Here is a 144,179-nt window from a genome sequence, read left to right as displayed (position 1 = left end):
TTTGGCCCAGGCTAACCCTGCCTGTAGTGATCGATGTTTTCGGGGTTGTGGCCATCGTGGCGATGTACTGCATATCTGGTGGTCATGCCCGAGGTTGGTTCGTTTTTGGTCTCGTGTGTTTGGCCTCCTTTTCACTTTGTTTCATCTCTCCATACGCCGGGATGCTCGGTATGCTTTGCTTCATTGCCCCATACCGGGCCTCTTGGCTCGTCAGCAGCGATTGGCTTCCTATTTGTTTTTATCGGCCACTAGGACAATTGCCCAGGCCTGGAAGAGTCCGTTTGTACTTTTTCAGGGGGTGCGGGATCGTATGACTACTATGATGCTCAATGAACAGATGTCGAGTATATGCAATGACTCTCAACATAAATTTTTGAAAATATGGGAACCGTGGTTGCAATATGCCTTTCCCACGCTCCCCCCGGCCAGTGTAGGGAGGTGATGGAGTTTTGTATTGGCGCTCATGGACCCTTGCTCTCTGGTGTGTGTTTTTGTTTTTGTTTTTTCTCTTTCTTTCTTCTTTGCTTTTCTTCTTTCTTTTTCTGTTTGTTTTGATGTGACAGTGGACAGCTGTCTTTAGTTGCGATAATCTGAGTTTCACTGATGTTATTGTAACCTATGTGCCATTGATAGCCCCTGCGTGGGCATCGTTTTGCCTTATTGGAATTAGAGCGTTGTCTGCTCTATTATACATTTTCTATCGGTGCAATTGATAGCCCCTGCGTGGGCGTGTTTTGTTGCCTCTGTTTTATACTGTTTAAAATTAATAAAAACCATTGAAATACAAAAATGATAAAGCGAGCGCTGGTCAAATGATATAGACTAGTAAAATGGTATTACACAAGATAAATATAACCACGAACAGTAGTGCATGAACTCGTGAAAGGTCATCCACCCCTGTGACAGTGTACTACACTATTGAGCACCTTTCTGGCTCCTGTGGCTGAGCTAATTCCTCCCCAGGACCATTTGGGCACCCACTCTGATGGATGGATGGATGGATGGATGGAGCTGGATGACTAACCCATAACAGCCAGCATACCGCTGCACCCCCAAATGTGTGATGTGTATAACCCATACACATTAATACTTTTGTTCTGGTGAGTGTAGACCAGTCCCAAGGGTGGTTTACCTTTCACAAGTTCATGCACTACTGTCCGTCACGGAAAGACCACACGTGCCATTCATAGGCACTCTCTGAGTTGGTACTCTCACACGAAGGACATTCCATTATTCAGGAATGATTCTATGAACTTATTTTAGCACCATTTACAATATTACATCATTGTTGCAATTCTTTGCACTTTTTGGTTTTTACATGCATTCATTATTGATCACATGCATTTATAGCGCTGCACTTGTCTTTAACATAGAATAGTTACGTGATTAAAGAGAATGAAGATATATAATTATATTGGGAAATTAGAAGTATATAAATTATTTGAGATATAAGTGTGAAAATGTTTAACATTTGAGTACAGAATGTATGACATTCATTAGTAAATGCATTAGTTTCCTGATCATTTTGGAGACACAGCAAGAAAAGAAATAGAAGAAAATAGAAACTTCTAATACAGGTGTACTATTTATTACATTCTAAGAATTCTCTTTTGCCATCATAAGAACGCCAATGTTAATAAAGCCCGCGCTTGTGCGCCATCTAGCGAACATATCCGGTATTGTACCTAAAAATGTGCCAGACGGGATACCACATTTAGTGATAGCAAAGTAGTCAGTAGACGCTCGTCAATGAGCTTGCTAGACGCTGGTCAGACGACTGATTGATTGACCGGAGTCTGCCTGAATGGTCAGTCTCTGCTAATACACTCACATCTTAGTGAATCAAGGCCTTGGTGTCATCCACCTGCTCTGTTCCAATCAGCAGGGGATTAGCTCACAGATCCCCTGCTCATCACAACAGAATCTACACCATGTGAAAGGGGCCTTAAGCTAAACCCACACATGATCTTCAGCTTGTATATACCAGGTAAAATACAGTTAGTATTGAACATGTCACCATTTTTCTCTGTAAATATAGTTCTAAAGGTTCTATTGACATGAGAATTGTGGCCAGTTTATGGTGAAATTATGTTCTTTCCACTTCTGGATTATGGCCCCAATAGTGCTCACTGGAACATTCAGAAGTTTAGAAATCCTTTTGTAACCAATGCCATCAGTATGTTTTGCAACAATATGGTTGTGAAGGTCTTGAGAGAGCTCTCTGATTTTACTCATCATGAGATGTTTCTTGTGTGACAGCTTTTTATAGGCCATCAGTTGAGACTGAACCAGCAGGATTGCTTTCTAATTACTGATAGATTTCAGATGGTGTTTTGGCTTTCCATGCATTTTTGAGCCTCCCTTTCTTCATGTGTTCAATACTTTTTCCTGTGTCATTCCATTTTATTACACATAACTTAATTTATGAACTGATTTGTTTTGGTTTCTTTGTATGTATGGATAGCATGAGTTGTTAAAGACGTGGTGAAAATTTCATGGTAATAGCACCTTTAGAAATATATTTACTGAGAAAAATTGTGACATGTTCAATACTTACAGTTAGGTCCATATATATTTGGACACAGGCACAATTTTAGTTTTTTTCAGGTATTTACCAAAACATATTCAAGCAATAGTTATATAATGGATATGGGCTGAAAGTGCACACTCTCAGGTTGAATTTGAGGGTATGTACATCCAAGTTGGAGGAAGGGCTTAGAAATTACAGCTCTTAAGAGAAGCCATTCCCCTTTTTCAAGTGGCCAAGAGTAATTGGACAATTGAATCAAAAGTTGTTTCATGGCCAGGTGTGGGCTACTCCTTTAATATTTCTTCATCAATTAAGCAGGGAAAAGGTATGGAGTTGATTCTAAGTGTGGTATTTGCATTTGGACTCTATTGCTGTGGGCTTACATCAGAGAGATAGCAACAACATTAGGAGTGGCCAAATCAAAGTTTGGTACATTCTCAGGAAAGAAGAATGCACTGGTGAACTCAGCAACATAAAAAGGCATGGATGCCCATGGAAGACAACTGTGGTGGATGATTGCAGGAGCCTCTCTATGGTAAAGAAAAACCCATTCACAACATCCAGACAAGTGAAGGACACTCTCCAGGAGGTGGGCGTATCATTATCAAAGTCTACAATCGAGAAGACTTCACGAGAGCAAATACAGAGGGTTCACCACAAGGTGCAAACCATTCATAAGCCTGAAGAATAGAAAAGCCAGATTAGACTTTGCCAAAAAACATCTAAAAAATCCAGACCAGTTCTGGAAAAGCATTCTTTGGACTGATGAAACTAACATTAATCTGTACCAGAATAATGGTAAGAAAAAAGTGTGGAGAAGGCTTGGAACAGCTCATGATCCAAAGCACACAACGTCATCTGTAAAACATGGTGGAGGCAGTGTGATGGCATGGGCATGCATGGCTTCCAGTAGCACTGGGTCATTGGTGTTTATTGATGATGTGACAGAAAACAGAAGCTCTGAGGAAAGGGACACATCCCCAAAATGCATCAGCGGCTGACCACACCACCAGTCGGACCCTCTGCCATCATTTCGGCCATCATTGTGACCGTACAGGCTTTTTTATGCGCTAAGTTTGTGAGTATGTTTTTTGTCTTTTTAAACATTTTAATAAACCTTGGATAATGCGCTAGGTGCTTGCGACACCTGTGTGCTTTTTTACTGATCTGCTCATGCACAGCTCAGTGTACATTCTACAGATTACTGCAAGCAGGCAGGTAGAAGAACATTCCTTTGCTGATCCCCCCTCCAGTGAATGTACATTAAAATGAATTGTATAACATATTTCCTGGGTTCAGAGCTGCCATTCCCCAGCACCTCTGCCTGTGGGGCAGGAGGGCAAAGTTCAAAGTGCAAACTACAGGGGAAGTCAGGGGGACACAATACTGGGATCAGGAGCACACAGTACAGGTTCTGGGATGCTGCCAGGGCCATCTCAGGACAGCTTAGTAAAAAGCATGATTGTCCCAGCAAATACGGGGACAGTTGGCAAGTATGATGTAATGCAAGATTATCATGGGGCCTCCATGCACCTGGGTGCCCATGCATTAAGACAGTCCTGCTATCAGTGTCCAGCAGAGCACTGGTTAAAGCTTGTAGGAGGGATTTTCATTCTCCCCTTATTGTTACAGGACCCCTGACCTCTGTCTGGACAGTGCTGATTGGCCCTGTGCTGATCACATGCACTCTCCCAAGAAAAACAAAAATACTCTCTTGCAATACACACCAAACTGAACATGTGCACCTTGCCCCCAAGGCTCTGTTTTATCAGCAGATGGATTGGGGACAGTAGAAGAAGGGAAGGATCAGAGAAGAAAGGATCAAACAGCCTTTTTACACAATGCAGAGGATTAACCCCTTAGATTCCACAGTGAATATAACAAGCATGCTTTACTGCATATACAGACGGATTTTACTATTGTGGGTTTAGAAACACTTTAAGCTACCCACAGACAATCATACGGGACATCAAAGGGAAATATAAATTATTGCTTATGGTCTAAGATTTTGATCATATGCATAAACATAACTATTTCTATTAGTAGGAATTCTGTGAGAAAAACAAAACAAAACATGTAGCATATACTTTATTGCATATACAGACTGATTTTAGTATTGTGGGTTTAGTAACACTTTAAGTAAAAAAAGCAAAATAAATAAAATAACAAAGTGTAAATTAAAAAGAAAAACACAAAAAACAGCCCTGTACCCACACGTCCATGCACATACATATGTAGATGCAGAGGCGTCCCTAGGGTTGGTGTCACCCGGTGAGGTAACATGTGGTGTCATCCCTCCAGAGAGGAAGGAGTGGTGCCAGTGTAGCGGTAAAATGAGTATCCCGTGAAGATATGTATCCCCTGAAGCAACTGCGCATGTGCTGGTTTCAGGCCGAAGAAGCCAATCTCTGACTTTAGCACAGCGCTGCCACAGTTAACCCCTTACAGACTGCAAACTGCTGAAGTTGATCCCGAGGATCACTATGGGTTGCAAGATCAGTTAACCCCGTATAGGTTGAAGCAGATTGGCGATCGCCTTCTTCAGCCTGAAACCGGCACATGCGCAGTTGCTTCAGGGGATACATATCTTCATGGGATACTCATTTTACCGCTACACTGGGGGCAGCTGTCACTGTGCTGGGAATCCAGGATCACCCCAATAATTGGCCAGGACCTTCATGGAACCCAGAACCTCTGCTGGCATCCTGCTCCTGCACCCCCTGTGATGGTGTCACCCGGTGCGGCCTGCACCCCCCGCACCCCCCTAGGGTTGCCACTGTGTAAATACATGAGTTGGAAGTGGTTATGTAAGAAAATGATTTCCCTACACATGTTACATATTGCTGTACACGCAAACATAAGAGCAATAACTCTAAAACCGTCAGTCACAGTTATCTGTAAACTGATGACCTGTAAAGCCTTGTCAAATGTTCAAGTGCAAACAGGCCTGTGTTATTGGCAGCACATTGGAGTGGGGCCAGGCTTAAAGATTTTCACCAAAAACAGAAAACATTTTGGGAAACCTGTCATGTTTGATTATTGGAAACGAACAGAATCACAACATAACATAAAGTCAAAGCTATAAGATCTCCTAGATTGTAAACTCCAAGGAGCAGGGCCATCTAATCCCTCTTGTATTGAACTGTATTGTTACTGTACTGTCTACCGTTATATTGTAAAGTGCTGAGCAAACTGTTGGCGCTATATAAATCCTGTATTATAATAATAATCTTAGATTGTAAGCTCCAAGCAGCAGGGCCATCTAATCCCACTTGTATTGAACTGTATTGTTACTGTATTGTCTCCCTCCATAATGTAAAGCGCTGAGCAAACTGTTGGCGCTATATAAATCCTGTATATTAATAATAATAATCTTAGATTGTAAGGTCCAAGGGTCAGGGCCATCCTAACCCTCTTGTATTGAACTGTATTGAACTGTATTGTCTCCCTTTATATTGTAAAGTGCTGAGCAAACTGTTGGCGCTATATAAATCCTGTATAATAATAATAATAATCTTAGATTGTAAGCTCCCAGGATCAGGCCCTCCTATCCCTCTTGTATTGAACTGTATTGTTGCTGTATTGTCTCCCGTTATATTGTAAAGTGCTGAGCAAACTGTTGGCGCTATATAAATCCTTTATAATAATAATAATAATCTTAGATTGTAAGCTCCAAGGATCAGGCCCTCCTAACCCTCTTGTATTGAACTGTATTGTTGCTGTATTGTCTCCCGTTATATTGTAAAGCGCTGAGCAAACTGTTGGCGCTATATAAATCCTGTATAATAATAATCTTAGATTGTAAGCTCCCAGGATCAGGCCCGCCTAGCCCTCTTGTATTGAACTGTATTGTTGCTGTATTGTCTCCCGTTATATTGTAAAGCGCTGAGCAAACTGTTGGCGCTATATAAATCCTGTATAATAATAATAATCTTAGATTGTAAGCTCCAAGGGTCAGGGCCCTTCTATCCCTCTTGTATTGAACTGTATTGTTGCTGTATTGTCTCCCGTTATATTGTAAAGCACCGAGCAAACTGTTGGCGCTATATAAATCCTGTATAATAATAATAATAAGGAGAAGAAGAAGAAGAAGATGATGATGAAAATTGCCTTCTGCAACCTGAGTTGTTCTCTACCTCGGTGACCTGACGTTTCTCCAGTCACCAGTAGGTGGCGCTGTACATTTGTGTCTACCTTCTAGGGAAGGAGGATGTTGTGATGACAGCAGGAAGAGGTCGGAGGGACAATACGAATGTACGATCGATCCATATGGAACAGAGGAGTGCAGTACATGTGATCAGACAAGGCTGCCCTTACCATGTGATATAACATAGCACTGCTGACAAAAGACACATCACAGGAGAAACTGGAGGTACAGTAAGTATTGATTCCAAGTGATCTGCAATGTCTGACAGCAGCTGCAGGAAATCATAGATCTCCCACATTTGTATGGACACAAATTCCCATGTAGTTTTATTTCACAAATTCCTCTTTTAGGGTGATCATAAAAAGACAATCGATTTCATTGGTGATCAGAACAGAAAACGATTTCATGTGTCAGTGTATTTGATTTCCTAGCAATTGTTTACATACTGAAACCATCATGTATTACAGTTGGTTTGAAAGGATATGCGCTATTCAATGAAAACATCTGTAATATGGAATGATCGTAGTGGTATGTCATTTGCCAGCATTTGATCTTTTGTGTGAATTATCAGGTGGACCCAAACAAAGACAAAAGCAATGTAAATACAATGATATATTTAGGCGGGCTCAGTGGGGTAATTAGGTTTTGTGCTGCCCTAGGCAACACAAAAGTCATCTGCCCCCATGGACACTGACCAACACCCCTCCCTTCCTCCTCCCACGGAGAGAGAATGACATTGACCAACAACACCCCTTCCTCCCACCCAGGAGAGCCTTCTACTACCCCCCGCCCCGCGATAGAGAGACACTCATCTTCACAGCTCCGGACATCCCCGGGAAGGAGACTCAGACTCTACATACACCATCAAGCAGCCCCCCACAGCCTCTCTCGGATCCCACCTGGTTCAGTTGGTGCACATGTCCCTACTTTTCTCCCTTCTTCTGGGGGGAGGTGCTGCCCCCCTAGGCAAGTGCATTGTTTGCCTTGTGGTAAATACGCCCCTGGGCGGGCCATAGGTGTATCAAAATTTGGCCAGTTCAGCAGGAAACGGCTGAATTTCGATCTATCTATGGGCAGGCTGGTTGTACTGAAGTAGATCTATCGATCAGCTTCAGTACAACCAGGCTGTTGCGTTTTTTCCATACAATTACTGCCGCTGGCTACAGTGGCCAGCAGTAAACATATTCTTGGAATGGGGAAACCTCCTGCTATCAGAATGCAATAACACAGCGGAAGGGATTCCCCCATCAATGTGTTGGTGAGGGAATCAACCAATTTTCTTTACTTCTACCCTTGGTTGAAGGAAAGAAAATTGCATCATCTATGGCCAGCCTTAGGCCCCTTTCACACAGGGCAGACTCTGAATCAGCAGGGGATCTGTCTGCTGATCAGAGCAGAGCGGGAGGATGACAGGTCAGTGTCCAGTCAGTTTATGCATAATGCACATGGACAGAGCCTGCTCTGCTCGCTGGGTGGCTGGGAGTAAACAAACTCCGCTGTCTGTTTACACCCAACTGCCCTCTGATTCGAACTGCAGACATGGAGGGGTATGGATCCCCTTCTGTTTTTTTTTTTAGTGGACCAGATTGGATTGGAGGTAGGCAGGTGTAACCGTGGACACAAGTCCTTTTACACCTGCCAGTCCATAGGGGTAAATGGAGGATCTGATCAAGTTCCCCTGAAAAACTGACAGGTGGACCTGGTTAAACGAACTCTTTGTGTGAAAGAGACCTTTTTAGGCCCGTTTCAGATGGTGCGGACCGATCAACAGATCAGCTTGCTCAGCGGGCGATCTCTCCGCTGATCCACACTGAACAGGCGGATGACAGGTCTATATCTTCTCCACTGCTGCTTAACAGACACAGCTGCTGTCTTCTATGGGGTGGTTGGATGGAAATGGACTGCTTGTCTGTTTCCACCAGACTGCCATATGATTCGATCTGCTGGATGGAAGGGAAACAGATCCCTGTCCATCTCTTTTTGGTGTACATGATCGGATCGGATGTGGATCCATAGAGGTCTATGGATGGTCCAATCAGGTCCTCCTGAGAAACTGACAGATGGACATGATCGGACAGTAAGTGTGAAAAGGGCCTTAACCACAAGTACACACTTGTATCCATTAAATAATCTGTGGAGCACCCTGCCAAGGAAATATATTTAATTTGCATATACGGTTGCCTAGTAATTCAACAAGACTATGTATTTGTAGCAACCAGTTTTAAAGTGTTACTAAACTTAGGACCCTGCATTCACTCTATCTGGTCTCCCACAGTAGACAGAACATGGAAATGCAATTATTTTAGTAAATATAAATGGCTAAATACCTTTTCTTATCAGCAGTTAGAGCAGTCTTGTGACTTCTATCAGTGTCCAGCAGAGTACTAGTTAAAACATGTAGGAGTTTTCATTCTCCCTGGTTGTCCTATGAGGCTGCATAACCCCTGACCCTCGGGCTGGACAGTGCTGATTGGCCCCGTGCTGATCACATGCACTCTCCCCCCAAAAAAACAAAAAAAACTAGCAATACACACCAAATTGAGCATGTGCAGTTTGCCCCCAGGGCTCTGTTCTATCAGATGGATTAAGGACAGTAGAAGAAGGGGAGGATCAGAGGACGCAGGATCAAACATCCTTTTTACAGTATAACAAGTACGCTTTACTGCATATACAGACTTATTTTACTGTTTTGGGTTTAGTAACACTTTACCAGTAAGGATGATGTCAGATGGACCACTCTACTACTTGCAAATTATCAAATTAGCCAGCCACACAGTTGCTAAGAAGCTGCCTGTTTGTCTCTATAGAACTCCATCTGTAGTTGAGGCAGCGAGATGTCTCTCCCATCAGTAGTGATTGAGATTATGCAGAAATAAGTATTATTATTATACAGTATTTATATAGCGTCAAAAAGTTTGCTCAGCGCTGTACATTATAGTGGGGGACAGTACATGAGACAATACAGTAACAATACAATACACGAGGGGTTCGAGGGCCCTGCTCCTTGGAGCTTACAATCTAGGAGGGAGGGGATAGTGGTACAGGAGGAAAGTATGAGCTTGTATGTTCAGATACTAGTCCGAACCTGTCTGGGCTATCCCACCAGGAAGCTGTCATTTCGGACCACCAATCATAATTGGCTGAGACATTCCCACCCCACATTCACAGAGGACATGTCTGTGGAGTGGGAAATGCCTCAACTGCTTATGATTGGCAGTCCACAGTGACAGCTGCCTGGCAAGATAGCCTGGATGAGTTCAGACTAGTATCAGAACATGTCTGAGCTCATCCCCCATCAGAAACTGTGCAACATCTGGCTGCATCTGGCTACAGAAGGACAGGCAGGCAACCCTTTTAGCAATCCTGCTGATGTCTCTAGCTGCAGAATCTGACACCAGCCTAGTGATGAAAGTAGTATGAAGCCTACAATTACGGTACCAATACAACATGCCTAGCAATTTGTAGTAAAAAGCAGCCAATATAAAGTATGTTTTATATATGATTAGTGCTCTGGTTGAAATTGCCTTTAAAGCATTTCTAAAGTCATTTTTTTTTTAATTTAAATAATAAACATGTTAACCTTACCTGCTCTATACAATGGTTTTGCACAGATCATCCCCGAACCTGCTCTTCTCTGGTTCCCTATTGACGATCTTGGCTTCTCCTCTGCTGTGTCTGCCACCATGGACATGATTGACCTATAACACAACCTCCCTTGTATTAATAGGATGCTTCTAATCTTCCAAAGTAGAGAAAAATGGAAAGAAAGCATCAAGTCGGCAGGAAGAATGGCAGCTGGAATTGTCTTCTTCTTCTCATGATCCTACTTATCTTCACTGTGGTGTGCATCAACCTAGTGCTCTATGTGTACCTGGAGCATGTCTACGTGTCAACTGGATTCAGTCACGGGGATCCCAATGTCTGTCCTCAAGGCTACTTCAAGATCGGAGCAATGAAGAACTGCTCTCCCTGGTTGACCTGTGAGGCCCTTGAAAAGGAGGTCCGCAAGTTAAAACTTGTTGGAGAAGGAGCAGTAAAAAAGGTATTTTATATATTAGTAAATACAGATATAAATGTAAAAAAAAACACAATTGCATGTATTAACCATTTGAATCCTGGGTGCTGGTTTTACCCAGCTCAGGGATTGTAGTTGTTTGTTTCAGTGCCACTTTAAAACCAGTCATGGTGGCTGTGCCAGTGGGTGTTAACACTGGAACCGTTGGTTCAACATAACAGCTAAACAACTAGTACTTTCAGAAGGAACAGCATCCATGTTCCATCAGACCAGGTTTTACTGAACTTCTGGTTGCTTAGTCACGTCCCCTCCCCCTAGTATATTGCTTCTGCTCACTATTTTTTTTTCAAGCCTAACGCCAACTTTTGTGATTACCCCCCCTTAATTTTTTTTTTTAAGTTCACTTTATATATAAATTAAAGTAGTATGTAACACAGTGAGCACAATAAAATAAACACCCTTAAAGCAGAGTTCCACTCACCCTGTCAAAAAATAAAAGTCAGCAGCTACAAAAATTGTAGCTGCTGACTTTTAACCTCCCTAGCAGTCTGATTATGTCCATAATTCTGTGCTCAAAGCGGTACATTTTTTTGCATGGAAATATGTATTTTTTTTATTGTAGGCCTGTCATTTTTAGGAATAACTCACTGAAATCTGTCTGAACAAGAGTCTAGTAAACATGATAAAATTTGAAACACAAAATCATAAATTATAATTTAATAAATAATCATAAAAAATAATAATAATATAATAATAAATTTAATTCAATAATGTAATCAAACCAAAAACACTGAAACTTTAAATAGAGCGCTACGTTCGCACAGCACTGAGCAAAGTCGCAAAATCGTTTTCAGTGTCTGATAATGAATTTCGACACGAATCATCACTCAATTCTGCAAGTGGTTCTAATTTACTATCGCTGTTCTCTAGCTGTTCTAAAAACGCTTTTGACCTAAAGGGACGCTTTTTGGACACCATGGACATTTCTCAGTTTCCAGGCAGAAAGAACAGTAAAAATGCAGGCAGGGCACAGGACAAAGCACTAGGGACAAAATGTATGTGAAATGTTTTGATACAGTAATGTTATACTGTGTGATTTTAGTGTATTGAGTGAATGTCTCTTTTTGACATTTTTCCCGTCGGTTACATCCCCTGTACGTCCTGACGCCGCAGGGAACGGAACCCAGAAGACAGATGCCGGCATTGGCCAAAGGAGATGGCCGGGGACACTGCAGGGGGGACATCGCGGGAGCGAAGGACAAGGTAAGTGCAGAAGGGATCCCGGAGCAGCGTTGCAGGGTATTCCTGAGTGTAGCTCGGGGTTACCGCTTGTGGTGCTGAAACTTTACCCCGAGCTACACTCGGGAATACCGCCAGGGAGGTTAAAAAAACAGCCACTTACCTGTCTCTCGGTTCCGTGGTGTGGGCATTCGGCTGTGACAGCTTGCGGCTTCACAGCTGGGTACCCACTGCGCATGCGCATGTCGCGGTGCGCTTCATGAATGGTCCTGTAGTCTTCTGGGACCTGTCACGTGTCCCAAAAGACTAGAGGGGGGAGGACACCTAGGCGAGAGGACCGGAAGTGGGAGCAGGTACCTGTCAAATTCGGGTACCTGCTCCCCCACCCACCCCCCAAAAGAGCCAATCCTTAATGGGGAGTGGGAGAGCAGTCCTTAAACGGAACTTCCCCTTTTGGGTGGAGCTCCGATTTAAGTGAACAATTTATTAACTACTTCAATACTGGACACTTCCTGCCCAAGCCAATTTTCAGCTTTCAGCGGTGTCACATTTTGAATGACAATTGCTCATTCAACACTGTAGCCAAATTAAATTTTTATCATTTTTTCACACAAGTAGAGCTTTCTTTTGGTGGTATTTAATCACTTCTGGGGTTTTTTTTGTTTGTTTGTTTTGTTTTTTGCCAAATAAACAAAAAAAGACTGAAAGTTTAGGAAAAAAACCCATGTCTCTCTTTGTTTCTGTTATAAAGGTTTGCAAATAAATAATCTTTCTTCATAAATTTAGGCTGAAATGTATACTGCTACTTTTCTTTGGTGAAAATAACCCAAATCAGTGTTTATTATTTAGTCTGTAGAAAAGTTCACAAATTATGGTGTATTATATCTGAAATTTCTTGAGTCCAAGGTATTTAGCAAGAGGCATGGTGCGTTTTTTGAAGTTGCAATTTTATGTCACAATTTTTTGGATAATGAAGAGATTAAAAAAAAGGTTTTTTCTTTTACATACTATCAACAGTGCAGTACAGCATCGATCGGGGACACTGACTACTGACAATATGTAAAAAAAAAAATATATAATAATTTTTGTTTTTATTTTTTGTGACCAGAGCAATGCATTGTTACCATAGTGACACTGTACTACTCTAGGGAGGTGATCAGGATTTTGTTCTAAACACTATAATTACTTATAATAGTGATAATCACTGTTATAAGCAACCATTTTTTCGGAATGAAATCCATTCATTCAGTGTGTACTATTGTGATTAGCTGTGATTGGCCACAGCTAATCACATGGTACAGTCAGGATGCGTTTAGCTCTGTCTGTACCATGTGATCAGCGTGACCAATCACAGAGATCAACACAATAGTACACAATAAATAGTATGAATGGAAGCCATCCATTGTGTACAATTTTCATGTGATCTACTGTGATTGGTCACAGCTATCACATAGTACTAGCAGCAGGCCAGTATACTGATCTGTCATCCCCTGTGTCCAGTGGACATAGCGGGTGTCAGATCGAGCTACAGCACGGCCCAATCCTGGAAGGATGTCATATGATGTCCATCCAGGATGGGAGAGCTCCAGCTTGGCCGCCATATTACGAAAGGGTGGGCGGGAAGCGGTTAAAATTCTTACTCTAACACTTGCAGTTTATAGCTTTCAGTGCCGTCTCCCTGAACTACCTGTCTTCACAGGCAAGTTAACCGTGGACAGTGCAGTCTCTGGTCAGCCTGTTTTCTTGGAGAAGCAGGGGAGTGCTTAGGGATGTGAGTTTCTATTGATGTACACAGTGTAAGACACAACTCTAGTTCCTGCATGTAAGTGGAAGAGAAAAGGCTTGAAAAATGCTAATGCAGTCACAACATCTAATGACTGATCAGATGCACTATATTATTTTTGTTTTTGAGCTTAATTCTGCTTTAAAGCAGTATTGAACCCAAAAGCAAACATTTATTATATTGTAGCCTGACAATTCTTAGATGTGATGGCTGTCTTAGTTTTCTTGTTTCGGCTCTCTTCAATAAGTCTGTTGTTCTTCAACAGAACAAGCGGTCTTGCAGATGTAGCTGTTAGAGGGAAAAGACTTTTATTTATGTCAAATCTTTATTCCAAAAGAAACTGTTGCTGTAACTGATTGTGTAACTGCAGTGTGAGCTGGAGTTTGGGTTCAATTTGTTAGTGTATCTAAATCTGCTAGTACATCTAACACTCTCCTCCCCCCAGTCTGACAATGCTGATGTGCAAAGGTCTCCCCTGTGCTCCTTCATCCATGGTGTTACTGGCCAGATCACCAGGGGAAAATATAGGGGAAAAGCTTAAAAAAGAAAACTAATGCAGCCACAACATCTAATGATTAGTAAGCCATGATATATTACATTGTTGGTTTTGGTTTAATACCGCTTTAAGCTTGTCACATGTTAAAACTGGTTATTTGCGTTCTTCTGTAATATCGCTTTGTAGTTCCACATACTGTCCAAGTCATCTCTTTGTTGATGAGACCTAATGAGCTGAAACAGTCCTAGTACAAGTAACATGTTGATTTTATATTTTAGGTATACCTGTCTGAATGGAAAGAAATGAAGGTAGCTCTGTCCCAGCTAACAGTTCCGTCTCTGCAAGCTGATTTTCTTCATGGTTTGCGAATGCTAAAGTCCCTACAGAGCAGACATGTAGTTACACTTGTGGGTTACTGTGAGGATAATAGTATATTAACAGAGTATCATCCATTGGGATCCCTAAAAAATTTGGATGCTACCTTTAACCTCCCGAAATACCAGTACCTAAATACCTGGCAAAATCGTCTGGAACTTGCCATAGACTACGTGAGTATAATCTGTTACCTTCATAGTAGTCCTCTTGGTGTACTGGTCATGTGTGATTCCAATGACTTGGACAAGGTGCTCTCTCAGTACCTGCTAACAAGTGACTTTCACCTAGTGGCAAATGATTTAGATGCCTTACCTTTAGTGGATAGAGAGAATGGAAGGTTGGTCAAGTGTGGCCCAAGAGAAATTACTGGGGATTTTGTTGCTCCTGAACAGCTTTGGCCTTATGGACTAGATGTTGAGTTCAATGATGACCTAATGCCACCGTACGATGAGAAGACTGACATCTGGAAGATTCCAGCAGTGACTGATTATCTCTTGGGTCATGTTGAGGGAAGTGACATTGTCCGGTTCCATCTGTTTGACATTCACACAGAGTGTAAGAAAGAGAACCCAGCTATGAGACCTTCTGCTCAGACCATACTGGATACTTATAGGAGAGTCCTGGCTTTGCTTCTGAAGGAGCTGTCAAATTCAAAAGAAATGTTATAAAAAACATATTTACTTTACTGTTACACTGGACATATTTAGGCGTTTTATTCTACAGCTGTGTCACATTGACTTCTTTCATACCTCAGTCAACCTTTGCTTTATAATTTGGTGGTGTTCAGGATCTTATAAATAACTAGGTGATATTATTGCAGCTTAGGCTGACCATACATGATTCATGTTTTTTTCATTCAGCTAGCCGGTTGAATGGAAAAAAAATTAGCTGATTTCCCCATCCACGCATTTGATGTGCATAGGGGAATTATTTCCAGGCCTTCCCCGCCATCAAAATATAATGACCAGTGTTTCCAGCTATAGCTGGCAGCACTGATTGTTCAGGAAAAAACAGGCAGGCTGGTTGTGCACAAGTTGATCGGTAGATCCAGTATAACCAGCCTGCCCATACGGGGATCAAAATTCAGCTGGTCCTTGCTAAACTGGCCAAATTTCAATCCATGTATGGGCAGCCTTACTATACCCTGTTCCAACAAGGTAAGAAAGGTGTTTTTGTACTGATTCTGAGATTTATATGTATTACCGTGAACAATGTGATCATTTTGTAGACTAAATCAGGCCATAGATGGATCGAAATTGGGTTGGTTCAACAGGGACTGGATGAATTTCAATCTATGTATGAGCAGGCTGATTGTACTGAAGTCTATTGATGGATTGACTTCAGTATAACCAACCTGTCATTTTTTTCTAGTTTGATAACTACCAGCGGCTATAGTACCTGTCAGTGATCATTGTATTCTGACAGCTGTGAAACCTCTCGCTGTCAGAACACGTCTCTGCAGGAGGGATTCCCCATCAACTCTGAATGTGTTGATGGGGTTATTGAGCCGTTTTCTTTACTGCAACCTCTGTTTGCAGAAAAGAAAATTGCTTAATGTATGGCTTGCTTCAGGCTGACCGTACACTATACAAACTGTTTGTGAAATCGCATTCAGATCTACAATAAACTATGTTTTGCAAAGGCCTGCCTGCTTTGATAACTGACTGTATACTAAAGGATACGTTCACCTTTTCATAAAAAATAATAAATGCATGTTTTTTTGCAGATAAAAAAAAATGTGCATTTATTATTTTTGTCTGCAAGAGCCTTCAAAGCACCAGCAGATCGCTGGTATCATGCAGGTCTCCTGCAGATCTGACAGTATATCTGCTTGCCCATACGGGAAATATGAGCAAGCAGATATACTGACAGGAAGAGTAAATGAACTACCACAGCTCCGTGGTAGTTCATTGAGGACTACAAACTGACAGCCACTAAGGCTGTCGGGACTTGTAGTCTCTCATTCACATAGAACTGTGAATGAGTGATGCGACCGGGTGACAAGAAGATCCCTTGCTAGCTGTCTAAGCGGGGGGCCGGGGCTGGGCTGATCGTAATATGTTACTCTCCTGAATATGAGTGTAATATGTAACATGTTACAAAAGATGAACTTATCCTTTAAGTTTCCGCCTAATATTACATAATTTTGGTACATCTAAAGTAGATTGTACAGAGATTGCACAATCAGATTGTATATTGTATGGCAATCTTTGGGGCCTGGTGATCTTGTTGCCAAATAGATTGTTAAAGAGAACACCCATCTGTTTCTAAGTCATCACATCATGCAAAATGCTGCTGAATTTCACTTCCCAGTGAAGGAGCAACACCTTTCCTGTTTAGCTAGTAAGAGAGTGATGCCATAGCAGCAGGTAGCTGTTCTCTCTGTTCTTTTAAGGATCTTGTTGCTGGCAACTTGCTGCCAGATACCAGATCAGCACTGTGACATGGGACAATGCAGTATGTCGTTATTTTCATTGAATAGAACCATGGTGTTTCTCAGGGTTGCACATTTTCCACATGTCAGCTAGTTATGATGCTTAAATGTTCAGCTAGGGTTTAGCCTTAGCCTGTTTTTTTAATGCAGTTTCTCTTGTTTGTAAATTGAAGCACAATTCCTTGGCTCTTTAGAGGGAATTTGTCAGGATAACTTAATGGGTGTTGTCATTGCTGATTAGTTTTAAAAAATTCAGGCTCAAGACTTAATAAATCAATTAGATAGGGGCGTGGACTCATGCACTGCCAAATATCCTTTCAGAAAATGAAGTAGCTGCTAACACCTGGCTATGATATGATGAAAAGCAAATTGGTAGAAAAATGGTGTAGTGCTGTGATAAATTAAATTAACTGATGCCAAACCATACTATTGTGAATAAATATAGATAATGTGACCCTGTGTATAATCAATATACTTAATTACAGATATATAAAGTGTAACAATCCAAAAAGTTGATAATGATTGCAATCAAAGTGACCAAATTATACACCGTGACATTAATAAATTACAAAAAGTCCCAAGTGTAAAAATAAAAAATATGCATATAAAATAAAAATAAATAAAACAAATCCAGATTTTCAATCCTTCAACTTTTATATTGCGTGCTCATATAAATGGTGCTGATCTATCCGTCACCTTCTGGCGTGTGCCCTCGCCTCACAAATTTGACCCTCAAGGAGTCATAAAGCAATTAATATCATCGGATGATCCCAGGCAGGATGGATCTCTCCCTCTGATTGGACACAGGAACAGCTCCCACCGAAATAAAAAAAAAATGGTCAAAAACACCTTTAGGGGATCTTCAATGGCTCAAAGAGAAGTCAGAAAGAGAACTTCCATAGTGTAATAATTTTGTATTTATTGGTAAAAATCACAATGCCAAGAGGCTACTCACAATAAAAACGAGGGTCACAGACTCATCAGGCGTGTACTGTGTACATACAAGGAGTCCCAAGATGGCGATTGCCGTCCATACGGAATGATGTCACCACGCTCTAGTTCGACATGTTGTGTCACGCTACCATGTGACTTCTTCAGGGCTAACCTCTTGGCATTGTGATTTTTACCAATAAATGCTAAATTATTACACTATGGAAGTTCTCTTTCTGACTTCTCTTTGAGCCATTGAAGATCCCATAAAGGTGTTTTTGACCATTTTTTTTATTTCGGTAGGAGCTGTTCCTGTCAGTCAGAGGGAGAGATCCATCCTGCCTGGGATCATCCGGTGATATTAATTACTTTATGACTGCTTGAGGTTTAAATTTGTGAGGTGAGCGCACACGCCAGAAGGTGACAGATCGGCACCATTTATATGAACACTCAATATTAAGTTGAAGAATTGAAAATCTGGATATTTTTTATTTATTTTTTATGCATATTTTTTATTTTTACACTTGGGACTTTTTGTAATTTATTAATGTCACGGTGTATAATTTGGTCACTTTGATTGCAATTATTATCAACTTTTTGGATTATGTTACACTTTATATATCTGTAATTAAGTATATTGATTATACACGGGGTCACATTATATTTATTCACAATATTATGGTTTGGCATCATTTAATTTAATTTATCACAGCACACACAGCGCTACACAAGGCTCAAGAGTTGCCATCCTTAAAGCATAACTAAAGGCAAAACGTTAGTGGGATTAGAACACCTGACAGGTTTTTATTGCTTTCTGTGTCCCCATTAGGGAGATTCCCCCTGTCCTGTTTATTATCATCAAAAGTAAAAGAAATTTCCAAATTTTGAGTGGTCAACAGGACAGGAATAGAAGATAAATCTTTCAATGGTGACTACCAGGGATTTTCTCCTTTCCTGTTATGATAACGGGACAAGAAGTGAAGGGAAATCTCCCCAGTGAGATTCAAATGGCAAAAAAGCCTGATAGGAGTGTGAGAATCATCAACGCTTCCATGTTTATTCGTCACAGGGGAGATCGGGCAATGGATGTTCCTCCATCACTATGGGAAGCCATCCCTGGAGGAACAGGAGAGTCCGGGAACCACCACGTGGGGGTGTTGCTTGCAGCCCTTTCCAATGCTGTAAATGTTATCGGTTTTATCTGACAGCCAATTACTGCCTATAAAACCTGGAGAAGTGGTACCAGCATCAAGACTGCAGCTACAGCCATGATCCTGGTATATCCACTTTCTGTCTGCATTTTAATCACTTCGTGCCGACTCCTCCCGGCCCTTTAAGAGTTTCAGAAGCCGGGAGGCGGGCAGGGTTTTAGGGTCATGTGACCATCGTGATTCGCCGGTCACATGATCGCAAAAGGTCCCGATCGAAAGGGGAGATCTGGACCATACCGTGAGTCAGGGATATATGCGTGCGCTCTCAGCACATATGTATTTTCTAATGGCATGCAAATATGCGGCCGCTCAGCGTCAAGGCCCAGATGCCGGGAGGCCGCATATTTGCATGCGCTTGGCGTCAAGGGGTTAATACATATGTCAGAAAGCAAGTGGTTAAGCTGACCATACACTAGTAAAAGTTTGTTTGAAAGTTTCTATTCGTTAGTGGGTCAAATCAATTGCACTGAAGAGTAAATTTGAAGGAGCAGGATGGATTTTTTTTTTCTCAAACAAATTGATATCTAACATAGTTACATAGTCTAGCTGAAAAAAGAGAAAAGTCCATCCAGTTCAACCATTAAAAAAAAAAGTTTTAATCCTACACCCACAGTTGATCCAGAGGAAGGCAAAAAAACCCAGCAAAGCATGATCCAATTTGCTCCTGCAGGGAAACAGTGAATATAGTTTGAGTTTGGTAATGCCCATTCAATCCAAAATCAAATAGCAACTTAAAAGCAAATGTTTTTGAAGTACTTTCAATTTACATTCATCATGTCATTAAATATACTAATGAGAATCTGCTAGTGTGTGGCCAGCTTTAGTCTATCCAAAAAGAAAACAAAATTGCCTTCAGTTCTACTTTAACCTTTGGCATGACTGTTTAGTGGAACATGTATGTGCATGTAAGGGCTTCCAACACCTATTTCATGTTTATTCTAGGTCAGCAATTACAGTTTCTGTATTTCTATTCCGACAGGTTTCTTAAGGTGCTGCAATGTCAGTCTGTCTGCTTCAGGGTGGAGATGCTAAACCAAATGCACAAGTAAAATAAAAGCATACATTTGAGTCACTAACACCAGTATGAGGAGAAATGTTTTTAAGAAAATCAGTAAGTCAGCAGTCTTTCTGAATAAGGCCCCTTTCACTTGGGGTGAACTCCGCCTGTGATCCACTTGGTCAGCATGGGATCTGTCTGCTGATCCCCGCTGAGCAGGTGGATGACAGGTCCATGTCAGCTCTGCTTATGCAGACACAACCTGCTCACCTATATGGGTGGTACATTTACACCCAACCGCCATCCGATCCTCTGGAACGGATCCCCATCCGTCTGTTTTTGGCAGATTGGATCTGATTGGATGTAAGCAGGTGTAAATGGACACATGAATAGAGGAGAATGGAGGTTCTGATCGAGTCCCCCTGTAAAAAAGACAGGCGGATCCCATCAGAACATTTGTGTGAAGGGGCCTTAAAGTGATAGTAAACACTTAGTGTTTAAGCACTTTCAGCATCTGATTTAATCACTTACAGCTTCTTTATCTTTTAATCCTTACCTATGTTCAAAGTTTAAGCTGCTGCCATGAACTCTGTCCCAGATTTCCTGTTTCAGGGTGGTTCCTTTCTCTTGCACCATCCTATAGACCCACCCTTGCATGCAGGCGTTTGAATTGCTTTTCAGAGGGCACTTCACAGGCAGTGAGGAGGCATTATAACGTCTCCTTACCACCTGATTTATTCTTTTAATGCTGCACTACCACGCACTTGCAGCACAGACCCATTAAACTCAAAGGGCGAGTTTGACAGGTGGTACCACTTGTCAAGCTCTGAACTCTGAGTTAAAATGCTGTGGCCTCGACATATATACAGCGCTGTCTGCCTGTATTGGGACCATTCAGATAGGTGGCCCAGGGACAGTAAAACCACAGCTTAGCTGCCCATTTTTACCACCTCATGGCTGCCTTTTTGAAGATGAGCACTGTTATCAATAAACAAGCTGAGAGGGCAGGCACTTGTCAGGCAGAAAACAGAGACAAGACCTAGACTTTATTTCTTTATTTATTTCAGGTACTTACAGTTAGGTCCAGGGGCAGACTGACCATTTGGAAACTCGGGTGCTGCCCGAGGGCCCGGGGTCAGTAGGGGGCCCCATGAGATGCCCCTGGTACCTTTTTCATAGGCTTTTTTGAGTTTGGGCAAGGACACAGGGGCCCCATGATCCCCTATTGCCCGGGGGCCCCATGAGTTGTCAGTCCGCCCCTGGTTAGGTCCATATATATTTGGACACAGGCACAATTTTCATACTTTTGGCTCTGTATGCCACCAGAATAAATGAAAATGAAACAATCCAAACTAATTTGAAGTGCAGACTTTCAGCTTTAATTCAAGGTCAGGGGTGTGGAAATTTTTGAAAAAGCTACTTGTTCAGGGACTAAATCAGTGCCCCAATCTACTTGTCCCTCATCACAATCCACTTGTCCTGATAAATTTTTTTTTTTTTAAACCAAAACCGTATTTAAATCGGAGGTGATTTTAGGAATGTCTGAGGCTTTTAAAAAGAAAAGGGGCTTTATTGCGACTTCAACGTGCAATATTTTTAACATTGCACTGTTTATCTCCTCCTCCCCTCCCTGCCTGTCTCCAGCACCGCAACCGGGGACGTTTTTGCGTTTTCGCTGCCAGAGCCATTTTTTTGCGTTTTTTGCACACGTTTAAAAAATCATTTTAGGCCTGAAGATTACATAAAACCCCCAAACATGATATATTTCCTAAAAGCAGAGACCCTAGAGAATAAAACAGTGGTAGTTCCAATTTTTTATGTTGCATGATTTTACCGCAAAATGTTTGTAAAAAATACAAGTAAGTTAATTTTAGGGAACAAAAAAGCAATAAATTACCCTATTTTTTTGTAAAATATAAAAGATGAGGTTGCAGTGAGTAAATAGATATCCAACTTGTTCAACCTTAAATTTGTGCGCGCTCGTGAAATGGCGACAAACTTTAGTACCCTATATTTTCTATAGGTCGACACTTTTAACCAGTTCTTGTCCGGACACTTTTACCCCCTTCCTGTCCAGGGCAATTTTCAGCTTTCAGCGCTATCACACTTTGAATGACAATTGCGCGGTCATGCAACACTGTACCCATATGAATTTTTTACCATTTTTGTTGAGACAGATAAAACTTTATTTTGGTGGTATTTATTCACCGCTGGGATTTTTATTTTTTTTGCTATGTAAATGAAAATTCAAAAATTTTGAAAAAAAGTGTTTTTCTTATAAAATTTTGCAAATAAATAATCTTTCATCATAAATCTTGGCCAAAATGTATTCCGTTATATTTTTAGTAAAAAAAAAATAAGCCAAATTAGTTTATAACCAAAAATTATATTATAAATTATATAATATTATTATTATTATTATTATTCAGTATTTATAAAGCGCCAATAGTTCGCTCAGCGCTGTACATTACAAAGGGGGACAGAACATGTGACAGAACAATACCAATACAATGCAAAACATGAGGGGATCGAGGGCCCTGCTCTTTCAAGCTTACAATCTAGGAGGGAGGGGATGGTGGCACAGGAGGAGATAGCTGTGGGGGATGGAGTGGTAGGAAGAGTGGAGGAGGTCGGCAAGTTAGCAGGGGGCGGGGTAGGCTTCCCTGAAGAGATGGGTTTTCAGGGTGCGCCTAAAGGAGAGGAGAGTAGGTGATAATCTGATGGGTTGGGGCAGGGAGTTCCAGAGGATGGGTGACACCCTGGAGAAGTCCTGGAGGCGGGCATGGGAGGAGGAGACCAGGGAACTAGAGAGAAGGAGGTCTTGTGAGGAGCGGAGTGTGCGTGCTGGGCAGTACTTGGATATTAGGTCAGTGATGTAGTTCGGGGCAGTATGGTGGACAGCTTTGTACGTCAGTGTTAGGATTTTGAATTTGATCCGTTGCGCAATCGGAAGCCAGTGTAGGGATTGGCAGAGGGGGGTGGCGGAAACGGAGCGGTTGGAAAGGTGAATGAGTCTGGCAGCCGTATTCAGGATGGACTGAAGCGGGGATAGCCAGCGGCGAGGCAGGCCAGTGAGGAGGGAGTTGCAGTAGTCGAGTCGCGATATGATGAGGGAGTGGATGAGCTGTTTAGTGGTTTCTGGAGTTAGGAACGTGCGGATTTTGGCGATGTTGCGGAGGTGGAGTCTGCATGAGTTTGTTAAAGAGTGGACTTGGGGCTGGAAGGATAGGTTGGAGTCCAAAATGACACCAAGTACTCTGGCCTGCGGGGCGGGTTTGATGGTGGCGTTGTTGGACATGATGGAGAAGTCAATGGGGGGTGGTGTCCGGGCTGGAGGGAAGACAAGAAACTCGGTTTTGGAGAGGTTCAGTTTAAGGAAGTGGAGCGACATCCAGTCTGATATGTCGCTCAACAGGTGTGTGATTCGGGCGGAGACCGAGGGGGTGAGGTGGGGGGTTGAGAGATAGATTTGTGTGTCGTCGGCATAGAGGTGGTAGTTGAAGCCGTGAGAGTGTATGAGTTGGCCAAGGGAGGAGGTGTAGATGGAGAAGAGAAGGGGCCCGAGGACAGAGCCTTGGGGGACCCCAACAGAGAGGGGGAGTGAGAGGGAGGTGGTGGCATTATAGGTAACGCTGAAAGAGCGTTGTGACAGGTAGGATGAGAGCCAGGAGAGAGCAGAATCTCTGAGGCCGAGGGAGTGTAGTTTTTTGAGGAGGAGGGGGTGGTCGACTGTGTCAAAGGCCGCAGAGAGGTCAAGGAGTAGGAGCACTGAATAGTGGCCATTAGCTTTGGCGGTTAGCAGGTCGTTGGAGAGTTTGAGTAAGGCAGTTTCGGTGGAGTGTAGGGGACGGAAGCCGGACTGTAGGGGATCGAGGAGGTTGTTGTCGTTGAGGTGAGAGCATAGGCGGGCGTAGACTAGGCGCTCGAGGAGTTTAGATGTAAATGGGAGCAGGGAGATGGGTCTGAGGTTGTTCGGGTCATTGGGGTCCAGGGAGGGCTTTTTAAGTATGGGGGTGATGTGTGCATGTTTCAGAGGGGAAGGGAAAGTGCCGGAGGAGAGGGAGAGATTGAAGATGTGGGTGAGGGAGCGTAGGATGGAGGGGGAGGGAGGTTGTAGGAGTTGTGTGGGGATAGGGTCAAGGGGGCAGGTGGTGAGGCGGGCATCAGAGAGGATCTTGGAGACTTCTTCGATGGTAGTAAGGTCAAAGGTGCGGAGTGTTGGGGGAGCTTCAGTATGAGGAATGTAGGGTGGGGTGGGAGAGGAGGTCAGAGCAGTGGTGGGGCCGTGGGAGAGGGGTGTAGAGGGGGTAGCTGAGTGAGGGGGAAGGGGGTTGGAGGGAGTTTGAGCAGCGACGAAGTCCCTGTGGGTTATGTCGAGGGGGAGGGGGGATGAGGGGGTAGCTGTGTGAGAGGGGACGGGTTGAGAAGGCGTGTGAGTTGCGGCAATGTCCTTGCGAATTGTGTCAATCTTGTTTTTGAAGTGATTGGCAATCTCAAGGGCAGTGAGTGAGGTGCTGGGTGGAGGTGGGGGTGGCGAGAGTAGAGAGTTGAAGGTGGAGAAGAGTCGGCGAGGATTGGAGGAGAGGGCCTTGATGAGGGTCAGGAAGTAGGCTTGTTTGGCAGTATGGAGGAAGGAGGTGTAGGTGTGGAAGGCAGATTTGTATCGGGTGAAGGCTTAATAATATATTATTATTATAAAATTTTTAAACATTTTTTTTACATTTTTATTTTTTTTTTTTTATATTATTATGTATGTTTGTTTTGTTTTTTTACATACTGTCACCCTAGCAGTACAGTGTCGCCATGGTGACACTGTACTGCTAGGGTGACACTGTACTACTTGTGGGGGGTGATGAAGATTTTTTTTTTTACAGTGATTGCTTTTACACCCATATAGGATGTAAAAGCAATCATTTCTCTTTCTCTCTGTCTGCATTCTTGCAGCCATTGAGAAATACTGAGTGAGCTGTGATTGGTCACACCTTGTCACATGGTACAAGGCTGTTGTGAATAGCCTTGTACCATGTGACCTCTGTTATCATTCACAGATTTCACATGTAGTAAGCAATGATGTCACCAGTGCATGTGATCACTGATTGGCCAATCAGTGATCACATGATCGGGACCTCGTACAGAGGTCCCGTCCAAGGATCGGTGTTTCACTGTGTCCGGAGGACACAGCGGGCACCGGATCGCGGTGCTGTGCGTTCCCAGGGAGCGTGCACAGCTAGGAAAGGCGGGTGCCGTTTATGAACGGCAGTTCGCCCCTGGAGTGCCACCACCCTGCCGTTTATAAACAGCAGGCGGACGGCAAGTGGTTAAAGCTCCTTATAGGTCACCAGTATAGTGTACAGAGGAGGTCTGGTGCTAGAATTATCGCTCTCATCCTGGCGTGTGCGGCGATATGTGACATGAGTATTGCAATCGATGGTTTCATGCTTAGGCGCCCCAGCATGTACTTTTACGTTTGTACGTGCGTATATATGTGGGGGTGAGGGCCTCAATATATTTTTTGGGGGGGATGGTATGTGCGTGGGTGTAACTTTCTTTCTTTTTTCAATCACATAGGGGACAAAGTCCCCTATGTGATGAATTTTGATGACAGGTTTTCTTTGAGACATCCAAGGCCTAAAAGACCCTGCATGTCTCCCCTCTGCTCCACTGAATGTAATGTGGTGCACATCTGCAACATATTACATTCATTCCCGGGGATTGTATTGCAATCTGTCATCGGGGACCCGGAAGTGACCTCGTAACTTCACTTCTGGGTCAGCACAAGAAGGGGACGGGAAGGGAGCGGACTTGTCTGCTTTTCTCCCTCCCCTCTAAACGATGGTGAGCCGGGCCCGCAGATGGGCAAGCGGAGCCCTGGCAACCTCACTATTGGCCCTCACTATTGCGATTCCTTCAGGTGAGCCCACTGCTTGCTCACAGCAGGGCTGAAGAAGGAAAAAAACTACCTGCCCAGCGCCCGGAACTACATGTCCGGGTGTCGGGGGCGATAGGAATTCAACATCCCTGAAGGGGTTGAACATAAATATCAAGTGCAAATTTTAGGAACTGAAACCATTTTCAGGAGCTCAAATGTAATTGGACAAATGAATATAACCATAAATAAAATGTTCATTTTTAATATTTTGTTGAGAATCCTTTACTGGCAATAACTGCCTGAAGTCTGGAGCCCATGGACATTACCAAAGACTGGGTTTCCTCCTTTCTGATGCTTTGCCAGGCTCTAACTGCAGCTGTATTCAGTTGTTCTTTGTTTGAGGGTCTTTCTGCCTTTAGTTTTGACTTCAACAAGTGAAATGCATGCTCAATTGGTTGAGATCAGGTGATTGACACGGCCATTGCAGAATATTCCACTTCTTTTCCTTCAAAAGCTCCTGGGTTGCTTTTGCAGTGTGTTTTGGATCATTGTCCATTTGTTTTGTGAAGTGCCATACAATCAACTTTGCTGCATTTGGCTGAATCTGGGCTGACAGTATATCTCTAATCATTACAGATTTCATCTGGCTGCTTCGGTCTTCTATCACATCATCAGTAAACACCAGTGACCCAGTTAGACTGGAAGCCATGCATGCCCATGCCATCACACTGCCTCCACCATGTTTTACAGATGAAGTTGTGTGCTTTGGATCATGAACTGTTCCAAGCCTTCTCCACGCTTTTTTCTTCCTGTCATTCTGGTACAGATAATTCTTAGTTTCATCCTTCCAAAGAATGCTTTTACAGAACTGGTCTGGCTTTTTTAGATGTTTTTTTTGGCAAAGTCTAATCTGGCTTTTCTATTCTTCAGGCTTATGAATGGTTTGCACTTTGTGGTGAACCCTCTGTATTTGCTCTCGTGAAGTCTTCTCTTGATTGTAGAGTTTGACAATGATAAGTCCACCTCCTGGAGAGTGTCCTTCACTTGTCTGGATGTTGTGAATGGGTTTTTCTTTACCTTAGAGAGGATCTTGTGATCATCCACCACTGTTGTCTTCCGTGGAGGTCCATGCCTTTTTATGTTGCTGAGCTCACCAGTGCGTTCTTCTTTCTTCAGAATGTACCAAACCGTTGATTTGGCCCCTACTAATGTTGCTGCTATCTCTCTGATGGATTTGTTTCGTTTTTGAAGCCTTACAATGGCCTGTTTCACTTGCAATGGACAGTTCCTTTGAATGCATGATGTAGGTTTACAGCAACAGATTCCAAATGCAAATACCACACTTAGAATCAACCTTTTACCTGCTTAATTGATGAAGGAATAACAAAGGAGTAGCCCACACCTGGCCATGAAACAGCTTTTGATTCACTTGTCCAATTACTTTTGGTCCCTTGAAAAACGGGGGATGGTTACTCTTAAGAGCTGTATTTCCTAAACCCTTCCTCCAATTTGGATGTACATACCCTCAAATGAAACCTGAGAGTGTGCACTTTCATCCCATATCCATTATATAACTATAGCTTGAATATATTTTGGTCAATACCTGAAAAAAAACTAAAATTGTGCCTGTGTTCAAATTTATATGGACCTAACTGTATAAAGCGCTGTCAGTTTACGCAGCGCTTTACATATATATATATTGTACATTCACATCAGTCCCTAACCCTCAAGGAGCGTACAATCTTTCTAAGGTCCCTAACTTACATTCATACATACATATACTAGGGCTAATTTAGACAGGAGCCAATTAACCTACCAGAATGTTTTTGGTGTGTGGTAGGAAACCCGGAGGAAACCCACACAAGCACAGGGAGAACAATTTTTTTTGGCTAACATTTTCAGCAAGTAAAGAAAATACCTGTTGCATTTGCCAGATGCGGTGCTAGTACACACTGTATTTGTGGAGCATACTACCACATTTTGGCATAAACCTGCAAAAAAAAATTGTTGTGGAGTTTAATGCTGCTATAAAGTGGAACTTTACCCATAACAACTTGATAAAAAATAATGTCCTTTAGCAAGGAACATACATTCCACATTTATAATTCTGGTACCAAAATGAGTGTATGCTGTAAATTGCAATTGTTCCTGCTTCTTCTTGCTGGAGGCTCCCATTTTGTAGAAGCTCAGAGCCCATAAACAGCAGTAAATCTTTAGGCTGTCAGAATATTGCCTCTACATTTCATCACAGTGCCACAAAATAGAGAGCAACTGAGCATGTGCAGAGCAGAACGAGACAATATATGGGTGGATTTTAAACAGTTACAGGCGTACCTTGGTTTACGAATTTAATTTGTTCTGCGAGACTTTTCGTATTGCGAAAAATTTGTAAACCGAAACGTGGTTTCCCATAGGAATGCATTGAAAACCAATTAATCCGTTCCGGAGGTCAGAAAGAAGTAAAAAAAAAAAAGGCTTTTATCTGTTAAAAACACTTTATAAAGTGCACTTTAAAGGCATAAATACTGTACAGGGACATGATTAAAAATTAACTCATAAATGCTTTGAAAACCAATTAATCTGTTCCAGAGGTCAGAAAAAAGTAAAAAAAAGTTTTATCTGTTCAAAACTCTTTATAAAGTGCACTTTAAAGGCATAAAGGGACATGATTAAAAACAATTTGCAAATGCATTGAAAACCAATTAATCCATTCCGGAGGTCAGAATAAAGTATAAAAAAAGTCTTATCTGTTCAAAATTCTTTATAAAGTGCACTTTAAAGGCATAGTGCTGTACAGGGACATGATTAAAAAAAAAAATTGTAAATGCATTGAAAATCAATTAATCCATTCGTATTGCAAAAAAAATTTGTAAACCGAGGCATTATTTTCAATGAATTTTCATTCATAAACTAAAAATTACGTTAACTGAGGTGTTCATAAAACCAGGTACACCTGTATTTTCAATATTTTACATAACTATTCCTGCAAAACGTTCCACCATGAATAGATCTATCAGGACTTAATTTTGTGCCTAAAGTTCCACTTTAAGTTTAGCATGGGTGGCAAACATGGCTTCCTCTATAGATACAGTTGAGAAGTGAGCATAGCCACCCAGGGAAAAGAAGTATGCCATATGCAGGATTGCCAAGTGAAAAAGCCTGAAAAATAAAACCATTGCAGGCCCTTCATTTACACAATTGGTAAGCTGCACTATATCAATTTTTTGTTTTTTAGGTTGTAGATAGACTTAACGTGGCATTCAACCCAATTTTTAACACAAACAAAATGGATCTTTCTGTAGACCTAGTCCTTCCAGACCTTCATACTCTAGGCCAGGGTTCTCCAAATTTTCTAAACAAAGGGCCAATTTACTGTCCTTTAGACTTTAGGGGGGCCGGACTGTGGCCAGTGTAAGTAGAAAATGCTCCAGCTTCAGTGGGAGTAAAAAAAACAAATACATAGCACCTGTGGTCAGTAGGAGGAGGAATATCGCCCCATTGTTGTGTCGGGGGGTGGAGAGTGGAATATCGCCCCATTGTTGGTGTCGGGGGGTGGGAAGGGGAATATAGCCCCATTGTTGGTGTCGGGCGGGGGGAAGGGGAATATTGCCCCATTGTTGGTGTCAATGAATAGAATAGTGCCCCATTGTTGATCTCAGTGGATGGAATTCTTGTTGGATTCAGTTGCAGGTATTATGCCTGTTGGTGTCATTGGAGAGATTGATGCCTCATCATTGATATCAGTGAGAGGAACATTGCCCCAAAGGCCAGAAAAAGGCAAGCAAAGGGTCACATCTGGCCTTTGGACAGCAGTTTGGAGACCACTGCACTAGGCTGATCGTGCTTGTAATTGGATTGGTATGGAATACCCATGTCCAAAAAATATTAGATACCTGTTTGTGGACAGCAGTTTGGTTGAGGAGGAGTCCTGAGGGACAGTCTGTAAAATGGCCCATAACACAGTGACCCATGTGTCATCAAGTCAGGCCCACTTTGCATCACTTTTTCATTTCAGGATTTACACCTTTCTCTGGTCACAGTGGGGAAAGCGACCTTATCCTAAAGTGGAGGAGGATGAACTAATCCCGTAATAATTATTCCTAAAGTTGCTATTAATTCATAGGGCCATTTGGCCAGACAGAATTTTCAATCGTTTCTATCATCGCTAGCAGAAGTTACTTCTGAAATACTGCTGATTATCAGTTGCCAGGACGGGAGCAGCTATGGGGTGAGAAAATGGTAATTCATGTAGCAACAGAGACACTCCATGGGTTAATGCAAGCTGAATTTCAGCTATCCTGCTTGTGGCAGCATCACCATGTAGCATGGGCTATATATATATATATATATATATATATATATATATATATATATAGTGCCTAAAACTGATATGACATACTGTATATACAGTACATTAACAAAACATATTAAAAAACCTACATTGAAATGCACACTGCATGTACTAAAAATGTCACTTTAAATGTCAAGCATATAAATGGTATATTGTTAAATTTCACTTTTTATATATTTCAAAAGGGCTTATCCAGGTAATGAATAACAAAGTCCTTAATTACTCCTGCAAGTAACTCCCGTTACTAAACTGATCCTTTATTGCATACAGATTATCTTTCCATTCAACCTAAAATGCTGTTTAAAAAAGGATCCAGGTGTTGCATGCAAACCGGTGCACACTGGCCTCATACACATTGGACATTTTTTTTAGCTGCTCCTAGTGGCATCTGGCATTTCTTTTTCCTGCCTGTAAACTCCTCTGCATGTTAGCCATCCAAACATAAGCTTTTAGAGGCAAGAAAAAAAAAAACACCTTACTGCCAATGTGTCCAGGAGCCAGCGGCATTTTGGCAAAAAAAGCTTGATGTATGTAAATGCATGTTAATGCATTTATTATTATTATTATACAGGATTTATATAGCACCAACAGTTTGCTCAGTGCTTTACAATATAACAGGAGACAATACAGCAACAATACAGTTCAATACAAGAGGGATAGGAGGGCCCTGCTCCTTGGAGCTTACAATCTAAGATTATTATTATACAGGATTTGTATAGCACCAACAGTTTGCTCAGCGCTTTACAATATAATGGGAGACAATACAGCAACAATACAGTTCAATTCAAGAGGGTTAGGAGGGCCTGATCCTTGGAGCTTACAATCTAAGATTATTATTATACAGGATTTACTGTATATAGCGCCAACAGTTTGCTCAGCGCTTTACAATATAACGGCAGACAATACAGCAAGAATACAGTTCAGTACAAGAGGGTTAGGAGGGCCCTGCTCCTTGGAGCTTACAATCTAAGAGGGAGGGGCTGCTGGTACAAAAGGTAGTAACTGTGGGGTATGGACTGGTTGGAAGAGTAGAAGATTCCATTATTAGCTGAAGGAAGGATAGGCTTCCCTGAAGAGATAGGTTTTCAGAGATCGCCTAAAAGTGAGCAGAGTAGGCGATAGTCTGATAAATTGGGGTAGAGAGTTCCAGAGGATGGGGGAAGCTCTGGAGAGCTTGAACTTTAATTCATTTCATAAATTATTATTCTGGTCAATTAAATGAATGAATACCCAAATGCTTGGTGTGGCTAAATGTGTTTCACACTTTTACAAGCATCAAGCATTTTTCTGCCAAAAGAAAGGCGTCTATGAGAAAGAGAAAAACGTCCAGTGTGCATGAAGCCTAATGGGTAACAACTTTTTTTTTTGTTACAGATAAATATACGCATCTATGCAGCCTCGCGGACCGTGGTTTGCGAAGGCACGACAGCCCATTCATTTGAATGGGCTGCTGGGCCAGTGACATGCAGGAAAGAAGTCCCTGCACTACTTTGGAAATCGCAGCCTGCGCAGGAACTGAGGTTCCCAGTGCGGGTGCAATTTCTAGTGCGGGTGGCATGCCATTCATGGCACCTGCCTTTCATTGTGTGAGTGGTTGCAGCTGCCGGAATTAGTGCGGGTCCCTCAGTGGCACCACCTGCATAGCAGTGAACCTAGCCTGATATACAGTTTTATAGCTGAATTACAGGCAAATCTCTAAATACGCAGATGAGATACATAAACATAGGCTGTTTTAATGGGCAAAGGACTTTTATTTCTGGCCATCCGCTTGCAAAGTTTATACAACAACACAGAACACAGGAGTGGCAGCACCACTACAATAATGCTGGTATTGACAGGTGGCATGATCTCCACCCGGAGATAGTAGAGTTCTGGCCTGATCTCACTGGGGAGAGAGGCAGCAGCTTGGGAACATGTGCTGAGGTAGGTAAAGCCACTGATACCCAATGAATGGGGGGTGGTTATGATTATTGTCAAGGACCGCAATGACACTGACCAATAATGAAGGGGGGTAATAATACTGTCACTGACACCAATGAAGGGAGGTTTATTCTTGACACTGACCAATAATAAGGGGGGTAACAATAGTGCCACTGACACTAATGAAGGGAAATCTATTCTTGACATTGACCAATAATGAAGGGGGGGGGGTTAATATTATTGCCACTGACACCAATGAAGGCAGGTCTATTATTATCGACACTTACCAATAATGAAGGGGGGTGGGGTAATAATAGTGCCACTGACACCAATGAAGGGAGCTCTATTCCTGACATCGACAATGAATGGGGGGGGGTTAATATTACTGCCACTAACACCAATGAAAGGAGGTTTATTATTATTGACAGTTACCAATAATGAAGGGGGGGGGTTAACGTTACCGTCACTTACACCAATGAACGGGGGGGGGGGGGGAGGATTAATATTACTACCACTGACACCAATAAAGGTACGTTCACTCCTACCAGCACTGACACCATTGAGGGGAGGGGGGTGTTAATGTTATAATGAAGGGGGGGGTAATGTCACCGTCACACCAATGAACGGGGGGGGAGGATTAATATTACTACCACTGACACCAATAAAGGTAGGTTCACTACTACCAGCACTGACACCATTGAAGGGGGGGTATTATTGACACCAATAATGAACAGGGGGGTTAATGTTGCTACCACTTACACCAATGAACGGGGATTTTCATACTGCTGCCACTGACACCAGTGAAGGAGGGGGGCTTAAAATTTTACCACTGACACCAATAAAAGTATGTTCACTACTACCAACGCTGACACCATTGAAGGGGGGGGGGGTATTAATATAGACACCAATAATGAATGGGGAGGGGGGGGTTAATGTTACTGCCACTTACACCAATGAACAGGGCTTTTCATATTGCTGCCACTGACATCAGTGAAGCGGGGGGGGGGGGATTAATATAGCTACCACTGACATCAATAAAGGTAGGTTCACTACTACCAGCACTGACACCATTGAAGGGGGGGTATTATTGACACCAACAATGAACAGGGGGGTTATTGTTACTACCACTTACACCAATGAACGGGGATTTTCATACTATTGCCACTGACACCAGTGAAGGGGGGGATTAATATTTTACCACTGACACCAATAAAAGTATGTTCACTACTACCAGCACTGACACCATTGAAGGGGGGGGGTATTAATATTGACACCAATAATGAATGGGGAGGGGGGGTTAATGTTACTGCCACTTACACCAATGAACGGGGCTTTTCATATTACTGCCACTGACCTCAGTGAAGCGGGGGGGATTATTATTACTACCAGTGACACCAATAAAGGTAAGTTTACTACTACTAGCACTGACACTGCTGAAGGGGGTTTATTTTTGTCCCTACTGACTCCCAATAATGGAGGTTAATATTTGCTCCCTCTGACCACCAATGAGGGTTTTTATTTCCTCTGACTTCCAATGAAGAGAGTATTATTTTTGCTCCTACTAACCATCAATAAAGGAGGTTTTTTTTTTCTTCTTACTGACCACCAATAAAGGGTTTTTGTTTTTGTGATGTCACCTCTCCATCTCTCCACCTTGTCCAATCAGAGCATGCCTTGCGTTCATTCCAGAAATACAAGGCTTTATGTGAATGGTGGCAAGGCCGAGCAAGCGATCCCTCGTGATCAGTGTGCAGTGGATCAGCCGCTCGCTAGTGGTGATCACTGTAATAGCCATGGCCAGGGGCGGACTGACCATTTGGAAACTCGGGCACTGCCCAGGGTCAGTAGGGGGCCCCATGAGATGCCCCTGGTACCTTTTTTATAGGCTTTTTTGAGTTTGGGCAAGGACACGGGGCCCCATGATCCCCTATTGCCCGGGGGCCCCATGAGTTGTCAGCCCGCCCCTGGCCATGGCTATAGTGATTGTCAAAGCTTCCTCTGATTGGCTGAGGTGGGGAGGCAGGCGGTTGATGTCATGATCTCCACCTCCATTTATAGGAAGCCTTGTATTCATTCATAAAAATACAAGGCTTCCTGTGAATGGCTGAGAAGTGTTCAGCCAAGTCCATATTGTTCTGGGAACAGACAAGAAGTCTCCTTCCTGCTGCTGAAACACAAAGCTTTACTGAATACTGTAGGTAGATGATGCTACATACAGGTTATACAGCAATGATGGCCGCCACAAGAATTAGTAAAGGAAATTGGGCCTAAACTAACTATTTAACCCCTTCCTGCTGCTGCCTCCTGGTCCTTTAACAGGTTATAAATGCTGTCAGGCAGAGGTTGGCATTCTGATCATGTGATCACTGTGATTGACAGTCACATGATCAGACAGCTCCTTAGTGGGAGCTTTCTGGTACCCGCTAGTTACTGTGCTGGGAGCGTGCACTCAGCGCTGTAAGGTTTTTACATAGAGACGCATATTCATGTCTAAACGGCATTCAAGCCCACCCACCGCGAGGCTGCATATAGACATAAGGCATATATCTGGATGTATCCAAATCTCAGAATCCCAATAGCAATGAATTTGAAAAAATCCAAAATAAATTATAACGAACACAACCAATTAATTTTTGTGCGACTTGAGAGGGTTTTATAAGTTCAGTATTATGTGTCACACTCTGATGTTTTGGGACTATGGCCCATCAAAACAATACAAAGTCACAAGCTAGTTTCATTGAAGTCGCAAGTAAGCCCGTGTTCACACCAAGTGCGACTTGTCATGCGACTTGACAGATCAAAGTGACAAGTCGCACCCTGTTTGCCACTACAGAACCGTTCAAATCGGTGCGACTTTGAAAAAGGTTCCTGCAATATCATGTGCGGCTTGCATTGATGTCTGTGTATGAAGTCACACTTATTTTCGGTTTTGAAATCGACTTCAAAACTGCACTTGGTGTCAACCAGAGCTAAGTCGCATCGAGGTCACAAACAAGTAGCACTGGAAACGGAAAAATGAATCCAAATCTTCTGAAGTAACTTCTGAAAGTAAATTTGATTTGGAATAATGAATATACAAAACAAATGAAATTAATTCTGAAAACGAATCATTCTAACATAACAAATATGATGAAATTAAATGATCAACTTAAAGTGTTACTAAACCCACAACAGTAAAATCAGACTGTATATGCAGTAAAGCATGCTTGTCATACTCTGTGGAACCTAAGGGGTTAATCCTCTGCATTGTGTAAAAAGGCTGTTTGATCCTTACTGCTCTGATCCTCCCCTTTTACTGTCCCCAATCCATCTGTTAATTACACAACCCTAGGAAGCACTCTGCACATGCTCAGTTTGGTGTGTATGGTCAGAGAGGGGTTTTTTTCTATGAGAGGGTGCATGTGATCAGCACAGGGCCAAACAGCACTGTCCAGATAGAGGGTCAGAAGTCATGTAGCCTCATAGGACAGTCAGAGCAGAATGAAAACTCCTCCTAAAAGCTTTAAGCAGTGCTTGGATGGACACTGATAGAAGTAGGGTCAGGGGTCACGTAGCCTCATAGGGCAGTCAGAGCAGAATGAAAACTCCTCCTACAAGCTTTAACCAGTGCTTGGATGGACACTGATAGAAGTAGTTTTATCAATAAAAACCAGCGCAAACCCACATAATCAATTGCATTACTCAACTTATTAAACAAACTTAAAAACCGTGACACAAAACCACTTTTGTGCTAGTAAAAAATAAAATATAAAATATGTATAAATAAATATATAAATATAAATAATTTAAATTCATAAGTCCAGTGACAAAAAAATCCCAAAAAATTAATTGACAGTCCCGTGACAAAAATAAGTCAAATTGTAATTAAATTATAATTTTCATTGGATTCTTCCGTGCCTTTGATCCCTTCACCATCCACCAGTGCAAAAACCAACATTAACCGCACTCACCAGATATTAGTGAGTCACACGCCTTTCAGGAATATTAAGGGCTCCTGGACCCCCTTTACTTTATATGAGACCTCCAAATGCTGCTTCCTCTTATGCCTAGGTACCTCTTCTGCTTCCTCTTCTCACCGAATCCCCCAAGGAAAATCAGGAAGAAGAAAAGACCATAGCGTGATACCGTAGTGGTTTCTCCTCAAAATAATCTCTCCAGACCACTCACATTTTAGCGGGATATAACCCGCATTTTATTTGAAACAACAATGATTTTCTTTCAAAATGATCCACTTTCCAAGTACAGCGACTTTGCATAAGAGACCCCACAGCCTAGTATACAGCAGGATGGCAGACCTCAGATGCAGACTCATCCACTATGCTAAGATGGCCCCTTGGAACGCACCGCTCGGCGTGCGTTCCACTCACCGGAAATGACGTCAGACGCCGGAACAGGCAACCGGAAGTGCGTCAACGCGTTTCGCCCCACCCACAGAGCGTCTTGATAACGCCCTGTGGGTGGGGTGAAACGCGTTGACGCACTTCCGGTTGCCTGTTTCGGCGTCTGACGTCATTTCCGGTGAGTGGAACGCACGCCGAGCGGTGCGTTCCAAGGGGCCATCTTAGCATAGTGGATGAGTCTGCATCTGAGGTCTGCCATCCTGCTGTATACTAGGCTGTGGGGTCTCTTATGCAAAGTCGCTGTACTTGGAAAGTGGATCATTTTGAAAGAAAATCATTGTTGTTTCAAATAAAATGCGGGTTATATCCCGCTAAAATGTGAGTGGTCTGGAGATATTATTTTGAGGAGAAACCACTACGGTATCACGCTATGGTCTTTTCTTCTTCCTGATTTTCCTTGGGGGATTCGGTGAGAAGAGGAAGCAGAAGAGGTACCTAGGCATAAGAGGAAGCAGCATTTGGAGGTCTCATATAAAGTAAAGGGGGTCCAGGAGCCCTTAATATTCCTGAAAGGCGTGTGACTCACTAATATCTGGTGAGTGCGGTTAATGTTGGTTTTTGCACTGGTGGATGGTGAAGGGATCAAAGGCACGGAAGAATCCAATGAAAATTATAATTTAATTACAATTTGACTTATTTTTGTCACGGGACTGTCAATTAATTTTTTGGGATTTTTTTGTCACTGGACTTATGAATTTTAATTATTTATATTTATATATTTATTTATACATATTTTATATTTTATTTTTTACTAGCACAAAAGTGGTTTTGTGTCACGGTTTTTAAGTTTGTTTAATAAGTTGAGTAATGCAATTGATTATGTGGGTTTGCGCTGGTTTTTATTGATAAAAGTTTTTTTGGTTTTTGCACCTGTGTACAGCAGCATCTCACGGGGTATTGTGTGTCTAATAGGAGAGTCCTGGGCGCTGAGGTTTTGTCTTTTTTACTGATAGAAGTAGGGTCATGTAGCCTCATAGGACAGTCAGAGCAGAATGAAAACTCCTCCTACAAGTTTTAATCAGTTCTTGGATGGACACTGATAGAAGTAGGGTCAGGGGTCACGTAGCCTCTTAGGACAGTCAGAGCAGAATAAAAACTCCTCCTAAAAGCTTTAACCAGTGCTTGGATGGACACTGATAGAAATAAGGTCAGGGGTCACGTAGCCTCATAGGACAGTCAGAGCAGAATGAAAACTCCTTCTACAAGCTTTAACCAGTGCTTGGATGAACACTGATAGAAGTAGGGTCAGGGGTCACGTAGCCTCATAGGACAGTCAGAGCAGACTGAAAACTCCTCCTACAAGCTTTAACCAGTGCTTGGATGGACACTGATAGAAGTAGGGTCACGAAGCCTCATAGGACAGTCAGAGCAGAATGAAAACTCCTCCTACAAGCTTTACCCAGTGCTTGGATGAACACTGATAGAAGTAGGGTCAGGGGTCACGTAGCCTCATAGGACAGTCAGAGCAGAATGAAAACTCTTCCTGCAAGTTTTAAGCAGTGCTTGGATGGACACTGATAGAAGTAGGGTCACGTAGTCTCATAGGACAGTCAGAGCAGAATGAAAACTCCTCCTACAAGCTTTAACCAGTGCTTGGATGGACACTGATAGAAGTCACAAGACTGCTGCTGATGAGAAAAGGTATATAGCGGTTTATTATACAGGATTTATTATTATACAGGATTTATTATTATACAGGATTTATATAGCGCCAACAGTTTGCTCAGCACTTTACAATATAATGGGAGACAATACAGCAACAACACAGTTCAATACAAGAGGGTTAGGAGGGCCTGATCCTGGGAGCTTACAATCTAGGAGGGAGGGGCTGGTGGTACAAAAGGTAGTAACTGTGGGGGATGGACTGGTAGGAGGAATAGAAGGTTCCGGTCAGGGGTGGACTGACAACTCATGGGGCCCCCGGGCAATAGGGGATCATGGGGCCCGTGTCCTTGCCCAAACTCAAAAAAGCCTATGAAAATGGTACCAGGGGCATCTCATGGGGCCCCCTACTGACCCCGGGCCCTCGGGCAGTGTCGTAGTTTCCAAACGGTCAGTCCGCCCCTGATTCCGGTATTAGCTGAAGGCAGGATAGGCTTCCCTGAAGAGATAGGTTTTCAGAGATCGCCTAAAAGTGGGCAGAGTAGACGATAGATTGGGGTAGAGAGTTCCAGAGGATGGGGATGGCTCTGGAGAAGTCATGGATGTATTTACTACAATAATTGCATTTTCATGTTCTGTGTACTGTGAGAGACCAGATATAGTGAATACAGGGTCCTGGGTTTAGTAACACTTTACCTAATCACATTTTTTTTATTGTGCACATCTCTACTGGTGACAACCAGAGATGTCCTTACTTTGGAGGGATTTCCTCTCACTTCCTGTTGTGACTATGGGACAGGAATTGAGATGAAATCTCCCCAACAGGACACAGATGGCAAAAACAAAGCTGACAGGGTTACTCTATCCAAAAACTAGAAAAAAAACCAAGGCATTGCCTCTAGTTCCCGTTGTGCAGCAAGAACTGAGGATCTGGTACAATAGGTTTTAACACTGTGAAGCAATGGGAGCTGCAGTGAACCTGGAGAGCGGGAGCGCGCACTGTGGAGAAGAGAGGAGGATGACGTGCACAGTACGGGAAGAGGGGGCGTGTACGCGCTGCTCATTGGGTACAGGAGGAGGAGGGCTCTGGGAGCAGGCTGTCAGCTGAACTGGGGACATTCACCTATAGCGGGGTTCGTGTAAAATCGGGGTGTGATCGTAACCACAAATAGGAAGACGTAAGGGCGGGGCTTATAGGTCAGGTGACCCATTCCAAATACGGGCCGGTTGTGCAATGCATCATTCCCAGCTGAGCTAGCAGTACATAAGGGTGGGGGGCTTGTGGCTCGTAGGGAGCCCTGGAGAGCGGGGAGGAAGTAAGAAGACGGAGACTGAGGAGGAAGAAGCGCTGGAAGACGCAGAAGAGACACAGTGTGGAAGAGAGCGGAGGGGACTGTGGGAGGATGGGCTCGGCTTGTCTCACCTGTGCCTCTACCTACTGCCTGTTCTTGGTGTCAGCCCTCAGCCTGGTCCTCCTGGTCAGCAGCTCTGCCCTGGCCACCCATCATGGAGACAGTAAGTCAGCAGCAGTGGCCTCATTCTTCATTGGATACACGTAGTTGACATGTTTGATTTTATTATACTATATTCCCAAAAGTATTAGGACACCTGCCTTTACATGAGCTTTAATGGCATCCCAGTCTTATTACCCCATAGGGTTCAATATTGAGTTGGCCCACCCTTTGCAGCTATAACAGCTTCATCTCTTCTGGGAAGGCTGTCCACAAGGTTTAGGAGTGTGTCTATGGGAATGTTTGACCATTCTTCCAGAAGCGCATTTGTGAGGTCAGGCACTGATGTCAGATGAGAAGGCCTGGCTCGCAGTCTCTGCTCTAATTCATCCCAAAGGTGTTCTACTGGGTTGAGGTCAGGACTCTGTACAGGCCAGTCAAGTTCCTGCACCCCAGAAACGCTCATCCATGTCTTTATGGACCTTGCTTTGTGCACTGGTGTGCAGTCATGTTGGAATAGGAAGGGGCCATCCCCAAACTGTTCCCACAAAGTTGGGAGAATGAAATTGTCCAAAATGTCTTGGTATGCTGACACCTTAAGAGGTACCTTCACTGGAACTAAGGGGCCAAGCCCAACCCCTGAAAAACAACCCCACACCATAATCCCCCCTCCACCAAACTTTACACTTGGCACAATGCAGTCAGGCAAGTACTGTTCTCCTGGCAACCGCCAAACCCAGACATGTCCATTGGATTGCCAGATAGAGAAGCATGATTTGTCACTCCAGAGAACACATCTCCACTGCTCTAGAGTCCAGTGGCAGCGTGCTTTACACCACTGTATTCACTGCTTTGCATTACACTTGGTGATGTAAGGCTTGGATGCAGCTGCTCGGCCATGGAAACCAATTCTATGAAGCTCTCTATGCACTGTTATTGTGCTAATCTGAAGGCCACATGAAGTTTGGAGGTCTTTAGCTATTGACTCTGCAGACAGTTGGTGACTTCTGTGCATTTCAGCATGTGCTTACCCCGATCTGTCATTTTACGTGGCCTACCACTTGGTGGCTGAATTGCTGTTGTACCCAGTTGCTTCCACTTTATTATAATGCTCCTAACAGTTGACTGTGGAAGATTTAGTAGCAAGGAAATTTCACAGATGGACTTATTGCACAGGTGGCAACCTATCATGGTACCACGCTTGAATTCACTGAGCTCCTGAGAGTGACCTATTCTTTCACGAATGTTTGTAGAAGCAGTCTGCATGCCTAGGTGCTTGATTTTATACACCTGTGGCCATGGAGGTGATTGGAATACCTGAATTCAATGATTTGGAGGGGTGCCCCAATACTTTTGGCAATTTAGTGTATATATCCTTTAAGACTTCAGAAAACCGAAAAGTCTTCTATTGCAGTAGGGCTGTGCTCACTCAGGCGTTAATTACTTGTTTCTGTCTAAGGGATTTAACAAAAACGTTTTACTTGCCTGGTCCTTTGCTCCTCTGCACTGGTAAACCAGTCCCTGCAGCCTCTTCTACCCCCTGCTCCAGTGGTTTAAGGTCCTCTGATGTCATCAAGACCAGCGCAGAGCCCATAGCCTTGCATTGGGCATGTGGATGCCAAGGTACAGTCCACTGCTAGAGCAGAATGGTCAAGAAGAGGATAAGGTTACTAACCATGACTTTAACTTGTGACTGAGGGTAAAACAAATCCTACAAACTGCAGTTTTGCAACTTTGATACGAGTTAATAAAACTGTACATACTATTGCAACTACTGTGTATCCAGGTGGTTTTTTTTTTTTTTTTTTTGGTTTTTTTTCCTGGGTAAATTGTGCTTTCATTTGGTGATAAATGGTAAAGGATATTCCCTAATTTTATCAAAGGGAAAACTGGCACAAAATACTAAAGTTTTTAAATAACTATATATTTCTTGCTATTATCATAACCTACCACCAAAGAACCCAAAATGGGTAATAATAAAATACATTCTCCAATTCCTGACGATCGCAGCAATATCACATATGTGCATGTCAATTTGTGCCTGTAGTAGTGTCCAGAATCAATAATGCATCTTTTGCTGCTTTTTAATCCTATCCAAAGTACACTGACCCTGACTTTTGTCCCAACCTTGACTGATCCTCTTATTTTCTTACAAACTTCAACAATTATAAAAAAAAAACTTTTTTTTTCTTAAGCAGGAGAAAAAGATACATTTTATACATACAGGATACATTATCTTTCTCCACTGAAGTGGAGAGGGAAAAAAAGGGCTGGCTGAACAATGACTGATCGCTCCTGGTTCCCAGTTGTTAGTACTAGACTCCAGGTCCTTGGGGAGACGTAAGTGTGCATAGATGTGGCCCAACAGGATTATGGGCACTTTCATACTGATCCATGGCAAAAAAATGTCAAAAAGGCATATGTAGTTATGATCTGGTTTTTAAAGTGTAGGATGTTTTTTTGTTTTTTCGCACCAAAAATGCAGCAAGTGGTATTTAAAAAGTGCACTGGACCTGCAACGTATCAGTGTGACTGGTTCCATAGGAATACATGGTCACACGTTCTTCAGCTTTACACGTTCTTCAGCATATGCTTGGCAGGAAGGGGTTAGCGCCTAATGTTGGCCGTGCTACAAGGGCTGCCCAGTTGTATCACCATCACTGGCTGTCACATTGATCACATGATTGGAATCCCACCCCCACAGTACCCAAATGTTAACCATGACCAGAAGCTGCTGATGGTGGTGCAGTCACTGCTGGTATGGTAAATGAGGGTTCCCTAAGCACAGACAACGGATTCTGTGTGTATGCATATACAGTATCTCACAGAAGTGTGTACACCCCTCACATTTTTGTAAATATTTTATCTTTTCATGTGACAACACTGAAGAAATGACTTTGCTAGAATTTAAAGTAGTGAGTGTACAGCTTGTATAACAGTGTAAATATGACTCAACACACAGCCATTAATGTCTAAACTGCTGGCAACAAAAGTGAGTACACCCCTAAGTGAAAATGTCCACTGTGACGATCCCAACATCAGATCCCCGCCCTTCTCACCAAAGTTGTGACTGAAGGACTAGCCAATCTAAAACCGCGATGTCACGTGCGTAACAATGCCACGCCCAGCTGCACCCTGCACAACGATTTTCCAGCTCACTGGACCACAAATCGATGTACCGGCAGCCTGAGCACAATTGTTACTGGGTCAGGTTAATTACGCAATTAACCCTTCACACTGTCACCACCTCCTTTTTCTACAGAGAGGAAACTCTGCAAGATCAGCAATAACACTAGGATGGATGAAATCGTCTGTATACCACTGTCTCCGCAGTTCAACACATTCAGATTTATTACTGTAAGATTTATTACTAAAAGGTCAAAAGGGTGCAATAAAAATATTTACAGAAAGAAAAGATGTAGCCCGTATGTATGCATACAGAGAGCAACACAGCAGATCAGGAATTTAGAGGGTTAAAGTACTTGCCAGTCCGCCTTGGTTTAAGCAGCTTCAAGTGTCCAGTCAAAAGGATTTCTTGTCTCTACTGCTAGTTTCGATGTTAAACGCAGGAGACTCTGCTTTCTCTCACACCCACTTCAAGCATAACAACCCTTTTTTCTAGCAAAATCCCAGCAGGATGTCTCTTTGGGGTAGTAACCAATGGTCTCCTTTTGGGGAGGGGTGTTGGGTGGAGACCTAAGTTACAACCAGAATCTCTCATAGCTTATATTTTGCTCATAACGTTTCTTGGGTACCTTTGCCGGCCTGGGCACTAGTATATTAATACTCAGCCACATCTGCGGAATGGTTAGAGATGAAACCTGAAATATGCACTTGAATGGTTCAAGAGATATACCTTTCTGCTTTTCTAGGTATGCCAGCTAAGGGGTGTCACATGCCAGAATGGCCTCAAACTGAGCCTTCCGAATATAGGCTCCATGTTTAGGTAGTTGTGTCCTACGTGAAGATAACAACTTATATGAAAAGTGAGTCTTTAAAAGTCTGTTTTTACGACCCCTTGGAAGGTCTTTTGACGTTCAGTGAGGGTCTCAGTTTATACTTTTAGGATGTGCCAGATTGCACAGTTTCTTAGACAGCTAGGCACCCAGCTCGTGAGGTTTTATAGCTTGGAGCTCTCTGCTGTGCTTTGGCTGCCTGTGACCCTTCTCATCACTCAGGCCACATGTCACTGTGGATGAGCAGAGATGGAGGGGGGATGATGGGACAACATGGAGAATTCTTAACAAAATGGAGGGCCGCGTCCGGCTCTGTGTGCACGATTGCTACATCCACATTGGGCCCAATTAGCCATTTTCCCTCCCTGGTATCATGTGACTCATTAGTGTTACAAGGTCTCAGGTGTAAATGGGGAGAAGGTGTGTTTAAATCTTGTGATATCGCGCTCTCTCATACTGGTCACTGGAAGTTCAGCATGGCACCTCATGGCAGAACTGAGGATCTGAAAAAAAGAATTGTTGCTCTTTGTAAAGATGGCCTAGGCCAGGGGTCTGCAACCTTTAAGACATAAAGAGCCACTTGGACCCATTTCCGAGAGGGGAAAAAAAGACTGGGAGCCGCAAAACCATTGCAACATTTAAAACCAATCCGACACTGCATATATTGCAAAAAGCGCTCTGGTCATGAAGGGGGTTTAAGGGCCCAGTAAGCAAAGGGTTAATCAGGGCCACAGTGTATCGTCATAATCACAATCATAGCCTTAGGTCAGTGGTGGGCAACCCTTTTTTTTTTTTTTTTTCCCCCCCCAACTGAGCCAAATCTTGCCAAAACCACGATTGAAATTTATTTTGAGAGCCACATTTTTAAAACTGAAAATTCATCCCCCCTATAGTATTTCATCCCCCCTATTGTGTCAATTCACTTACCTTTGCTCCGCGCGTTCCTCTCGCCGTGTTCCCGCGCCGTTCCGGTCTTCAGGGCGGACTGTGAGAGGAGAGGAGTTCGTCATGCTGCCCCGCCTACATCCTGACAGCCAATGTTTGCCACGCTCCGCTCTGCAGAGTCCTGACTTTTGGGGCGGGCGCCCGGCACACAGAGGAGCCGCATTAGAGTGTAAATAGCCGTGGCTTGCCGACCACTGAGCTACGGCAACCCTATTGCCTGTCACCTGGTGGGCAGTGTGCTCCGGAGCCGCAGGAAAGGTGAAAAAGAGCCGCATGCGGCTCTGGAGCCGCGGGTTGCCGACACCCGGCCTAGGCTATAAGATTAGGGAAGCTCATACAAATGAGCGCAGGGAGGCCACTCCAGGTGGAAATGTGCTCAGTTAATCATGAGCTCACCACTGCTGCCTTGTTCATCATTTGCATGATTGAGAGAATTTTTCCACAGAACCTATTCTTTTCAGTTCTCTTCATCAAGCACCTTAATGAAGGTGCATCTTAAGTGAGACAAAGTAGCAAATATAATAAAATTGACCAGCCTGAAGTGAACAGTGCGACTCCAACGGACGGCCCGTCCGCTCTGAAGGGAGCTGAGATTGAAAAACGCTCCAGTCGGCCATGAATCACATGGTGTCAGCGTACCGGCGCCCTGGGTGGCGTCGTCATATCAAGCGAAGGGTGGAAGGCGGTGTCTGGCTTCAGCTGGGAGCGTATGCAAGGTTACCAACACCTTCCGCCCTTTGCTTGCTGTGATGACGCCACCCAGGACGCCAGTATGCTGACACCATGTGATTCGTAGCCGACAAGACCGTTGGGCTATCCGTTGGAGTCATACTGTTCACTTCAGGCTGGTCAATTTTATTTGCTACTTTGTCTCACTTAATAAAGATGCACCTTCATTAAGGTGCTTGACTGAGAGCATTTTCGACCGCGCCTATTCTTTTCAGTTCTAGGCTATAAGATTGCTAAGACCCTAAAACTGAGCTGCAGCACGGTGGCCAAGACCATACAGCAATTTAACAGGAGAGGTTCCACTCAGAACAGGCCTCGCCATGGTTGACCAGACAAGTTGAGTGCATGTGCTCAGCGTCATATCCAGAGGTTGTCTTTGGGAAATAGAGGTATGAGTGCTGCCAGCATTGTTGAAGGGGTGGGGGCTCAGCCTGTGAGTGTTCAGACCATACGCTGCACACTGCATCAAATTGGTCTGCATGGCTGTTGTCCCAGAAGGAAGCCTGTTATAAAAATGAGGCACAAGAAAGCCTGCAAACAGTTTGAAGACAAGCAGACTAAGACCCTAAGAGCATGTTTACTTCAAAACATTGCATTGGAAATGGGTTTTTTTTTTTTTTTGTTTTTTTTTTAAAGCACACTAAACGGCAATCAAAGCACCTGACTCTAAATGAAATGGTTAGCTTACAGTCGTGTTTACATGTTGCGTTTGCTTTGCTTCAAAAATTATACCCCATGTCACTTTCTTGGTGTCAAAGCCACCATAGAAGTCTGACAAGGCTTGCTTACAGCACTTGCAGTTTTTGAGAGACTTTTTATTTAGCTTTGCTTTATTTTTTAGGTATTGCAGGTGTGAGATCAACACACACTGCGTCTGCCAAGCTTCAAAAAAGCACCACTGAAGCATCAAAACGTCAAAGCATGTTGAAGTGTTATTGTAGGTGCTTTAATGTGTTTAAGTTTAAAGCAGGAGTAGTCGTATCCTAAAAACAAACAGTTGACTTTTTAGTAACTCTTAAATCTAAAATGAATGGATGAAAGATGAGGCGTTATGTTCAAGATGTATTTTTCAGTGTCATTTAATGTATGTGACAAATTAAAGCTTTTTATTGTACTTAAAGTGATTCTAAAGGTTTGCTTTAAAAAACAAAAAAACAAAAGCAAACCTGTCTATACACTTACCTGCTGTGGTTTTGCACAGCAAGCAGCTTGCTATGGGGGCACCCGCTGTTCCATGTGTCCATTCATATGAAGCTGTACTTTGGCCCCACCCCTTCTCTTCATTGGCTCACTGGATGTGATTAAGGGCTAATATCTCAGACAATGAAGAGGGAGTGTTATGGGGGTGCTGCACACAGTTGTGTGTGGTGGTGTTTTTTTTTTTTTTTTTTTTTTTTTTTTCTCCTTTCGGGCTTTATCTATTTTTTTTTTTTGTGTTTTTTTTTTTTTTTTTTTCCTATTGAATTTAAAAAAAAAAAAAAAAAAAAATTCACTTTTTTTAAATTTGTTTAGGATGGGCACCTACCTCAATAGAAGAACAAATAGAGAACGAAAAAAAATGCAATCAACTGCTTTAAACCAAATCTTATTCCCATCTTGTGGCTTTGTGCCAACAGTAGATCCTTTAACTTCCTAACTTGTTTCCACTGATCATAAGTCAGAGGGCTCTAGATTACATACTGATTCCAACAGACTAGCCATACCGTTTTATCCCCCTTTTGGTTAAACGTTAGTTATCCAACAAATGTTTGAGGGCATAGTTTAGATCCCAATACATCTGTCCTTTCTTTTTGTCCGCTGAGTAGCCATCACTGTCCCCAGGACAATCGGAAAGGTTGAGACATGCACAGAGGGTTTTAAATCTTCCTACTATGTCTAAAACCTAAGTGATGTGGGTTTTTTTTTTTTTCCACCTGCACTGTATTCCCTAGGAATCTTCCCTGAATATCTGTGTTCAGAGGGGAGACATCCTCGCAATACAGGAATTCCCACTGTGCAACTGTTGTGACTGGTACAAAGCAAAACTTTCATGGGCTTGAGGACTGTGGTCATATAATTTCACTTTATGGCCACTGTTGCTGATGATGTTTATGCTTGCCTTTGTAAAACTACAAAAAAAATCTCCTTAGGGCAGGGATCTCAACTTTTTATACAAAGGGGCAGTTTTTCATACTTTGAGGGCTGGTGGCCCGCTATGACCAGTGGGAGTAGAAAATGTCTTGAGCTTGGTAATCAGCGGGAGTAAAAACAAAGTGTCTGTGGTCAGGAGGAGGAATATCATTGGTGTCGGTGGAAGAAATGGTGTTCTGTTTATATTGGTGGGAGGAATTTTTGCCACCTTGCTGGTTTGTGTCAGGGATGGTGTCCCATCATTCCTGTCAGTGGCAGGAATAGCACTCCATGTAAGCGGAAGTATGGCTCATCGTTGGTGCCAGTGGACAGAATAGAGCCACACTGTTGTGAATGGGAGGAATTATGCCTTATCATTGGTGTTAGCAGGAGGAAAAAATGCCCTGCCTTAGAGCTTGGCTAATTTAAAAAAAAACTTAAATACCTTTTCTGGACCAAGCAGGTAAGGTTTTGTTGTATTGCAATCATTTTTGCCCTAATATAATCCAATCACAATGTTAACCAGATGGCATAAAAATCCATTTTATTTGCTTTCTCAGTACTGTTATTTAAAAGCCATGGTTATTGTAATAAACATTTCAGCAAAGCTCACTAATGTGCAGAATATTTTAATACATTCAGTTCACTTTGTTCTGGTAGCAAAACTGACTGTTACAAGAATCTTACAGTATAAACTGTTGTGTAAATTGTTTATCCTCCTTTTTTTTTTTTTTTTTTTTTTGTATCTTTTTATGAAGGTCCGTCAAGAAGATCACCTAAGCTTAAAATGGATCAAGCAGTTCTTCTGATTCACAATGAGATACATGAGAAATTTTACATCTATTGGCGTTCTGATCAGTGCTACCAGGTACCTTGTTGTTGTTCTGACTGTATAGCCTTTTTGCCTTTTTTTTTTTTTTTTTTTTTGTTTTTGGTAGCTTAGAGAAGGGTTAAAACTGCACAAATTTTTTGACCTTTGTTTTCAATTTAGATTATAGATTTTTTTTTTTTTTTTTTTTTTTTTTTTTTTTTTTTTTTTTAACTTCCTTCCCTGTAGGTACGACAAAGTTAAAGGGAATATCCCTTTAGTTCTCACAAAAACAGGTGTCACCTCTATTGCATTTCTGGTGGCGACTCTAAAAATTTTTTTATTTAATTTTTTTCCCCCTTTCCCCTCAGTCATTTTCCAGGACCACACCCTGAGAGATGATTGCTTTCTCTCTCTCCACAGAAAAAAGTAGAACAGAGAAACCCCTACCACCCCCTCATCCCTCAGTTTAGATTTTCCTACTGTCTGGGAGCAGCACAATGTTTGTTTACTTGTCCTGATTGGATGGCCAGTAGCCTACTTTTATGTTGTCTTCCTTGTATACCATGTTGCCTCTAAACGTTTTCATTCTCCTCCTAGGTCATGTTATAGTTTAATAGTAGTAAAAATAAAAAAAATCAACTGGACTAATTCTCTTAATTTCTGTTAGTTTATCCAAACTACTTTTTTCAGTTCCAATGACTGTTATATTAAAATGCCTTAATCAAATTGCCATGGAATATGTGGATGTTGATTGTCCAAGAATATGCTGACAAGTGTGAAAGTTGTGGAACCACCCTGTTCTAGGTACAAAATCCCATTGTTGGTTTAATGAAACCTGATAGGTATTCATTCCATTATTTACATGGTACTTTTGTAAGCTTAGACTAGTGGGGTATGGTGGTGGACAGGTTCGAAAGCAGGAGGAACAAAAGTACAACACTACCTTCTGGCAAAGGAAAGATACTCTTGGAACATGGATGCCCTTTGCAAAGATTAAGATTTCGGCCTAGAATATGCATTCCCACCCCTTTCATGAATTCCATGGGTACTACAAAAACAATGTCAGTCCAATTGTAGACTTGTACTGATCTCTCCTTGATGGCCCAAGAGAATGCAGTGTGCAGGCCCAGAGTATGTTGGTCCAGATCCCCAGCCTCTGACAGTCAAATCAGGCCATCTCTTCTAGTGAAGCTTCCCTGACCTGATCTTTTTCAGTAGATTTGCCTAAGTTCTAGCTACAGATGCTAAAAGGAAATGGTTGTTCAGATGGGGTATTTAAAGAGTATCAGTAGTTTTTGAAAAGATTAAGACAGTAGCCAGTGGGAGTGACTGCCTGATAAACTAGGTGCCCACTCCCCCAAAAAAGTGGGAGAATCGGCAGAACTTCCCTTTAGGGTTGAGGCTCTGCTTTAGCATAGTGATGTTTTCTGAAGGAAAATGTTAAAGTATGGAATGGTTTTTCTTCATGGTGCACTGAGAAATGTTTCTCTTCCATCAATTCCAGTGTTTTTTTTTTTTTCCCCTTCAGAATGGAGTGGACTAGGGTTTAGCAGTTTGTACTCTACATTTACAAGGTTTCCATGCATTCCATCTTTAAGGACATTAAAGTACAGTAAAAGCTCTTTTGGCCCTTTCTGTGACCCTGTAACCTGTTTTCAGCTGATAGTGGGCTAAAGCCTGCTGACATCACTCAGCCAATCCAAGCTGGGGAAAGATCCCGACTTTAAAGTCGGAATCCACCCCAGAATGTGGAGCGACACTTGGCTCAGTGTCTCACGATCTGCTGAGAGGCTGAGCAAGCCACAGCCCTACGCTCCAGTGAGAGGAGACATTATTCACAGCAGCAGAGAGCTCAGCAGTCATGTGACCGCGGAGTTCTCACACTTAGAGCTGGTGGGGGACAGACGCAGCATTGGAATGATGCTGCATCCACCTAGGCAGGTATGATTTCAGAAAAGAAAAACTAAACTTTAAGTTGACTGAAGATCCGTTGATGTTGAGGAGGTTTCTCTTGGTGAGAGTGCCAGACTGGTTCAGGAAAAGATTTGTCACCATGGGATTTGTCTAATGTTCAATGGGCTTATTGGGTACTCTTTGAACAATTACTGAGTTCTTCACTAACTGCTATGGGTAATTCTCTTGATAGGAAAGGTGATATCTGACATTGCTGAGATCATAAATTTTTTTTTTTTTTTTTTCAGCTGACTATTCCATACAAAGTAGAAGTAATCCTAGCAGCTATTGAGCCAATGGATTACTTTTACAAGAGGTGGAAGGTGGTACCCACCCACCTTCTACCCCCCAGCAGTTCTTCAGAGAGCGCAATACTGAAACCAGTCACTGTGCTTCTACAGAAGGTGACTGAGTTATTCTGACTTCCCTCTGCAAAAAACCCAGTGACTATGGAAGAGAATTTCCGTTCTTTGTGTTTGATGCCTTCTGGGATATCTAGATGAAACTAGGGTTTCAGAAGATTAAACCTTTCATCTTGACTTTTTATGGTCCAAGAAAGGGCTTACAGGCTTCAAAGGTCATAGCTGACAGATGGATAAAACAAGCTACTCTATCTTTTGTGTATAAAGGTGGTTCACAAGTACCCCCTTCATTAAGACCCATTCTACCAGATATTTGGTAACAATGTGGGCAGATTAGACAGGAGCATAAGTAAGAGCAAATCTGCAGTGTGGCCATTTGATCTAGTCGGGATACTGTAAAACACCAATGCATTCTATGGTGTCAAACACCATAGAATGCATGTCCTCACAACAAGACTCCTTTTCAGGTTGCTTCCCATAAGTTGAATGGGGATTTCCCTGTTTAAACATACTAATTGTATTCCTTGGAATCTTTCTGAATAGCAAGCCAGATATCCACCCTTTTTTATGAATATATTAATCTAATTCTGTCCCACAAACCTCAGCTGACATGAAAATAGACTACCACCAGTGTACAAGGTGGGGGGGGGGGGGGGAAGTCAGTCCCTAACCCTCAAGGGGTGTACAATCTAGGGTCCCTTACTCACATTCATATGCAAGGGCCAATTTAGACAGGATCCAATCAACCTACCAGCATGTCTTTTTGGAGTGTGGGAGGAAACCGGTGTACCCAGAAGAAACCCGCACAGGGAGAACATGCAAGCTCCAGGCAGGAGGTGCCGTGGCTGGGATTTGAACAAACAACCCTAGTACTGCCAGGCGGAAGTGCTTACCATTTAGCCACTGTGCTGCCCTAGGTATAGATTAGGATAGGCCTGGGGGCCTTGTCCAGAATAAACAGACCTTGCATAAAGTACAAGGTGTGCTTTTAAGTTAAAGAATGACATTGCCAAACTGTTTTTCTTCCACCCCCTCCCCTCCCTTTTTTTTTTTTTTTTTTTTTTTTTTTTTTTTTTTTTTTTGCTGCATCTGTCCCCTTGCCCAGTCATGGAAGGTTTTATATGAACCCATTAGCCTCATTGTGAGGGCATCAGTAGCTGGTGAACAAGTGCCTTGTTTGTTACTTCAGCTGCCAGGTGCTTTGTGCAACCAGCCCATTTTTGTGTGTTTGGGAGCAATGACTACTCAGAGTTGCTTGTCCTAATATGTCAGCCGTGCGGGTGCAGGTAAGCTACCTTGAATGCAGAGGCTCTGCGATTGGGGCTACTCACCATACAGCTGTCATATTGGGACAAGCAACTGTGTCCATGCAGCTGCTGTACCCCAGTAGAAAAGAATAACCTGCCTGCATGCATCACTTGGAGGCTGAAACTTCAGAAACAAAATGCTGATTCATGGGCTGCAAGTGTTGGCGCCTGTCTGAAGCCATTCCCACTTTACAAAGCCTTCATGAATGGACCGTGGAGAGGCAGGCACCCATCATATTTCTATAAAGTTTTGCCAGTCGAGCAACTCAAATTGGAAGCAAAGACAGTGTAGCCCTCCTCAAATCGGGGAGATTGATGCTATAGAGACAGAGGGTGCAAAGACATAGTGCGTTTATATTGGCTCTGACAAGGGGGGCCAATTCCCTGAAATGTCAGCTGGCAGGAGTCATTTATTCACTAGCTGGATCGCAAACTTTTTTTTTTTTTTATCCTGTGCCTTTGTTTTTGTTACCAGCCAACTTGTCTTTTGAGTATAATCTAGATGTTCCTTTACTTGTAATAAAGTGCTGAAGATAATGCACTAGGCGTTTGTGCCCTCTGTTTTGTGTTTCTATTCCTGGAGTTCCACTTTAACTCAAATCCATGGTCTGTTATGGTAACCAGCTTTTAACTGGGCAAGAAAAGGAAATCTTCCTAAGTGAATATGGATAGTGGAAAAAATTACAAAAGAACTTAACTGATTTTCTTTTGTTTACAGTGCCTCTTTCAGACTTTATCTGTCACAAGCCCAACAAAAGGGAGAGACACTGAAATGGCGATAGTAGATACACGACATGCTATCACCCTGCAGCTTAACAATACCTCAAATGTAGAACTCTGTCGGTAAGTTTCACAAATGTAATTACAAAAAGCTCTTAAATTCGAAGCAGTGTGGCAAAAAATGATTCCCCTATAGCGTTCAGTACTACCTGCTGAACGCAACCCATTCAGCTGAATAGGGGCACCCTGCAAGCATGCAGTGCGTGCATGTGGCTGCAGCGTGCGCACTGCACATATGTGGCTGCAGAACGCAGGTGCTGCATTTAGGGGCTATATAACAGGTGGTGAGGAAGCAATACAGCCTTCTCACTGCTGCAAAAATGCTCTCAAGATCAATCTGAACATGTATCCTAGCACATTATGAAAGACTTGCCTAAAAATGAAGCCCTCCAGTGGAGCACTATCACTGCTGCTGGGGCTTCCATCTTCACCTGGGTATTTCCTCACGGTTTGCAGGCTTCAGCCGTGTGGCTGAGATGCAATGTCACTCCCACCCATGTGCAAGGGAGTCATGGCCATGGTACAGCACTGAATGGATGGCATTTAGTACATCTACAGATGAAGTTTGACATAATCCTCAGTTTTACTTGATTTGTGTTCATTTTATTAACCTTCTCCATGTGCAGAAATCAGGTTATTAAATTTTTCAGTGAATTAACCTAGCTTTGAGGCTTTATTCTCTCCACTTGATAGTTTTAATGCAAACACAATCATTGGGCTATGTGTCCTAAATTGCAAGACAAAAGTGTAAAATAATGGTATGTATAAAGCCCAAAATATTAAAAATGGGGACAAAGTAGAATAGCTGTCCACAGCTGCCAGTCGGGTGTTATCACTCATTTGATGGGAGAATGTTAAATTTGGAAACTGCTTTAGATATCCTTCCAGCTTTTATACACCAGCTATATGGTTTGTGTATAGTGTCAACACTATTAAGCTAATCTCAGGGTGTTTATCACTATAACATATGTCCCTTAACATACACACTTAATTGTGTATATGGGGAAGTGCTTTTTCTTTTTCCTTCTGATTACCTTGTGTTTTTTGTGTTTTCAAATAGAGTGCACTACAGATTTAGAGAGTTTGGGAATTATTCTTTGTGGGTAAAGTCCAACTATTCCGGTACCAAAGATGTAACGTGTGGCATAATAATCAATTATAACCCTGGATACACCAACTTCCGTAAGTATGTGGGTAACACTTTGCATCTTGCATATAATAAAGACTAAATGTATAGCTTAAAGTGACACTGTCCCTACAAAGGGCAAAAAAACACCATTTTACAGAGCGCTCAGATCTTCACTGTCTTCAACAGCTCCAGTCTTACACATTTGTCACACTTCCAGCTGTGTCTAAAACTTGCACAAGGCTCTTCAGCTGCCAAGCTCTTGAAGACTGCAAGGTTCCCAGCCGCTTAACTTAGTGGCACCCAAATGCTGTAGTTGTGTGTTTTTTTTTTTTGTTTTTTTTTCCCCCCCTCTGCCACCCCCCACTTCACTTTCATTTGGTTGAAACGAGGACTGCATGTTAGTTGTGGTCCTGGGCACTGCTCTATGCACACCACAAATACCATTGTCCATCCTGGGAGCAAGCAAGAGTAGGGGAGCAACATTCCTTGCATACAGTGGGACCAGCAAAAGAATTCCCCTTTTTTTGGTTAAGGGTGGGAGAGAAGTAACTTCAAGACTGCAGTTATAGGCCGCTATCCCCGGTAAAAGTGGATGAAGTGGAGCTTTTTGCACTTGCCATACAAGGTCACAGGACCTTTTAACATCAAGCCTGCTATGTAGGTACCTAGGAATGAAGCCTGATATAAAAACTGATCTGATACTTTTTTTTTTTTTTAATCCTTCTGCAGCCATTGTTATAGCGTTGTTTGTCTATGTGGCCATTTTTATTGTCCTGACCGTGGGATCGTTTTTATTAAGGTATGACCGCACAATATAATCTCTATACTTATTGTTAACCACAAAAGTAAACTTTTGTGAGGATAATTTTGGGGATAAATGCTTTTTTAAAATGGCATGATTTATATTGAATGCTGTTGTGGCAGGTACTACTACATATACATGTAATTTGAAGTGTATGGTGTTCTTATAACTATGTTTTTGGAATGCATTTAGTTAAGTGTATCAAAGCCAAAACGTTTGGATTTAGAAAGCAAGAGGTTACAACCTGTCAGGTGTTTATTGCAGTCTGTCACCACTGGCAGGATTCACAATCACTATGGGGTCTTTTTTTTTTTTTTTTTTTTTTAAATGTTCTCACGCAAGATTTAAATTCACTCATGACTCTCCTTCCCAATTTAAATTCCGTTAGAAATGTGTGATTCTTGTGTGTAAGCATTTATAATAGCCCCCTTTTGTGTCCTGATGATCATTATGAACAGAAAGTGATGGCAAATCCAAAGTCCTCACGACATGAATAGATGGGAAATATTCTAATGGGGGAGACTTGTTATGACAAGTGGCTAAGTGGAGATTTTTCCTTATTTTGGACATATTTCCGCTTACTTTCTGTGTCTTTGGGCTGACAAGTGAGCACAATTTCCATATTGACACGGATGGCAAAAACACTCCTAGTTTTGGATAAAGTAGGTAAGGGTTAAAATCCCTGTCAAAGTGAATCCTGGTATCAACAAAACTATTTGGCTGCAGAATATACTACTTTTCCTCTTTTAACAGAATCAAATTATCCATTCATCCCAATACACATTTATGCATTAATCTTTCATAAGAAACCTTTTTGGGCTGATTTACTAAAGGAGCTGAGACAACACAATCGTATAGTCGTGAAAAGCAAGTCCCTGATCACTTTGAATACCCAGCCATGTTAAAGTGAAAGAAGTACACAGGAAATGACTTTTCACATGATTTGGATAGTTAAAGTGAATAGTCACACAATTTACTATGTGAAGATTTCTCAACTCCTTTAGCAAGTTGGCCTTGGTTTTTGCTGGCCAGATCATGCATGAGATATCTAATGAACATCAAGCCATTCCCGCAGAAACTCAGAAAATTCCAAAGAGTATAAACCTTTTTTTTTTTTTTTTTTTTCCCCCCCCCCCCCCCCCCCACAACTCTAGGTACTATTTAAATGTGTCTGCATATTCTGTAGCTTTATGTTGATTCAGAACATTTTTTTTATAATCCTTCAGCATTTAAACAAAAGATAGGCAAGCTTGGTAGTACGCATCTACTTCTCACAATGAATATATACAGTATCAGTAACTTTATGAAATAGGATCATATTCTTCCTGTTTTATCAATTTTAGTCTCAGCATTCGCTGTTCCTCTTTTATGCAGCTGTAAATGCCAACATGATCTTAGGGTTGCAAATGAATGAATCAATCACATTACACATTGCTAAAGGTTTCCTGTCATGCTTGGCATGTGTTTAATGTGATTATGCTGAATTTATTCTCAGTGGATGCAGAGGTTTCTTTTAAACTGACACAAAGCTAGCAATTGGACCCAAGGTCCATCTGATCAGAGCACCCTCCACCAGGGCAGTAATCAATGATTTGTACCTGTAGATTATAATGGAGCTGTGACATGTACTTATTCTAATAGGAGCTTGCATCCAAATCAATTAAAAATAACCAATACAATCCAGATTAACCTCTTCATGATGACGGTAAAACAAATCCTTGTGCCTGAAACCAGCTTTGCAAGTTTGACGTGTTAAAACTGTACATATTGCAACAACTTGGGCAGGCCATAGACTATGTGATAGTGTTTGTTTTCAGGTAGAATAAAAAATAAATGATACAAAGTAAAAAAAACAAAACAAAAAAAACCTGGATTAAAAACTGTTAGTGTATCTTTTTCTGCCTTCAAGAGTAGAATACTGCGGTAGGCTGTACAGTGACTGCTTTGATAGTCGGTCAGTGATCAGTTGATTGAGAGTTGGTGCGTCCGACTCCCAGTTGTCATCGACAGCTCAGGCTCCATGCAGAGTGCTCTTAGCACAAACACAGGTATGCTAATATGTGGCCCCGCAGAAGACCCACTTGGGTAAGGGCACATATGTTTGTACGCTCAGTGGAAATAGGTTGGAGTAACTAAACCCCAGAACAAAAGTGTGTTTAAAATATAATATAGTGTCTGCATATATAATTTTTTTTTTCATCACATTTCACATGATCACATTTTAAAAACTCCTTTTTAATTTATAAAAAAAGCCTTGTAAATATTAATTTTTTTATTTTGGATGCTGTCATAGGCTTCGATCATATTTACTTTGACCTCCCTAGATCCTCCCTCATGGTGTCCAGGCAATCGCATCTTGTGTGTTTTCCTAGGGGGACATGGAACTACGTTCTACATACTGATGGGAGGGCAAGTGGGTGCCACTTGGGCTGTTCTGCCAATCCAAAGGCTATCACAACCTAGTGCAGTTAAGACCTTAGCCGCTCACAAGAGGAACATTTTTATATTAATCTGATTCTTATTGGACTTCTGTTACCTAATGAGTAGAGACTAATAAATATTACAGCATTTGTTTCATGTTGGACTATTCGTCATAAAATGCAACAGGAGTTTTGAGCTTTTGAAAGTTTCACCTCCTTTTTGGAGACAAAAATTTTGTATACATTCCATTTTTCTTTTTACCTGCTTTGGTAGGTGGAGCCCTGTCAAGAATTGGTTATGCAAACAGATCAATCCTACTGAAACAGACCGGCTCATTAATTCTGTAAGAGAAATCTTTTGTATTGAAATAATGCATGTCTTTTGTACTTCTCAACCACAATTTTATTTGATATGCTCTGTTTTTAGAGTTCTATTTAGTGTGTGTGGTTGTGTGTGGGTTTTTTTTTTTTTTTTTTTTTTTTTTACAAGCATTTTAAATGCTTGTAATCCCTTTAAGTCTATGGGGCCAAAAATACATTGTGCTGCACCTTTCGAAAATGTGCACTGCACCATGTTGCATTGATGTAAGCAGGCATCATAGAGAATAACTTTATTTCCATTGTGCATGACAGCAGATGCAAAAGAGACTGCACTAGTGCAAACAGGGCCCAATTAAAACAAAAGTGAGTCTTCACCCAAATAGTGTGAACATATAGCCTTCAGCCATCCAGTTATGTAAAGCAAATTCCTGTGCACTCTAAATATACTTTCTTGTCTATAAAATATACATTCATGTCTAGTTGAAGAAAGTAAACAGGAATTTGATTTTCACATGGTTTAGTTAATCAAGAATGAATGCTCATTCAATGTATTGAGCAAAGAGTTTATCTTTAGTAAATCGGCCTCATTACCTTTCCTTTTTTTTCTTTCCCTGTGGTTTGACACTGGTTTTTTTTTTTTTTTTTTTTTTTTGCTCACATTCAGTTTGTCTAACTGCAAGTGAACAAGAGCCACTTCCTCCACATACCTGTTTCATCCAGTGTTGTCACTGACAAATATATCTATATATCTATCAGTGCATTCATGCTAAAAGCAGAACCTAACATGTTTACCTACAGGATTGCATGAGTTCTTACAGAATAAACTTTTACAGGAGAAAGTTGGGTCATGTGTGTTTATAGATTGGGTAATGTAGCTTGTAGACACTGCAGTCAAAGGTATTCACTGGATTGTTACTAGTTGATTGTAAAGAAACATTAAATGTGGTATAAATAAAGCATTTCTTTGTTTCCAAAGGAGCTTGGCTCTCCAAGCAGGGCTGATCTCTGTAGCCAAGATGCCCATCTTGCTACATGGACAACTGTACCCCAGCGGCTGCGATCATTGGATACCTTTAGAGGGTAAGCATTTAGTTTAAAAATATTGTCAAATCTTTATAAAGAATATATTTTCTATATAGTGTTTGTGTGTGTGTGTTGTGGTGGTGTGTGGTTTTTTTTTTTTTTTTTTTTTTTTTTTTTTTCCCCTGTGCATGAAGGTAAAAAAAACCTAGTCGGCCCCCCCAATACTTAATCAAGATTGATCCAGATCCAGCAACGTGCATGAGCAACTACTGTCCTGGCTCTCTACCTCTTCATTGGTTCAGATTTCAGTAGGAGCTCACACGGCTGTCAATCACAGCCAGGGAGTGAGGTGTCTTATGAACACGTAGAGCAGGGCTCGAGAGCAAGCATGCATGAGTGCCCCCATAGTGAAGAGCCCAGAGAGGGAACAGGGGACCCAAGAAGAGGATTAGGGCCCCTTTGCAAAAATCTTGCACAGAGCATGCAAGTATAGCATGTTTGTTTTTAAAATAAAAACAATTAAGCCTTTTAGTATCTCCTTTCTGCAATTTATTGCAGAGGTTAATGATTGGGCTAGAGTCAAGGAACAGAAGGTTTAAATCTTAGTGGTTTATGTGATGGGTTAAAGGTTAAGTTCACCTTTTTTGAGAAATAATGCATGCGCCTTTTTTTTTTTTTTTTTAAATTCAGGTAATACATTTTTGCTAATTTCTGCAGATCATTGCACCCACAATCAGCAGATCACAGGTGCAATGGCAGGCTCCTGCAGACTCAGAACAGCTGTCTGCTCATACCTTGTACGGGCAGGCAGTTACTTTTGAGAACAGATCAATAAACTACAAGGATGCCCACTGGCACCCCCAATGTTCATTAAGAACTACAAGCCATCAGCTGTAATGACTGATGGTACTCGTAGTCTATTCATTTGTAGGAAACTGAATAACTCAGCTGTGGTGGGTGGAGCCCCAAATGGTAGTAACTGCAACAGTCTGTGTGCAGGAAAAATATTAACCCCCCCCCCCCCCCCCCCCGCCAGCCTGCTCTCACACTGCAGGGTGGATTGGTGGGGGGGAAAAGGTGTATCCTCTTAAGTACTAGTGTACAGGTCAAGGTTTAACCACTTGCCCTCCAGAGGATTTACCCCCTTCCTAACCAGGACATTTTTTTGCAATATGGCGCTGCATTACTTTAACTGACAATTGCAAGGTCATGCAATGCTGCACCCTGATTAAATTTATTTTTTGCGCTATAAACAGACTGACAATTTTGAGAAACATTTATGTTTAACTTTTTGCTATAAAACCTACCCAGTGAAATTTTTACAGAAACCACATTTCATCCTAAAGTTAGGCCAAAATGTATTCTGCTACATGTCTATTTTGCTTTTATTAATAAAAAAATTGAAATACATGTAAATGAGTGTTGGGATATTATATACAGTGGGGATCGAAAGTTTGCACACCCCAGCTAAAAATTTGTATTTAATATGCATAAAGAAGCCAAGGAAAGATGGAAAAATCTCCAAAAGGCATCAAATTACAGATTAGACATTCTTATAATATGTCAACAAAAGTTAGATTTTATTTCCATCATTTACACTTTCAAAATAGCAGAAAACAAAAAAATGGCATCTGCAAAAGTTTGGGCACCGTGCAGAATTTATAGCATGCACTGCCCCCTTTTCCAAGCTGAGACCTGCCAGTGTCATGGATTGTTCTCAATCATCGTCTGGGCAGACCAGGTGATGTCAGTCTCAAAGGTTTTAAATGCCCAGACTCATCTGACCTTGCCCCAACAATCAGCACCATGGGTTCTTCTAAGCAGTTGTCTAGAAAGCTGAAAGTGAAAATAGTTGACTCTCACAAAGCTGGAGAAGGCTATAAGAAGATAGCAAAGTGTTTTCAGATGTCAATATCCTCTGTTCGGAATGTAATTAAGAAATGGCAGTCATCAGGAACAGTGGAAGTTAAAGCAAGATCTGGAAGACCAAGAAAAATAGCAGACAGAACAGCTCACAGGATTGTGAGAAAAAACAATTCAAAACCCACGTTTGACTGCACGATCCCTCCAGAAAGATCTGGCAGACACTGGAGTTGTGGTACACTATCCACTATAAAGAGATACTTGTACAAATATGGTCTTCATGGAAGAGTCATCCGAAGAAAACCTCTTCTACGTCCTCACCACAAAAATCATCATTTGAACTTTGCAAATGAACATAGACAAGCCTGATGCTTTTTGGAAACACGTTCTGTGGACCGATGAGGTTAAAATTGAACTTTTTGGCCGGAATGAGCAAAGGTACGTTTGGAGAAGAAGGGGCACAGAATTGAATGAAAAGAACCTCTGCCCAACTGTTAAGCATGGGGTTGGATCAATCATGCTTTGGGGTTGTTGCAGCCAGTGGCACAGGGAACATCTCACGAGTAGAAGGAAAAATGGATTCAATAAAATTTCAGCAAATTTTGGATGGTAACTTGATGCCATCTGTGAAAAAGCTGAAGTTAAAGAGAGGATGGCTTCTACAAATGGATAATGATCCTAAACACACCTCGAAATCCACGGGGGATTACATCAAGAGGTGTAAACTGAAGGTTTTGCCATGGCCTTCACAATCTCCTGACCTCAACATAATTGAAAATCTATGGATAGACCTTAAAAGAGCAGTGCGTGACACAGCCCAGAAATCTCAAAGAACTGGAAGACTTTTGTAAGGAAGAATGGGCAAAGATACCTCAAACAAGAATTGAAAGACTCTTGGCTGGCTACAAAAAGTGTTTACAAGCTGTGATACTTGCCAAAGGGGACAGTACAAGATATTAACTCTGCAGGGTGCAAAATATATATATATATATATATATATATATATATATATATATATATATATATATTTGCAGAGGGCAGTAGTTTGTCTAATTTTTGCTTTTGTGCATGTTTGTTGCAGCATCTTGAGTTAATATTTTACATATGGTATGAAAGTAAATAATTGTGCTAATATATACATACCACAATTTATAAAGTGTAATAAAATTTTATTATGCTTTATATTTTTGGTATTACTGTATGCTACATTGATTAGTGCAACACAATTACTTATTTGGCTACTAACAAAATAAATTGAAAGTGAAAGCTGCAGTTTCCTTTTTCACATTAAATTAAAACAAACTATCAGGCAAATTATTTTTGCTACTGTTTATACACCACAAATTCTTATCTGTAGCTTATTTTAAAGAGAAACTCTAATCAAAACCTGGTATTTATAGGAGAATTCAGAGCAAAAATGCTCATTTCTTGTCTAGGGGTTCAGTAAGCGGAGATACTTTCCTAATCCTCAAAGCACAAGACCAAGCCCCAACGCTCTGGCCCCCCGCACGCTAGCAGTCTTGTGAATGGGCTGTTTTTGGTGTCGTCACGCCCATAGACAGGCCCCAGATGTGACGACGGCAGGAACAGTCTACCACTAGGCATGGGAGAGCGTGGTTTTTCCAGAGGACAGAGTAAATACAGCTTTTCCTTGAGCCACTAGACAAAACAAGCAGTTAACCCATGCACTGCAGGCACATCCCCACTGCATAGGGAAAGACTGGAGTTCTGCTTTAAGTTAGAGTGGATGCTGGCTATTTGGGAATCTTCATATCTCAAGACATCACTGCCCAGGTTAAAGTAGTATTAAAACAATATTTCTGCCCTCCACTATCATTTATGTCTCACTGAAATCAACAGTGTGTAAAGCTGTCAGCTTAACTGCATAACTGATCTATGAATTGTGCTCCGCAGGAGATAGCTGAGGTTTTAGAACTCCTACTGATAATTACTATATCTACAGCTCATGCCACATTTACTTGAAATGTAAGAATAAATAAAAGCATAATGAATGTGAAATACTTTGTGCATTTGATACCCACTTTATGACAATTATGTTCACTAAAATAATCAAAACCCAGGTGGTCAATGAAATGCTTCTTAATTGTAAGTGGAGAAGGGCTTTTTTTTTTTTTTTTTTTTTTTTGTCATTTGGGGAAATGCCCCCTTATAGATAGCTAAAAAATAGCTGATTTCTGTCAATGTTTACATATCAGACCAGAAATTGCTCATTGCATAAGGAACCCCAACAACCTCCTGAAAGTGAACCCCAGATGAGTAAGGCAGACCTAGGCCATTTTAATGTTTTTTAAAAAAGGGGGGGGGGGAGAGGCTTACAAATTTAATTTTGTTTTTATATTTTAGGCTTGCTCTTATGATAATGGTGTTTGTGAATTATGGCGGAGGAGGGTATTGGTTCTTCAAACACCAGAGTTGGAATGGTAATGTAATGCCCTAATTTCTCTGTTTTCTGTCATATAGTTGTCACATAAGGGCTGATTTTATAAGCTTTGAAAAGTGGAGCAGTGGTGAAGATTTTGTTTGTAGCAGTCACATTCTTTGCGTTTTCTATCTGGTTTATTTAAAATAGATCAAAGTTGTTACAGTAGTCTCTGTCCCTAATACTCATTGTAGAAACACTTTTTTTTTTTTTTTTTTGATCACACTGTATGGATTCAGGTGTTTCAATCCCCTCCATAGCTGCCGGTTATAAAATAAAGCACCTAGCCATGCAGAATGCTTTTACAAAAGAGTTTGTGAAAGAATGGGTTGCTCTCAGCTCAGTGAATTAAAGCGTGCTACCATGATGGGTTGTCACCTGTGCAATAAGTCCATCCGTGAAATTTCCTTGCTACTAAATATTCGTTTGAACTGTTAATTGTAATCTAATAAATTGGAAGCAACTCTGCCACGAATTGGTAGGCCATGTAAAATGACAGAGTGTGGTCAGTGCATGCTGAAGCACAGAAGTTGCCAACTGTCTGCAGAGTCAATAGCTAAAGACCTCCAAACTTCATGTGGCCTTCAGATTAGCACAACAGTGCTTCATGGACTGGGTTTCCATGGCTGAGCAGTTGCATCCAAGCCTTACATCCCCAAGTGTAATGCAAACCGTCAGATACAGTAAAGAACACCACCACTGGACTCTAGAGATTGTGCTGAATCTCACTTCTCTGTCTGGCAATCTGGATGTGCCTGGGTTTGGCATTTGCCAGGAGAATGGTACACGTTAAGGGAACTCTTAAGGTGTCGGCATAGCAAGACCTTTTGGACCATTTCATGCTCCCAACTTCGTGGGAACAGTTTTGGGATGGCCCCTTGCTGTTCCAACATAACTGTGCACAAAGCAAGGTCCATAAAGACATGCATAAGCACGTTTGGGGTGGAGGAACTTTACTGGCCTGCACAGAGTTCTGACCTCAGCCCAATAGAACACCTTTTGGTCTGAATTAGAGTGCAGATTGTGAGCCAGGCTTTCTCATCAGACATCCGTGCCTGCCCTTACAAATGCACTTCTGGAAGAATGGTCAAACCTTTCCATAGACACACTCCTAAACCTTGTGGACAGCCTTCCCAGAAGAGTTGAAGCTTTATAGCTGCATTGGGTGGGCCAACTTGCTATTAAACCCTATGGACTAAGACTGGGATGCCATTCTAGTTCATGTGCATGTAAAGGCAGGCGTCCCAATACTTTTGGCAATATAGTGTAGACTTAATAGCTTGCAATGCCAAGCTGCAAATTTCTCAAGTTAGCAAAATGCAAATGGTATTGACTCCAGAGATCACTTTTTACCCTTGTACAAATCATTAGTAACACCTTATCTAAAATATGCAGTTTTGGCCACCAGTTCACAAAAAGGTTATTTGAGAACTTGAAGTGCAGAGAAGGGCAACAAACAGTAGTTGGAGGATGCTAAACTATGAGGAAAGATTTTAGCTGTACTGAATTTACACTCTTGAGATTGAGGGATATGATCAGTGTACATAAATACATAAGTGGTCCATGTAGTGAAATTGATGTATAATTGTATAATCACTTTCAGATAATTACACAAGACAGATTTAAAGTGTAATTTGACATGCTTAAGTTAATCTAGAGAGTAGAAGTACTGTATTGGGAGTAGAGCAATAAAATACTTCCAAATGCCTTAATTGCTGCTTTTTTGTGCGAGTCATGAGATTTATTCCTTTGCTCCATACTGCGCTGTCTAAAAGGTGGGAGGAGCAAGCAGGAAAACACTGCACTTTTCTAACCAGTAAGGTGCATTCACAATGTGAATGCACCCTTAGCCTTTACTAAAATAACATGGTGCAAGAAATGGAGCTTTTACAAGAGTGTTTTTACTCAGGTGTGCGTAGAGAATTGTGATGTCTAAATACCAGCCCTGAATTTGCCTTAAAGCATATTTTGCCATATGGATTTGTAATTAAGATATTTCTGCTAATCTTTAATATTTATATTTCATGATGAACTGAACTGTTTAACCTTAAATTCCTTTTTTGATGTTTTTATTTTGTGGGTTGAACCTCAAGATCACTTTACTACATTACGTTTGCATGTTAAGTAAACTTTAAAAAGAATGTAGACTATAAGCAGCTCAGAGCTAGCACTTTATTGTAAATGGTGTGCAAACTTTTTGCAGGTGTATGTCGCTTCCAGCTATGGTATAATTTTTTTTTTTTTTTTCCTTTTTCCCTTATTGCAGGGTTGACATTAGCAGACCTTGTCTTTCCATGGTAAGCATAATTTTGCAGTTTTTTTAACTTTGTTGATTTCACATACAGAAAATTAATTTACCTTTTTTTTTTTTATATGATCAGCTTGAGCAACACTGAAATATACTATAACATATATATCCTGCCTATTGCAAGAGGCTCCAGTGTTTGTGGTTTTTTTTTTTTTTTTTTTTTTTTTTTTTTGTCCTTGGCTAATAGACCTTTTGTGGGAGTTGTGTGGGTTTTTTTTCTTGATCAGTTACCCTTGATGTACCGGTATATCTTGAATAGTACCCAGATCCCGAAGCAGCAGGGCCAGTCTGTAATGCTTGCATTGGGCACTGGATCCTGCTTTTGGAACTCTCCTTGTTACATGGTGCAATTGATCTGTTTAGCTACAGGGTGCTATACAGATCCACAGCTGTGGTCCATTCCTTGTCACCCAGACCCTGAAGACACCTTTGGGAGCATGGCCAGTGTGATGGGCAATGCCTGGACCCTGAACGGGTGCAGCAATGTGGGCAAAGTAGTACCGGGGTATCCTTTTTTACATAGCAGTTCCTGGCTATACATGTCTTGTTAGAACTGCATTGTGCCTTGGACACAATGTAGTAATATACGGTACTACAGATCCAAGTACACAAGTGATTTGAGGACACAGGTTATGGGGTAATATACACTTCTGGTGTTTTTCCCTAGCTATTTAGCGTTAATTTACCTTTTTAGATAGCAAAATGTATCCTTTCAAATGTGGCATGTGGTGTTTTTTGTTGGACTCTTTGTTAGCACCTGGGTTATTGCGGGTTCTTACTGCACTGGCTAACTTTCACATCCCCCTTGTGTGAGTACCCTGCAGGGAGAGATCCTCACTCAGCAATGGTAATCTAGAGTTGTGTGGGAATGGGAACGCATGACACATGGACACAATTCTGCTGAAGGCTCTGACAAAACATCAGGTTGTGTCGGGCTGATGGCAGGTCCCTTGTTCTGGAGCAAGGTTTTGCCCTGACACCACTCTATTCACTTCACTTTGTTTGCACTCCTCGAGAAATGCATGGCCTGTCTGACTAAAGCAGAATTTTTTTTGCCACTGTCTGATTTATTCCAAACATAATCTCCACTTCTGGAAATGGTGGGTTCCAACAATCTTCCTCTTTGTTCATGGGTTGGCATGGGGATGCTGATACGTTTTAGCAGAGTCTGATAAAGAATTTTAACCACCAAAATTTTGTGAAGCCTATCCTTCACCTTCTCACCATATGCAGGCTTGATCGAGAATAGGGAGAGGCCAATCATTCTATAAAACCCAAACTCTCTAGAGATTATTTACGCCTCCAGGCAGACATGTTGCTTTTAATCGCAGTGCACAAGTAGGCACTACATGCCACAGCACAGTAGTGCTAAGCACTGCTGTTTGGTGACATGAATTGGTGTGCATTTCAAATAAAGTTGACAGTGGCGTTATGCGCTAAAATATAACACCGCCTCCTAACGCGCCTTAAATCAACCCAAAACTGACAGCTGCCTGAACACTAGTGTTTGGGCAGACAGTGAAAATGGACCTGAGGATAACTGCTTGACCTATATACTCCATAGTTCTCTAGTAAAACATTAGTAAAGGGCTAAAGATTTATTTGATCTTGAGAAGATGAACAATGAATTTCAACTCCTTTTTTGGAGCCCTAAAAAGAACCAGGCAAACACATATTTCTTGGATTCCTGCACACATACTTGTACTGTCAACAATATTTAGGTCTAATTCTGACATCAATTTCAGGTTTTTCAGTGTAACTTTAGTCTATGGCTGACCCTATGATCAATAACATAGGCATCCCCTGTTTGCCCTTATCTGGGAAATCTTTTTGGATTATGCTGATAAAAGCTTCAAAACTGTCACAGCCTGATTTCTTCTCCCCCCCCCCACTCAGGGTTGTGGTTGCCCCCCTCCTCCTTTTTGGTGGGAAGATTAACACAATTTTATCATTTTTCATTGTTTTTCTATTTTCTTAGAGTTCTTCAAACAATTATTCTTGTCTTCTAATGTATACAAAAGCCATGTCTCAAGTACATCCTTGGGAGCCATAATCTGATTCCTTGCTGTGGGGATGGCCTATAATGTTGCTTTGGTCACTGTTTCCTGTGCAGGGTGCTCACCTTGCCACTTTGTGCAATGCATTGAATTGGCCACAGGGTGCTATACATGTCCAGGGCTGTCATCCATTATAGTTTCTGATGATGACCCCAGGGGTATACCCATTTTGACAGATTAAGCCTGGACTTTTTATATAGTCCACAGCTTTCGCAGTAAAGGTCAGTTACAGGGTAACCCTGTCTTACTTGCAAACAGGGCTATATTTTGAATGTTTTCACTTTATAGTGCAACATTTTCAAACTTTACACTGAACTGTATCCAGAGCTCAGTCTCCGGTGGATGACCAGATGTTGCATCACACCACTGATCAAACAAATTAATGCCACTTTTGCCTAGAGCCTTTTAAGGTCTATAGCTGCCTGTTTCCTCCTGAATTCCTTTACCTGTAGCTGTGGCTGAGACCAGGTGTAAGTGACCCATTTCTAAACAGGCAAACTTTCTCTCTGCCGAAGGCCTGCTTAACCTCAGTGACACTGTCTCTTGCATTGGCATAGGACAGGTTTTAACACAAGTCTCAGCATCCAATTCTATCTGGCACAATTTCTTGGTCAGATTGTGTGGCTTTAATACAGCCATCTTTGTCCAGGACTGAGAAACACTTGCTTGTCCCAGTCTGGTTCTCAGCTAGAGTCACACTGATATGCCAGTCCAAGAGGATGAAGAATCCTAGGGAAATATTGAGGTAGTGTTGGAGGAAGCTACAAAATATTCTTCCAACCCCACAAATTGTGGTTATGTTAAAGTAGGAGTGTCACACAGTATACTTATGGTTAAAAATCTCTCTGCCTCTATCTGCAAAAACCTTGGTTTTGTGCAGCCTGACTCTCCATCTTTCCATGCCCCTATGGGTACAGAGACCTACAAAAACATGGAACAGCTTGGGCAATCTATGATTGGGTCAAACCTGAAGAGCTTTTCACTCTCCCCAAACATCTTTGCTCAAATCTATCCAGTGGAAAGAAATGTGCAAAAACGTGGCCTTATCCTGTGGTTGATCCTGCTATCTGTTCTAAACAAAAATCTCATTTTACTTTATAGAAGTTTCTTCCTTCTGCAGATAGAAAATTATATGCTTCTAAAAGCACCACTTTGTACAAGGTAGGTCCTTTTTTATTTATTTATTTTTTTTTTATCACACAGCCACAGACATACTAAGACAATCTCTGGCCTCTTTCCAACAGGCCAGATCTCTTCTCTCAAGGCCCTCCTACTCCACTTCACAATTTCTGGCTTTAATGGTATGCCTGCTGAAACTCAGGTTAAGGGATAGAGGAATTTGAATCTAGATTCCTACTGTAAAGCCAAAAAGGCTACTTTGTAAGATTTATTATTGCAGCAGGAAATTCTACTTTGCCTGGTGCACGCTTTGTCAATTCAGCCACAGATTACTGTGCCTCACATTCTGACATTCCTGCAAACAGGTCTTGCCCTTTTTAAAGTGTCAAAGTTAGATTATGGTCAAGTATTGTCCTCATCCATCCTTTCTCAAAGGCCTCTGGCCTTGCACTGTCTTGTAGAAACCTTTTTATTCAAGGTGTTTAGTATTGGCCCCTGCCCCTCTTCCAGAACACTTTGTTTACCTGGGACCTTAATCTGGTTCTTTGTGCCTTACAGAAACCACCCTTTGAACCCATTAGGGATATTCCCTTGGAGAATCTTACCAGCAAAGTAGCTTTTTTAGCCATCATGTCAGACATCTTTTTTAAATTGGCAGCCCTTTCCTATAAAGAGTCTTTCTTCATACTTCATAACTAGTTTCCAGTCACCTGATGGTATAAGACTAAAACCCATGGTGTATGACTAAGTTGCCTGTGTCCTGTACTATACTCCAAGATATGGAATTTACAATTGGGCCAGTTTATCTCTTGTCAAATCAGCTTTTTACATTTTCCCTCCATTGCAGACAACATGATCTTTTATACATAAATACCTGGATGTAAGAATCCAGAATGTAGATCTGGGGCCTACAGATCTACACGCGAATGATAAACCTTTTTGTAGCAGAGGCAACTACCTTTTTGGAATCCATCTTTTTATCGTGTGTATGTAGGTGTTTATAAAATGTATTGTTACAACCACAAGATAATACAACATGTTAATGGAGAATTAAATACTTTTTAGGTTTGTGTTTATCATGGGAACATCCATCCATCTGTCCTTAAATTCAATGCTGCGAAAAGGGAACTCCAGATGGAAGCTGTTTTGGAAAGTTCTTTGGAGAAGTATTCAGCTATTCCTCATTGGAATATTTGTGATAAACGAGAATTATTGCCGTAGCCCATGTAAGTTGTTTGCTCTGTGTATGCTATTGAAGCATCTTTATGTGTAGGAACCTATTCTTCACTACCAGTAACCAAGTACAGGTGAAACTCAAATGAACTTTTGCACGATATTATAATTTTTTATTTCAGTAATGCAACTTAAAAGGTGAAAGATGAGAGACTCATTACATGCAAAGCAAGATAGTTCAAGCCGTGATTTGTCATAATTGTGGTGATTATGGCTTACAGCTCATGAAAACCCCAAATCCACAATCTCAGAAAATTAGAATATTGTGAAAAGGTGCAATATTCTCAGCTCAAAGTGTCCCACTCTAATCAGCGAATTAAGCCATAACACCTGCAAAGGGTTCCTGAGTCTTTAAATGGTCTCTCCCATGATTGAGATTACTGAAAGATTGCTGACTTGACAGTTGTGCAGCAAACCATCATTGACACCCTCCATAGGGAGGGAAAGCCTCAAAAGGTATTTGCAAAAGACGTTGGATGTTCCCAAAGTGCTGTATCAAAGCACATTAATAGAAAGTTATGTGGAAGGGAAAAGTGTGGAAGAAAAAGGTGCACAAGCAGCAGGGATGACCGCAGCTTGAAGAGGATGGTCAGGAAAAGGCCATTCAAAAGTGTTGGATTTTCACAAGGAGTAGACTGGGGCTGGAGTCAGTGCATCAAGAGCCACCACACAGACGGATCCTGGAATGGGCTTCAAATGTCGTATTCCTCTTGTCAAGCCGCTCCTGAACAATGTCAGAAACGTCTTACCTGGAAAACAGACCTGGTCTGTTGCTCAGTGGTCCAAAGTCCTCTTTTCTGATGAGAGCAACTTTTTCATCTCATTTTGAAACCAAGGACCCAAAGTATGGAGGAAGAATGGAGAGGCACACTGCAAGATGCTTGAAGTCCAGTGTGCAGTTTCCACAGTCTGTGTTGCTTTGGGGAGCCATGTCATCTGCTGGTGTTGGTCCACTGTGCTTCATTAAGTCCAGGGTCAACGCGGCTGTCTACCAGGAGATTTTGGAGCACTTCATGCTTCCTTACGCAGACTAGCTTTATGAGGATGCTGACTTCATTTTCCAGCAGTACTTTGGCACCTGCCCACACTGCCAAAAGCACCAAAACCTGGTTTAATGACCATGGGATTACTGTGCTTGATTGGCCAGCAAACTCTCCTGACCTGAACCTCATAGAGAATCTATGGGGCATTACCAAGAGAAAGTTGAGAGACATGAGACCGAACAATGCAGAATAGCTGAAGGCATCTATTGAAGCATCCTGGTCTTCCATAACACCTCAGCAGTGCCACAGGCTGATGGCTTCCATGCCACACCGCATTGAGGCAGTAATTGCTGCAAAAGGGGCCTAAACCAAGTACTGAGTACATATGCATGCTTATACTTTTCAGAGGTCCGATATTTTTCTATGTAAAATCCTTGTTTTTATTGATTGCATGTAATATTCTTATTTTCTGAGATTGTGGATTTGGGGTTTTCATGAGCTGTAAGCCATAATCGTCACAATTATGACAAATCACGGCTTGACTAATCTCATATTAGTTTCACCTTTTTTAAGTTGCATTGCTGAAATTAACTTTTGCACGATATTCTAATTTTTGAGTTTCACCTGTATATTCGAACTGTTTGGAAGTATCAGTTATAGCATGCATCCGTCAAAGTGTACATGGTAGAAAACACAAATAATTCATTTCATTCTGTTTTTATAGTGTCATGGAGTGATATTCGGATAATGGGTGTTCTTCAGCGCCTTAGCTTGACCTACTTAGTGGTTTCTGTTTTGGAGTTGCTATTTACTAAACCGCTACCAGACGCTCTTCCTCAGGTAACACATGGGATGGTCTTTAGTGTTCACATGGACACGTTTTTTTTCTTTGTTTTTATTATACGATGCACCAGTGGTGTATTTAGGTTTTGTGCTACCCTAGGCAACACAACAATTGGCACCCCCCCCCCCCCCCCACAGAAGGAGCCTGATATTGACCAAGAACGCCCCTGCCTTCCACTACCACTGCCCCTCCATACACCAGCCACCCTCCCCCATGGTGAGAGAGAGACACTCGCCTTCACAGCTCTGGATATCCCCAGGAACGAGAGTAGGGGTGTGCATACACCATGAAACCCACAGCACCCACCATGTCTCCATGCCGCGTGTGTCCCTTCTTCCAAGGGTCAATGCTGCCCCCCCCCCCCACGAAAAATGCCGCCCTAGGCAAATGCCTTGTTTGCCTTGTGGTAAATACACCCCTGGGATGCACACTTTTTTGTGAGTAGTGTCAGATTTAAGCTTTGGTGGGTTGTTGTGTGTGTTTTTGTTTGTTTTTTTTTTTTTTTTTTATGCAGACATTTTTCAAAACAGTACTTGTATTGATTTTGGGTAGATGTGAAGAGATTATGGACAGATGAGTGCAAATTGTACAGTGTCAAGGTCCAACATTCACACTTCCAAGCTGCTTTTATATGGCCACACATTGCTCAAATGTCAAGTTGCTGTCATAATTCAAGCTGTAAGTAGGCTGTCAGCACCCCATGCTTGACAAAGTCTATTTTGTCAGTCTTTTTTCAGAGGAGCAAAGTGGTAAATTTTCCACCAAACAAATGCAGTCGCTCTTCAGGTCCCAGCAGCTGCTGAATACTATAGCCAGAAGGGGAGATTTCCTTCATTCACGCTGTCAAGCCCGGGGGCTGAATGAGAGAAATCTTTGCATGTATAGCTAGCTTTATTTGTGTAATGGAGGTAATATTTATATTAAATACTGTACACTATCTGTACATCACCATGTATAGAGTAAGTCAATTGCTAAAAATGTTCAGTGTAGAACTGCTTTCCTCCCAATCTAACGCTGAGTGAGGCACACAAGCGGCAGCCAAGATGCTGTTTCTATCTACCTGGTAGGCTTGGTCCTTTTCTGAGCTGTCAGCATTGGCTCCCTGTATATCTACCAGTGACACAGCTTTTTCCTTCCTGCCCTCATGCTATATTCCAGGTTCGTGTGGGTTTTTTTTTTTTTTTTTTTTATATCCCAGTTCTTGTATATTGTGTTTAATTTTTTTTTTTTCAGAATCGGACTTGTTTTCTTATGCAAGATGTGGTTATGTTCTGGCCACAGTGGCTTATAATTTTGGCTTTGGAAGCTGCTTGGCTTTGCCTGACTCTATTGCTACCTGTTCCTGAATGCCCCACGTGAGTAATATCATACTAAACCTTTTCTTGAAGTTAAATTTCTAATGCAGGCTACACAAACTAAAATTGTCGTCCTTTTTCCTGACCTCCAGTCCTGCTGCCATACATGTTCAGGAAAATTTTTGTTAAAGTAACTTGTGTTTTTTTTTTTTTTTTTTTTTTTTTTTATGTTCCATCCTAAATCCATTTTTGACAATGAGGCTCAAAAACCAATAGGAATGCAAGCTACTTGTACTGAATGCTAAGATTTACATATAACTTAAGCTGCTTAAATCTCTGGATCTACTGACTGTTTTGGCAGTCTTTTTACTTTTATGACTTTTCATTATATATGTTTGAATTGCTTTGGGGTTTTGATTATTTTTTACTTTTAATAAGAGTGACAGAATACTGTGTAGATTATGCAAAGCATTGTGGCTGATGGGTCTGGTAAACTGATTTTGACTGCCCAGTTAGAAATCGGGAGGGGCCCAGGAAGGAGACAATTACAGAAATCAACTATGTAACTCATGAAGCCTTTTAATGCCTCAAATTTTGCTGTGGTCTACAAGGATGGAACAGGCTCTGCAGCCAACTTTTTCATTCAGTTAAAACTGGCTCGATGGACGTTGTGTGCCCAAAGCACAGGACCTGGGAATATGTCCTGTAGCCCAATCAGTGGGTCTTGTAGGGACGCTGGGTGTGCATCCTACATGCTTTTCAGACACAGTGGGAAGTATGTTGTTCTATCCAGAGCATCTGAGACATAAGCAGACATTACAGAAATGTAAGAGTAGAGTTCTTTAAACCAAAGTTCTCCCTTTTTTTTTTTTTTTTTTTTTTTTTTTTTTTTTTTAATCTGACAGCCGTCATACTTCAGTGCTGCTTTTTTATATTTTAGGGGTTATCTTGGACCTGGAGGTATTGGAGATTTGGGCAAATATCCAAACTGTACAGGTGGGGCAGCTGGCTACATTGATCGGTTAGTTCTTGGTGAAAATCATATATATCAGCATCCATCATCCAATGTGAGTTCGCAGTGTTTTCTGATTCAAAGTATAAACTGGTTTAGAAGAAAAGTTAACATCTAAGCCTTTCTATTGGTCAGTGAGGCAGTCCATCACGGTGATTGCCCAACAAACGTTTAGGTCCTGATGTGGCAAAAAAAAACTGAACTGTTGGCAGCACCACAGAGCAGACACTTACATGCCTGCACATCAAATTTGCTCCCCCCCTCCCCCTTTCAAGCTCCTAGAAGCTGTGGGTTGCTGTTGTGGTGTGGCTTGTGTTTGTGGTGGTGTGGGTTTTTTTTTCTTTTTTCTTTCTCTCTCCTAAAAGCTAAATGGTGCTATCCTATGTGTCCATGCACACTATTGTAGACTCGTAGCATTTTTCAAGCTTCAGTGTTTAGGAGCAGAATACCATCTTTTTTAGAAGGTGGGGAAAAAAAAACACTAGTATACATGGAGCATTAAAGTGCTCTTAGCACTCCCATGTGACAGTTTTGGGCTTGTCAAAAGGTCAGTTGGATGCCAGCAACTCCAGTGAGACAAAGCATTGGATGTACTCGCATCTCAGGATGTTTCAGTGATTCCAGTGTCAGGCTGTCATAACTATTGTTACACAATCTTATGCAAGGCAAACTATAATGTAATCTTAAATTTCTAATAGCTGTTGTGTGGCTTATATGCAGGTAATTTATAAAACAACCGTGCCTTATGATCCAGAAGGAATATTAGGAACACTGAATTCCATTGTGATGGCATTTCTTGGGCTCCAGGTAATTTCACCTGAAAACATTTTATGTCTTTGCGCTTCATGGGCTTAAGATTGTCTACACACAACTGGACAATCCATTGCTGCCACTGTATAGCTAGTTGAAGCTACACATTTCATGATTTTTTTCAGGTGTGTATCATAGCAATCCCTTCACAGTAACTCTTCCTCCCGCCCCCTTACCTTGTATTACAGGCTGGCAAAGTTCTTGTGTTCTACAAGAATCAACATAAGCAGATCATGGTGAGGTTTTTCACATGGAGTGTTGTTATGGTATGTAACCTAATTTTATATCCTCTATCCTGCATATTACAGTGGATGTACACCTTTGTTTTTAATAACTGCAGATTGCTAATTCAATACTTGGAAAATGTATGGAGATCAGTCTACATTTTAACTTTATAATCTGCATGCTTGATCCAGAATTGTCAATTGACACGCATTTAAAACCTTATTGAATGCATACTTTGCCATGGGAGGTGGTTAACGAAGACCAGTAAGTGCAGACTATAGCTGGTCCTGGTTGGCCACCTGCCATGGCAGGCTATAGCTGGCTGGACAAATGATTAGAGAAATTCTACTTTTTTTTTTTTTTTTTTTTTTTTTTTTTTTTTTTTTTGGGGGGGGGGGGGGGGGGGATAAAGGTTTTACATAAAAGCTTATTACTGTAAGCACTCCTGCTAGTGCTAAATGGTATGTCTCATCTCTGTAACTGATTAATTCTGCTGGAGAGCTTGTTAGGTGTGTGGGTGCTTTTTAAAAAAAAAAAAAAACTTACTAGCTCAATCACCAGATGAGGATAAGAGCCTGAAAGGAAATGAATGCAACCATCACATATAAGAAATGGTAAGCACAAGGTAGGAGGTGAATGAATTCTGGGGATCCTTCCCCAAATTGTCCCAAGGGAACTTGGTGCTCAGACTTCCAATTGATGAACCTTGTCCTATTTCATACAGGCCAGACTTCCTTTCACAAGGCTCCTTGCTTCTGTCAATGGTTTTAATGGCATGGCTGATGAAACCTGGGCCCTAAAAGATGGGGGCATTGCTGATTTTTGTCATTCCTAATTCTCTCAAAATGAGAATCTATTTCTCATAAGATCGATCGTCGCACTTGGAAGGACTGTTTTTGGCTTGTGCAAAAGCAGGTGCTTCAACGCCCGAATATTGTATTCCTCACCTCCCTAGCCTTCCTCCAATCTGGTCTAGACCAGCATTTTGGCTTTTAATATCTAAAAGGACATGTTTCTTCCCTATTCATTCTGTTCCTAAGACCTTTTGGATTTAAACACTCTTATGACCTTTTATACAAGGTGGTATATGTTAATCCTTAGCTTCGACTTCCAATGTTTTCCTGGCATCTAAATAGTCATTTCTGATCTTCAAAGTCCTCCTTTTGAACTGATCCAAGATATCCCATTAGAGGCTCTCACAAGGAATGTGGCCTTTTTGGTTGCCTTTGCCTCAATCAGCTAAGTTTACAAATTGGTGATGCTGCCTGCTTATGTAAAACAAAGTGTATGTGTAAGTCACCAGATTGGTGTTTCTTGGGCTTTTCAGGATCAAATATTCATCTTGCAGGACTGCAAATTTGCCAACTGGTTTCAAGCTTTGGCTGCAAGGTGCTTAAGATGTTATCTGAAAGCCTTGTCTCTCGCTCTCTCGCTCATATATATATATAGCCCTATCTATCCCCAGGCAATAAATGAGATATATATATATATATATATATATATATATATATATATATAATTTATTGCCTGGGGACATTACATGGTCCAATTACAGGTACTGTACAATTAGGAATTCAAATTTTGACTTTCCTGTGAATTTCAAATTTTGAAATACAGTACAGGGCAAATGACCCTCCCTCTGTTTATTTTTCTTACTTTCTTGCCAAACTGGAGTCCCATAGGTGGGGTTATGAAGGGTGCACAGGAGGGCATTCCTAGCAAAGATTTTGCCAGTATCCAGTCACCTGAAGGTATCAGCATATAACTCTTGGTCTATGATTACAAAGCCTGTGTCCTGTACTGTACTCCAGGATATTTTTAGGCAAGTCAAAATTCCATTTTTTTTTTTTATGAACAGAATATTACCTTTTTTAATTACCTTTTTTCTGATGCTATCCAAAACTAAATAAAATTCACTATAATACAGTCTTTATTTCTATTGATTTTACAAAGTAAAACTGGTATCTGCTAAGTGATTTTAAATATTTTTTTTTCTTTTTTTTTTTTTTATTACAGGGTGTTATTTCTGCAATTTTGACAAAATGTTCTATGAATGAAGGTTTTATTCCAGTAAACAAAAATCTGTGGTAAGCATGAAGCAATCCTATGGAGTGAATATTGGACAAAAGAAAATGTGCACTTAATTTTTGCATGGAGTTCAGTCTATTCCCTAAAAGAGTGCAAAAGACAAATGTTCTCATCTAGGTGCCAACAAGGGAGTGACTATGGCAAAGTAATACAGGATGCATTTACAGAACATGCACTGGAAGGAAACACTTTTTTTTTTTTTTTTTTTTTTTTTTTTTTTTCTTTCTTTCTTTTGGTATCCTTGCATCATGATGCATTTGCCCATAGGCATTTATTTTCTTGCTAATGTTACAAGCTCAATGCTCTTTCCAGCAGTTGGGCTCTCACTATTTTAATACCCTTGAACAATATTTCCCAATTGAACAGCACATCTACTGGTTTTAAAAACTGTAGAATTAACTAGTGTTTTATGCATTTTCATGATTTTTAATTTTTCTTAATTCTGTTCAGTACATTTAGTGTTTTTTTTTTTGCCTTTATTTCTAACCCTTTAATGTTAAAATTACAGGTCCATCTCTTATGTGACAACCCTCAGCTGCTTTGCTTTCTTCCTGTTACTGATCATTTATTTCTTGGTGGATGTTAAACGGTACTGGAAAGGTGCCCCATTTTTTTATCCTGGTAAGTGGGGACTGGAACTATGCAAGCAAAATAGAAACTTAAAACTGATCTGCAGTCTCAAAACTTTCTTGAAAGTAGACCTAAAGGTGGCTGTGGTGGTTTCATTTTGGGTAGAGGAAGGGAGGGTTATAACACGTCCAGGTGTTGTTTTTTGGGCCATCTGTGCCCCCTAGGGCAGGGCTCAAAATTTCCACTTGCATTGGCGAGTGGAAATATGGTGGGTGTGTCCAAACTGCAGTAGGTGACATTGACAGTCCAGGATTATCGGTGCTGCTTCTCCTCCTTCCTTCCACTTTCAGCTGCTTCATTGAAAGCCATACAGGGAGATCGGTGGTTGTAACTGTGTCCACCGCTGCACCGATCATCCCCCACTGTCAATTGGATTTCTTTCTTTGCTCCTCTTCTCTGTGCTCCTGTGTCCAGCCCCTCCTTCTATACTCCACTACAATAAAGGAGAGAGGCTTGATCTGCTCTGCCTCCCTCTGTGTCTGCCCACACTCCAGTCCATGGCAGCTTCTCAGAAGAGGATGGGTCGGTAATTGTATACAGAGCAGCCGATAGCTCTGTAATGCTTCTGGCCTGAGCGTACGAGTCCCTCCTCCTCCTTCTCTTGTCCTCCAACAATAGCATTCATGAGTGCAGCCTAAAGGTTGGTTTTGTGTGGTGGTAGTTGGTCCAATGTGTGGGTTTTTTTTTTTTTTTTTTTTACTTCTGCATAAAACATTTAAACAGTGTAATTTTTATAAGGATGTGATTTTATGGGTGGGGCAACTGGTGGAGAGTAACTCTTAAGGCCTTGCTAGTAGCTCAGGACTTGAAATTTTGAGCCAAGCCTTAAGGGATATTTCCATTCACTTCCTATCCCATAAGCAAAACAGGAAGTCAGAGGGATTCCCTCTAGTGAGGAAATCCTGAACTAGTGTCCCTATATTGGAAGATTTCCCCTTTACCATTATTGAAAGTAAAAAGATCCCAGATTTTGGGTTGATATCAGAACAGTAATAAACGGGACAAATAGAGGGTGAAGCTTCCTATTGGGGACACAGACTGCAATGAAAACTGACAGGTGTTCTAAACCCTCTCCGTTCAAAACTAAAAAGTTTTGCCGTTACCCCTTTTTTTATAATTCTATAAATAATTTATTGGGAAGGGAATACATATGCAGGGAAATCTCCTGTAGGAATACAAAGTATCAAAATGTGAACACATTTCCTATTTGGTTTCCGAAGAAGATGGGAGTGAATGCTTCAACACAATTTGAAACCTTGGACACCATGTCAAAGGAACGCGAACAAAGCAATACCTACAAATATTGAGCTGGAGTCTTGGGCTGCCTTCAATACCTCTACTTTTTTGCAAATTTCTTTGGGTCCAATTATTGGGGTTAAAGCAAACACTCATATGGAGTAGCGTTGATAAAGGCTCAGTTCAGAAAAAGGGGGGGGAGGGGAGGGGCCTGACAGGTTAGCTGAGAGCCCTATTTGGGATAGTCAGCCAGGCCACTGTAATGGTAAGTGTGTGTGTGTGGGGGAGGGGGACGACGACACGGGTGTTAGGGGAGCCCAAGGGGATTGTAGTAGGGTGGAGAGGAGTAAAGGGGGCTAAGACGCAGGAAGGAGAGAAGAGGGTGGGTAAGGGAGAGCACATGGTATGGGGGGGTGGTTCTCTCACCATTGACAACCCCACCACGGGGTTGGAGCAGTGAGGTCCTCATGCTAGTTACACTATATATACAGTGGGTATGGAAAAGAATTTCCCCCCTTTTTTAAAATCACACTTTGCTGCTTTGCAGCCTGAAATGAAGACAGGCTCCTCCTCCTCCTCCTGGTTTTTTGTTTTTTTTTCCCTGACATGTTTGTGTTTGTTTTATCCAGCTGTATGTACTCAGTGCAACCTATAACATCCAAGTGAACAAACTGTCATCACATTTTGTTGCTTTGCAGCCGAAATGATTATTTTAACTGCCGACCCACTGCAGTGTTTTTACTGCGGCAGGACGGCATCTGTGCGCACAGCGCTGTCTTTTAATGTCGCTGTGCAAAATGGGTAGGGGGCACGCGCCCACCATACCCATCCTGCCAGTCGTGGCAGCGGGTGTCCGTCGCCGGCTCCCGGCAGGTCATTTCCCGCCGGGTGCCGGTGACAAGTAATCACTGACAGCAGAGCTGCAATGTAAACACTGCAGTCGTGCTATCTGTCAGTTCGGAGCATGCTGAACCTGAGAGAAGACTTTACTTCACAGGAACACTGTGATCAAGAGAGACCCCCCCCCCCCCCCACCCACTAGTAAAACACTCCCCTCAGTTAACCCTTTCTTTACCTAATGTTAACCCCTCCCTCCCCAGTGCCATTTAGTTCAGTGTCTTTTTTTTGTTTGTTTTTTTTTTTTTTTTTTCCTGATCACTGTATTGGTGTCACTGGGGATGTCGGTGACCCAAAGTCAGTTTATAGCGTGAAATAAAACGCACAGGTGATCAAATACCACCTAACGAGCTTTATTTGTGTGAAAAAAAGGACGTAAATTTTGTTTGGGTACAGCATTGCATGACCACGCAATTATCAGTTGAATTAGTGCAGTGCCGAGTAGCAAAAAGAGGCCTGGTCAGGAAGGGGGGTAAATCCACAGAAGGGCAAGTGGTTAAAGGGGGTGATTCTTTTCTATACACCAAATTCACTTGCAAATTTTAAATATTGCTTGGTAAAATTAGCAGTGACATAATCACTGTTGCAAATGAGCAAAGCTGTGAATGGAACCCAACAGGTGTAGCCACTACAGGCTATTGACAAAAAAACTACTGCTTATAATACTGGAGCCACAGACAATTTGTCATTTTTAATGCTGTCCAGCAACAACCAAGAGGGCATGTTTCTTTTTGCTGGACAGTATTAAAGGACATGATTGTCTCTGTGGCTCCAGATTATATGGACTTTTGATGCTACATGAGCTGCTGTCTCCATGAGCTGGCTTTGGGCATATCCAAAGTCCCTTGTGTGTGCATACACCATCCTTGATGGCTTCTGGCCCCAGAGATGAGGCATGATTTTGGTGGAGTTCTCCTTTGGTAACATACAATTTATTGGCAAGCCCTTCACTGAAGATTTTGTAAAACTTAAATTGAAATGCATTGGCATTTTCTAGCTGGGGAACATCCTGTGAAGAAAATCTTTGCATGGGGGTGTACTGTGATTTAATCCCCGCTAGTTGTATATTTGTGTTTGCATTTTTAAAAAAAGATGAACTACTTTGCCAGGAGTGGCATTTATATGGCAAAAGAACAATCTAAAAATACATTATATGCAATTTTAAAAAAACCTATTGAGAAACCCCAAGGGAATTTTTTATGTGAAAGTACATTCAAAAGAAGACAGGTGAGCAGAATGATAGGTTTATTTTATTGCAGAAGAGATGTTGCATGTCTCTTCTACAATAAAGAGCTCCTTGCCTGCATGCAGTTTTTAAAGTGGAGACTTTAGTAGTTGTGCTTCCAGTCTGGAGCTTTAGGGAGAAGACCACAGCAAGTAAATAAAGCAGTCTCTTCCTGTATCCTCCAATCTGTGGGTGAATCCTTAGTGCCATTGCATACAATGCGGGGCTGTTAGCGTCCAAGAGTAACTTAGAGAGGGGCTGGTTGTACAGCTGGAGGGACTCTGCGGAAGTGGCAATATTGCCTTTCTCCTTGATCTAGCAACATGGGCTTAACAAGCATCTATGCTTCCAATGTGGGATCCAAGGCTGATATGCTTTCAAAGTGTGGAATGGCTTGATGAGTAATTATGGGTGTGTGATGGAATTATGGGTGTGTGATTAAAAAAAAAATTTTTTTTTTTTATTCCTTTTCTCTTTTTTCTTTTTTAGGAATGAACTCTATTCTTGTTTATGTTGGCCATGAAGTATTTGAAAATTATTTCCCTTTCAAGTGGAAGATGCAAGACAGCCAGTCTCATGCTCAGCACCTCACCCAAAACCTTGTTGCCACTTCCATCTGGGTGCTGATTGCCTATATCCTTTACAAAAAGAAGATATTCTGGAAGATTTGAGCTCTTGTGTAGCATCAGCCTAACAATATGGTGATATCTACAGGAAGTCACATTTTGGAAGTTGAGTCATTTCTTTGGGACATCAAGGACTATACTATCTATCTGAAGTTTGCTGTCTACCTGCACTTCACAAACTAAAACAATCTGTTAAAAATAAGTGGTTTACCTCAAAGTAACTAAAGCGGAGCTAAAGTTATAATATTTACCTTTCCTTCAACAGTCCAAGGTCAATAACTGGCATCTTCTACCCAGCTTCTTCTGAGTGCCGGAATGCAGCCCTTTTCATGGGCCAGCATGGGATGACATCACTCCTGCGCATGCTCAGGTTTAGCCATTCTGGCACACAGGATCTGTGCCAGAATGTAAACTGAGCTGTACATGCATAGCCTGGTGTACGTTCTGAAGATGACTGCAAGCAGGTAGGCAAGTGGTTTATTTTATTGCAGAAGACACATTGCATATCGCAGACGTGACATGCAATGTATCTTCTGCAATAAAATCACTTGCCTATCTGCTCGCTAAGATCCTGCCTGCTCGCTTTTTTTTATTACAAAATTAAGTTCTACTTTAATGAAGAGGTTAAAGGGAAATGTTTTTAATAAGTTTGTCCGTGTGTTCTCAGCAAGCAAACGTCTAATGTATGTTGAATTAATGCAAACACTACTACTATGCTGCAATAGAATATATTTTTGTTTTTCTTGCCCATTTTAACATTTGTGCCCAGCAATGTGCAGCTGGTTAGTCTTTCTCATGATTTTTAGCTGTTGATCAGTTTTATGGACCATTCAGGATGACCTAAATTGAAAACCATTCACTCTTGGCATGCATAAGAATTTTTATAACCTATGATAACTGGCATTGCTTCCTCATGTGGCTATTTTGTGATCTCTACTGATGCAAAGTTTTTTAGTGGGCCTGGTATCAGACTGTTCAGGCAGATCTGCTTGGTGCCTGACAATGCTTGACTGTCGGTGATCCAAGATCATCCAGCTGGTCACAAGTGCTCTGTTGGAGGATGCCCTGTAACTTTTTTTACTTTAAAAAATTAAGTGTTTTTAAAAAAAAAATAAAGCTCAAAATCCTTAATGGCTTTTATTTCCATACATGCAAATGCATTGGGAGAAGTGCATAGTCTACTCCAAATTTAAAAAACATGATGAAAAATGTTTTAATTAGTATTTTTTACAGAAAGTGAAGAAAGGAATATTAGGCTGTTCAAAAAAAAGCAGTGTCTGAATTTTTCTTTACAAACTCAAACATTTACTGTATAAACTGTGATTTACAGGAAAGTTAAATCTTCAAGCATTTCAAACTGTGGTTATACAACTAATTATTTCTTCTGGCACCTGTGAACAGGCATTCCAGCCCAGGACTATTGCACTACATTCCACAATTGCTCTGCACTACATTCTGCAATTCCTCTGCATTTCTTGGTTTTACCCCAGAAACCTTTTTTTTTTTTTTCTTTCTATTGGATTTAAGGTCCAGGGATTGGGCTGGCTGCACCACAATGTTAATCTTGTTGGTCTGGAACCAAAGTGCTGCTCACTTACTGGTGTTTTGGTGTCATTGACTCATTGAAACAGCCATTTCAAGGAATCAACCACATGCATGTCATGACGGTTTGCTCTGCTGGTTTTCTATTACTCTACTACCCCCTACTAGAAAATTTGCCATGTAAAATAGTGATCTGGTCCAACATCACTATGTTGGACTGCTGTTTTTGGTATAAATTTAATTTCTAAACACAATTGTATTATATGCTAAATAACGGGATATTTATCTCCTAAAGGATAGGTTTACCTTTGACAAAATATAAATGCATATTCCTTTGCACGTAAAAAAAAGTGCATTTTATATTCTGTTGCAGGAGCCTGTAAAGCATTGCACTAGTGATCAACACACACGCACACACACACAAAGACCCTACTAACAAGTCAGCTTGCAGTTCTCAATGAACTACCACAGCGTTGAGGTCTTTTTTTTTTAATTAAATGTTATGCCCTGAATATGAAAGGTGAACTTATTCTTTTAATGCTAGCAATACACAACCGTTTTCAGGCAAATATGACCACTTTCGTGGTCTCAACAAAAAATGTTGGTGGTACAATGCCTTTATCTGTTTGGTCGCTTCTGCAATGGAACGCTTGTTGAAATTCTTTAAACATTACTATGTGTGGCTAGCATGAGGCTACATTTAACACCTGTGTTTTGCATGAGGTGCCACTGCAGTGCAGGATGCATTTGCATGCATTACCATTAATCCCCATGGAAGTTGCATTTTGCTGGAAACCACATCAGTTTCAGCTTTTTTTTAACACCTTGTACTCAATCTCAGATGTAAATGTAGCCTTAGGCCTTGTACGCACAAGCCCAAATCAATCTGTATAAGATCAATGTGTAGAGCATGCTTTTAGAAAGCATTTGCAAGTATTAAGCAGCTTCCTTAAACAAAAAAACAAAAGTGCTTTAATGCTTTCGTTTCTGGGTGTAAAGTTGAACTTTTAATGTAAGTGCTGTCATTTTTAAACAAGGATAAAGAGTTTGTTTGCAAAGCTCTAAAGCAGCTTTCTGGAAGCCTTTTAAAATACTTTGCTCTTATTCAAGCTAAAGTCCATGTGCACAAATGAATGCAGTCTGTACATGACTCTTTTACAATGTGTATTTTTATTTCCATCACTGGAATTTTTATGTTTTTGTATTGTTTTTTAAATTGTGTCAATTACATGTACTTGTAAACAAATGTGTTTTAAAATACTCAGTAAAGTTCATACGCAAAAATTCTCTCTCCTGAATTATTTACAGTATGTGGTGGTCATGTATTTTAACTTTTTAATGTATTATGCAATCGTGAGTTCCCTGGGCGCTGCAAATATGTACTCCTGTGTTTTTGAAATCTTGTGGGTAGGGCAGGCTTCCAGGACAATGGGCTGCTCTACCCATGAGAAACACAGGGAAATAAGTCCCCGATCCTTCTTGTAAAATCATGCTGTACTGAATCATATGCTGACAGAACTTGCGTGTTTCCCTGCATGTTGAGAGCTTGTGATATTGTGTGCATTCCTGACATGTAGATATGCAAGCCAACCCTGGAAATGCACTTAAATGCTAAGTATGCATGTGCCATATCGGGATTTCCAGCTTCATGGGGATCACACAAGCAGCACATCACAAATGGGGGTCCATGGATCACACAAGCAGCACATCACAAATGGGGGTCCATGGATCACACAAGCAGCACATCACAAATGGGGGTCCAGGCATTTGTGGTCATGTGCAGTTTAAAAGATTTCCTATGCTCAATTTGTGCTTACAGAAGAAAAACATAACTTCAGGTATAGATATTTTTACATAGTTACATTGGTGTTGCTTGCATCTAGGGTCCAAGCTGGGCCAAAGTCCTACTCCTTTGCTCCCCCTAATGAAATCTTGCTGTAGCTTTATCTCAAGATCCCATGACTAAATTTATATCCTAGCTAGGGACAGCACTGACCAAATCCCTGAACCAATAAAGAAGCTGTTGGAAACCTGACAGCTGAGAATTACACCAGATACAACAAACGGAAGAATGCACATTTTCACATTCTCAGACACTATTATATGGACTCATTCAACACTTTCTATAGTGTCATAATCACTTGGTAAAAATTAACTTCATTAATACATACAATTTTGTGTATCACTAAGTTGAAGTATATTTATGAACACTGCTGTAAAACTTGGTTCTAGAACAATGCACATACAGTGAGCATAGGAAAGAAGCATTCCCTTTGTTTAAAAAAAAAAAAAAATAAATAAAATAATCACTTTTGTTGCTCCTAAAGGCACACAGGTTTGTTCATATATTTTTTTTTTTTTTTTTTTTTAAATACAGCTGGATAAAAGAGGTTGTATGTTATACTGTAAAAACAAAAGGAAAAAACATGGGGGTGATCCCCCCCCCCCTTAAATCAGTTAATTACAACCTTTTAGTCTGTTGGGATATACAGTCAGGTCCATTAATATTGGGACATCGACACAATTCTAACATGTTTGGCTTTATACACCACCACAATGGATTTGAAAGGAAACTAACAAGATGTGCTTTAACTGCAGACTGTCAGCTTTAATTTGAGGGTATTTACATCCAAATCAGGTGAACGGTGTAGGAATTACAACAGTTTGCATATGTGCCTCCCACTTGTTAAGGGACCAAAAGTAATGGGACAATTGGCTTCTCAGCTGTTCCGTGTGTGTGTGTTTGTTTGTGTTTATTCGTGTTTATTCCCTCATTATCCCAATTACAATGAGCAGATAAAAGATCCAGAGTTCATTTTAAGTGTGCTATTTGGATCTCATCTTGAGAGTTGACAGCAACAGATTCCAAATGCAAAGAGCTGTCACTATCGGTGAAGCAAGCCATCATTAGGCTGAAAAAAACAAAACAAACCCATCGGATAGCAAAAACATTCGGCATAGCTAAAACAACTGTTTGGAACATTCTTAAAAAGAAGGAATGCACCAGTGAGCTCAGCAACACCAGAAGACCATGGAAAACTGTGGTGGATGACCAAAGAATTCTTTCCCTGGTGAAGAAAACACCATTCACAACAGCTGGCCAGATCAACAACACTCTCCAGGAGGTGTGTGTGTGTGTGTGTGTGTGTGTGTGTGTGTGTGTGTGTGTGTGTGTGGTGAAGTCTTTTCTTGATTGTTGACTTTGACACAGAGTGAATACAGAGGGTTCACCACAAGATGTAAACCATTGGTGAGCCTCAAACAGGAAGGCCAGATTAGAGTTTGCCAAATGACTTCTAAAAAAGCCTTCACAGTTCTGGAACAACATCCTATAGACAGATGAGACCAAGATCAACTTGTACCAGAGTGAAGAGAAGAGTATGGAGAAGGAAAGGAACTGCTCATGATCCTAAGCATACCACCTCATCAGTGAAGCATGGTGGTGGTAGTGTCATGGCGTGGGCATGTATGGCTGCCAATGGAACTGGTTCTCTTGTATTTATTGATGGTGTGACTGCTGCCAAAAGCAGCAGGATGAATTCTGAAGTGTTTCGGGCAATATTATCTGCTCATATTCTGCCAAATGCTTCACAACTCATTGGATGCTGCTTCAGTCTTCAAGATGTGGGGTCTGGTGAAGCTCAGTCGTGGCTGCATCTGGCCCTTTTTTTTTTTTTTTTTTTTGGGAGAGGCTTTAATTTTTTTTGTTTCTTGCAATACTCCCATACAAGCCACATTTGTGACATTTACAAAAACAAGACCTACCTATGCTTCACTCACAATAGCTTGTACATTTTATCCATTAGCTGCTAAAGCAACGCAACCATGTATTAACACTAGAAATGCTAAAGGAACTCTTTTGCACAGCCATATACCCATAATTTTTTTTTGTGATATTGTCACATGCATACAAAGACCAATCCTTCCCCTTGTTCCACATTCTCCTCCGTGATTGGATGTGAACTCTGAAGGTTCTGTATTTTAAGGGGTCCAAAGGGGGAGGGTACACCAGTCACTTCTCTGAGGAAGGGGGCCAATTTCCTGAAACATGTTAGCTGGTATGATCATCTGCATAATTTGAGGTTGGAGAACAGTCTTCTGGACTCGGTTTTATTAATATGCTACTAGTCCTTGTAAGAATTTGTTTTGGCACTGTACTATATTGGTTCTAAAGAGTGAACTTGACCTCTACACAACTGAAGTGCATAATAAATAGATCAATATCCATTGACCATAAACCAACAAATAGATCATAGTGCAAATGAATAAAGGTGCACATACAGAATGTATACATCAAAAATAAATCTAATTTACCACCACAAAAAATTAAATATTACAATAGTGTAATATTCATATAAGAACTATAGAAAAATTCCCAGTGTGTATAAGGAATCAATGAAGAGATAATTGATCATCCAAAGGGCAGCAGGTGCAGATCACAGAAACCTATGACCTCAGGCTGTAAACTTCACCCCCCCCCCCCCCTTTTGAGGGATGAGGGTAAAGGCTCACCAGAGTGGAATAGCTCCAATATAATGTGGTCAAACTGTGCTTGTTTAATTGACTCTAATATGACAATGCTGATGATTAGCCAGACCTTTATATGCAACACAGGCTTTCAGTCTGGTAATGAACCATGCTCCTATAGGCAGAAACAATATACAGACACCATGACCGAAGATAAGAGAGGGCTCATGGTAAACAAGCAGTGTTCAAAACCTCTCTATATAGGCTGGCAGGTCTCAGCACCAACCACGTGAATATGCCTGGCTCCCACATGGACTTCTTGACAAGGATCCAGGGACACCTCCACCCAGAAAACTATTCTTTTGAGGACTCCTGGAATAATGTCTTACATATGGGGATCTGGATTCTAACGTAGCAAGTGTGTTTCAATTCCTTTAGTATGATGATCTTTAATAATGGTGGTCTCCAATTTCTAAACAAGTTGGTCTATATTTTGAAAGCTAATATTGATGTTTTTAATTTCTTTTCTCTGATACCCTAAGCTTTTTGTGATTTGCTATTTAATAGCAATTAAAACCATGACAATCATTCCAGTCCTTCCACATTCAATACAAAACTAGAAAAAAAGATTTACGCTATACATACTTTGTCATAACTCATACATTTGTATACTGATGTGCATCTGCCAGGAGTTGAGGTGGTTTAGGATTAATAGACCGAATCATAATGCAGCATTTGAAGCTCTTAACCAAAAACAATTGTATTTTACTTTTTCTACATACACACTTCTATATCAAAAGCAAAGAGGACAGAAGCTTTGAAAATGAACATAAGACTTTATTAAAAGTAAAATAAGACCATTACATCAACCTTGACATGTTCTGCAAAAGTAGAGTGAAAATGCAGTTTATTACTATTTACATTGCTACACAAGCATAATACCTGGAGCCTTGTCTATTTACAACACTGACATTACATGACAGAAAAACAAAATAGCATCATATACATCTAGAATTATAATACACGGAAATATGTTCAATAACAAACAAGATGATGCTTATGTTAAGCTAAATCCATTGTTTTTTTTGTTTTGGATAGAGTAGGGAACACTTTTTGTTTTATTTCTACCATTGTGAACCTGTTTAGACCTTTGTTTTCCCCTTCCATTTCCTGTCCCTGAGATGCTCATACATGAAATGGGGGTTAAGGACAGGAAGGCACAAACAGCTATGAAGACATTTAGGCCCCTGTCACATGGGCAGGCTGTTTGTCTGTTTTTCATCCATCCATTGATGTATGAAAAATGGACAGCAATGCACTCCTAGGGGCAAGTGGATGTAAACAGATGATCATCTGTTTATATCCATTTACATCAGCATACATTCATGTCCATTTTTTTTTTTAAATGGAATACGCCCCTATTTTTATTCCATTTAAAAAATGGAAGCAGACCTAAACAGATGTAAATGGACAAAACAATCTGGTCTGTTTTTGCATTGGTTGTTAGGTGCTCGCACCCGCTGGCGTCCTAACAACCCATTGCAGCAGAATGTAAACAGAGGGAAGGCAGTGTTTACATAAAAGAAGGGGTGTGTACAGAGTGTGGGGAATGTGCACACAGAGGCTGTCTCTTGCAGGCAATGTTTTCAGAGGGGGGGGGGGGGGGGGGGAGTGTGCACACAGAGGCTGTCTCTTGCAGGCAATGTTTTCAGAGGGAGGGGGGGGGGGGGGGGGGAAGTGTGCACACAGAGGCTGGCACTTGCAGGCAATGTTTTCAGAGAGGGGGTGAGTGTGCAGGCAGAGGCTGGCACTTGCAGGCAATGTTTTCAGAGAGGGGGGGGAGTGTGCACACAGAGGCTGTCACTTGCAGGCAATGTTTCAGAGAGGGGGGGGAGTGTGCACACAGAGGCTGTCACTTGCAGGCAATGTTTCAGAGGGGGTGGGGGGGGGGAGTGTGCACACAGAGGCTGGCACTTGCGGGCTCTAAATTTGTGCAGGCAGAAGCAAAGCTGTCATTTTGCCCTGCTGCTAAGGTAGACAAAGGGGTGGGGGTCACCATGTGATCCCACCCCTTTGATTACTTTAGCAGCAGGGCAAAATGACAGCTCTACTTCTCCTAGTGCTAAGGAATACAAAGAAGTGGGGACACCAGGTGATGTCATGAGATGACAGTTCCTCTTTATGTAATTTACAGCTGGCATGTGACAGAACCTCTGTGTACACACTCTTCCCCCACCCCCTCTGCAGGCATGTGATAGAGCCTCTGTGTACACACACTCCCCCCACCCCCTCTGCGGGCATGTGACAGAGCCTCTGTGTACACACACTCCCCCCACCCCCTCTGCGGGCATGTGACAGAGCCTCTGTGTACACACTCTTCCCCCACCCCCTCTGCGGTCATGTGACAGAGCCTCTGTGTACACACACTCCCCCCACCCCCTCTGCGGGCATGTGACAGAGCCTCTGTGTACACACTCTTCCCCCACCCCCTCTGCGGGCATGTGACAGAGCCTCTGTGTACACACACTCCCCCCACCCCCTCTGCGGGCATGTGACAGAGCCTCTGTGTACACACTCTTCCCCCACCCCCTCTGCGGGCATGTGACAGAGCCTCTGTGTACACACACTCCCCCCACCCCCTCTGCGGGCATGTGACAGAGCCTCTGTGTACACACACTCCCCCCACCCCCTCTGCGGGCATGTGACAGAGCCTCTGTGTACACACTCTTCCCCCACCCCCTCTGCGGGCATGTGACAGAGCCTCTGTGTACACACTAGGTGCATCACTTGCAATAAAAACTTGACAGAATCTCCCTACTCTATCCAAATGAACGTTTTACCTGGAGTTGGCCTTAAAAAAAAAAAAAGGAAATCACCGAAATTCATATTGCATCCTCACAGGTTAGGCAGAAGTCTTACTAAAGCAATTCCTGCCTTGTAGTTGGGTTTAAGCCAAACACTGTAACAACAAAATCTTTTCATTGATACAAAAGCGATGTAAGATGACCATGAGATTTTCAGTGCAGCGTGAGACCTGTCGTTCCATTGCCAGCCTGAAGTCTTCCTTTACTCCTTTCGTAATTCCCCGAGTCACTGTGTGATGCCTGTCGGAGAAAGCATTTTTGCTTAGATGATACATTGAGTCCTAAATTAACACCTGACCTCTGCAGTTTCAAAGCATATCTCAGAGTTTCTACCATGCCAAAGTCAGCCTACCCCTCAGCCAGTACATGTTCTCGATACATAAGAACCTGTAATGCATTGTCCACTTTATTCCGTGAGATTGTTAGGGCTTACTTTAGATCTAAGAAAAATAAAGTTACACAAGCAATAGAATACTGCAGTAGATGACTGGTGAGGAAAACAATTTCTGAGTTTATCCACATAGCACAATGTAATACACATTACTGCATCTTATACAAGGGTACTGCCAGGCACCGAAAAAATCCCATAAAATCTTTTGGGGGTCTATCTTATAAAAAGTATAAACGTGACCTTTGCCAAACATTCTCAGATGAAGACTATGAATTAACACTCATGTACTAGGAAAATTCTCCCGCAGTAGATTTTTGCTGAATTTCAGATTCACAGCTTGATGAATTATTATTATACAGGGTTTATATAGTGCCAAGTTTGTGCAGCGCTTTACAAAATGAGCCCCTTGGTGTCTTAGGGTACTGTTCACACCTGTGCAGTGCATCTAACGTCTTACAATTGAACGTTATATAAAGTGCATCAAAGATGCGGCAAGCGAGACCTTTTTTTGTTTTTTTAACACATACAGATCCAAAAATGTAGTACAGTTGTGAACAGAGCCTTAACCCAATGTCCCAGAAGTGACCTTACCATTTGGAGCCAAGGTTTTGACGCACGAACCTTATTTTGTACACATCCAACTAAGATTAACATCTTGACTTTAAGATGGGAAACCCATAACAAAATATATAAATGCTTTCATTTCTTAGCATCTTCTGAAAATGCCGATCCCGAGTTTAACTCAAGTATGCAGATCAGGCATTTCAACTGAACTTGCTACATGCTTATTCTGGGTAAGTGACTTAGAATCAGAAAACCAGCAATGGAAACCTACATATTTCCCGGTACATTTCCATTCCATCTCCTACTTCAAAGTTTTCTACACCAATCCTCCCCCAATCAGTGGGTGAATCACAATGATAAACCCACCCATGTAAATGTGATATTAACTGCTAATAAATGCACTGTTGCTGCCTTAGGGCCATGTCATGCTAATAACAACCCACCACTGACAGAATTGCTAAGAAAGAAGGGCAGTAAAGTTTCATTCCATCACTGACAGTGAAGGAACAAGCCTGCAGGAGCAGGCAAATTGTCACCAGCAACAGAATCATGAGCATTTTGACCCTCATTGTATAAACGGTCAGTTTTTAACTAATTTGTACCCTACAGGAACCAAGCAAAATGCTACTTGCACTGGTCTGACCAGCCGAGCGGGCTCTGATCAGTTACCCTTTAGGTATTTGCACTTATGATATAGAATAAGGCTGTAGATGGGTAATAAATTAGAAAACATTTCCTTTGACTATAAAAATGTTGGTAAATAACCTGTGCTAAACACAGTAATCTATGGATCTCCTGGGATTACATACAGTGGATATAAAAAGTATGCACCCCTGTAAAAATGTCAGGTTTCTGAAATGTAAAAAATAAAAAAAGGAAACCAAGATAAATCACTTCTGAATTTTTTCCCACATGCACACTAGAGACAAAAAAAATGCCAGAACCTCTGGCAGAAAAAATCATAGTAACTCGTACTGTACACGAGTTTATGAGCATTTGCTTTTTTAAGTGTTTTTTTTCCAAAACATTCCCTGATGAAATAAACCAAGAAAAAAAAATAAAAAGCAAAATGGCTGTATAAGCAGCATTTTTTATGACCAATGTGCATAGACTCGCATGTGGAATATAACGTGCAATTCAGCTAAAAGCAAAATGAAGGGAGATACAAACAAAACAATAATATGGTCACACAAATACACACCCCTAAACTAATGCTTTGCTGAAGCACCTAAAACTTTGTTAAGGCACATCTTTCCTTGGGAATATTTGCCTACTCTTCCTTGCAAAAGTGCTCTAAATCTGTCAAGGCATCTCCGGCACAGCCCTCTTCAGGTCACCCCACAGATTTTCAACTGGATTCATGTCTGAGTCATTCCAAAACTTTGATCTTCTTCTGATAAAGCAATTTTTTTTGTTGATTTGGAGGTATGCTTTGGGTTGCTGTCAGGATGAAAAGTAGTTGTTTGGGTCATCATACTGAAAGGTGAAATTGCTCTTCATTTCAGCTTTTTAACAAAGGCCTGAAGGTTTTGTATCAAAATTGATTGATATTTGTAAGTGTTCAGAAGTCCCTCCACCCCCCTCCACCTTGACTAAAACCCAGATCCAGCGAAGAAAAATAGCCCCAAAGCATGATGCTGCCACCACCATGCTTCACTGTAGGTATGGTGTTTTTGTTGGTGATGCACAGTCTTAGTTTTGTCCCAAACATACTTTTTGGAATTATGGCCAAATAGTTCTACCTTGAACCCATCATGCCATAACATGCTTTCGCCAGACTTGATGTAGGTTTTTACAAAATGTAGCCAGACTTGGGATGTTTTCTTAGTAAGAAAAGGCTTCTGTCTTGCCACCTTATCCCAGACAAACAAAAATATGGGAGATGGTCATCACATTTAGAACACAACCAGCACTAGCAAGAAGCTCCTGCAGCTCCATTAAAGTTGATGTAGGTCTCATGGCAGCCTCCTGGACCAGTTTCATCTTTTTAAATCAATTTTCGGGGAACATCCGGTTCTTGGTAATGTCACTGTTGTGCCATATTTTCTCCACCTGTTGATGACCATCCTCACTGTGTCACATGGTAAATCTAATTCAATCAAAATGTTTTGTACCTTCTCCTGACTTGTACCATCCCGCAATGAGATCCTTCTGATCATTTCTAAGCTCTTTGTGGATCATGACTTTTGCTGTAAGAGGCAGCTGAGTAAATGTCAGAAAAATCCAACTAGAACAGCCAAACTTTATATGGGCTTAATAACAGTCACTTCCGTTGATGGCAGGTGTGTATTAACTACTACTTAACATCAGTTTGAATGTGATCAGGGGCGGACTGACCATTCGAGCACTCGGGCACTGCCCAAGGGCCCGGGGTCAGTAGGGGGCCCCATGAGATGCCCCTGGTACCTTTCATTGGCTTTTTCATAGGCTTTTTTGGGTGTGGGCGAAGACACAGGGGCCCCATGATCCACTATTGCCCGAGGGCCCCATGAGTTGTCAGTCCGCCCCTGAATGTGATTGTTTAATTCTGAATACAGCCACCTCCCTAATTATACGAGGGTGTGCATCTATGCAACCCACATTATTTTATTTTTTTCCACCACTAAACAATGTCAGTTTGTTTTTTAATTGAATTGTACATACTATAAGTCACATTAAAGGAGTTGTAAAAAAAATCATGCCAAAATAAATCAGATTAAAAATGTTTTTTTATTTCAAAAACCTGGCATTTTTTTCAGGGGTGTGTGGAATTCTTATATCCACTGTATGTATTGGCATCACAACTTACTATATCTACTAAGTCACCTAGATACGCTAAAAATGGGAGCGGTTCCATAGGGCCCCCAGTCCCAGAGGACTTTTACAAAGAACTGAAGTTATTTTTCACAGCCACCAATCAGGTGCCAACATTCATGGGAGCAAAAGGGAAGGAAACTCCATTTCTCAGTAAGAAGAGACAGATACATAGGCCCTACTGTGTTTTTTTTTATTAAACTACCTGTACAGAAACCGATTGTATTCAAATCTATGCACAAACATGAAGCTGACCTGAATGTTTTCCATTGGGCAACAAATACCATTCTTTTTAATAAGTAATGCTATTTCTGAGTAGTGTGTCCCTTGGCTGCCATAAGATAGCCCATGTACCTATGAAGTGTCATAAAATCCTTTATACATATCTGTAGTGTAAGAACTGCTCTGGCAAAAACAGTTTACAATACTTTATATATGTGTGACCCACATTCACTTCTGGTCTAATAACAGAGTGTAATACAAGTCAATGGATCGGTCAAATAGAAGCATACCTTCTGCTGCATGCAGATGTGATATGAAACAATTCATGTAAGAACTGCATGCATTTACAAACATGTACAAAGTGGGGAATTTGTTTTCTAAAAGATACTGTATGAGTCTCATTGTTTTATGTGATGTAAGAGTGCTGCCAGTTGGAAACAAAATTACCGGTGGCTCATGGGGAAGAATGCTGAATGTCACAATATTACACTCAAAATGAAGAACAAGAAAATAAAATGGAAATATATATATATATGGGCAAAATGCTGTACAACAAACATCAAAAACTATGGGGCTGTGATTAAAAATGTTGACGGACACAGCACATCATGAGCAGGCTTTGTGGACTTGGTACCTGTCACTGGTTGCTAGGCTGGCCTGTAGGACAGGTATGAATTCCTGCTGCAGCAGCCCCAGGGTAGTGCTAGAGCTCCTTCAAAACAGTAAACAGTAACATTCAAATCCCTCAGCTGCCAAAACACATCACACTGGAACATGTTTCATAATACAAATGGAAGAGCACATATTATTCCTTAAAAGTAAACCAGTCACAAATCAGGTGAAATCAAATTAAGCATACGATGAAAAAACCCCCACAAAACAGGTTATCTTCAGGGAAAACCCCAGGTAAAAACAACCAGTCGATCCAGATACATCTGAAGCTGTATACAGAATTTTGCCTTTCCTTTAAAATATGTGCTGGGGCCCACCCCGAGCCTCCCTACTGGTCTAATGTGCTCGGTACCCTCACTGACCAAAAGAAAGCTTCAATAGGCTGTAAGGCTGGCCATACACTATACAATTTTCTGTCCAATTTCCTTTAGATTTACCTTCAACTATGTAGTGCAAGGGCCTGCCTAATTGGATACAATTGAAAGTGTTGTTTAAGTTTGACCTCATATTATATGGTTTTTGGTAAATCTAAAGCAAATTTCTCAAGGAAATTGTATAATGTATGGCCAGCCTAAGGAACAGCTTTGCTCGACTTCAAGATAAGGTGTCAAGATTAAGGCTAGGTTCAGACCTTTTGCGTGTCAAGGATGCACAGAGTCACATGCTTTCCTGACATGCAGAGAAACGCGATGCCATTTAGCAGATACAAGGCAGTGCCATTAATTGTTAAAGGCAGTCCTATACATCTACAAATGCGTGCAGCAAACTGCATGGTGACATAGCACCCTGCAGTTCAGTCTGGTGCATTCTGGGAAGAGTCAGGGACTTTTCCATGTTTCTCGTGCACATGGCAGCCCATTAAAATACACAGGCTGCCCAACACGCCTGTGCTCGCTCACATCTGTAGGTGTGAACCAAGGCTGTATTCACACTTGCACATTACAGGTAAAGCGCGGATTCTAAACAGCACCCACAACGCACCTGTTTTGCAGTGTGCCAAAAGACACCATTGTCCCTTTTTTGTTCAAGAAATTCTGATGCGGTGGCAGCCCATTTATTTGACTAGGCTCCCACAGCACGACATGCATTTTCGCAATGCACTGGGGCAGAAAGGTGTGAATCTAGCCTAAGGGCATCATGCCTTTCAGAGTTGTGGTAATGCATGTTAGTACATTGTTGTCCCATTTCAGATCAATGGCAGCCCAATGCATTAACCAAATGCACCTCTGACATACATACAAGGCAGTGCACCACAATAAATGCACTGCTATGTGCTGTGGCGCGTCAGCAAAAATGCTGCATGTCTGATTTTGTCCATTCTGGTGCATTGCCAGCTTGTTTATTTGAATGGGCTGCTTTAACATATCTTCAGTAGCCTATATCTCTATAGCTGGCCATAGATGGATCCAAATTCGGCCAGTTCAATAGGGACCGCGCAAATTTTGATCCATCAATGGCCTGTCTTTTTCGAGAGCAGTCACTCCACTAATTGACTGCTCATGAACTGGCTTGCTGGAAAACTTTAGTTCGATCAGCACTGCAACCTAGTGGTCAGTGTATTTTAACAGCGGAGGAGTCCAGCTGACCCCTCCACTGTCAGAATACAATGACATAGCAGGAAGGATTCCAGCATCGACCTCAGAATGCGTGGATGGGGGAATTGGTTCACTTTTAGCCCAGTCATCAATTTGACATGCGGTTTTCACTGAAAATGATCTGTTTTATTTGCCTAGGTTGTGACATATATCTTTTTAGTTACAAAGTACTGAAAAGCTCAACAAAAACTGAAAAAGTCAACAAAATGTATTTGCTTCCATGGGGATTATAAATACTAAAGCAGAAGCCATTTTCCACTTCAACTGAAGAAGTTCACCTTCCCTAACATGTTACACCCATATTCAGGGTGTAACATGTCACTGACGCAGCAGACCAACATTCCCCCCCGATCCCCCGCTGTGACAGCAGGCCGGGGATCTTTTCCCTGCACCCACTGTCACAATTTTTTCAAAACGTGGCCATGCCATTCATTCACAGAGATCTGTGATGGGAGAACTACAGTTACCATCAGCCATTGCGGCTGACAACTTGTAGTTCTCAATGAACTACCAGGGCGCTGATAAGTGCTCTAAGTAGTTCATTGATGCTTCCAACAATTCAGTAACTGCCTGCCCATACAAAGTACAGGCAGAAAGCTGCAATCACAGTCTGGAGTAGCCTGAGATTGCACCCACAATCTGCTGACTGTGGGTGCAATGATTTACGGACTCCTAATAAAAAAATAATGCCCATTTTTTACATGCAAAAAAGATATGCATTCATAATTTTTTTTTTTTTTTTAAAGATGAACTTACAGTTTAAAAAAGTTTATTTTGCAGTGGGACCCAAATAATTGAAAATATCATACATACAATTTGAGGTTGTAAACATTCATTACATCAATACCCACTGACTCTATAGTTGAGAAGTCAGACAAGCCGTTTCAGATACAGCTCACACCTCAAGCAAAGCAGAGAGGCAGCAGATCTCAGCGCTGCACTACATTTCAAGTGCAAACAGTAAAATTAAAGTTGTGAAGTCAGGTGTGAATAACAAGTCACAGAACCTGGCTTATGATATGTAAAAGTAATTTAGGGAGATTTTAATGTGCTCTCAAGATAAACTAAAATAAAGACATATTTACCCCCGAGTTTATTTAGCACAACAAAAAACTTTTTTTTTTTAGAATATTTTTGTTATCATGCTATTCCATAAAAGGATTCTTAGAGATCACTATAAACCACTTGCAATGTCACACATAAAATAAGGTTTAAGAACCATACTATAGGAAGATAGAGGATTTGGAAAGGGAAAATGGTGGGACATCAAATTAATAAACTGAGGTCTCATTTAACAAATGGTCAGAAAAACTGAGATTGTTCAGGTTGGGAAAACAGGTGACTTTGATGTGATTTAAAGTGGAGTTCCAGTGAAAATGTAAGAAAATAAAAGTCAGCAGTTACAAAAACTGTAGCTGCTGACTTTTAAAAATTAGCCACTCACCTATCCCCCCCCACAGCCCGTTTCACTAGCTGTCCTGTGTTCCCGGTGTTGGCATCTTCAGTGTGGGCACCTGGCTGTAACATCTAGTGGCTACACAGTCGGGTGCCCACTGCGCATGCGTGAGTAGTGCTGCGCTTTCTGAATGGTCCCATAGTCTTCTGGGGCCTGTCACGTGTCCCAGAAGACTACGGGGAGGGGGGGAGGTTGGAGGTCAACTTCCGTTTCCGATCGCCTAGGCGATCGCAGTGGAAATGGGAGAGGGTACCTGTCAATTTCGGGTACCCCCTCCCCCAAGGTGCCAATCCTTAACAGGGAGCAGTCCTTAAAGAGAACCTCCCCTTTTGGGTGGAGCTCCGCTTTAACTAGATTGTAATTATCATGCACAAATATAAAGGACAACATAAAGGTTTAGCAAATGTCCTTTGTACAGTCCTTGGGAATAAAAGTTCAAGGGAACATCAGTTGCATGTGAAGGAAAGGTGATTTTATCACTGGTATGGGAGCGGGTTTTACAGAAAAGTAATTAAAGTGGTTGTAAAGGATGAAGGTTTTTTTACCTTCATGCATTCTATAAATGAAGGTAAAAAACCTTCTGTGTGCAGCAGTGCCCCCAGCCCCCTCCATACTTACCTGAGCCACATCACGATCCAACGAAGTCTTGGGTCTCTGCCTCCACATTGGCTGAGACAGCAAACGGAAGCCATTGGCTCCCGTTTCTGTCAATCACAGCAAGTCAGCCAATGAGAAGAGAGAGGGGGCAGGGTCAAGCCACGGTGCCCCCATACAAAGCTGCTTGCTGTGGGGGCACCCAACAGAAGGGAGGGGCCAGGAGAGCCTGTGGGGGATTGGAGAAGAGAAGGATCCAGGCTACTCTGTGCAAAACCGCAGCACACAGTAAGTATAGACATGATTGTTATTTAAAAAAAAAAAACCAAAAACATTTTTAAAAATTGACCTTTAGAATCGCTTAAAGTTGTGGAATGTCTTAAAACACAGTTGGATACCAGAGGGAATAATGGCACCAATTAAAAAAAAAAAAATTGGCTAATTCAGGTAACACTGATGCTACCCTACAGATAGCACAGTTTTTATCCAGAAAACTGTACATGACAATTTCTTTCCCCAACTTGAGAGGCAAAATTGGTCACAGGTGCCAATAAGTTTCTGGTCTGGACCAAACTCTCAAGAGTTAGTAACAGGTTAAATGTTATGGACAAGGGTCTTTTTCAACCTTAACTACATAAATATAATCAAACAAAAGTAAATGATACAACTTCAGTTGATTATACAAATTATATATCAACCCCATCCATTATAAAATATGAACAGTCACAAGTCCACATTTTACAGCAAAAGCTACTTAGAAAGCTTCCCTGCAATATGCAATAACTTAGCTTATATTAAAGCCTAAGTTCACAAAAAAAAAATATTAAATGCACATTTTTTTGCAGGGAAAAAAAAAAAATGTGCATTTAATTTTCTTTTCCTGAAGCCTGCAGAGCTTTGCACCAGCAATCAACAGATCACAGGTGCAATGTCAGGCTTCCACAGAATCTCAGTACAGCTGTCTGCCCGTACCTCCTGTTTGGGCAGACAGTTACTGGAGAGCAGGAAGATCAATGACCGCTCACCAGCGCCCTCGCAATTTAGTGAGAACTACAAGCATGTATCGCAATGACAGATGGTAGTTGTTCATTCATTCGCAGAACCCTGTGAATGAATGATGCAGCCATATGGAAGGAGCCCTGCACAGCCACGCTCTTTTTAAATTGTGACAGCAGGTGCAGGGAAAAAATTCCCCACCCGCTGTCACAGTGGGGGATTGGAGGGGAGCAAGCAGGTGCTCTTTGGTATCATGTGACACCCTAAATTTGGATGTAACATGTTACCAAAGCTGAATTTATCCTTTACCCCCTTGCTCGTATTATAGCATAGGTATATGCCCAAAGGCTTCCATTGCAAATATAAGGATTAAATAAAAATTCCATTAAAGCCATTTTATTTGATATACAGTTCAGAATATAATGACCTTTGATACCTTTTTCTCATTAGTCAGTGTTCAAACATACATTTATTCATGTTTGCACTTTATTAGCTTGATTCATTTAAATTACATTGGCCTAATTCATTCACTACTCCATGTTACTCTGCACTCTACCCAACATGTTTAACACATGTATAGCACTGTAGGGAAATGTGGATTTGGAACTGTATTTACTAAAGGATAACGGATACAATACTAACAAGCAGTAGTCTAAAGATGTACCATCAACAATAGAAAGTAAATACTTACTTAAGTAATACTCCTTGATTGGGGATTAGTTCTAAATGAATCTTACCCCCTTCCTGTGTTCTTAAATATGCAAATTCCTCAAGCATATCAATATCTGAAGATATTAAGGAAAACATTTTTGTGCAGTTTAGTACTGTCTTTAAAAGAAAAAAAAGTTTAAAAAAAAAAAAAAGAACATTTAGTAAAACATGCTCTAAATTTTCCTTTTTTATCTGCATGCCAACTGTTTAACTGGTACCGTGTTAATGTGAATCTAGAGGAAAGGCTGCTAGCAATAAGAGCTCTCTTTCTCAATGATAAGCATTTATAAAATTCGAAATAATTTTACAAAATTCTAACTCTGGGCAACAATACTTTCTATACTGATTGCTCACAGATGATCCTAATAAAAAATAATAACATCTTAAAAACAATTTCTACTTTAACAGATTCTTTCAACAGATTTATGTAAATTTTGAGTTGTCACTCAAAACAAGACATGAAAAAAACAAGTGAGATGGGAAAATTTTCATTTTTCAGTTAGTTGCATAATAATTATACACTTAACAGTTGCCCAATAATTGTGCACACATAGATATTCTGCTACAAAAGCCAAAACCTCACTTTTACTTTCTCAGTTTGAGGTTTATTAACATTTTGGATTGACGGAGAGCACTGTAATTGTTCAATAATGAAATGAATCCTCAAAAATACAACTTGCCTAATAATTGTGCATACAGTGAACTGTAGTCTTAGCACGAGGTCATTACTAAGTGGAATGAGTGGGCATACAGTTTGGATTATAAGCAAAGATCCCTATCGATTACTACTAGTAATCCTCTACCCAAATGCAGTGAATATACACATGTGAATGCAATCACCTATCGGATCCCTTTCTGCAGAGCTGATGTTCGATAGTGTTCTACAACCAAGAAGAAAGACGACTAGATACACTAAGTTTGGTTAAATGCATGTTAACCAATATGCAAAATGCATGAGCAGATCTTTGCCATTGTAGTCCTTTGAATTGCACTCAACACACAATTTTCTTCATGCAGTCCCAGTGACATTGATTAATGGCTCAGATATCATGCATTTACCTGCACAAATATGCACAAGTGTGAGGCAGCACCTTATAGATCAAGGGATTATTTATATTTCAATTTATTCACCTAATCCACACATACTGTATTACTTACAATTCATAAAAGTCATCTGAATGACATTTTCATGATGCTAAGAAATTACTTTGACCATTACGTCTCCCTTCTAAAATATCAAAAAATAAATAAAATGTCCACTATAGAACAGTATATATGCCATAAGTCAAAATGGCTGCTAGTTGTCTGGGTATTACTGTAAGACCTGTTTGAGGAAATTGCTGAGTTAGCAATTACTCTAGCTAGCAATCAAGCTAGCAGCTATTACATAAGTACATTAGTAAAAGGATACTTGTGATGTAGTTGAAGAAGTTTTCATACTGAAAATTTCCTTGCAGACATATCTTCCCTATGGCTTTTAAGAATAGGACCTCTCCTTTGGGCCAATCATGCTGCAGTAACACAATAAGGTGCCCCAGAGCCATGTCATCCCGATTATCAGAAAATGCTCTGAGCTAAGAAAAAAAAAAATACAAAAAGCCAATATTGAACACCCTGAAAAATATACACAAATACATATAATCATATTATTTATTAAATACAAGAATATGACCGGTTTTAACAGCGCAGGTAGAACAGGATTTTCAACATACTGATATAGCAGCCAGGACTTGTGTTTAAATTTGTTTAGCCAGTAATGCCCTGATTACGAACACAGCCCGCCATATACAACACCCATCTTCCCTGCCCGACATCAAGGGATATTGGCTTCAGGCACCCTATGTGACAGCAGTAAAGTCAAGTTTCAAAATAAAATGTTTTTAAAACTCCCCCTCCCCAACATACCCATGTACAAAAAACGATGATTGCGCTACACGTTGCATATTGTTCCAATGTCTGGATGAGAGCAATAAATCTTCATCAGTCATTGTTAACTCTATACTACTAAACTGTAAAAGCTTTTAAACGTCACCTATGGACAATTTCAGGTACCATAGTTTGTTGTCACTTTACGGGCACATTCAATTTAAAGGCTTGACATATTTATTGTATTTACTCAGTGCAACCTTATATTTTATGAATAAGGTAGGTAATGTATTGGGCAAATATCCATGGAGAGGCTTAAATATTGGGCACATATCGCACAGAGCACAGGGGTCAGAGAAACCTACAGTTCAACTCTGGGAAATCTGAAAATGCAGCCCCACCGCAAGGGATAACAGTTAGTTTATTCTAGGGGAGAGTAAATGCACTAATCCTTAGCCAATCCTCTACTTCGCTGGAAGACAGCACTTCCCTATGCTGCGGCGGAGGCCTGTTGCTTAGCGTCATGATGTCCAATGCAGTCCCCCCAATACAGCTCTTGCCTTCCATAAAACATACTTACCATATTAGAGCAGTTTAGAGTAATGGAAGTCGTTCCTCAGCTGGGTCATGTGTCTGGAGCCGGGCAGGAGCAGCCTCCCTTGCTCTGAACTGACAGACTGCAAAAGTGGCTCCTGCTTTGGATGCCTGGCGTGGCTGTCAGCACTAGCTGCTGCGCTTTCATGGTATGTGAGGTGGTAGATTTGGACCCCAGAAGTTTGCTGGGACCACCCCCAGTGTATTCAGTTTTATTAAACAAATTATCTTAAAGCGGAATGAATTTGTTTATTAAAACCTTCTTGATGAAAAAAAAACAAAACATTCTAATCTTCTACATTCTATCTAAAACAAAAACAGTTTTAGATATGAATACAGTTTAAATTAATATTTACAGTAATATGCCTTAATAGCTTATCATATTGGTTAATTTTTTTTTCTGTTAGGCACTATTTGTCCATAGAAAAAATATAATATAAAATCCAGCACTATAATATATATAAAACCCCCTGATAATAGGACAATCAATATAGAATAAGCAGCCACCTTAATTTTGCAGGCAACAATATATCAAATAATAAAACATACAAATGCGGCACTACAAATAACCAAAAAAAATATTAAAATTGGTACAAACACATAAAGTGAATAAAGAGTCCACACATGAGAAGTCCACATATATGGAGGAATTATGAAACAGAATAAGCCCCTTTAAGGAACATCTACGTTGTCATAAGTACTTCAAATCTGGTCAAGAAGATGAAGGAAATCCACCATCACCAACACCTGAAAAATTCTGCCTCTTACCAGATAAACTTGACCCCCAATTAAGGTTGGGTCAAATTGCACAATATAGAATCCAAACGTATGCCACGGATCTGAATGCTTAATACCGTCAAAGGATCAAACTGGCCCCCAATATTAGATGAATGGAAGCACCCTATGATCCGGACACTGGTAGAGCTCCAAACTTTACCTTCATAGATTGAACAGAGAAAGACAGCTCCTTGCTGCAGTGTTGTTCCTGATCCCTTTCACATGTGTTTGTCTGTGCTCACCTAGGTGATGGTGGATTTCCTTCATCTTCTTGACCATCTTTTAGGTATTTATGACAACATAGACGTTCCTTAAAGGGGCTTATTCTTTTTCATATTTCATTCACATATGTGGACTTCTCATGTGTGGACTCTTTATTCACTTTATGTGTTTGTACTAATTTTAATAATTGTTTTTGTTATTTGCAGCACCACATTTATATGTTTTACTATTTGTGTATACTCATTTAAAAACAATTCCAATAAAAAGAACGATGAAAAATATTTTTTAAAAATTTAAAGATTTTTATTACCGCCATTTTAAAGCTGGTCTGTAGCAACCCAAGAATTGTATTTAAAATTGTCGCTTCCACTATTGATAGTCAAAGAGGGAGAGCATCTACCATTTGTGCTGTTCAGTACTTTGTGTTTTTACATATGTGGTGAACTCACCTTGACACTAGCCACCAACAGTTGAAGACAGTAAGGCATTACATGTTTACTAACACAGGGTAACAGCTTGAGGTCACAGGCTAAAACACAAAAATAAGAAAATATATTGAGAAGTGTGTACAAATAACTTTAGTACTAGGGGTGCACCGTAATGAAAATTCTGGACCGAAATTTCAGAATGAAATACCGAAACGGAATTGGGCAGTTCTTCAAAAAAAAAGTTATTTATACTTTTTATATATATATATATATATATATATATATATATATATATATATAAAATTGTATTACGTTTGACTTTTTAATTAATATAATGAATTTAACTGAATATGAATTTAAAAAAATACAATCCAGTAACATAAAATAACTTTTATTGAAAGTAACACACAAAAATTGGACAGAAAATGAAATATATATAAAATTAAAAACTTAAAAAAAGAAGTGTGGACTCCCCCCCCCCCCCCAATTATACTTACCTAAGTGGATGCAGCATCAGTTCGATGCCGCATCTGTCCCCCATCGGCTCTAAGTGTGAAAACTCAGCGATCACATGACCACTGATTGCTGAGTTCCCACAGCCGCTCTGAGCAGAGAACAGTAACTGTCAGTCACCGCTGGCTGCTCTGCCCGCCCATTGCTCACTGGAGTGGTTCACTGAGAGGCAAAGCGAGGTGCTGCTCCAGAAGGGTGGATCTTGACTTTGAAGTTGGGATCCATCTCCAGCCTGGACCGGCTGAGTGACGTCAACCGACAATGGGCTTGAGCCAGGTGTCAGTGAAAAACGGGTCACAGGAGTGCAATACGAATTGCACTCCTGGGATCCACAAGAGAAGTACAGCCAAAAGAGCTTAGGCTGTGCTTCTCTTTTAAATAGAAGTATTTTTGCACTGAAGTCAATAGGGGGCGTTTTTGCATTGAAGTGAAAGGGGCGCAATTTTGCATTGAACTCGCTAGGGGGCGTTTTTGCACTGAAGTCAATGGAACGCAATTTTGCACTGAAGTCAGTTATCATTAACGGCACCTTTTGTTTTTTCTTATCGGCAAAACTTCAATTACCCCATTTTCGGACAATACTTTTCAGCGTCCGATATACCGGTGCATGACTAGTATTATTATCCAAGATGTGATAAAATTAAATATAATAAAATTTCAAAATTAAACACAAATAATAGCGCTACCCTTAAAGAAATTAGTAAATCCACCACCAAATATGTGCACTATTAATTAAATCATAAATAAATAAACAGTCCTCATAGAGTCCATTCAGTAAAGTCCACACATTAATATTGCATATGATCCTCAGTAAATGAAGCTATGAAGCCTTCCATCACCAGTGCAAAATCCAGTGCTTTAACACCCCATCAGAATGCACACTCACCAAAAGCTGGTGAATAACCAGCATATCTTTGTGTGTCCAACACTCCGCAGCTTAGCTCTCTCCAGCTTAGAGAGGATCATATGCAATATTGATGTGTGGACTTTACTGAATGGACTGTATGAGGACTCTTTATTTATTTATGATTTAATTAATAGTGCACTTTTGGTGGTGGATTTACTAATTTCTTTAAGGGTAGCGCTATTATTTGTGGTTAATTTTTATATTTTATTATATTTAATTTTATCACATCTTGGATAATAATTTGCAGTGGGTTAATAGTAGCAGCTCCCATTCTAACATATTGTGGTATTATATTTGAATCTATGGGGGCGATGATTTAAATCTTGTGGTGTTTGAGAGTGAATGAGGTAGACACCTTTCAGGATTTACACATATCCAAAAACATCACTAGTATTGTAGAAAATTATGCAAGAATTAATGTGGTTCTGAAGTCAAATGCCACAAAGTTCCCCACTCCATCCCTAAACACTCACCTAGCTCCTCTCACCGCTCTCTTCAGTTCCTGGATTCACAGGAGAGCCATAGGCTCCTGCTCCTGTGAGTACAAGTGTGAGGAGGGAGCAAAATGTGAAAAGCTATTCTAATAGTTTTATATAACACAGCAACACCCACACATGTAGGACACCCAACATTAGAGGTGATTTATTCTTCCAAAGCAAATACACTTTTGCACACTGGTACTGACTAATATTCCAGTGTTTCTCTTCTCCCTCAGTTTTTCTCAATCACTGAGCTAATGTGACCCCAGCACTGATGGAGAGGGGCAGGGGAGAGTCAAACTAGGATGCTGTGCAGGCAGCTGACATCCTCCTTATCAACTGATGATGTCATTGGTTGTCAGGACTCTGGCGGCTAGAAGGTTGTAATGGTGCACAATGAAAACCTGTGGCTTTGTGTAACTAACAGGCAGACTTGTCCCACCCGCTGGTTTGTATACAAGTTTTGGCCAATTTTTAAATATTTTGCCAAGGCACCCCTGAAGAAACCTCAGGGCACCATGGTTGAGAAAGGCTGCTCTAGTGCCCCCATAACACTCAGATTGCTAAAGAGGCACTTTGAGCAGGGAGAAGCAGACAACGCCGATAGAGGACTTCCAGAAGAAGAGTTAAGGGACTGTTCTGTGCAACATTGCACAGAGCAGGTAAGTATAACTTTTTTTTATTTTAATAAAAAACAAATGTAGCCTTTAATATCACTTCACGTGAGCTTGAGCCTAAACCACAAAAATGCAGTGTGCGTATCTCTGTGACAAATGTGACAGATTTCAAATAGCCATTCCGTCACTCCAAATAGCCAATCAATATGCTGCCTTAATGCAACACATATTTAAAGGCTCGTTCACACCATGGTGCAGAGACGTCAGTTTTTCTGCACGCATTCTGTGTTCTTGAAGTGCACATGTAAACTGATGTCTCTGCAAATGAAATCTACGTGTCAGTTTCCATCAATTTTTCTACACGTATGGTGTAAATGAGGCCTAAGTGTAAAATACTGAACGTTATCATGAATGTGGAAATGAACTGCAGTGCACCGCACAAGTGTAAAGGGGCCCTAAATATAAGCATGTGCATACAAACCTTTCCTAGATTTCGGCTTGACTTTTGACTGTTCCTCTCTATGTTTGGAAGTCTCCTGAGGTGGGGGCACAATGAAGTTCATCAGTTCCAGAATTTTCTCACATGTGAGCTGTGGCAAAAAAAAAAATACCATTGATGTAATGAAAATATTCAGGTCTGTGACCTTGATTCATCTGAAATGTACACAAACCAAATATGGCCATATATCCCAGCATGTCATTCCTTGACTTGAGTAGTTGCACAGTGGCATTAAAGCTGAACTTCAGCCTTCACTTCTGTCTTGCAGAGTTGTATAGACTCCTCTCTTCTGGACTCAAATTGTTTATTGAGAGTCTCATTGTGTGCGTTATAAGTTACTGAAAGTCGAAAAAGTCTGCTAATTTCCTGGCTGGAAGACACCCAGCATCATCCAATTTTTTCCTCCCCAGACTGACTCTCCCTGCCCTTCATTGAATTTTAGTTCTGTCAAATCACAGAGGCACAGCCTCGCATGTGAGTGTTACCTAGAGCACTACATGCAAAAACAGTCTACTTAGGAACAAACACTCCTCCACACTGACATCCACCAATCGTGACATTTTTATAGTTGCCTAATCCCTACCAAAGCCAGTCCACTGCTTGCATCAGGGCAGAGGACTACTGAAAGGAGGTACTGAGGCAGAGTGCTGTCATGCTTTTTGAAAACTATGTACAGCACCCTGCTGGTCTCTCCCACCAGCCATGATTTCCATGCACTGCACTGAAAAGCACAGAAACCCAGTGATTGGGGGGGGGGGGGGTAGGGAAGGCAGAATATAAGCAGATTAAACTTTGACTTTAGAGGAATTATAATCTTCCTATCTGCACCTCGCATTTTTCACCTGCATAAGATGTGCATTGATCATATAGCTTCATGGTGTAATTTGCAGGTCTGTACATACAGCCTACAGAAGAGCAGCTGTTCACATTACGAAGGCAGCGGTATCTGTTTGTGTGCAAACATGAGGCATGTTGCATGGCACTGCACAGGTTAAAGCATGACCCCGGTCTGTAGTATGAGAACTGAACTTCCTGTAAAGAAGCTACATATCCCACAATCCCTGGGTCTCTCAGTCTAGTGTTCTCCAGGTGATAAAACAATAATTGGATCTGACACAGTCACAAACAGGCTGAGTACAAAGAGCTCACAATGCAGCTGGAATATTTTTTTTATTACATTAGCCCTCGCATGTTTGTGATGTGACATAGCGTTGATGGCAACACGTGCATTGTACTCTGCGTGACCTGGAACAGGAAGCGGTCTTATTCCTTTGGAGAATAGGGACAGGCTAGCTGTGGAAATAATAGACAAAGAGGAACTGAGCAGTCATAACAAAGAGGACACTACAAACTGCAGTCATAACATACTGTATGAGCCCATCATTACAAGGTAAGGCAAACAAATGACACGGAGAATACAACCACACTAATACCTAGATACTGTAAGGCAACAAAAATACATTTGAAAGTGTACAATGCCTTTAACATTACAAATACGTTAAGAGGACACTTAACCTCCCTAGTGGTCTGATTATGTCCATATTTCTGTGCTCAAAACGGTACTTTTTTTGCATGGAAATATGTATTTTTTTTTATTGTAGGCCTGTAATTTTTAGGAATAACTCACTGAAATCTGTCCGAACAAGAGTCTAGTAAACATCCCGGGTATGTTAAAATTTGAAACACGAAATCATAAATTATAATTTAATAATCATAAAAAATAAATATATTATAATAAATTTAATTCAATAATATAATCAAACCAAAAACACTGAAATTTGAAATATAGCGCCAAGTTCGCACATCACTGAGCAAAGTCGCAAAATCGTTTTCAGTGTCTGATGACGAATTTCCCCACGAATCATTATCACTCAATTCTGCAAGTAGTTCTAATTTACTATCGCTGTTCTTTAGCTGGTCTGAAACTGATTTTGACCTAAAGGGACGCTTTTTGGACGCCATGGACATTTCTCAGTTTCCAGGCAGAAAGAACGGTAAAAATGTCGGCAGTGCACAGGACAAAGCAGTAGGGACAAAATGTATGTGAAATGGTCTGATACAGTGATATTATACTGTGTGATTTTAGTGAATGTCACTTTTTGTCATTTTCAAATTTCCCGCCGTTCTATCCCCGTACGTCCCAACGCCCGCAGGGGATGGAACCCAGATGACAGATGCCGGCATCCGCCGGAGGACATTACAGGGGACACTGCAGGAGGGACATCGCGGGAGCGCAGGACAAGGTAAGTGATCGAGGGATCCCGGAGCAGCGCCGCATGGTAAGCCCGAGTGTAGCTCGGGGGTTACCGCTTGTGGTACTGAAACTTTACCCCGAGCTACACTTGGGAATACCGCCAGGGAGGTTAAGTCTATAATGTAAACTGCTTAGAAGCCAAAAACCGTTTTGTCAGCACTATTCAGAAAAAACCTGTAGAAGAAAATGAATGAAGTCATTTGGGAGCATGTACCTTATATTCACCAATGGCAAAATGGCAGACAGCAAGCTGGATTAGTGACCTTTGCTGCTCCAAGCTTCCTTGACTCATAATCTGCTGTGATGGTGAGTGAGGTCCCTGCAGAGCTGCCATAAGGTGAAGACTGATGATGGCTTTTCTATGTTGTCCCTACAGTAAAATAATTCAAGAGTCAAATATATCTGGAGTGCATCATTTCCGGTTTTGAAAACGGTTTTATTTTCTGGTACCCTGACAAATGTCTATTCTTGTTTCAGGAAGAACTCACCTACCTGATAAATAACCATATCTGTGAGGAAGATCCTTAACCACAGCCAGGTGTCTGTCTTCCATGGTAAGCAAATTCTGGAAAACTCTAATCAGAGGAAGTAAAAAAGCACAATTTGCAGAAACACAGTATTACACTGTAAAGCTCTTTTGCAGTAAAAGTGACTACAAAAAAGCACAAACCAGTTTGCGCAACATTGTCAAGTAGGTCTGTACCAAAAAAGAAACATAATAGAATTTCAGAATAAAGATTTTATATAAACACGTATACATACAAAAAGAAATAAACACAAAAACTTTGGCATAAAGAAAAGAAACAAATTACTATTAGGGTTTAAATGCAAGTAAACTCATTTATTGACATTGAATGTTTGTTTTTAAAGGTGGGCTTATCCTTCAAATGCCAGGATCAGTAGAAAAGCTCCCTTGCGGTGGGGCTCCCCCAACACTGGAAGGATTAACTGCTCTACTGCACTATGGGCCCTGCATCAGTCTTGATTACATCAAGAGGGCAGTGGACCACCAAATCGCAGGGAAAAGATTGCTGCAGGGACCGGTCTTGCAGAAGTAGAGGATCAGGTAAGTAAACCTACTTTTCCCAGGCCCCAATAAATATACGAACAGTTAAAGCAGCAATAACGCCAAAATCAAACATTTATTATATTGCAGCTTACCAACTCTTAGATTTGATGACTGGATTTGTTTTCTGTTTTAGACTTGCTTTCTTGCACTTTCATCTGGTGATCCATCCTGTAAGAGTCTGTTTTTCAACAAAACAAACTCTCCAGCAGAATGCATCAGTTATAGAGATGAAACAAACCATTTACCACTGACAAGGGTGCTTACAACGATCAGTTCTTAATTATTTCTGTAAATTTTTTATGCCAAATGAAAAAGAAACTGTTTGCTGTAACTGATTATAAAGGGTTAGGTGGGAGTTTGACTTTAATTTGTTAGACAATCTAAATCTGCTAGTCCATATGTCACTACCTTTCCCTTAGACTGACAGTTCTGTTGTCCAAAAGTGCCCCTGTGCTCCTTCATCCAGAGTAGTGGTACTCTAATACAGGAAGTGTGCTATTGGGCAGATCACCAGGTGAAAACAGAGGGAAAAAAAGAAAAATTAATGCAGCCACTATATCTAAATGATTGGTAAGCTACAATATATTACATTTTTTATTTTGAGTTTCAGACCATTTGAATGCATGCAATGTGGGGGCAATCCTTTCCTTTCCCTGGAGTTCAGCTCTAAAATATATATATATATATATATATATATATATAAATAAAAAAAGCCATGTACCTTTGTCAAGGGCATCTGAAGAGTGCAGAAGATCCCAACATTCTCTTGCCATTTTAAAGCTTTCAAGTACTTCATTAGGATTAGAAAGATCGTTTTTGTTAACAACCACATGGCGACTTCGACTTTTTCCAGACAGATCTTCATCATCTGAGCTCTGTGAATTTACAAAACATATGCGTACATTTAAACAAAAACATAGACAACCATATATGACCATGTAAAATCTTTCTGATCGTACACAAAATCTAAACTACAATGGATATTATTTCACACCTCAGTTCAAAAGAGCAGAAGGAACCTCAACTCTCAACTTAACATTTTATAAAACTGTAAAATATGAAAGAAAACTGATTTAGGACTGATGTCGATCAGTGGTCTCCAAACTGCGGCCCTTTTATCCGGCCCTTGAGGCATTATTTCCCCTACTTTAAGTAGCAATGGGGCATAGTTCCTGCCATTGACAACATCAATGGGACACTATTGTACCCAATGACATCAACAATGGAGCACTATTCCTCCCACTGACATCAATGGTGGGGCACTATTCCTCCCCCGAATACCAAAGATGTGACAATGTTTACTTCCACTGACACCAGGACATTTTCAACTCCTGCAGGCCACAGTCTGGCCCCCTTTAAAGTTTTGAAGGACAGTACACTGGCCCTTCATTTAGAAAGTTTGGAGACCTCTGATGTAGATCAATACTATTCAAATTTACGGGAAATATAAATTTTATAGGTAAATATAACAGCTTTAGTTTAAACACATTAAAAGCTGACTTCACTCACCTGTCAGGTTATTATTACTGTCTGTGTCCCTGATGGAGATAATTGTAATGTTTATCGTTATCGCTCTATTAAAAGTTAAAGAAAATCTTTTCACCAGAGCAAGAATAGCAGGGGAATCTTTCAATGGGGACACCTATTTCAGAGACAATGAAGGATTCCCTCTTCTCTTTCACTCCCTTTTTTGGCTATGGGATAGGAAGTGAAAGGAAATTTCCCCAATGAAACACAGATGGCCAAAAAAATGACAAGAGTTATAACCCTCGCATACTCGATCCAAAATTAAAAAAAAAAAAGTTCTGCCTTTAGTTCTACTTCAACTGTAGAGATGTTGGTATAAATTGTCCTCACCTATCTGTATCACATGCAGAAAATTAGTTGTGCCTTTGTGACTGTCCATTTACATGGAGTTTTTACCTTGGCGACTGTGTTTGAATACATGAAAGGCTTTTCCTGAGAAGTATCTAGATGTGCACAATTGCTTCTTCATAGCCTTGCTTTTTGGGAAGCTCATGATATGTGTACAGAAACTCATATTATGCAGATATGTTAACCGTTGTACATATATAGGTTTTTAGCCAAGTGAGGGTAAGGGGTTATAAGAGCGGTCTTTAGGGTCTATGAATAACACAGACCTGATTTAAATTTTTTTTATATTGAGTATTTTTTGATATTTAATAAAATTATTGATTGTATCAATTGTTTTAAGGGAGTTACTGTATTGTGGTGCTGTACTCACAGTATTCTTTGTTTTGTATTTCAAAGCACAGATTTGCTAGCATGCAGTTCTTTGGATTTCTATAAGCATTAGCATGCAAAGCTATATAGCATGTAATGTTTACCATAAAGATTGTTATTATAAGCCATGTGACAGTTATTGTTTTATCTCTCATTACTTTTATTGCTTAAAATAACAGCTGCTATGGCAAACAGCATTTAACCCACAGCCTGATATTATATAAACAAAGTAAACAAATCGCACTCTAAATGGATGGTTTTCACAAGGTTCTGGTAATGTAGCAAGTTGTTTTTACACCTATCTGCAAGCCTCAAAATGGCTGAACTGCAAAAGAACAACACAGGATCATCCAATAAACTGTCAGTGCAATACACTGATAGAATAATTAGAAATACCATTGTTTTTTCTCTACTGTCTGCAAGTTTTCTTCTTTTGTGAATGTGCTTGCCAGAACCAAGTTCGATTTCACTGAAAACATTTGGAATATCTTCCAAGAGGACAATGGGTACTTGGCTTGGAGTGTTTGGTCCTTTGGAGGAAAAGACATTCCATTTAAAAAAGGAGCATCTGGAAATTAACAATATGACATACATACATACATGCATACACTCACCAGCCACTTTATTAGGTACACCTTTCTAGTGCCAAGAAAATATCCCCCACACCATTACACCACCACCACCAGCCTGAACCATTGGTACAAGGCAGGATGGATCCATGTTTTCATGTTGTTTACACCAAATTCTGACCCTACCATCTGAATGTCAGAGCAACCAGTCTGCCCATTCTCCTCTGACATCAACAAGGCGTTTTCGTTCACACAACTGCCGCTCACTGGATATTTTCTCTTTTTTGGACCATTCTCTGTAAACCCTAGAGATGGTTGTGTGTGAAAATTCCAGTAAATCAGCAGTTTTTGAAATACTCAGACCAGTTCGTCTAGCACCATCAACCATGCCAAGTTCAAAGTCACTTAAATCCCCTTTCTTCCCCATTCTGATGCTTGGTTTGAACTTCAAGTTATCTTAACCACATCTACATGCCTAAATGCATTGAGTTGCTGCGATGTGATTGGCTGATTACCAGTTTGCTACCAAGCAATTGAACAGGTGTACCTAATAAAGTGGCTGGTGAGTGTACACACACACACACACTGAGAAAATTATACATGGTAACAGTACATGGAGGAAGCTACATTTTTATATGCAGTAAGGATGCTAATAATCTTGGAGTAACTGTGTGTAATCAGAATACAAGGCACAATATATTTTGCTGTATCTTTGCAATAAACCAGTTGTTAGCAACTAGGGGAATGAACAATTTGCTGTTCACCACCTTTACAAAAGTTGGGGAACAGATATCCAAGTTTATGTATATGAATGGCAATGAAACTTTATAGTGGAGATATAATACAATACCTTTCCTTTTATAGGGCCCTTCCTGTAGTTTGAGGGAAACAGCATACAGGGTACACACCGCTCAAGGCTGACTTGCGGATCCCATGCTGCTGGATGTGTCTGTGTGCCAGCCCGGTCCGCAACCACAATCAAAGAGCATAAAAAAGAAGGTGGCAGCACTCCAATGTACAAACAGCAGACATCTTTACTGTTCATTCCATAGACATAAAAAGACAGAAACACACAGCTCTTGGAACATTAATCGACACGTTTCACACTCCTTTAGTTCCTAATCATTATGGAAAGTTCCATAAACATTCACCTTCTTAAAACCTAAGTCAAAAGGTGAAATTAATCAGCAGAGACAACCTCTCGCCATAAAATAAAAAAACTCACTGATGACAAAAACATGGAGTTAACCAGTTTCCCACCGCCCTATAGCAGAAATGCTGCTACAGAGTGGCAGGGCTGTGCAAAATCATATATATATATACATACACATGATTTTGCATATCCGGGTAAGGGGTGCATGCGTGCCCTACCCGCGCAGCCATTGGTGTCCTCAGCTGTTGATCACCAGGTCCCGGGCGGTGATTCCCCGCCAGCACCTGGCGATCGCCGAGTATCACTGATGGGGGAGAGACCTTTATGCAAACAATACAGATATTTCCCGTCAGCTCCAGCACATTGCTTTGTATTGCTCTGCATAGCAAAGACCTAAGGAATATACCTGCTAAACGCATATATGATGGTTCTGGGGATGTAAAAGCCACCAAATTGTTGCTTGAGAGAAAGGACTTGGTGATTAGGCCGGCTGACAAGGGAGGGGGGGTGGTGATCTTAAACAAAAATGACTACATAATGGAGGTCAATAAGATCTTAAGTGACACCACTACATATACCCCTAGGGACTCTATGTCAGGCTATAAGTTACTCAAGGTCATAATTAACAGGAGCTATAACAACCAAATTTTAAATAAAAAAGAAAAAGCCTTTTTATGCCCCACAGTTCCTAAACTTCCTGTTCTTTATATTCTTCCTAAAATACACAAAGATCCTGTCCAACCACCTGGACGACCGATAATAAGTGGAATCGGATCCCTCAGTTCAAAAATTGGAGAATATATAGATTTTTTTCTCCAACCTCTAGTCACGCAAACACCATCTTACTTGCGTGATACAAAGCAAGTACTTAATGAAGTCAGCAATATAAAAATGCTTCCCAAGACTTTTCTAGTAACAGCGGACGTAGCTCCCCTTTGCACAAATATTAAACATGCAGACGGAATGGAAGCAGCAGACTTCTACTTAACAAATTACAGTACTTTACCTACCATACAGAGACATTTTATCTTAGATCTGATAGATTTCGTGATGAACCACAATTATTTCTGGTTCAATAAGTCATACTATCTACAAGTTAAGGGCATTGCAATGGGGGCTAAATTTGCCCCCAGTCTGGCCAACTTATTCATATCCCAATGGGAGGAGGATTTAATTTATGCAAGGGACTGTCCAGAACTGGTGATGTATAAAAGGTATATTGACGATATCCTCCTCCTATGGAATGGGGAGGAGGAATCACTTGTCAATTTCTTCTCTACCTTGAATAACAACAACCTTAACATCAACCTCACCTATGTATACAGCCAACAGAAAATAAACTTCTTGGACCTCACTCTTATTAACTATAATGGCAAAATTGTGACCAAATCATTCTTTAAGACAACTGACAGGAATAGCTATATTCCGACCGGGAATTGCCATCATCCCAACTGGCTGGGCAACATCCCAAAGGGTCAGTTCATGCGCATAAGACGCAATTGCACAGATGTTGATACCTACTACTCCCAAGCAGAAATCTTGAAAAATAGATTCTTAGAGAAAGGTTACGAAGAATCCACTCTACATAATACCATTCAAGTGGTTGCCCAATTAAATAGGAACGATATGCTACAAAATAAATCCAAACAGATACAAGAAAAAATCTGTCCCTTTGTGACTACATTCTCAACCCAATTCAGACACATCAGTAAGATTATTCATAATAATTGGGATATTTTAAAAATGGATCCTATTTTGGAAAATGTCTTACCCAACAGACTGGAGATCATCTTTCGAAAAGCAACAGCACTTAGACATCAGATTGCACCAAATGTGGTAGATCCCCCAAGAAGCATTTCCCTGTTCAATGATCTTAAGGGATTTCACCCTTGCAACAGATGTGTCATTTGCAAATGTAAGGGCATTAGAAAACATTGGTTAGATACCTTTGAATCATTTGTTACAGGTAAATCATACAATATCAAACGGTTCATCTCATGTGAAAGCAGATATGTGGTGTACCTGTTACAATGCTCTTGTCAAAAGCAGTACATAGGCCGCATGATAAGGAAATTACGTGACCGCTTACAAGAACACGTAACTAATATTAAGAAGGGATATAGGGAACATTCCCTCTCTAACCACTATCGGTTATTTCACAACATGGACCCAACATCCCTCAAGTTTGTGGGTATTGATTGCATCTCTACCCATTGGAGGGGCATGAATAAAATGAGGGCTGTATCACAGGCCGAGACTAGATGGGTGTATGAGCTGGACCACTTTACACCCACGAGGGCTTTACATTGAGATCGATGTCAATTGCTTTATTGCCAATAACTAACTTTATCCTGGCTTATATTAAACAATATTACATATTTGCTCATACATACCAGTTTTTGCTTGATTCAGAGGATATATTTTAATATTTTATGTATATCATTTTATGACCGTTGTTTTATTTTATCTGGCTATATAATATTGATTTTTATGGTCTTACATATTATATACTTTGCGTATTACATCTTTGTTTCTTTAGGTTTATACAATGAAATTTTATATAATATTTTGTATCTATCTGACTCTGTAATTATTGTGCGGATTTACATATTTATGTTAGATAATGTTATTGATAGTATTAAGATTGAGCGCCTTATATGCTGTGGACGCTAATTTTGACTAACACTATTTTTATAAAGATCATAATATGATCTCCATCCCTGGGGTTGTTATTTATAGTTAGGGGAGCTTCATATGCATACTCTCCTTTCTGGCATTGCTCTATATGTATTATCAGTTATTATATATTTCCCCTGGGATACTAAGCCATCTTTTGCTCCAAGCTGATGGAATCTGTAACATTACTCTGGTAACTGTGTCTTAATGCACATCTGCGCATATATGAGTTCTTTGATATAATGGCGACGTGGTAATGCAAATAGCCATTCTGAGCGTCTTTTATGCCGTGGATGTGTTTATGTTTATCATTTTTTATCAAGTTTAATAATAAAAGTTTTTTCTCTTTGTATAAATCATATATGATTTTCACCTTAGGGGTCCTTTGATTTTATTTTATAAATTTTTAATCAGGGTAGTTTGTCTAAGTGCCTCTTCCCCCTTTGTTTATACATGGCTTCTTGTCTTGTATACTAGTAGCTGCTACATATTATCCCCCTGGGAACTGCGCCACTGACAGCTTCTAGCTACTGGCATTTTGACACCATTCTGTTTACTGTGTCTTACGATCGCACCAATCCACGGCAAAATGGCGTCTCTGAAAGCGCGCATGCGCAGTTCGTAGTTCTCCGCGAAAACGGCGGTGCAGTAATGCGCATGCGCCATCTTCCCTATTTAAGTATTGGACGTCAATCACACGGCTGTTAGCTTCCCCCTCTGATGATGTACCTTAGCACGAAAGGCCTCAGGAGGAGCTTACAGCGTGTGACGTCATCGCCGCCAGGACCACGAGGAGGTCCAGTGGCCATCTTATGTAAGGGTCAGTGTTGCAGTACTCTGCATTCTCTTTTATATTGTACTGTACCCCCACTCAGTTTTGTTTCTCCACATGATGCTATTTTTACCCAATAAATTACAAGAAATACTACACTATTGGCACCCCCTCTTGTCTTTTGGCTCTCTTTGGAGGAGCTTTTAGCATCCACAGAGCAATCTCTGGTGCCATCTAATATCCAGAAGAGGGAGCCCTTTATCCATAATTTACACCTAGACAGCATAAAGGAGACCTTTGGATACAGCGGATCACTACACTCAAGTCTGATGACCTCCTGCTCTTGAGGGAAGCCCACCACCTGCATAATGTTTATACCCCATCAGATGGAGAGTTATATATTTACATGCGCATATCCTATGTGCGCATTTTTGCCATATTATTCCCTGTCACAGGCTTTGGAATTACCTGCTGGTGTGGGAGTTATTTTGGTGCCATATACCACATACAGTCCATTGGACGGTTTTATATTGATCAAACTTTTTATGTGCATATATACCTCATTTATTATCCTTTTAGCGCTGCACTTTACCTACTCATTTGCATTTTAAGGTTTGTGATATTTCCTTTAATGTACTAGTTGCTATCTGCTTATAGAGCGCTCGCTGAATTACTATACATGTAGCAGAATACATTTTGGCCTAAATTTATGACAAAATTCGAATTTTATTTTTTTTTTACTGGACATGTTTAATAGCAAAAAGTCAAAATTGTCAGTTTTTTGAGGTTTTTAGTGCAGAAAAAAAAAAAAAAAAAGCACAGGACATCAAATACCACTGAAAGAAACCTCCATTTGTGGGAAAAAAGAACATAAAATTTAATTTGGGTGCAGTGTTGCATGACCATGCAATTGTCAGTTAAAGTAACGCAGTGCCGTATCGCGAAAAATGGCCTGGACAGGAAGGAGGGCATGTGATTAAAACAACGGGGGTATCCAAAAACACAAAAAATATTTTTTGTTGAAACAATATAACTCAAAATAACCCAATCAAAACAAAAATTAATATATGAACACATAAAAAATATACTACTGGAATCTCCGCAAAAAAAAAAAAAAAAAGGAAAAATAGAGTTATAAACTAGCCACTAATATCCAGATGACAAAATAGTAAAACTTATCCAAAAAGAAAGAAAAATAGAGATAAATGTACAAAAAATATCACTAAAGAAAAAATGCATAAATATTAATATATAAGTAATCATTCATTTCTTGAATTTCTTCTTCAGTAATGACTAAGCAATAAATGACTGTGAAATGCATCTACTGGTGATCCAAGAGCCATATATTTCTGTCTTCTTAACAGTTAAGAAATCTGCTGTTTGTACATTGGAGCACCGCCACCTTCTTTTTTATGCTCCTTACATAAAACGGCTTCCAGTCATTTAGAGGGATTTACCAATCACATACAAATCTACACTCAAAAGCAAAAACAGCTTCCGTATGCTGCAGTGGAGAAAAGCAAACTTATAAAAGCCTGCAACAGCTTGATTTTGTGTATAGCTTCTTGACTAATCTTTGTGATGGAGCACTGAACAAAGCTGCATGCTGACATTTCCAGTACAATTAATGTCTCAAGGAATCGATACAAATACATTGTACTGATTATTTTATGATACTATTTGGCTACTAAATGAAGTTGTTCTTTGTGTTCTTCGATAAAACACACTCACCTTGGAAAAGGGATGGCTGAATGGCACTGATATAATGGCAGACACTTTTGAAAAAAATCATAGTAGTGGAATAGACAACTTGATTCTTATATTTTGCATGAGCCTCGTTGTCAAAATTGCTGATGTACCGGCAGAGTTCTTTCACACGGTGAAACAGATCATTATATGTCCTGAATGAAACAATACAAATGTTGTCTCAAAGCAGATATACTGTATGGATTCATCTGAAGAAAAAATCTATGAAAACATCAAAGGCATGAACAATGAAGTGTGTACCAATAAAGACCAAAGACAGAAAAGAGACTAAAATGTAACAGAGTTTAAATCTTAAAAACATATCAGATATCAAATATAATTGACAGAGTTTAGTTTTTAAAAAGTCCAATGACCAATTTTATTTCCGACTTCCTGTCAGTCATAAAGCTGGAGCATACAAGAAACCTATTCCTTTATTATACTCCAATATATCTCTTAATACTAAGTGCAGATTATAATTATTATATTGAGTGTGCATTATTACCTTGTTCCTTTGTCCATCTGCCATTCACATCTCATTCCAACTACAGACAGAATCTTAAACAGCCTATCCCACGGGTCCAAAATCTGTGAGGACTTCTCTGTCAGACCTTCAATAATGTATTTTTGGGTACTTCTTTTAGTGGGGGAAAGTAGATCAGTAGAGTCTTGTGTTGCTGGGAATAAACAACTTCGGTATCAATGAACAATATACAGTATTAATGAAGGCGCTCTATTCGCACCGTTGTCCATTTCACAAGTTTGAGTTGTGAAATTATTTCTGAAGCAGTTTACATTTATATAATGGAAACACATAAAAATGCATGTCAACATGCAACAAAGCTCTGTGTGTTTTATTGTCTGTTGCTGTACACTTTACATTGCATGTTATCACATGTCATATAGTAATGCCCATTGATGTGTGTCATAAAGCACCCAAATGCAAAAGGTGTGGATCCAACGCATATGTCATCTATCCCAATCACAGCACCACCTGCCTGGAGTTTGCATGTTCTCCCTGTACCTGCGTGGGTTTACTCCGGGTACTCTGGTTTCCTTCCACACTCCAAAGACATGCTGGTAGGTGAATTGGCTCCTGTCTAAATTGGCCCTAGTATGAGTATGTATGAATGTGAGTTAGGGACCTTAGATTGTATGCCCCCTGAGGGTTAAGGACTGATGTGAATGTACAATATATATGTAAAGTGTTGCGTAAATTGACAGCGCTATACCTGAAATAATAATATTAATATTCAGAAAAATAATAAAAAAGGAATCATGCAGGGGCAACAAAGAATTTTTGATAGTCATAGAGCACAAGTTGTATAATGATCAGAGCAGTGATGCAGAGCCAGGAAGGACAGTATCTAGCATAGTTTAACCCTTTGCCAAAAAAAAAAAAAAACCCAAAACATTGAATGGGAACCAAAACGGAACTCATCAAGAATATTCTGTAAGTATTGCAATAAATACACTGCTCAAAAAAAATTAAAGGAACACTTTGAAAACACATCGTATCTCAAAGGGGAAAATAACAGGCTGGATATCTATACTGATATGGACTGGGTAATGTGTTAGAAACGTAAGGATGCCCCGTTGTTTGATGGAAATGAAAGTTATCAACCTACAGAGGACTGAATTCAAAGACACCCTGAAAATCAAAGTGAAAAGATTATGCAGCAGGCTAGTCTATTTGGCTGAACTTTCATTGCAGCAACTCAAAATGGTACTCAGTAGTTTGTATGGCCCCCACGTGATTGTATGCATGCCTGACAATGTCGGGGCATGCTCCTAATGAGAGGGTGGATGGTGTCCTGGGGTATTTCCTCCCAGATCTGGACCGAGGCATCACTGAGCTCCTGGACAGTCTGATGTGCAACCTGGTGGTGTCAGATGGACTGACACATGATATCCCAGAGGTGTTCTATTGGATTTAGGTCAGACGAGCATGGAGGCCATTCAATGGTATCAATTCCGTCATCCTCCAGGAACTGCCTGCATACTCTCGCCACATGAGGCCGGGCATTGTCATGCACCAGGAAGAACCCAGGACCCACTGCACCAGCGTAGGGTCTGACAATGGGTCCAAGGATTTCATCCTGATACCTAATGTCAATCAGGGTGCCACTGTCTAGCCTGTAGAGGTCTGTGCGTCCCTCCATGGATATGCCTCCCCAGACCATTACTGACCTACCACCAAAACTATAATTCTGAACGATGTCCACGGCTTCTCCAGACCCTTTTACATCCGTCACATGTGCTCAGGGTGAACCTGCTCTCATCTGTGAAAAGCACAGGGCACCATTGGCAGGACCTGCTAATTCTGGTGTTCAATGGCAAATGCCAATCGAGCTCTATGGTGCCGTACAGTGAGCACAGGGACCACTAGAGGACGTCGGGCCTCAGGCCACCCTTATGAAATCTGTTTCAGATTGTTTGGTCAGAGACTTTCACACAAGTGGCCTGCTGGAGGTCATTTTGTAGGACTCTGGCAGTGCTCACCTTGGTCCTCCTTGCACAAAGGAGCAGATACCAGTCCTGCTGATGGGTTAAGGACCTTCAACGGCCCTGTCCAGCTCTCCTAGAGTAACTGCCTGTCTCCTGGAATCTCCTCCATGCTCTTGAGACTATGCTGGGAGACACAGCAAACCTTCTGGTAATGGCACGTATTGAACCTCTGAAGAGACCAGGTATCGCTTCATGCTACCAGTAGTGACACTGACCCTAGCCAAATGTAAAACTAGTGAAAAATCTGTCAGAAAAGAGGAGCAGGGAAAAAAAATGTCAGTGGCCTCCACCTGTAAAACCATTCCTGTTTTGGGGGGTCATCTCATTGTTGCCCATCTAGTGCACCTGTTAATTTCATTAACACCAAAGCAGCTGAAACTGATTAACAACCCCCTCTGCTACTTAACTGACCAGATCAATATCCCAGGAGTTTAATTGATTTGATGCTATACTCTGATTAAAAAGTGTTCCTTTAAATCTTTTGAGCAGTGTATATCGCCATCCGAAGCCTCCAAGTTGCCTACATCCCAAAATACTATGATAAGTGAGAGACCCCCAAAAAAGAGCGGGACTTGGCCGCCACCCTATAGAAGATGTACTGCTACAGGTAGGCATGGCTGCGCAAAATCACGTAACAATCTGTGATTTGCATTTCCGGGTAGGGGGCGTGCACCACCCGACCTGCACTGCTATTGGCTGCTGGGGATGTCAATCACCGGGTGTAGGACACTAATACAGTGAACAGTGCTTTTTATTAGCACTGATCACTGTATTAGTATCATTGGGGATGTTAGTGGCAGTTAGTTCCCACCCAGTGTCAGAATGCCCGCTGCAGTCCTGCTATTAGTTGCTGATCGCCGCCATTACTAGTATTAACAGAAAAAAAATTAGCAGCATATATACCGCCATTTGTAGACACTATAATTTCACGTAAACCAAATTAAAATACACTTATTGGGATTTTTTTTTTAGCAGAATACATTTTGGCCTACATTTATGAAGAATTTTTTTTTTTTTTTTTTTTTTTTAATGGATTTGTTTTATAGCAAAAATTCAAAAAAAATTTTTTTTTCAAAATTGTTGGTCTTTTTTTTGTTTATAGCACAAAAAATAAAAAAACCGCAGAAGTGATTAAATACCACTAAAATAAAGCTCTATTTGTGGGGGGAAAAAATGACAAATTTCATTTATGTACAGTGCTGCATGATCGAGCAATTGTCAGTTGAAGTAATGCAGCGCCGTATCGCAAAAAAATGGCCTGGTCATGAAGGGGGGGTAAATCCTCTGGAGGGCAAGTGGTGAAAGGCAACTCAAAAAAAAGTGCTGAGGTAAAATATAACAAAACTTTACTACAATGTTATAAAAAGCAATGTTATGTAATAAAAAGCACTGTTCACTGTATTAGTGTCCGACACCCGGTGATTGACATCCCCAGCAGCCAATAGCAGCACAGGTCGTGTGGTGCACGCCCCCTACCCAGAAATGCAAATCACAGATTGACACAATTATGTAATTGATAAAAACCAGAAGCAAAATGAGGTAATAGTACATGGCTACAATAGTTTGAAGGATCCAATATAACCAGCTTATTAGAAATCGGGTGTCCTCTTTTTCCTACTGGAATATCATCAGTAGAAAACCAGACGCATTTCAGATCACTGTCTTTCATCAGGGGTAAGTTGTGGAGGAGGATGGTATGTTATTTGGATCAGATGCAGCCATATCAACATTAAAATGCGTTTATCATTGCCTGTTGGTACCCATAGAGGTCGCCATCAAATATGTGCGCCTGGCCCAGACACGCTCACACTAAGACCGCCAAAAAAAAGGGGAGATCCCAACCCACTGGACATTAAGTCCGGTTTGCAAGATTCATAAAAGTGTTGTTGGATTCAGGATCGTCAGATTAGGCAGATTTTTCAGTAAAAGAAGGGACCCAATTCAGAGTCAGTATATCATGAAACCGCAAGGACCCAAATGGTGGATGTATACAGTGGGGCAAAAAAGTATTTAGTCAGCCACCAATTGTGCAAGTTCTCCCACTTAAAAAGATGAGAGAGGCCTGTAATTGGCATCATAGGTAGACCTCAACTATGAGAGACAAAATGAGAAAAAAAATCCAGACAATCACATTGGCTGATTTGGAAAGAATTTATTTGCAAATTATGGTGGAAAAGAAGTATTTGGTCACCTACAAACAAGCAAGATTTCTGGCTCTCACAGACCTGTTCCTTCTTCTTTAAGAGGCTCCTCTGTCCTGCACTCATTACCTGTATCAATGGCACCTGTTTGAACTCGTTATCAGTATAAAAGACACCTGTCCACAACCTCAAACAGTCACACTCCAAACTCCACTATGGTGAAGACCAAAGAAGGACACCAGAAACAAAATTGTAGACCTGCACCAGGCTGGGAAGACTGAATCTGCAATAGGCAAGCAGCTTGGTGTGAACAAATCAACTGTGGGAGCAATAATTAGAAGATGGAAGACATACAAGACCACTGATAAACTCCCTCGATCTGGGGCTCCACGCAAGACCTCACCCCGTGGGGTCAAAATAATCACAAGAACGGTGAGAAAAATCCCAGGACCACACGGGGGACCTAGTGAATGACCTGCAGAGAGTTGGGACCAACGTAACAAAGGCTACCATCAGTAACACACTACGCCGCCAGGGACTCAGACCCTGCAGTGTCAGCCGTGTCCTCCTGCTTAAGCCAGTACATGTCCTGGCCCGTCTGAAGTTTGCTAGAGAGCATTTGGATGATCCAGAAGAGGATTGGGAGAATGTCATATGGTCAGATGAAACCAAAATAGAATTGTTTGGTAGAAACAAAACTCGTCGTGTTTGGAGGAGAGAGAATGCTGAGTTGCATCCAAAGAACACCATACCTACTGTGAAGCATGGGGGTGGCAACATCATGCTTTGGGGCTGTTTCTCCGCAAAGGGACCAGGACGACTGATCCATGTACAGGACAGAATGAATGGGGCCATGTATCGTGAGATTTTGAGTGCAAACCTCCTTCCATCAGTAAGGGCATTGAAGATGAAACGTGGCTGGGTCTTCCAACATGACACAGATCCCAAACATACCGCCCGGGCAATGAAGGAGTGGCTTCGTAAGAAGCATTTTAAGGTCCTGGAGTGGCCTAGCCAGTCTCCAGATCTCAACCCCATAGAAAACCTTTGGAGGGAGTTGAAAGTCTGTGTTGCCCAGCGACAGCCCCAAAACATCACTGCTCTAGAGGAGAACTGTATGGAGGAATGGGCAAACATACCAGCAACAGTGTGTGCCAACCTTGTGAAGACTTACAGGAAACATTTCATTTCTGTCATTGCCAACAAAGGATATATAACAAAGTATTGAGATTAACTTTTGATATTGACCAAATACTTATTTTCCACCATAATTTGCAAATAAATTCTTTCCAAATCAGCCAATGTGATTGTCCGGATTTTTTTTCTCATTTTGTCTCTCATAGTTGAGGTCTACCTATGATGCCAATTAGGCCTCTCTCATCTTTTTAAGTGGGAGAACTTGCACAATTGGTGGCTGACTAAATACTTTTTTGCCCCACTGTATCTGGTCTCCTACAACCAAAAGTTCACATTGCTGTGGTGGTCATGCGTCCTGTGGGTGTCCATAGCATCTAGAGCAGCGTTGTTTATAGCAGAATGGTATTTGAAGGTTTTCTTCTTTAGAACAGCAAGCAGCTCTATATATTTTAGATTTTCACATTAAAATTTATTTAGACCATATTAATTTATTTATTATGGGTGGGATTTCACATTTTGTTTGATGTAGTATTTGGTATAGCACGTAGCATGGGGATATTCAGTATAATTCTTTACAATTACTTAACCATCTAAGAGGAAAAAACTGTATGAAAACAAAACTATTCCAACCTTGTTGTTGGCTGTCATTCTGAGGAGATCGTGTCACGTAGTTGATATAAAATTCAGCAGCTTTGTTGAGGTACTTGTAGAGCAGGCTGGCCGGCAAGCGTACATCCAGATTGTTTATAATAAGGGGCAGAACATCACAAACTATCAAAGAAGATTACAGACAATGATGCAAAAAGATAATAATGCCTGATACTTAATATATTATCAAGAAACATAGAATTACATAATGTTCAAGCACGTATCCCTTAGATACAGAACATCTATTGTTTGAATTGTGTGGGTGAGGGGCACTATAGCTTACTGCAGTACCCATATCAGAACATAGGTTATTGTGATATTGTTCAGCACAGTAACAAAAACTTAAAAACACATTTTTTTTTCCAGGACCGTAGTCACATTTCATACAGGCTTTATATTTGTCTCCACATATTTGTGCAATCCTTGGAAACTAATCTGTCCAAACCACTTCCCAGTAAAAATAAACATCAAGCACCAGTGTACCATGCAGAGACATTCATGTTTACTTATTAAAACTGTGCAAAGGGTTAAGTGCAAACTGTCCCAATCTGAATCCAAAAATTGTACTGATTTAACTTCAGCAAAGTGAACGTCATTGACTTGTTCACACATAATGTTATGACCAGTATTTTTCTGCACTAGATTAACGCAGGTAACTTTGGGGCATGAAGAAAACTGTTTTCTATGTGCCCCATTCACATGCAATGCAGACGGGAGGTGCCAATGCAGATATGTAGAATTTTATTGCAGTGCAATACGTACTGCAGCCTCACTGCCTATAAACTGACCGCAGCTCAAACACTGAAGTTGAGCATTTTAGCATGCAGTACTGTGTGAATGAGTCCTCAAAACATTGTGATGTGTTACTGCTGTTAGAATTATTTCATGAATAAAGCTGATAATTTCCATGCCTTAGGACTTTACATTTTTTTTCAAAACATAAATCAGATATTAGATTTACTTAATGCTACTCATTCACACATTCACCTAGTCCCTTCCATACATTCCAAAACAAAGAAAATATCTGCATTCAATCTTTATGCTTTTTTTTATCCAAATGCTAACACAAAAGAAACCTCAATTGTTTATTATAAACACATTGCTTACAACTGAAAAAATACACTACAATCAGGCTCAATGAACCAATTCAGTTCTCAATTAAAGTTTTTTTCTCCCCACACACCAGCACTCTAGTTTTAATAGAAAATTACTTGAAATGCTCTTCTTTACCAAAGCAGTGCAAGGAGCTACAGTTGTGCTCAAAGGTTTGCATACCCTGGCAGAAATTGTGAAATTTTGGCATTGATATTGAAAATATGACTGATCATGCCAAAAAATGCTCTTTTATTGAAGGATGGTGATCATATGAAGCCATTTATTATCAAATAGTTGTTTGGCACCTTTTTAAATCATAATAACAGAAATCACCCAAATGGCCATGATCAAAAGTTTACATACCCTGGAATGTTTGGCCTTGGTACAGACACACAAGGTGACACACACGGGTTAAAATGCAAATTAGAGGTTAGTGTCCCACATCTGTGGCTTTTTAAATTGCAATTAGTGTCAGTGTATAAATAATCAATGAGTTTGTTAGCTCTTACCTGGAAGCACTGACTAGGCTAGATACTGAGCCATGGGGATCAGAAAAGAACTGTCAAAAGTCCTGCGTAACAAGGTAATGGAACTTTATAAAGATGGAAAAGGACATAAAAAGATGTCCAAAGCCTTGAATATGCCAGTCATCACTTCCACTAAGAAGTAAAAAATTCTGGGACCTCTTGATACCAAGCCAAGTACAGGTAGACCAAGAAAGATTGCAGCCACAGCTGCCAGAACAATTGTTCGGGATACAAAAGGAAACCCATAGGTAACCACAAGAAAAATACAGACTGCTCTGGAAATCTTTTTTTTTTTCAGAGCAGTCTGTATTTTTCTTGTGGTTAAAGACAGTGTGGTTGTTTTGAAGGAGCACAATATGATGACACTTGAACAAAAATGAGCTGCATGGTCGAGGTGCCAGAAAGAAGCCTTTACTGCATCAATGACACAAAAAGGCCTGGTTAGGCATGTCAAGGTGTTGTCAGGCATATTGTAACCGGGATTTTTTGTGGCATTGGTGCAGTAAAAGCTTCTTTCTGGCACCTCGACCAAACAGCTCATTTCTGTTCAAGTATCACCGTATTGTACTCCTTAAAAATAACCTCACCATCTTTTTCCAGAGCAGCCTGTATTTCTTTTGAGGGTGCCTGTGGGTTTTTCTTTGAATCCCGGACAATTCTTCTGCTATGGCTGCAATCTTTCTTGGTCTACCTGACCTTGGCTTGGTATCAAGAGAGCCCTGAACTTTCCACTTCTTAATAGGTGATTTAACAGTACTGACTGACATATTCAAGGCTTTGGACATCTTTATATGTCCTTTTCCATCTTTATAAAGTTCCATTAACTTGTTACGCAGGACTTTTGACAGTTCTTTTCTGATCCCCAAGGCTCGTTATCAGTCAGTCGGTAGTCAGTGCTTCCATGTAAGAGCTAACAAACTCATTGACTACTTATACACTGACACTAATTGCAATTTAAAAAGCCACAGATGTGAGACATTAACCTCTAATTGGCATTTTAACTCGTGTTTTTCAACTTGTGTGTCTGTACCAAGGCCAAACATTCCAGGGTATGTAAACTTTTGATCATGGCCATTGGGGTCATTTTTGTTATCATTATGATTTAAAAAGGAGCCAAACAACTATTTGATAATAAATGCCTTCATATGATCACCATCCTTCAATAAAAGAGCATTTTTTGGCATGATCAGTCATATTTTCAATATCAATGCCAAAATGTCACAATTTCTGCCAGGGTATGCAAACTTTTGAGCACAACTGTATAATGATAAACACATTGCAAAAAAAGCAATGCTGAAAACAACAGACATCAGATTACTGAAAGCAAGTACATTATGGCCAATATATGAATACAATTATCTGTAGCGCTAAAAATAACCACAAATAAGAAATATTAAATAATAAACATCAACACCCTTGACAAGTGTATAATCAATGAAAAAGTATATAAAGGCTCCTGATAATGCACGCTCGCGCATAACAGGTGTAGAGAGGTTTTATCGTTACGCCAGAGGTCCTGCCGCCATTCTCATCCGAGACTGGCGGCTAAACATGTAAGTGACACCTTTTGGACGGATGTTTTAATATATGTTTATAAAGCTATTGGTTTTGGATATCCGTTTTTTTAATAAAATTACTACACTACACCTTTTTCATTGTTGATGGTCTTTTGTGGTCTCAATGGGCTAAGAGTGTGGTGGATAGAGATTGATTCCTTTGGAGCACCTTTTCTTGGAGAAGAGCTTCACTTTCTAACAAAGCATTTCCTGCTGTTCTATTTATTTAGACAGCAACTGACTCTGGTGAGTGTGCAATTTTATTTAAGGTGGAAGTTCAACACAATTCAAGTCACCATATGTGGAAAACATTTGAAGATGTAATAGTAAAGAGAAGATTTTTCTTATATTTTTTGGACTGTTTATATACTTTTCCATTGATTATACACTTGTCACGGGTGTTGTGTATTATGTAATCATTCTTATTTGTGGTTATTTTTAGCACTGCAAATAACTGTATTTATGTATTGTTTTTGTGTTTTTTTTTTGTTTATGAACACTTTTTGCTAGCAGGTAATTTTTATCACTGAGCTCTGACATTTTTTTCTATAGATTTGTATATTCAAATTATGGCCAATGTGTCAATTGCGATCCTGTCTCTGGAAAAGACTCATCAGTGACAGGATTATTAAAGAGGGCAAAAAGCTATTCTCACCTCTTTCTACATTGTTGCTACTTCACTGTTCAGACTCTTCATTACTGTTCTGAGAAGTGTTTTTGAAACAAGTGTGGGTTTTTTTTTAAGCGATCCTGTCATTGGATCAGTATCAAAACATGGATCTAAGGGTTACTGCATTTTCCTTCTCCAAAAAAAACTCTAAAGGATAAGTTTGGAACATGTTACACCCATATTTAGGGTATAAGACATGTAACATGTCCAGCATCAGACCCCTCTTCCCCCAATAACCCCCCTCTCTTTCAGGCAGTGAGCCAGGGATCTTCTCCCTGTACTCGTTGCCACAATTCAAAGAGAGTGTGGCCACACGGCCGCATCACTTATTCACTGATCACTGTGAATCAATAAACTGTAAGTACCGACAGCTTTGCAGCTTTCAGCTTGTAGTTTTCAACGAATTTGATTGTTCATTGATTCTTCCTGTCTGTGTAAAGCTGCCTCCTCGTACGATGTACAAGCAGACAGCTTACACTGACAGTCTGCAGAAGACCTGCACAGGACCAGCGATCTGCTGATCACCGTTGCAATGCTTTCCAGGCTCCTAAAACAAAAAAAGTAAATATACATTTTTTACCTGCAAAATAATGTGCATTTATTATTTTTTGTTTAAAAGATAAACATCCTTTAAAGTGATTTATTTCCTCTTCTGATAGATTCATGCCTTTTTCCTGCAATCTACTAGCCAGTCCAGTGTCATTGCAGCTTCCTCCAGCGGTGGGGATCATGCTTCCAGGAATGAACCGCATTCATGTAATGACTCGTGAGCACTGTTCAGTTCTGGAGTACTATGAGCCCAGCCTGCACAACAACACTTGCCCTAGGAGGCATGTATTTGACAGGCTGGGCTCACAGGAAATAGCCAGAATGACATGACTGTCATTCTGTCTTAACAAGATTGCCAGCACTGGACCATGCACAAGGTAATTAGAATTTTTAGGATTCTATTTTATGTATTTTTTAACAAGGAGGTATAAAAAAAACACAACACACACTCAAATTCTACTTTAGGATTTCTAAAAGTATACATTGAAAAAAAAATTACACAGTTCCATGTTTAACAAAAAATGGCAGCACAGTGGCTAAATGGTTAGCACTTCCGCCTGGCAGTACTAGGGTCGTTGGTTCGAACCCCAGCCACGGAACCTCCTGCCTGGAGTTTGCATGTTCTCCCTGTGCCTGCGTAGGTTTCCTACGGGTACTCCGGTTTCTTCCCACCCTCCAAAGACATGCTGGTAGGTTAATTGGATCCTGTCTAAATTGGCCCTAGTATGTGTATGTATGAATGTAAGTTAGGAACTTTAGATTGTACACCCCTTGAGGGTTAGGGACTGATGTGAATGTACTATATATATGTAAAGCGCTGCATAAATTGACAGCGCTAAATAAGTACCTGAAATAAATACATTTGTGTAAATATACAGTAAGCAGAGAGATCTAAAGCAGTATCAATATAAAGCCTGCTATACTTACCAAACAGTTTTCTAAAGCAGTTTACAGGCGATTCCTGATCCTCAAGGCTCTCCGCTTCCAAAAGTGTCTCACCTAAGCTGACCTGAAAACAAAAATCTTAAAACATATTTTGCATACTAAAACCAAACTGATTGTTACATTAGTTCAACAGCAAATCAATATCCATACCCCATGCTGTACAACAGTTTCAGGGAACCGCCTCAACAAAAGTAGCAGCATTTCTGCCCGTTCCAGTGTATTAAAACATTGTTCTGTGGCTTTAAGTAACATCTCACATTGTACCCGACCAGGAAGGGCTTCAAAAAGACCTGGGAAAAGAAATGGTAACATAGGCAACTTAATTGTTTGCTAAATGTGGGAAATTCAGAATCACACTGTGAGAAATAGGTCTTTAACTAGGAAACAATTATCCACTAAAGTTGTTTATTTTTCACTTCATAAGTTTAATCTACTTACCAGACCAACCAAACAAAAGGATACACTCATTCTAAAGCATTTGGACACACTCTGAATACATTAAACAAAGCCTTACAATGGGGTTACAGTATTTCTACTTATGCAGCCAAATAACCCACTGAGTACTTGGTGTAAGTGTGTTTGTTGCAGGGGCAGGTTGTCAACATGGACTGCCTGATATTAACCCCTTCACGCCTAAGGGTAAAACAAATCTAAAGCGCAATTTTGCAACGTTGACATGTGTTAGTAAAACGGTACATATCACCACAACTACTTTGTACATCCAGGTGAATTATACCTTGTTTTTTTTAGGACAAATTGGGCATTCATTTGGTGGTAAATGGTAATGGATATCTCCTGCACAGCACAGCCATCCAAAGCAGTATGCTTACAGTGAAGCACACTAAAAACAGCCCCCTAGTAAAACACTCCCAGCACACACTTAACCCTTCGATCGCCCCTTATGTTAAACCGTTCCTGCCCAGTGCCATTAGTACAGTGATTTCTTTTTTAGCACTGATCACTGTATTGGTGTCACTGGGGATGTCAGTGACACCAAGTCAGTTCCCCCCAGTGTCAGAATGCCTGCCGCAGTCCCGCCATAAGTCACTGATCGCCACCATTATTAGTATTAAAAGAAAAACAAAATTCCAGTATCTATACCGCCATTTCTAAACGCTATAACTTTCACGTAAACCAATTAATTTACACGTATTGAGATTTTTTTTTAGCAAAGACATGGAGCAGAATACATTTTGGCCTAAATTTATAACGAAATTTGATTATTACATTTTTTTACTGGACATGTTTTATAGCAAAAAGTCCAAAATACTGTTTTTTTTTTCTCAAAATTGTCGGTCCTGGTTTTTTTATAGCGCAAAAAGAAAAAAAAACATACAGGCGATCAAATACCACCGAAAGAAAGCTCAATTCGTGAGAAAAAAAGGATATAAATTTCATTTGGATGCAGTGTTCCATGACCACGCAATTGTCAGTTAAAGTAACACAGTGCAGTAACGCAAAAAATGGCCTGGTCAGGAAGGGGGGGGGGGGTAAATCCTTAGGAGGCCAAGTGGTTAAAGAGTCATCATAAATAGAACCATCACCACCACTGAACTTGCACCATGCAGTATTAGATACATACTTGTTCCATACCTCTTAAGAACTGTGTTTGCTTATCCTGTGAGTCATTACGAAGAGCAGCTGTTATCACACCAATTTCCCTCCAAACTATTGGCTGGTCACTGAAGTTTACAAACCTTGACATAACAAAAAGAGTACAGCTTCTGTCAGCACAAAAAAGACAATCCAGATAAAAACGACACAAGTATTGATAAATCCTTCATACAATGACACTGTGGGGTTGATGTACTAAAATTGGAAAGTGCAAAATCTGGTGCAGCTCTAGTTAAAAAACAATCAGCTTCTAAATTCAGCTTGTTCAATTAAAAGAGAAGTATGGGATTGATTTTAAAAAAATATTATACTAATCTAGGCGCATGCAGCATCGTTCCTCCGCCAGCTCTAAGACGGAGAACTGAGTGATCCAACACCACTGATAGCTCAGTTCTTGGTCTTCAGGCTGCAGAGAGCCAGTGACTATCAATCACCAGCTCTCTGCCCCTCCAGCGCTAACTAGAGCGCTGGTCTGTAAGGGGGCGGGAGTGGCTAGCTCTGGCCCTCAGCAGATCACTGAGAGGCTAAACTAGCTGCTGGTCCAGGCATCTGGGTGGATCCTGACCATATGGCTTTTCAGAGCCTTGACCAGCTCTATGACGTCAGCTGACAGTAGGATTTAGCCGTGTGACATCTGAAAACAGGTCACAGGAGTGCAGAATGAACTGCACGCCTGTGATCCATAGGAAAAATACAAACAAATAAAGCTTTGGCTATACTTCTCCTTTAAGCTATGAAAGAAGAAAAAAACTTGGAAGTTAATTTGTATCTATGCAGAGCTGCAGCAGTTTTTGCACTCTCCAGTTTGAATAAATCAATCCATACTGTATGGGGCAGTGGTTGCAATGGAAATTTGAGGGTGGGAGGGGAGGCATTTGCATCATGTTACATGCAATACTTTTAATATGGGTGGAACATGTAACATGTGCAACATGCAGGGTGGATAAAAATCAATGATTTTTTAAAAAAAATCAAAAAAAAAATCGATTTTTTTCATTTAAATCAGATTTTTTTTATTTAAATCGGATTTTTTTAAATAAAATGCTTTTTGAGGAAAATATATTACTATCCAAAGGTTATTCCATCATGAAATAAAGATTAGTTTTTTAATTATGTAGAATAAGGCTGTATATGTTTAATTTTTTTGGTAAATAAATTCCATTGATCCATTCACAATGTCATGCTCTTCCAGAGGTTTTTGTAAGATTATTGGGCGGTTTCTCTGCCTACAAGATATTATCACAGATGCTTGGCTTACTTTTGCAGTTCTCAAAACTGAATTTGACTCAGCGGAGATCACATGCCTCTTCTTCACAGCAAAAATGTTATAACATGAACAGAGGTAAGAAAAAGACCTTAATCCTAACTTCTACAAACCTATGAATACAGAATCAACCCCTTCAGTGCTAAGTTTCAAGAAGTTCAGTGAATAGAATAGAAACAATATTTTTCTGATTGTTTGGAGTGGAATAGATCTGCACAAGAAGAAAGTGAAACGAAGTGTGAGGAGGAAGGGGCTGACAGTCTAAGTTTCTTAAAATATATACAGTCAGGTCCATAAATATCGGGACATTGACACAATTCTAACATTTTTGGCTCTATACACCACCACAATGGATTTGAAATGAAATGAACAAGATGTGCTTTAACTGCAGACTGTCAGCTTTAATTTGAGGGTATTTACATCCTAATCAGGTGAACGGTGTAGGAATTACAACAGTTTGCATATGTGCCTCCCACTTGTTAAGGGACCAAAAGTAATGGGACAGAATAATAATCATAAATCAAACTTTCACTTTTTAATACTTGGTTGCAAATCGTTTGCAGTCAATTACAGCCTGAAGTCTGGAACGCACAGACATCACCAGACGCTGGGTTTAATCCCTGGTGATGCTCTGCCAGGCCTCTACTGCAACTGTCTTCAGTTCCTGCTTGTTCTTGGGGCATTTTCCCTTCAGTTTTGTCTTCAGCAAGTTAAATGCATGCTCAATCGGATTCAGGTCAGGTGATTGACTTGGCCATTGCATAACATTCCACTTCTTTCCCTTTAAAAACTCTTTGGTTGCTTTTGCAGTATGCTTTGGGTCATTGTCCATCTGTACTGTGAAGCGGCGTTCAATGAGTTCTGAAGCATTTGGCAGAATATGAGCAGATAATATTGCCCGAAACACTTCAGAATTCATCCTGCTGCTTTTGTCAGCAGTCACACCATCAATAAATACAAGAGAACCAGTTCCATTGGCAGCCACACATGCCCACGCCATGACACTACCACCACCATGCTTCACTGATGAGGTGGTATGCTTGGGATCATGAGCAGTTCCTTTCCTTCTCCATACTCTTCTCTTCCCATCACTCTGGTACAAGTTGATCTCGGTCTCATCTGTCTATAGGATGTTGTTCCAGAACTGTGAAGGCTTTTTTTAGATGTTGTTTGGCAAACTCTAATCTGTCCTTCCTGTTTTTGAGGCTCACCAATGGTTTCCATCTTGTGGTGAACCCTCTGTATTCACTCTGAAGTCTTCTCTTGATTGTTGACTTTGACAAACATACACCTACCTCCTGGAGAGTGTTCTTGATCTGGCCAACTGTTGTGAAGGGTGTTTTCTTTACCAGGGAAAGAATTCTTCGGTCATCCACCACAATTGTTTTCTGTGGTCTTCCGGGTCTTTTGGTGTTGCTGAGCTCACCGGTGCGTTCTTTTTAAGAATGTTCCAAACAGTTGTTTTGGCCACGCCTAATGTTTTTGCTATCTCTCTGATGGGTTTGTTTTGTTTTTTCAGCCTAATGATGGCTTGCTTCACTGATAGTGACAGCTCTTTGGATCTCATCTTGAGAGTTGACAGCAACAGATTCCAAATGCAAATAGCACACTTGAAATGAACTCTGGACCTTTTATCTGCTAGTTGTAATTGGGATAATGAGGGAATAACACACACCTGGCCATGGAACAGCTGAGAAGCCAATTGTCCCATTACTTTTGGTCCCTTAACAAGTAGGAGGCACATATGCAAACTGTTGTAATTCCTACACCGTTCACCTGTTTTGGATGTAAATACCCTCAAATTAAAGCTGACAGTCTGCAGTTAAAGCACATCTTGTTCGTTTCATTTAAAATCCATTGTGGTGGCGTATAGAGCCAAAAATGTTAGAATTGTCGATGTCCCAATATTTATGGACCTGACTGTATATTTTGTTTAGACAAATTAGTTAACAAACATGGATGTTTGTTTAAGCAAATAACATATGCTGGAATGTTATTGTTTCAGTTGAATACATTTATTTAAATTGTTATTATTAAGGTAATGATTATTTTTCTCCTTCCTAAGTACAACAGAAAAGTTGTCCAAATATGAATGATTAACCTATTAAACTGGGGATAAAATAACTAATATAAAAAGTTGTTATTCTAAAAATCTTCATCTACTTGCATATTAAAGTTATACCAGCAAGAATTAGTCTTTATGTAGAAAACTAGGATTTAAATCAAGCCTTACTGACTAGTGATTTAAATCAGTTTGATTTAAATCAAATCCACCCTGGCAACATGTGCAAAAAGGTGAACTCAGCCTTTAAGAGCTTGCTAATAGATTCAACCTTTTTACAATCAGAGCCTACTCACACCAGCTGATGTGTGCTGGTTCAGTTAAAATATTCCCATTTGCACTACTGAAAATACCCTACACACAAAAGACCAAATGTATTGATTTATTTTAAATTGAATGAAAATGAAGTGTTTATTGATACTGAATTAAAATGAACAAATAAAAAAACCTCACATGTCATATAGGAGTCTTCCAGCTGAGGCAGTGCGTTCCGCATTTCTTTCAATATTGTACATTTCATACTGTAAAAAAAAAAATGCTGCACTGAAAACAGAATTGAAATTCAACAAAAAAAGAGAATAGAAATAGAACAAGAAATAGATAATAAATGGTACATAAAAAAACCAATGGAGAACATTATTTTAAAAGGAATATTTAATTTGATCAATTTTATAACTGCCTTTATATAAACTATTTAAAAACACCAGTCAACATTTTCCAGTTATTTCTGCCTACTACTATTTCCTACGCTGCCATCTTGGGACTCAGGAGTCGGCTGTCACTTCCTGATCACTCATTTGCACCCCCTCACTGAAGCATTGCACTTGATGTGTATTTTCATAAGGCTGTGAGAGGAACGGGCAGGCTGAATGTATGTCATTCTCACATGAGGAAGTGTGGGCTAGCAATTACAGAAAAAGGTACTCACCCGGAAAAAAAAAAGAAGAAAACAACACGTGATTGTGTTACAGGTAGTGAGGGAGGACTGAAATAATACTAGGTTCTATTGATGTGTGAAGGTCCGTATTATTATTATTATACAGGATTTATATAGCGCCAACAGTTTAAGTAGTGCTTTACAACATAACGGCAGACAGTACAATTACAATACAAATTAATACTGGAGGGTTCGGAGGGCCCTGCTCGTTACAGCTTACAATCTGAGTGGGGAGGGAGCAATACAGTGTGACACAATCTGCCTGACTCTCCACCACAGCCAATCAGAAGCCTTGTATTCTTCCCGTGAATGTCTGAGCAGTGCTCACCTTGACTTGATTTTATTCCGGAAGCAGGATGGGAAATTCCTGGAACACAGTTCTGCATACTGGATGTAGCTGATGCTACATACAGGTTATACAGCACATACATCTGTTAGTGAAGAGAACAATTCTTTTGGTCCAAACTACAGTAAGTTAAAGTGACACAAATCTGGAGTTAGGTTTTAAAGTATAACTAAAGGCAAGACTTTTTTTCTAGTTTTGGATTGAGTAGAGATGGATTAGAACCCCTGCCAGTTATTATTGCTGTCTGTGCCCCTTACGAAGATTCACCCCCCCCCCCTCCTATTTGTCCTGTTTACCATTATCACTGAAAGTAAAACCCAAATTTTGAGTTGTCACCAGAAAAGGAATAGAGGAAATGTCTTTAAATGGGGAGACCAGTTTTAGTGACTACCAGGGAATTCCATCGCTTCCATAATGAAGTGAAAGCAAAACTGAAGGCATTAAAGTCGATCTAAAGCCTAAACATGTTTTTCCTTAATGCATTCCTTGCATTAAAGTGATTCTAAAGGTTAAAATAAAAATAAATAAATATGTCATACTTACCTGTTCTGCGTAATAGTTTTGCACACAGCAGCCCCAATCCTCTTCTTTTTGGGTCCCCAGTCAAGTGCCCCCAATAACAAGCCTCTTGCTCCAGAGTACTCAAGCATGCTCAATCATGAGCTGCACTCATGTAAATGGACACTGTCCATTCACACACAGAGTGTGGCTTGGCTCCGCCCCTTCCCTCCCCCCGCTTTCTCCTCATTGACTCACTGGCTGTGATTGACAGTAGCAGGAGCTAATGGTTCCTGCTGCTGTGTGAGCCAATGAGGTGAGAGAGACCTGGGAGAGCCGTGGCTCTCGTGCACATCGCTGGAGCAAGATGGGGCTCCTGTAAGTATAAAAGGTGGCTGAGGGAGGAGTTATACCAAGAAGGTTTTTAACCCTCATGCACAGAATGCATGCCTTTAGAACCACTTTATAGAAAAAAAATGTTTAGGTAGCAGTATCCCCCCCAAACTTACCTTACTTGATCCAGCGCTGTGCCTGTCTGCAGCAGCTCTTTCCTGACTTCCTACTCTCAGGCTTGGCTGACAGCAGTAGGAGCAAATCCTGTGACGAGGAAGCAGGGGAGGCGGGGTCAAGTCTCGCTGTGTGTGCCTATGGATACAAGCAGGGTGGCTCAGGCGTGAACCTGCACGTGTGCCCCCACAGAAAGTGGCTTGCTATGGGAGCACTCATAGAGGAGAAAGAGCCTAGAGTGCTAGGCATGAGACCCCAGAAGAGGATGATAAGATCCTGCTGCTGTCAGTCAAATCCTGTGACAAGGTACCAGAGGAGGCAGAGTCAAGACTTGTTGTGTGTGCCTATGGATGCAAGAAGGGAGGACGAAAAAGAATTCTCCTGCGCTCCAAGACTCAGACAGGTGGCACAAGATGGAACCAGGCCTGGGGAGAACGAACACCACTGCATAAAGGGCTGTGCAGCTCCAAACCAAGGCTGGGGAAGCCCAATCAGCACTGTAAAATGAAATAAAAAACAAGAAGCGCACCAGCCTTGCGCATTACCTCAGCGACCAAAATTTATTACTTGTAAAAAACATACTCACAAACAGCGAATAAAATCAGGCATGTAAGTCCTCTCAGGGACTTGAAGATAACATGAGTCCCATCAGGGGAATAGGTGTTCAGTACAGCTGACGCGTTTCGAAGGGAGTCCCTTCTTCCTCAGAGCTCTGAGGAAGAAGGGACTCCCTTCGAAACGCGTCAGCTGTACTGAACACCTATTCCCCTGATGGGACTCATGTTATCTTCAAGTCCCTGAGAGGACTTACATGCCTGATTTTATTCGCTGTTTGTGAGTATGTTTTTTACAAGTAATAAATTTTGGTCGCTGAGGTAATGCGCAAGGCTGGTGCGCTTCTTGTTTTTTATTTCATTTTACAGTGCAAGAAGGGAGGCTCAGGAGTGAGCCCACATGGGCGCCCCATAGAAAGTGGCTTGCTATGGGGGCACTCAGAGAAGAGAAGGAGCCTACAGCGCTAGTGGGGGACCCGAGAAGAGGATAAGGGGTGCTTTGTGCAAGTCCATTGCACAAAGCAGGTAAGAATGTACCTATTTGTGTTTACAATCACTTCAACCACTTAAAAAAAGACCACTCCTTTTGTAGTCTTACTGGTCAAGGGCTGCCCTCCTGTGCAAACTTACGTCATTTTGCACTTCCTCCACACAGAGGCACGGGCGCGCTGCTGGCGGATCGCTTCTGCTGTGAACTGTCACAGCAGAAGCCGATCTGTGAGTTCAGGCAAATGGATCTTTGCCAGCACCCACATATTATCAGGCAGGGCGGAAGAACAGAGCTGTTTACATAAGCACAGCTCTGTTGTGATAGGGGAAAGTGATTGACCCTGTATCCCTGCAGAGCTGGGAACATGATCCATCACTTCCCCTTGTACCAGCGCCATCTTGTGTACACCAAGCACATAGCTAAGCACACACCTAACCATTTGATCACCCTATATGTTAACCCCTTCCCGACCAGTGTCATTAGTACAGTGATCAGTGCATATTTTTAGCCCTAATCACTGTATTAGTGTCACTGGTTCGCACAAAGTGTCACTAAATGTAAAAATGTCCACCACAATATCGCTGTCCCGCTTTAATTCGGTGATCGCTGCCATTACTAGTATAAAATATATTTTTTTAAAAATTACAGCATACGTCCCATAGTTTGGAGATACCATAACTTTTGTGAAAACTAATCAATATACACTTATTGGGATTTTTTTTACCAAAAATATGTAGCAGAATACATTTTGGCCTAAATATATGAAGACTTTTTTTGTTGGATATGTTTCATAGTAGAAGATAAAAAATAATGTTTTTTTTTCAAAATGATCACTTTATTTGTTTATAACACAAAAAGTGAAAAAAAAAAAAACAAAACAAAAAAACACAGAGCTGACTGAATATCACCAAAAGAAAGCTCCATTTGTGGGGAGCAAAGGACATAAATTTCATTTATGTACAATGTTGCATGACTGCGCAATTGTCAGTTAAAGTAACGCAGTGTCGTATTGCAAAAAAATTACCTAGTCAGGAAGGGGAGCCAATCTTCCGGAGGTCAAGTGGTTAACAAAAGACTGAGAAGGCAGGCTATTATCGCATTGTACACCTACCTGCCTCCTTGCTGTCTTCTGTGGCATGTAAACTGAGATGTACATATACAGCTCAGGTTTTATAGCCCTGTCAGTGTAGCGGGATGACTTTCTCTGGTACACGCGGGGGGGGGGGGGGGGGGGGAGTTGCTGCTGGCCAATGGACATGTCTGAAGATCGGCACCCAGGAAGAAGATGCCAACCAGGGACCTGAACCACTAAAGAGGAGGTCAATTTACAGCCTGTAGTTCCACTTAAAGGGAAATCACAGGTGGTAACAAAAACCTGACAGGGGTTATAACCTTCCCTTATGGTGTTCAACATTTGTCTAGTTGCCTTTAGTTCTTTGATAACCACTTTACTACCGTGCTATAGCTGAATGACGGCTACAGTGTGGTAATCCAGAGTTCTGGGAGGGCGCATATGATGTTCTCCAAGAACATGCCCCCAGCGCTGTTTGTGATTGCTGTGTCCTTTGGACACAGGTGATCACATGACAAGGTAAAAGGCCATTCACAGTGAACTTTTGCCATGTGATCAGCTGTGTCCAATCATAGCTGACTGCTATGTAAATACACTTGCCTGTTATCGGCACTACTTTCCTCACGCTGTCACAGCATGAGGAAAGTACTGCTGGTAACTGGCAACTGACAAAGCAGACATCTGCAAGTGCCCAACAGTGCTACCTATTAGCCCTCATGCACATTTGACGTTTTTACAGTGGTTGTTTTTGGCTTTTGATGTTTTTTTCTACAGCCAGTAAACCCCCCAGCATGTTATCCTATGTGTCCATGTACACATACACTGTAATCAATGTTTGTTGGCTGGAAAAAAAAAACCAGGACTAGTGGGTTTCTAGAGGAGTTTTTTAGCTGAAAAAATGCGTTTTTTGGATTTTTTAACAAAAAAAATTGGGGGGGGGGGTTAAAACTAAAAAATGCAAACGTGGAAAAACGCCGCTAAATGCTAATTTAAAAACGCTTAAAAAAACTCATGTTTTTAATGTGACTTTACACAGCTAATGTTACCAGCGTTATCAATACGTCAAGTGTGCATGAGGGCTAAGTGCCCTTCAGTGCTGCATATAGGTGCAGCATCATCAGTGCTGCCTATCAGTGCCCATCACTGCTACATATAGGTGCAGCATCATCAGTGCTACATATAGGTGCAGCATCATCAGTGCTACATATAGGTGCAGCATCATCAGTGCTACATATAGGTGCCACATATAGGTGCATCATCATCAGTGCTGCCTATCAGTGCCCATCAGTGCTACATATAGGTGCAGCATCATCAGTGCTGCCTATCAGTGCCCATCAGTGCTACATATAGGTGCAGCATCATCAGTGCTGCAAATCAGTGCCCATCAGTGCTACATATAGGTGCAGCACCATCAGTGCTGCCTATCGGTGCTACATATAGGTGCAGCATCATCAGTGCTGCCTATCAGTGCCACATATAGGTGCATCATCATCAGTGCTACATATAGGTGCATCATCATCAGTGCTGCCTATCAGTGCCCATCAGTGCTACATATAGGTGCATCATCATCAGTGCTGCCTATCAGTGCCCATCAGTGCTACATATAAGTGCAGCATCATCAGTGCTGCCTATCAGTGCTACATATAGGTGCAGCATCATCAGTGCTGCCTATCAGTGTCCATCATTGCCGCCTATCAGTGCCACATATAGGTGCAGCATCATCAGTGCTGCCTATCAGTGTCCATCATTGCTACATATAGGTGCAGCTTCATCAGTGCTGCCCATCAGTGCTACATATAGGTGCAGCATCATCAGTGCTGCCTATCAGTGTCCATCATTGCCGCCTATCAGTGCCCATCAGTGCCACATATAGGTGCAGCATCATCAGTGCCTCCTCATCAATGCCCATCAGTGCCGCCTCATCAACGCATATCAGTAAAGGAGAAAAATTACCTGTTTACAAAATTGTATAAAAGAAAGAAATAAAACATTTCTTTCAAAATTTTCGCTTTTTTTTGTTTATACTGCAAAAAAATAAAACACCGAGTGGTGATTAAATACCACCAAAAGAAAGCTCTAGTTGTGTGAAAAAAATTATAAAAATGTCATATGTGTACAGTGTTGCATGACCGCGCAATTGTCATTCAAAGTGCTACAGCGCTGAAAGCTGAAAATTGGCCTGGACAGGAAGGGGGTGAAAGTGCCCGGTAGGCAAGTGGTTACTTCTTTGTTTTGCAGGCAGGCCTTTCTTAGTTGTTTCCTCCAGTGACCTTCCTATACATGACACTTCTGTTAGAAGCCTGCCCCCATTCATTTCATTGTCTGGCAATGAGAAATAAACTGCCCAGGTGTATGGTGTGGTAGTAGGTTTCTGCAGAGCTGTGTCTGGCCCCTTCTCTCCCTACATACATAGAGGACTCATGGGTCACACCTGGATGTTGAAGTCCTGCGGGTAGAGGGTGCGGGCGGTGATAAGCCAGGCTCGGGCCGCACACGTGTCCTCCTGGACCAGCTCCCGGGCTCTCCGGACTAGAAACTCACAGTCCCCTAGTCCCGCCATAGTCACCAATGATCCCGGCGACGACTCATGACATCCCCAGGAAAAGATCGGACTACGCATGCGCAGCCCAGTGTCGCGACTTGATGCTGTCACATGCTAGTTTCCGTGTCTGTTGTTACTATAGCAATGAGGAACACTTGATATTCGCGTTCTGTGATAGCATGTAATGAAGTGTCCCTGGCTCAACCTGCTGCCTAGCGGGGGAGGTGAGGGGGTGGTTTGCAGACAGACACTAATCTGTGTTTCCCTCTTGCCCTGTTACAGCAGTGTTTTTCTAGCAGTCTCATGTAATATTTATCCAGTCTCCTGCAGTTCAGACTCCTAAAGCATCTTCCTAGTCTCCAACCAGGCCCGCACTGGGACAAAAAATAACATTTTGGACTCAGCAGCCCAAAGCTCGGGACCCTTTCCTCGGAGCCCAGCAAGGGAGACCTAGGTTTTTGTTTTTATGTAATTTTTACAATTTTATAATTGAGGAAGGAAGGAAAGGAAGAAGGGAAACAGGAGACAGAAAAAGAAAGAGACGTATAGAAGGAGGGAAAGAAGGAATGAATGAAAAAGGAAAGAGGGAAAGAAAGAAGGAAGGAGGGAAACAGGAGACACAGAGAGAGAGAAAGGAAGATGTATAGAAGGAAGGAGGGAAACCAGAGAAAGAGAGAAAGGAAGATGTATAGAAGGAAGGAGGGAAACCAGAGAGAGAGAAAGAGAGGAAGATGTATAGAAGGAAGGAGGGAAACCAGAGAGAGAGAAAGAGAGAAAGGAAGATGTATAGAAGGAGGGAGGGAAACCAGAGAGAGAAAGAGAGAAAGGAAGATGTATAGAAGGAAGGAGGGAAACCAGAGAGAGAAAGGAAGATGTATAGAAGGAAGGAGGGAAACCAGAGAGAAAGAGAGAAAGGAAGATGTATAGAAGGAAGGAGGGAAACCAGAGAGAGAAAGAGAGAAAGGCAGATGTATAGA

The 144,179-nt window shown here is 41.0% G+C and overlaps 3 protein-coding genes across 8 annotated transcripts; 2 read left to right on the top strand and 1 right to left on the bottom strand.

Moving 5' to 3' along the window:
• The first annotated feature begins 6,731 nt into the window (after window positions 1–6,731).
• POMK (protein O-mannose kinase) lies at window positions 6,732–16,226 on the top strand. 4 transcript variants are annotated; one of them, XM_089675354.1, is made up of 3 exons: window positions 6,732–6,902; window positions 10,405–10,719; window positions 14,489–16,226. In XM_089675354.1, exons 2-3 carry the CDS (start codon window positions 10,435–10,437, stop codon window positions 15,251–15,253), a joined length of 1,050 nt encoding a protein of 349 aa, XP_089531480.1. In that variant the 5' UTR covers window positions 6,732–6,902; window positions 10,405–10,434; the 3' UTR covers window positions 15,254–16,226. The 4 variants fall into 4 exon arrangements, with proteins under 4 accessions (XP_089531480.1, XP_089531475.1, XP_089531466.1 ...); XM_089675349.1 differs by having other exon boundaries at window positions 10,289–10,719; XM_089675340.1 differs by having other exon boundaries at window positions 6,732–6,907.
• A 23,156-nt stretch (window positions 16,227–39,382) lies between these two features.
• HGSNAT (heparan-alpha-glucosaminide N-acetyltransferase) lies at window positions 39,383–84,114 on the top strand. 2 transcript variants are annotated; one of them, XM_089675321.1, is made up of 18 exons: window positions 39,383–39,814; window positions 48,248–48,357; window positions 52,641–52,765; window positions 53,763–53,884; window positions 54,561–54,630; window positions 57,328–57,397; window positions 58,351–58,454; window positions 62,625–62,701; window positions 64,967–64,997; window positions 69,250–69,410; window positions 71,125–71,240; window positions 72,478–72,599; window positions 73,480–73,606; window positions 74,272–74,358; window positions 74,550–74,627; window positions 76,603–76,673; window positions 77,183–77,295; window positions 81,152–84,114. In XM_089675321.1, the coding sequence occupies exons 1-18, from the start codon at window positions 39,703–39,705 to the stop codon at window positions 81,331–81,333; spliced, it is 1,878 nt and encodes a 625-aa protein (XP_089531447.1). In that variant the 5' UTR covers window positions 39,383–39,702; the 3' UTR covers window positions 81,334–84,114. The 2 variants fall into 2 exon arrangements, with proteins under 2 accessions (XP_089531447.1, XP_089531454.1); XM_089675328.1 differs by lacking the exons at window positions 39,383–39,814; window positions 48,248–48,357; window positions 52,641–52,765; ... (4 more) ...; window positions 62,625–62,701; window positions 64,967–64,997 and adding exons at window positions 67,352–68,226; window positions 68,310–68,366.
• Window positions 84,115–88,113: 3,999 nt separating this feature from the next.
• Window positions 88,114–143,259, bottom strand: INTS10 (integrator complex subunit 10). Of its 2 annotated transcripts, XM_089675311.1 has the most exons (18): window positions 143,092–143,259; window positions 136,710–136,777; window positions 132,910–133,013; window positions 131,467–131,606; window positions 131,299–131,380; window positions 125,957–126,097; window positions 120,046–120,217; window positions 119,526–119,695; window positions 113,021–113,154; window positions 111,102–111,255; window positions 109,804–109,886; window positions 109,526–109,681; window positions 107,040–107,148; window positions 104,064–104,143; window positions 101,567–101,729; window positions 100,136–100,229; window positions 94,766–94,843; window positions 88,114–90,401 (listed from the first exon to the last, which is right to left on the bottom strand). In XM_089675311.1, the coding sequence occupies exons 1-18, from the start codon at window positions 143,218–143,220 to the stop codon at window positions 90,245–90,247; spliced, it is 2,214 nt and encodes a 737-aa protein (XP_089531437.1). In that variant the 5' UTR covers window positions 143,221–143,259; the 3' UTR covers window positions 88,114–90,244. The 2 variants fall into 2 exon arrangements, with proteins under 2 accessions (XP_089531437.1, XP_089531441.1); XM_089675315.1 differs by lacking the exon at window positions 94,766–94,843.
• Between the last annotated feature and the right edge of the window lie 920 nt (window positions 143,260–144,179).

The sequence above is a fragment of the Staurois parvus genome, unplaced genomic scaffold (genome assembly GCF_062004578.1).
Source record: "Staurois parvus isolate SC_StPar_1 unplaced genomic scaffold, SC_StPar_1.0 ptg000013l, whole genome shotgun sequence".
NCBI lineage: Eukaryota > Metazoa > Chordata > Amphibia > Anura > Ranidae > Staurois > Staurois parvus.
This window is presented reverse-complemented; position numbering and strand designations above follow the sequence as displayed.

Excerpts from the sequence above, each read along its gene's own strand:
- POMK (XM_089675354.1), top strand. The coding sequence starts at position 10,435 with ATGGAAAGAAAGCATCAAGTCGGCAGGAAGAATGGCAGCTGGAATTGT. Across the intron at positions 10,720-14,488 it reads GAGAAGGAGCAGTAAAAAAG|GTATACCTGTCTGAATGGAA; the intron begins GTATTTTATATA and ends TTTATATTTTAG.
- HGSNAT (XM_089675321.1), top strand. The coding sequence starts at position 39,703 with ATGGGCTCGGCTTGTCTCACCTGTGCCTCTACCTACTGCCTGTTCTTG. Across the intron at positions 62,702-64,966 it reads CAAACACCAGAGTTGGAATG|GGTTGACATTAGCAGACCTT; the intron begins GTAATGTAATGC and ends CCCTTATTGCAG. Across the intron at positions 76,674-77,182 it reads CCAGTAAACAAAAATCTGTG|GTCCATCTCTTATGTGACAA; the intron begins GTAAGCATGAAG and ends TTAAAATTACAG.
- INTS10 (XM_089675311.1), bottom strand. The coding sequence starts at position 143,220 with ATGGCGGGACTAGGGGACTGTGAGTTTCTAGTCCGGAGAGCCCGGGAG. Across the intron at positions 136,778-143,091 it reads CGCAGGACTTCAACATCCAG|TATGAAATGTACAATATTGA; the intron begins GTGTGACCCATG and ends TTTTTTTTACAG. Across the intron at positions 90,402-94,765 it reads AGCCTAGCAACCAGTGACAG|GCATCACACAGTGACTCGGG; the intron begins GTACCAAGTCCA and ends TTTCTCCGACAG.